The sequence below is a fragment of the Eschrichtius robustus genome, chromosome 16, assembly GCF_028021215.1.
Source record: "Eschrichtius robustus isolate mEscRob2 chromosome 16, mEscRob2.pri, whole genome shotgun sequence".
Taxonomy (NCBI): Eukaryota; Metazoa; Chordata; class Mammalia; order Artiodactyla; family Eschrichtiidae; genus Eschrichtius; species Eschrichtius robustus.
Window position 1 is genome coordinate 50,022,550 of NC_090839.1, and position 109,821 is coordinate 50,132,370.

At 42.9% G+C, this 109,821-nt stretch overlaps 1 protein-coding gene across 7 annotated transcripts; it reads right to left on the minus strand.

Moving 5' to 3' along the window:
- Window positions 1–16,311: 16,311 nt before the first annotated feature.
- Window positions 16,312–42,687, minus strand: ZNF133 (zinc finger protein 133). 7 transcript variants are annotated; one of them, XM_068524073.1, is made up of 6 exons: window positions 42,505–42,687; window positions 41,141–41,319; window positions 28,248–28,366; window positions 27,006–27,132; window positions 26,428–26,523; window positions 16,312–18,214 (listed from the first exon to the last, which is right to left on the minus strand). In XM_068524073.1, exons 4-6 carry the CDS (start codon window positions 27,124–27,126, stop codon window positions 16,470–16,472), a joined length of 1,962 nt encoding a protein of 653 aa, XP_068380174.1. In that variant the 5' UTR covers window positions 27,127–27,132; window positions 28,248–28,366; window positions 41,141–41,319; window positions 42,505–42,687; the 3' UTR covers window positions 16,312–16,469. The 7 variants fall into 7 exon arrangements, with proteins under 7 accessions (XP_068380174.1, XP_068380173.1, XP_068380175.1 ...); XM_068524072.1 differs by having other exon boundaries at window positions 16,312–18,217; XM_068524074.1 differs by lacking the exon at window positions 41,141–41,319 and having other exon boundaries at window positions 16,312–18,217; window positions 42,505–42,626.
- Window positions 42,688–109,821: the final 67,134 nt, after the last annotated feature.

The window sequence follows — 109,821 nt, forward strand, 5'->3', positions numbered from 1 at the left end:
TATACATTTCTTAAAACAGGCTTTTTCTGGATTTTGGCCAAGTTTTTTGTTAGAATGCAAATCCAGTCTAACATGGTTCCGTTCGGATAGGACCTAAGAAACATCTTCATGGAATTTGCTGAATATTTTGGACCCTGCTTTGCTGCCTTCTCCCCTAAAATTCCCTCCTCATCTCTTACATCAACTCTTTCCCCCACTTACCTTCATCTCTCTGTTCACCCTTCCTGTCTCCTCCCTCCCCGCCCCCCCTTAACCTTCTCCCCTCCCCTCTCACTCCCCTCCCCCACCCTCCTACCCACCCCCTCCTTCCCCTCCTCACCTGTATTTCTAAGTGTTACCCACCCCACCATCTCTTCCTCGCCCTCTTGTTTCCCAGAGGTGGTATTTGGTATTTACCTTAATAGACTAATTGCTTTAATTTGTCCATTTCTCCTCAGTGAAGACTCGTGTCAGTGTTTCACGGAGGGACCCCCTTGTTTATTTAGGGAATATGAATTTGAACTGGGACACTCACCTCACGTGAATATAAACTCACTAGTTTTAACAGAAAACATATGTAAATTTTCACACAATACAGGAATCTAGCTACTGAAAACTGTCAATGTGTACAGTGTCTAGAAGTTTCATTCCTGGAATTCTCACTAATCCCCCATTCTTTCCCCAAAGGAACAACTGGAAAGTTTTTATTCTCTTAAACCACATGGACATAACCAAATATGTGTGTATACCTGGCTGCCACACGTGATGTCATGCTCACTTCCGTGTACTATTGTTGATGCTCTTCAGTGGCTGGTGGGCCTTTGTGGGTGGTCAGTATTAGTAAGTGACTGACTGGCAGGATTGGTACATACATACAGGTTCATAGTGATGCTGGGCCTGTGTAAGGGGCTTGTCAGCTCCCAGGCTTTGCTCTAAGGAGCACGGATATGAAGCAGACAGGTAGGTGGTTCTTCCCCATTCCAGACTACTGAGTAGGTGAAGGAATTTAACTCACTTCCTCCAGGGCAAAGCTGACTTCCTTACTCTCATCCTACCCACGTGGTTGGAGATGGCCCAGAGTGCCCTGTGCTTGATCTCTATGCCTCTGACGTCCTTACATCCATACTAGACTTTGTTTTTTAAAGTATTCTATCTCTTTACTTGTTAGATTTTCTATTTCTTCTTGAATCAGTTTCTGTAGTTCATCGTTTTCTAGGAATTTGAACATTGCATCTAGGTTATCTAATTAGTTGAAGAGCATACAATTGTTCATAGTATTTCCTTGTATTCCCTATAATTTTTCTAAGGTCAGTAACAATGTCCTCACTTTCATTTCTGATATTAGTTATTTACATCTTTCTCTTATTTTTCTTCTCTTGATCTTTTTCAAAGAACAAACTTTGGGGTTCACTGATTCTGTTGTTTTCTATTCTCTCATTTTTCTCCACTCTAATCCTTATTTCCTTCCTTCTGCTAACTTTGAGTGTACTTTTTTTTTTTTTTTTTTTTTTTTTTAAATGTATGGCTGTGTTGGGTCTCCGTTTCTGTGCGAGGGCTCTCCCTAGTTGTGGCAAGCGGGAGCCACTCTTCATCGCAGTGCACGGGCTTCTCACTATCGCGGCCTCTCTTGTTGCGGAGCACAGGCTCCAGACGCGCAGGCTCAGTAATTGCGGCTCATGGGCCCAGCTGCTCCGCGGCATGTGGGATCTTCCCAGACCAGGGCTTGAACCCGTGTCCCCTGCACTGGCAGGCAGATTCTCAACCGATGCGCCACCAGGGAAGCCCACTTTGAGTGTACTTTTAACTTTCCTTTTCTAGTTTCTTAAGGTGGAAGTTTGTTACTGATGAGATCTTTTTAAATTTAGGCGTTTATAGCTGTAAATTTTCCCTGAACACTACTTTCACAGTTTCCCATATCTCTCGATATGTTGTTTTCATTTTCATTCATCTCGAAGTACTTTCTAATTTCCTTTGTGATTTCTTCTTTGAACCATTGGTTATATAAGAGGGTGTTATTTAAATTTCCACAGGTTTGTGAACATGGATTCTGCTGCTGCCGTATAGTGTGCTCTGTAGAGCTACACGGTCTGTTAGGTCTGGTTGGATTAGAGTGGTATTCAGTTCCTGTTTCCTTGCTGAGCTGATAATTGTTTTGGCCACTCTTGAAAGTAGAGTATTGAAGTCTCCAATGACTATTGTTGAGTTTATTTCTCCCTTCTGTCCTGTCAGTTTTGCTTTGTGTATTTTGAGGCTCTGTGGTTAGGTGCGAATTATGCTTACAGAAAGAGCTGTTTGGGGCAAGTTAGTGAATCCCTTTAATTTTCTCTAAACTCTTTATTGAAAATGGCAACAATGATATAAATTTAAAACTCAGGAATATTGGGTAGAAACAAATCCTCAATGGTGGCACACCTAACCTGAATTACTCCTGGTTCCTTTGTGAGATGGTCTTGTCTTGGAAATTGCATTGGTGGTGGTTAGTTGCCACAGAAGCCCAGAGATGCCGCCTTGCTGACTTATTAATGGTCCAAAGTGTCCTTCCATGAGGTCCATGCGTTCTGTGTTTCAGACAACTTGAATATAAGGAGCACACACAGCTCAAAGTGAGGGCTGCCTCTGGGGAGGGCAGTGCGAGTTTTTCCAGCTGTAATTCTGTAACGTTGATCCCCTCAACTTGCAACAAGTGTCCAGAGTCGAAAGTCCTGTCTCCCCTCCTAGAGTAAATTGCCAGAAGCATTACTTTGTTCCCCCCGAGACATCTCTTTAGTAGGTACTACTTAGTACCTTTATTAGTACTAAGAACTTGCTTCCCAGAATTTACGTTGGGGAGGGCTATAAAATAGGGAACCTAACTTACATTTTCCAAAAGAGAGGTATAGCTTATAACAATACTTTAAAAGTGCTTCCTTTTAAACTAGAAAACTCACAAATATGTGGAGACATGCTACTGAACATGCTACTTAAACAACCAATGGGTCAATGAAGAAATCAAAAGCAAAATAAAATACCTTGAGACAAACTAAAGTGGACATACAAGGTACAAAAACTTAAGGGATCAGCAAAAGCAATTCTAAGAGAGTTCATAGCAATAAATGCCTACCTCAAGAAACAAGAAAAATCTCAACCTTTATACCTCAAGGAACTAGAAAAAGAACAAACTAAGCCCAAAGTTAGTAGAAGAAAGAGAATAACAAAGATAATAGAAAAGTTCAATGAAACTAAGAACTGGTTCATTGAAAAGATAAACAAGACTGACAAACCTTTAGCTAGACTCACCAAGAAAAAAGAGGGCTCAAATCAGAAATAAAAGGTGTTAAACTGAAACTACAGAAATACAAAGGCTAATAAGAGACTACTATGAACAATTATACACCAACAAATTGGACACCCTAGAAGAAACAGACAAATTCCTAGAAACAGACAGACTTCCAAGACTAAATCATGAAGATATAGAAAATCTGAACAGATTACTAGTAAAGAAATTGAATCAGTAGGCAAAAACATCCCAAGAAAAGTTCAGTACCAGATGGCGTCACTGAATTCTCTCAAATATTCAAAGATAATTTAATACCTATGCTCTCAAACTCTTCCAAAAATTGAAGAGGAATAAATGCTTCCAAACTCATTTTGAGACCAATACTACCCTGATATCAAAACCAGACAAAGACATTACAGAAAAAGAAAATTACAGGCCAATATTCCTGAAGGACATGGATGCAAAAATCCTCGAAATATTAACAAACCAAACAAAACAGTACATTAAAAGGGTCATACACCATGATCGAGTGGGATTTTTTTCCAGTGACTCAAGGATGGTTCAACATGTGCAAATTAGTCAGTGTGATACACCACATTAGCAAAATGAAGGATAAAAATCATATGAGCATCTCAATAGTTGCAGAAAAAGCATTTGACAAATTCATCTTTTTTGATTAAAAACTCCACTAAGTGGGTAGAGAGGAAACATACCTCAACATAATAAAGGTCATATATGAGAAGCCCACAGCTAATATCATACTTGATGGTGAAAAGCTGAAAGATTTTCCTCTAAGATCAGAAACAAGACAAGAATGCCCACTCCTGCCACTTTTATTCAACATAGTATTGGAAGTCCTAGCCAGAGCAATTAGGCAAGAAAAAAATAAGAGGCATCCAAATTTGAAAATAAGTAAAACTCACTATTTGCAGGTGACAAGATATTATATGTAGAAAACCCTAAAAACGCCACCAAAAACTGTTAGAACAAATAAATGAATTCAGTAAAGTTGCAGGGTACCAAGCAATATATAGAAATCTGTTGCATTTCTGTATACTAGTAACAAACTATCAAAGAAATTAAAAATCCTATTTACAATTGTGTAAAAAAGTATTAAATACCTAGGAATAAATTTAACCAAGATAGTGAACAAACTGTATACTGAAAACTATAAGACATTGATGAAAGAAGTTGAAGACACAAATAGAAAAATATTCCATACTCATGGACTGGAAGAATTAATATTCTTAAAATGGCCATACTATCCAAAGCAATATACAGATTAAATGCAATTTCTATCAAAATTCCAATGGCATTTTTCACAGAAATAGAACAAACAATCATAAAATCTATATGGAACCACAAAAGACCCTGAATAGCCAAAGCAATATTGAGAAAAAAGAACAAAGCCAGAGGTATCACGTTCTGTAATTTCTGACTATGTTACAAAGCCACAGTAATCAAAACAGTATGGTACTGGCATAAAGCCAGACACAGATCAATGGAACAGAATAGAGAGTTCAAAAATAAACCCACACATATATGGTCAACTAATTTACAACAAAGGAGCCAAGAATATACAATGGGAAAAGAGAGTCTCTTTAATAAATGGTATTGGGAAAGCTGAACAGCCACGTGTAAAATAAACTGGACCACTGTCTTACACCATACACAAAAAGTAACTCAGAATGGATTAAAGACTTGAATGTAAGACCTGAAACCATAAAACTCCTAGAAGAAAACATAGGCAGTAAGCTCTGTGACATTGGTCTTGGCAGTGATTTTTTGGATTTGACACTGAAAGCATAGTCAACAAAAGCAAAAATAAATGAGTCTCCATCAAACTGAAATGTTTCCTTTGCTGTGCACAGAAGCTATCAATAAAACGAAAAGGCAACCAACTGAATAGGATAAAATATTTGCAAATCCTATCTAATAAGGGGTTAATATCCAAAATACATAAAGAACTCACATAACTCAATAGCAAAACACCAATCTGATTAAAAAATGGGCAAAGGATCTGAATAGACATTTTTCCAAAGAAGACATACAGGTACATGAAGAGATAATGGCTCAATATCACTAATCATCAAGGAAATGCAAATCAAAACCACAATGAGATATCACCTCACAACTGTTAGAATGGTTATTATCAAAATGACAAGAAATAACAAGTGTTGGTGAGGATGTGGAAAAAAGGGAACCCTTGTGCACTGTTGGTGGGAATGTAAATTGGCACAGCCACTATGGAAAAATAGTATGGAGGTTCCTCAAAAAATTAAAAACAGAACTATATACGATCCAGCAATTCCATGTCTGGGTATTTATCCAAAAAAAAACTGAAAGTACTAACATAAAGATATATGCAACACCCCATAGTCATTGCAGCATTGTTTACCAAGGTATGGAATCAACCTAAGTGTATATCAACAAATGAACAAAGAAGATGTGTGTGTGTGTGTGTGTATATATATATATATATATATACACACATACATGCAATGGAATATTTTTCAGTTGGAAAAAGAAGGAAAGCTTGCCATTTGTTACAACATGGATGGATCTCGAGGGCATTATGCTAAGTGAAATATCAGAAAAAGAAAAATACTGTGTTATCTCACATATATGTGGAATCTAAAAGAAAAAAAAAACCAAAAACATTTTAGATATAGAGAACAAATTGGTGGTTGCCAGAGGCCAGGTGGTGGGCAAAATGGGTGAAGGTGGTCAAAAGGTACAAACTTCCAGTTATAAAATAAGTCCTGGGGATGTGATGTACAGCATGGTGACTATAGTTAGTAACACTGTATTGTAGATTTAAAGTTGCTAAGAGGGTAAATCCTTTTTTTTTTTTTTTAATAAATTTATTTATTTATTTATTTATTTATTTATTTATTTATTTATTTATGGCCGTGTTGGGTCTTCGTTTCTGTGCGAGGGCTTTCTCTAGTTGTGGCAAGTGGGGGCCACTCTTCATCGCGGTGCGTGGGCCTCTCACTGTCACGGCCTCTCGTTGTGGAGGACAGGCTCCAGACGCGCAGGCTAAGTAGTTGTGGCTCACGGGCCCAGTTGCTCCGCGGCATGTGGGATCTTCCCAGACCAGGGCTCGAACCCGTGTCCCCTGCATTGGCAGGCAGATTCTCAACCACTGCGCCACCAGGGAAGCCCTAAGAGGGTAAATCTTAAAAGTTATCATCATAATAAAAAATTTTGTAACTATGGTGACAAATGTTAACTAGACTTATTGTGGTGATCATTTCACAATATATACAAGTATCAAATCATGTTTTACACCCAAAACTAATATAACATATGTCAATTATACTTCAAAAAAAACTTTCCTTTTGCTCCCGCTTTGAAATGCAGTATTTCTCATAAACCCAACATCTGCATGTATAAGAATCTGTCTTAATTATTATAGCTCTATAGTATGTTTTTGAAATATCTTAGAGGAAGTCTCCCATCATTTATCAAAATTCTTTGCTTTTCCCCAAAATTTGCACTTCTAGCTGAAACTTGGAATCTATGATGGTCCACTAAAAATTTTATTAAATTATTTTTACTTTATTGTATTTATAGATCAAGGGAGGAATAGACACCTCTAAAATATTGTCTTTTCCAGAATTCATATTTGTGTCTTTTCAATTATATGTTCCTTTTAAAATATCCTCAGTAAAATCTTAGTGTTCTTCTTTTAAACCTTAGACATTTCTTCATAGGTTAATGGTAGGTAAAGTGTTTCTTGATATCAAAATGATGTTATCTTTAATATTTTCTCATTGGATTTTGCAGATATATAAGAACTTTTGTGTTTCTCATATGGTTTTACTAAAAACCTCTTTTTAAAGATTTAAGACTTTTTTTTAGAGCAGTTTTAGGTTTGCAGAAAATTGTGGCAGAGAGTTCTCGTAGATAATTTCCTCTAGTTTAACGTCTATGAATGTGGCACATTTGTTATACTGGAACCACTGTTAAGTCATTACTAACTGAAGTCCGTAGTTTACATTAGGGTTCACTTTGTGTTGTACGTTCTATGGGTTTTGACAAATGCATAACGTCACATATCCATCCCAGAACCAGACAGGGTAGTTTCACTGCCCTGAAAATCCCATGTGCTCCACCTCCTCAGTCCTTCCCTTCTTCCTGCTGAACGCCTGGCGACCACTGATCTTTTTATGGTTTCCATAATTTTGCCTTTTCCAGAATGTCATACAGTTGGAATCATACATTATATAGCCTTTTCAGACTGGCTTCTTTTTAAAAATTTTTTAATTGAAGTAAATGTACAATATTATGCTACAGGTACAATATAGTGATTCACAATTTTTAAAAGTTATACTCCATTTATCGTTAATAAAACATTTGCTATATTCCCTGCATTGTATAGTATATCCCTGTAGCTTATTTTATATACATAGTAGTTTGTACTTCTTAATCCCCTAACCCTGTCTAGCCCCTCCCCCCTTCCCTCTCCCAACTGGTAACCACTAGTTTGTTCTCTATATCTGAGTCTGCTGCTGCTTTTTAAAAAATTTTTTTAATTAATTAATTATTTATTTTACTTTTGGCTGCATTGGGTCTTCGTTGCTGCACGCAGGCTTTCTGTAGTTGCGGCGAGTGGGGGCTACTCTTCATTGCGGTGCATGGGCTTCTCATAGCGGTGGCTTCTCTTTGTTGCAGAGCATGGGGTCTAGGCACGCGGGCTTCAGTAGTTGTGGCACGCGGGCTCAGTAGTTGTGGCACACAGGCTTAGTTGCTCTGCGGCATGTGGAATCTTCCCGGACCAGGGATTGAACCCATGTCCCCTGCATTGGCAGGTGGATTCTTAACCACTGCACCACCAGGGAAGTCCCTGCTTTTTAAAAATATTACTAGTTTGTTGTATTTTTTTAGTCCACATATAAGTGATATCATACAGTATTTGCCTTTCTCTGACTTATTTCACTTAGCATAATGCCCTCCAAGTACACTCATGTTGCTGAAAATGGCAAAATTTCATTTTTTATGGCTTAGTATTCCATTGTGTGTGTGTGTGTGTATACACCATATCTTCTTTATCCATTTGTCTGTTGTTGGACACTTAGGTTACTTCCATATCTTGGCAATTGTAAATAATACTGCTATGAACATTGGGGTGCAAGTATCTTTTTGAATGAGTGTTTTTGCTTTTTGCAGATATATACCTAGGAGTGGAATTCCTGGGTCATATGGTAGTTCTATTTCTAGATTTTTGAGGAACCTCCATACTGTTTTCCACAGCGGCTGTACCAATTTACATTCCCACCAACAGTGTATGAAGGTTCGCTTTTCTCCACATCCTTGCCAATATTTGTTATTTGTGTTCTTTTTGATGATAGCCATTCTGACAGGTGTGAGGTGACATCTCATTGTGGTTTTGATTTGCATTTCCCCTATGATTAGCAATGTTGAGCATCTTTTCATGTGCCTGTTGGCCATCTGCATTTCCTCTTTGGAAAAATGTCTATTCAGTTCTTCTGCCCACTTTTAAAGTCTTTTTTTTTTTAATTAATTAATTTATTTATTTATGGCTGTGTTGGGTCTTCGTATCTGTGCGAGGGCTCTGTCTAGTTGTGGCAAGCGGGGGCCACTCTTCATCGCGGTGCGCGGGCCTTTCACTGTCGTGGCCTCTCTTGTTGCGGAGCACAGGCTCCAGACGCGCAGGCTCAGCAGTTGTGGCTCACGGGCCCAGTTGCTCCGCGGCGTGTGGGATCTTCCCAGACCAGGGCTCAAACCCGTGTCTCCTGCATTAGCAGGCAGATTCTCAACCACTGCGCCACCAGGGAAGCCCTAGCTTGTATCTCTTAATCCTCACCCCTAACTTGCCCCTCACCTTCCCTCTCCCCTCTGGTAACCATTAGCTTGTTTTCTGTATCTTTTTTTTTTTTTGTATCTTTGAGTCTGTTTCTATTTTGCTATGTACATTCATTTGTATTTTTTATATTCCATATATGCAGTATTTGTCTTTCTCTGTCTGACTTACTTCAGTAGGCATAATATTCTCTAGGTCCAACCATGTTGCTGCAAATGGCAGAAGTTCGTTCTTTTTTATTGCTGAGTAATATTTCATTGTGTATATATACCACATCTTCTTTATCTATTTTTCTGTTGATGGCCTCTTGGGTTGCTTTCATATCTTGGCTATTAGACTGGCTTCTTTCACTTAACAATATGCATTTAAGCCTCAAAGTGTTTTTCAAAAAATAATTCTTAGCTTTAAACAGAAAGACTAGAAATTAGCAAGGTATGTGTGCAAACCAAGAACCTAGGAAAAAATTCAGCCAAAGAAACCCAAGAAAAAAGGTGAAAGAAATAAAAATATTATTCAAATTAATGCAATAAAAAAGGCTTAATTAGTAGTGACTAGTAGGGCAACCACAATACTTGGCTAAGTATGGATTTTCAGTTATAAGCTTACCAATATTCGTATTCTTTATTCTTTAACATATAATTCTCAGATGCGATTTATTAACCAATAGGACATGAGAAATTGCCATTAAATTTGTGTTTAGATAGATTTTTTTTAAACTGATAGTGATTTCGAATTTGTTGCCGTTTTCTCAGGGAATATGGCTGAAACAGGTTCTGTTTCAGAGAACTGGAAGCAGAGACACAGATTATAAATTCTCTTCTTGGGTACAGAGGGGAAGGCAGGGGAGCCTTGGTATTTATATTGACTCAAACCCAGGCAGCTTCACCACTTATTGTTATATTATCTAGACTCAAATCATGAGGAATAAAAGGACGTCGTCAATCAGGACCTCAGACTCTGGGTCAGTCAGCAAGTGTCTCCCTTCAAGTAAAGAACACAGTATACGTATTTGGGGTTGTATTAATTTAACATGAAGGAACTATCTGAAAAGGCTCATCAACACTAAACAGCACTAAAATTTTACAAATCAGGACCTAATCGTCTCTTGGTTCCCACATTCTCCTATCAAAGCTCAGGGCAGTGGGGCAGCAGAGCACACATTTTTCAGGATGGAAAACACCATTGTTTACTCAGCAGTCTGAGCCCTGGTGGAAATCTCTGCAGTTAGACACATGAAGGAGAGTGGAGGTGTGTTTAAAAAAAAAAAAAAAAAAGCTACAGATGCAGTTGGAAGCATAGGGTATCCTCTGGATTTGAGATAAATTAAAATAGCAAAAGTAGAAAAGTATACTAGCATTGAAAGATATTTAATGGTTGACTTGGAAAAGGCCAGGCATCTTACCTTTTCTCTCCTACGTCCATACCCAGACTTGAGTACCATTTATTGTCAGGCTGTTGGTGGTGTGTTTTTCCGCCTTTCACTGAATTTCTCCCATGGTTTAAGTGCCTCAGCATTTTGTTTATTTTATTTTGTCCCTTTCCTTTATAATTCCAATTCTAGACTCCTCAAACTGGCTTTTGAAGCCTCTAGAATTTGACCTGACCATTGGTAACAATTTATCTTATTTCCCTAATATGTTCCCTAAAATCCAGGCAAAGCAGTCTCTTTGTGGAGACTATAGCTGTTATTTCCATGCCTGAAAATTCTACTTCTAGTTTTTCCTGGGTTATTCTTTCTCTCCTCTGACTTTCCAAGTCCTTGTCATCATTCCCTGATCTCTCCTAAAGTTCCACACCTTTAATGAAAATTTTCTTGGCTAACCCTCTCCTCTATGAAGGCATCCCCTTTGGCTCACCAGTAGCACTGAGAGACTGGGGTACAGAAATGAGCCTTTCGCTGTGGACTGTCTCAATATTCTGTAAGGATTGCGTTGTTCTTCTCTATAATACTGTATGGAGCTTGGGAACAGGGATTAGAACACAAAATTTTGCTTCTCCCGAGAAAGGCTCCCTGCAGATTGACATCACAAAACCAAGCACTCATTCTGGCCGGCCAGCGGATGGTACACCTGCTTCTGACATGTTTGCTTTCACACTTTATAGATTAATAAACAGATACTTAGAGGATTTAACAATCAGCTGTGCGCCATAAACAGAGCAGAGGCTCTGGTTTTTCAGAACCGTTTCTCTCAATTTGTTTTGGAAAAACTTAAGAAAACAATTGAAATGCTGTTGCTGCCAGTTTAGGATTTTACCAAGTGTGTGTGAGGTTTATTTTATTTTATTTTTTAAAAAATATTTATTTGGCCGCACCAGGTCTTAGTTGTAGCATGCAGGATCTAGTTCCCTGACCAGGGATCGAACCCGGGCCCCTGCATTGGGAGCACGGAGTCTTAACCACTGGACCACCAGGGAAGTCCCGTAAGCTTTTTTTTACATCGGCAGTTTTAGGCCTCAAATATTTTTGTGGCACCAGATTTGTCCCTAGACTTTTATTCTTCTACCAATTACAGGATTTGGGTAGGTTAAGATTTTTAACTGAGATAAGATTCAGATAATATAAAATTTATCATTTTAACCATTTTTAAAGTATACAATTCAGTGGCTTTTGACACATTCACAATGTTCTGCAGCCATCATCACTGTCTAGTTCCAGAACATTTTTATTACCCCGAAAGGCAGCCCTTTATCACTAATAGAGAAGTTACTCCCTATTTCCCCCTTCTCCTTAGCCCCTGGCAACTACTAATTTGCCTTCTGTCTCTTTGGATTGGCTTATTCTGGATATTTCATATAAATGGAATGTGTGCGTGTTTGTGTGTGTGTTTTAACCGTCATTCTATGAATGTGGTGTATTGTATTGATGGATTTTCCTGTGCTGAACCAGGAAACCACTCCGTCATAGTGTAAAATCCTTTTAACATGCTGCTGGATTTGGTTGCTAGCATTTTGTTGGGGGTTTTTCCATCTATGTCCATAAAGGATATTGGTCTGTAGTTTTCTTGTGTTGTCTCTGTCAGGCTTTGCTATCAGGGTAATACTGGCCTCACAGAATGAATTAGGAAGAGGTTTTGTAAGATTTTGAGAAGAAATGGTGTAAAATCTTTAAATGGTAGAAGTCGCCAGCGAAGCCATCTGATTCTGGGCTTTACTTTGTTGGAAGGTTTTTGATTACTGACTCAATCGCCTTTTTCGTATTGGTCTGTTCAGCTTTCCTATTTATACAGGATTAAGGGTTTGTATGTTTCAAGCTATCTGTTCATCTAGGTTAACTAATTTGTTGACACAGTAATTCACGGCATGCTCTTATAATCCTTTTCGGTTCTGTAAAGTCATTAGTAACGGCCCACTTTAATTTCTAATTTTAGTCATTTGAGGCTCCTGTCTTTTTGTCTTGGTCAGTCTCGCTAAAAGTTTGTCGGTGTTATTGCTCTTTTCAAAGAAACTTTTGGTTTCATTGATTTGTCTCTATTAATTTCTATTGTCTATGTTAATTTCCACTCTAATCTTTGTTCTTTTATCCTTGCTTCAAGTTTGAGTTTGCCCTTTTTCTAGTTTCCTAAGATCAAAGCTTAGGTTCATGATTTGAGATCTTCCTTTTTATTTATCTTTTAATTTTTAAAATCTATTTATTTTTGGCTGCATTGGGTCTTCGTTGCTGCGTGCAGGCTTTCCCTACTTGTGGCGAGTGGGGGCTACTATTTGTTGTGGCACACGGGCTCAGTAGTTGTGGCTCGCAGGCTCAGTAGTTGCAGTGCGAGGGCTTAGTTGCTCCGTGGCATGTGGGATCTTCCCTGACCAGGGCTCAAACCCGTGTCCCCTGCATTGGCAGGCAGATTCTTAACCACTGCGCCACCAGGGAAGCCCCTAGATCTTCCTTCTTTTTAAACATAGGCCTTTATAGCTATAAATTTCCTGAGCACTACTTCTGCTGTTCTCCATAAGTTTCGGTGTGTTTTCATTTCATGCATCTCAAAGCAATTTTAAATTGAATAGTCATTGGTTTCCTTTTAATCTAAATTAATTTTGACAAAAATAAAAAAATTAATTTTGATCTTTTAGTTTTTAGAGTGGAATCAACCAGAAGGCAATGGTGTAAGGGAAATAATTTTCCAGCATTGCTAATATAAACTCAAATTTTAGATTCCTTTTTTTCACTTTTAACATTTTTTGGAGTATAACAGGCTCTGCTGTTTACAAGGTTGAGTTGAAAAATTATCTGCCCCCTCTGTGTTTTAAAATTCCCATGGTTCCCCATTTGATTTTAGCTGTCATAATCAGACAGAAAGCATCAGAAAACTTCTTCCTTGCACCTGTGGTGGAAACCTTAGCAGCAGGCATTCATTGCTCCATTCAAAGCATTTTCTAGTTTCCCTTGCGATTTCTTCTTTCACCCATTGGTTGTTTGCAAGTGTGTTGTTTCCACACATCTGTGGAACTTCCAGTTTTCCTCGTTACTGATTTCTAGTTTCATTTTATTGTGGTCAGAGAAGATACCTGGTATGATTTCAATCTTTTAATATTTACTGAGAACTTTTCTATGGCCCTACATATTTTGGAGAATATTCCTCATGCACTGGAGAAGCATGTGTATTCCACTGTTGTTGGGTGGAGTGTTCTGTGCATGTCTGTTGGGTCTAGTTGGTTTATAGTAATGCTCAAGTCCTCTGTTTCCTTATTGATCTTCTGTCTAGTTTCTCCATCCATTATTTAAGGGGCATTGAAATCTTCAATTATTATTGTAGAACTATTCCTCCCTCCAATTCTGTTAATTTTCTGCTTCATATGTTGCAGGGCACTGTTATTAGGTGTGTATGTAATTGTTACATTTCTTGATGGATTAACCCTTTTATCAACATAGAACGTCATTGTCTGTTGAAACAATTTTTGACTTGAAGTCCAATATTGTGATATTAGTATAGCTGCCTCACCTCTGTTTTGGTTATTATTTGCATGGAATATCCTTTTTTCCATTCATTCACTTTCAACCTGTTTGTCCCGTTGGATCTAAAGTGAGTATCTTTGAGATAGCATATAGTTGGATCATGTGTTTTTTAATCTATTCTGCTGGTGTCCCTTTTAATTGGAGAGCTTAATCCATTTTATTCAAAGTAATTACTGATAAGAAAGGACATACTTTTGCAACTGTGGTATTTTCTGTATAGCTTATATAAGTTTTGTTCCCCAATTCATCCAATACTGCCTTCTTTTGTGTTTAATTTTTTCAAGTGTATCATTTTGATTTTTTTCTCAAAATATAAATTCTGTATATTTCTGTATATACATATTTACATATGTACAGCATATACTTCTGTATATTTTTTCTAGTTTTCTTCAAAATTACCCTGGAGATTACAATCATCATCTTAATTTTCTAACAATCTAGTTTGAATTAATGCCAACTTAATTTCAATAGCATATAAAAATTATTCTATACAATTCCATCCCATCTTCTGTTGTGTTGTCACAACTTACATCTTTATACATTACGTGCTCATTAACAGGTTTATGACTATTGTTTATTCCTTTGTCTTTTAAATCACATATGAGAAAGAAAGTTACAAGCCAAAAATATAATACTGACTTCATACTTAACTATGCAGCTACCTTTACTGGCATTATTATTATCATTTTGTATGGCTTGAAGTTACTATTCCAGTGTCCTTTCGTTCCAGCCTTGAGCATTTCTTGTAGGTCATGTCTATTAGTTATGAACTCCCTCAAACCTTCTTAGAATGTCTTAACTTCTCTACTTTTGCCAGACATAGAATTCTTGGTTGACCTTTTTTTTCTTTCAAGCACATTAAATATACCATCCTGCTGCCTTCTGGCATCCATGGTGTCTAATCTGTCAATCTTACTGAGGATCTCTTGTACATGGCATGTCTCTTTCCATGCTTTCAAGATTCTCTCTTTTGACAGTCTGACCACATGTCCTGGTGTAGACTGTGAAGTTGAGCTGGGCATATGCCATCAGTTCCTTGACAAGTGCCCGGTACTGCCCCCTGGGAGTGACTCTCATGGCTTTTGTGTCTGCACTGTTATTCTTCCTTTTCCCTAAGAAATGGCCTGTTTACAGATCAGTGTATTTCTCAGCCTGCCTCCCTGCCCATATAAAGGTATGCGTTTTTCTCTCTCCTTTTCGGACTAAGCTGGTGTTTCTATTTCAAATGTCTTGGGTTTCCTATGCCTCTTACTGAATTTCACTCCATTAGATGAAACCAAACCTACAAACCTTTTCAAGTCAGGCCCCTCTCTGGTTTGGGTTGAGTGTAGGGTGCCGTGGGATGATACCCTTAAAACTCATAGAAACCATTTTGTGGAGTTGGTAGGGTCTAGGAGCCGCACACTGAAATCTTCGGAAGTCTTAAAGGTTTTCATAGCTGCAACCTTGAGATGATCCTTACCTTAAAGGCCACTTGTTTAGAGCAGAACCACTGTGGATGGGAACACAATGAAGGAGGTATGGTTAAGAATCTTCAAATATGATTAAATATCTTTTCACTATGATAAATAGCCTTGTGGTTGGAGAACTACTAAGTTCTAACTCTTGAGGGTGTGTGGCTAAGGGACCTTAGACCAGTTACTGGATGGTTGGCGTGAGGGCTGGGCATGCGGTGGAGTGCCATGGAGTACAACTGGAAGTTCTAACCCTGATGTTACAGGGCTGATTGGGGAATGTGGCTTCAAGTCTTACTCCTGTTACCGAAGGGCTTAGGAGGAAACCTGCTTACAGGCTGTCTCATTATCAGAACACCATGTTCCTGGTGATCTGAATAGTGTGACTGGAGACCCAAGGTTGTCATAGCCGGAGGACCAGGCTCTGAGACTAGAGTGCTGGGGACAATATATTGTCAAGGGGGCCCCAAGACATGAGGACTAGGGACTAAAGCCTGAAAAAAAGCAATAAAGGTAGTTAGGGGATGATTCAGCAAAGGCAACAATGTAGATGTTTCAGAGCCAGGAGGAGAGGGGCAAGAAAGGGGGCTGCAGATGAGAGGAATGGCTAGGGGAAGCCATATTTCTTGGAAGATTCCCTCCCCTCACCTGAATCCCCTGAATACAGTCCCCAGATTCTCTCCCTATACAGGTGACCAGACTTTTCCAATAAATACGGAGTGACTCAGTTCTTATGTCTTACAAGGAATTGAATTTTTATGGAATAGTGGACTCAGCAGCTCAAGATTTCCGTAACACTCCTTATTCCCTATCTTCATAGAGGAGTGAATGAGGTACACAGCCAAGGTTTGTAAAGAAGCAGTTTATTAGAACAAAAGACCACAAAACATGAAGACTTAGCATGGAGGAAGTAAACGAAGTCAAATGTCCTTTGACCACTTACGGAATGCGTTTCATGAAAGTGTAAGATGTTTGATTATTCAGTCCTCGCCACCATCTTCACTCTCAAAGCGAGTGTAAGGGGTCAGAAGATTGCTCTGAGTAGGCCTCAGGGTCAGACTGAAGTCGCAGTTTGTGGTGGGCGGACTTCATCCTCCTGTGTCTGCTGAGGTGAGACTTCTGGCTAAAGCCTTGTCCACACGTCTTGCACACATAAGGCTTCTTGCCCTGGTGTGTCATCTGATGTAAGATGAGGTGTGACTTTTGGGGAAAGCCTTGGCCACACTCTCTGAATAAACAGGGCTTCTCTTCCAAGTGTACCCATTTGTGCGTGATTAAAGCTGACTTATTGCTAAAGCCGAGTCCACACTGCCTGCAAGTGTAAGGCTTTTCCCTCGAGTGTTTCCGCCTGTGCCGGATGAGACCTGCCTGGTGACTGAAGCCTCGCCCACACTCCCTGCACACGTACGGCTTTTCCCCTGAGTGTGTCCTCTGGTGTGCAACGAGGTTTGACTTCTGGCTGAAGCCTCGCCCGCACTCCTCACACACCATGGGCTTTTCCCCTGAGTGTGTCCTCTGGTGTCTGATGAGATTTGACTGCTGGCTGAAGCCTCGCCCACAGTCCTTACACACAATGGGCTTATCCCCTGAGTGTATGTTCTGGTGTCTGTTGAGGTGTGACTTGAGACTGAAGCCTCGCCCACACACCCCACACACGTAAGGCTTCTCCCCAGTGTGTGTCCGCCTGTGTGAGATGAGGGTTGAATTCTGGCTGAAGCTGTGCCCACACACGCCACACACATAAGGCTTCTCCTTGGAGTGTGTCCTCTGGTGGTTGACAAGGGTGGTTCTCTGCCTGAAGCACCGCCCACACTCCTTGCAGGCATAAGGCTTCTCCCCGGAGTGTGTCCTCTGGTGTGAGATGAGGTTCGACCTGTCGCTGAAGCCCAGTCCACAGTCGCTGCACACGATGGTCTTCTCCTCCAAGTGCGTCCTCTGGTGTCTGACGACAGCTGACTTCTGGCTGAAGCCTTTCCCACATTCCTGGCACACGTAGGGCTTCTCCCCAGAGTGTGTCCGCTGGTGTATGATGAGGTTTGACTTCTGGCTGAAGCCTCGCCCGCACTCGCTGCACATGTAAGGCTTCTCGCCTGAGTGTGTCCTCTCGTGTATGATGAGTGTCGACTTCCGGTTAAAGCCTCGCCCACACTCCCTGCACACGATGGGCTTCTCCCCCGAGTGTGCCTTCTGGTGTCTGGCAAGGCTTTTCTTTAGGCTAAAGCCCTTCTCACACACCCCGCACACATACGGCTTCTCCCCTGAGTGTATCCTCTGGTGACTGAGCAGGTTTGTCATCTTGCTGAAGCCCAGTCCACACTCCCCACAGTTGACTGTGCCAAATCCTAAGACTTCTATCCTCTTCAACAGTCTGTCTGTTTCCTCGGGGTTCCCCGTCTGAGCTGGGCTGGCCGCTACCTCCACGCCTTGGATGCCATCCCCAGAGCTGACCGGCTGCCGCTGGGGTGGCGGCCTGGGGAATGCACCTGAAGTCCTTTTCTTTGTCCTTCCAAACAAAGGCTGGGTGCCTTCTCTCTCCTGACCTTCTGTGTTATCGTTCCAGGGACTTCCATCAGAGGCTTGCTGCTGCTGCTGGTCCCCAGGGCACGGATCTCCTGGCCGGACAGGCTCTTCTGCACACCAGCACGTGAAGATCCAGGGAGGGGGACTACACAGCGTGTGCTGCAAGTGGAACTGCTGACTGGAGAAGTCCGGAGGGCGGAAGGGACCGAGGTGGAGTTCTGGCTTTGGTTCTGCTGCAGAGAGAGGAGCGTGAGTCAGAACTGAGACCAGAGGCAGCCGGAGCAGTTCTGCCTCATCTGATGTTAAGACTTGATTCCCTGTTCTTCCAAATGCTTAGAACTTATGGGCTACCTGGCAAGACTTCCTTCACAGGACCTGCTACATTTACCTCCTAACGCCCAGCCACCACAGTGATAGAAACTGGGCCCAAATGGTATTCTATGACAGAGAGATCTAACCACAGGACCCTCGTGGAAGGGTCTTTGTCTCCCCTGTTTCCCTAGGAGAATGGGGTGGAAGGAGAGCAGTCATTCAGACTGGAGGACCCCTGGTGGAGGAGGCAGCATAGTCACGGTTAAAGAGATCACGAGCGAAAACACCTGAACTGGAGTGTCCCGCCTCACTAACAAATATTCATTAGAGGATTACTTTGTACCAGAATTTCTACAAGGCAGTAGGCTTTCAGCAATAAACAACAGAAACATAGTCTAGGCCCCCCAGTGACTGGTGCCCCTGACCAATTCAAGCCCTGTTAACTTCCGTAATTAATCTAAATAAAAATTTCCCCAGGGGGAGGAACCAAGATGGCAGAGTAGAAGGACGTGCTCTCACTCCCTCTTGCGAGAACACCAGAATCACAACTAGCTGCTGGACAATCATCGACAGGAAGACACTGGAACTCACCAAAAAAGATACCCCACATCCAAAGACAAAGGAGAAGCCACAATGAGACGGTAGGAGGGGTGCAATCACAGTAAAATCAAATCCCATAACTGGTGGGTGGGTGACTCACAGACTGGAGAACACTTATACCACAGAAGTCCACCCACTGGAGTGAAGGTTCTGAGCCCCACGTCAGGCTTCCCAACCTGGGGGTCCGGCAATGGGAGGAGGAATTCCCAGAGAATCAGACTTTGAAGGCTAGTAGGAATTGATTGCAGGACTTCGACAGTACTGGGGGAAACAGAGACTCCACTCTTGGAGGGCACACACAAAGTAGTGTGCGCATCGGGACCCAGGGGAAGGAGCAGTGACCCCAGGGGAGACTGAACCAGACCTACCTACTAGTGTTGGAGGGTCTCCTGCAGAGGCAGGGGGTGGCTGTGGCTCACCGTGGGGACAAGGACACTGGCAGCAGAAGTTCTGGGAAGTACTCCTTGGCGTGAGCCCTCCCAGAGTCTGCCATTAGCCCCAGCAAAGAGCCCAGGTAGGCTCCAGTGTTGGGTTGCCTCAGGCCAAACAACCAACAGGGAGGGAACCCAGCCCCACCCATCAGCAGTCAAGTGGATTAAAGTTTTACTGAGCTCTGCCCACCAGAGCAACAGACAACTCTACCCACCACCAGTCCCTCCCATCAAGCCTCTTAGACAGCCTCATCCACCAGAGGGCAGACAGCAGAAGCAAGAACTACAATCCTGCAGCCTGTGGGAAAAAAAAAAAACCACATTCACAGAAAGATAGACAAGATGAAAAGGCACAGGGCTATGTACCAGATGAAGGAACAAGATAAAACCCTAGAAAAACAACTAAATGAAGTGGAGGTAGGAAACCTTCCAGAAAAAGAATTCAGAATAATGATAGTGAAGATGATCCAGGACCTCGGAAAAAGAATGGAGGCAAAGATCGAGAAGATGCAAGAAATGTTTAACAAAGACCTAGAAGAATTAAAGAACAAACAAACAGAGATGAACAATACAATGACTGAAATAAAAACTACACTAGAAGGAATCAATAGCAGAATAACTGAGGCAGAAGAACGGATAAGTGACCTGGGAGACAGAATGGTGGAATTCACTGCTGCGGAACAGAATAAAGAAAAAAGAATGAAAAGAAATGAAGACAGCCTAAGAGACCTCTGGGACAACATTAAACGCAACAACATTCGCATTATAGGGGTGCCAGAAGGAGAAGAGAGAGAGAAAGGACCACAGAAAATATTTCAAGAGATTATAGTCGAAAACTTCCCTAACATGGGAAAGGAAATAGCCACCCCAGTCCAGGAAGCGCAGAGAGTCCCATACAGGATAAACCCAAGGAGAAACACGCTGAGACACACAGTAATCAAATTGGCAAAAATTAAAGACAAAAATTATTGAAAGCAGCAAGGGAAAAATGAAAACTAACATACAAGGGAACTCCCATAAGGTTAACAGCTGATTTCTCAGCAGAAACTCTACAAGCCAGAAGGGAGTGGCATGATATACTTAAAGTGATGAAAGGGAAGAACCTACAACCAAGATTACTCTACCTGGCAAGGATCTCATTCAGATTCAATGGAGAAATCAGTAGCTTTACAGACAAGCAAAAGCTAAGAGAATTCAGCACCACCAAACCAGCTCTACAACAAATGCTAAAGGAACTTCTCTAAGTGGGAAACACAAGAGAAGAAAAGGACCTACCAAAACAACTAAGAAAATGGTCACAGGAACATACGTATCGATAATTACCTTAAACGTGAATGGATTAAATGCTCCAACCAAAAGACAAAGGCTTGCTGAATGGATACAAAAACAAGACCTATATATATGCTGTCTACAAGAGACCCACTTCAGACCTAGGGACACATACAGACTGAAAGTGAGGGGATGGAAAAAGATATTCCATGCAAATGGAAATCAAAAGAAAGCTGGAGTAGCTATACTCATATCAGATAAAATAGACTTTAAAATAAAGAATGTTACAAGAGACAAGGAAGGAAACTACATAATGATCAAGGGATCAATCCAAGAAGACATAACAATTATAAATATATATGCACCCAACATAGGAGCACCTCAATACATAAGGCAACTGCTAACAAACAGCTATAAAAGAGGAAATCAACAGTAACACAATAATAGTGGGGGACTTTAACACCTCACTTACACCAATGGACAGATCATCCAAAATGAAAACAAATAAGGAAACAGAAGCTTTAAATGACACAATAGACCAGATAGATTTAATTGATATTTATAGGACATTCCATCCAAAAACAGCAGATTACACTTTCTTCTCAAGTGTGCACGGAACATTCTCCAGGATAGATCACATCTTGGGTCACAAATCAAGCCTCAGTAAATTTAAGAAAATTGAAATCATATCAAGCATCTTTTCTGACCACAACGCTATGAGATTAGAAATGAATTACAGGGAAAAAAACGTAAAAAACACAAACACATGGAGGCTAAACAATACGTTACTAAATAACCAAGAGATCACCCAAGAAATCAAAAAGGAAATCAAAAAATACCTAGAGACAAATGACAATGAAAACACGACGATCCAAAACCTATGGGATGCAGCAAAAGCAGTTCTAAGAGGGAAGTTTATAGCTATACAAGCCTACCTCAAGAAACAAGAAAAATCTCAAATAAACAATCTAACCTTACACCTAAAGGAACTAGAGAAAGAAGAACAAACAAAACCCAAAGTTAGCAGAAGGAAAAAAATCATAAAGATCAGAGCAGAAATAAATGAAATAGAAACAAAGAAAACAATAGCAAAGATCAATAAAACTAAAAGCTGGTTCTTTGAGAAGATAAACAAAATTGATAAACCATTAGCCAGACTCATCAAGAAAAAGAGGGACAGGACTCAAATCAATAAAATTAGAAATGAAAAAGGAGAAGTTACAATGGACACCACAGAAATACAAAGCATCCTAAGAGACTACTACAAGCAACTCTATGCCAATAAAATGGACAACCTGGAAGAAATGGACAAATTCTTAGAAAGGTATAACCTTCCAAGACTGAACCAGGAAGAAACAGAAAATATGAACAGACCAATCACAAGTAATGAAATTGAAACTGTGATTAAAAATCTTCCAACAAACAAACGTCCAGGACCAATGGCTTCACAGGTGAATTCTATCAAACACTCAGAGAAGAGCTAACACCCACCCTTCTCAAACTCTTCCAAAAAATTGCAGAGGAAGGAACACTCCCAAACTCATTCCATGAGGCCACCATCACCCTGATACCAAAACCAAAGATACTACAAAAAAAAAATAAAAAAATTACAGACCAATATCACTGATGAATATAGATGCAAAAATGCTCAACAAAATACTAGCAAACAGAATCCAACAACACTTTAAAAGGATCATACACCATGATCAAGTGGGATTTATCCCAGGAATGCAAGGATTCTTCAATATATGCAAATCAATCAATGTGATACACTATATTAACAAATTCAAGAATAAAAACCATATGATCATCTCAATAGATGCAGAAAAAGCTTTTGACAAAATTCAACACCCATTTATGGTAAAAACTCTCCAGAAAGTGGGCATAGAGGGAACCTACCTCAACATAATAAAGGCCATATACAACAAACCCACAGCAAACATCATTCTCAATGGTGAAAAACTGAAAGCATTACCTCTAAGATCAGGAACAAGACAAGGATGTCCACTCTCACCACTATTATTCAACATAGTTCTGGAAGTCCTAGCCACGGCAATCAGAGAAGAAAAAGAAATAAAAGGAATCCAAATTGGAAAAGAAGAAGTAAAGCTGTCACTGTTTGCAGATGACATGATACTATACATAGAGAATCCTAAAGATGCCACCAGAAAACTACTAGAGCTAATCAATGAATTTGGTAAAGTTTCAGGATACAAAATTAATGCACAGAAATCTCTGGCATTCCTATACACTAATGATGAAAAATCTGAAAGAGAAATTATGGAAACACTCCCATTTACCATTGCAACAAAAAGAATAAAATACCTAGGAATAAACCTACCTAGGGAGACAGAAGACCTGTGTGCAGAAAACTATAAGACACTGTTGAAAGAAATTAAAGATGATACCAACAGATGGAGAGATATACCATGTTCTTGGATTGGAAGAATCAATATTGTGGAAATGACTATACTACCCAAAGCAATCTACAGATTCAATGCAATCCCTATCAAATTACCAATGGCATTTTTTACGGAACTAGAACAAATCATCTTAAAATTTGTATGGCGACACAAAAGACCCGAATAGCCAAAGCAGTCTTGAAGGAGAAAAAACGGAGCTGGAGGAATCAGACTTCCTGACTTCATACTACACTACAAAGCTACAGTAATGAAGACAATATGGTACTGGCACAAAAACAGAAACACAGATCAACGGAACAAGATAGAAAGCCCAGAGATAAACCCACGCACCTATGGTCAACTAATCTATGACAAAGGAGGCAAAGATATACAATGGAGAAAAGACAGTCTCTTCAATAAGTGGTGCTGGGAAAACTGGACAGCTACATGTAAAACAATGAAATTAGAACACTCCCTAACACCATACACAAAAATAAACTCAAAATGGATTCAAGACCTAAATGTAAGACTGGACACTATAAAACTCTTAGAGGGAAACATTGGAAGAACACTCTTTGACATAAATCACAGCAAGATCTTTTTTGATCCACCTCCTAGAGTAATGGAAATAAAAACAAAAATAAACAAATGGGACCTAATGGAACTTAAAAGGTTTTGCACAGCAAAGGAAACCATAAACAAGACCAAAAGACAACCCTCAGAATGGGAGAAAATATTTGCAAATGAAGCAACTGACAAAGGATTAATCTCCAAGATTTACAAGCAGCTCATGCAGCTCAGTAACAAAAAAACAAACAACCCAATCCAAAAATGGGCAGAAGACCTAAATAGACATTTCTCCAAAGAAGATATACAGATTGCCAACAGACACATGAAAGAATGCTCAACATCATTAATCATTAGAGAAATGCAAATCAAAACTACAATGAGGTATCATCTCACACCTGTCAGAATGGCCATCATCAAAAAATCGAGAAGCAATAAATGCTGGAGAGGGTGTGGAGAAAAGGGAACACTCTTGCACTGTTGGTGGGAATATAAATTGATACAGCCACTATGGAGAACAGTATGGAGGTTCCTTAAAAGACTAAAAATAGAACTACCATACGACCCAGCAATCCCACTACTGGGCATATACCCTGAGAAAACCATAATTCAAAAAGAGTCATGTACCAAAATGTTCATTGCAGCTCTATTTACAATAGCCAGGACATGGAAGCAACCTAAGTGTCCATCGACAGATGAATGGATAAAGAAGACGTGGCACATGTATACAATGGACTATTATTACTCAGCCATAAAAGGAAACGAAATTGAGTTATTTGTAGTGAGGTGGATGGACCTAGAGTCTGTCATACAGAGTGAAGTAAGTCAGAAAGAGAAAAACAGATACCGTATGCTAACGCATATATATGGAATCTAAGATAAAAAAAAAAAAAGTCATGAAGGACCTAGTGGCAAGACGGGAATAAAGACACAGACCTACTAAAGAATGGACTTGAGGATATGGGGAGGGGGAAGGGTAAGCTGTGACAAAGTGAGAGCATGGCATGGACATATATACACTACCAAACGTAAAACAGATAGCTAGTGGGAAGCAACCACATAGCACAGGGAGATAAGCTCAGTGCTTTGTGACCATCTAGAGGGGTGGGAAAGGGAGGGTGAGTGGGAGGGAGGGAGACGCAAGAGGGAAGAGATATGGGAACATATGTATATGTATAACTGATTCACTTTGTTATAAAGCAGAAACTAACACACCATTGTAAAGCAATTATACTCCAATAAAGATGTTAAAAAAAATAATAAATAAATAAATAAATAAAAATGTATCCACTAAGTATCTGAGTTATTCTGCTAAAGAAGGTAAAGGAAAATTTGCTCTTCATTAATGAACAGTTAGGAAATATTATCATGAAAATGGAAAATTATAATAAAAGTAAATGGAAATGACAAAACTCAAAAAATACCACATCTAAAATGAACAATTCACTGGCCAGAACTTAGTAGCATATTGGAGATGACAGATCAACAGAAATCAATCTGAAGAACAGAGAGGGAAAAAAAAAACAAAAAAAACAGGCTCAACAACCTGTGGGACAATGTAAAAAGGACTAATACACATGTAACTGTAGTCCCCAAAAGGGGGAGAGAAGGGAACAGAAAAAAACCATGATAGAATAATGCCCAAAAATTGCCCAAATTTGGCTCTAGCCATAAATTTATAGATTCAAAAATCTCAGCAAGCCCTAAGCAGGGAAAATACAAAGAAAAGCATGTTTCCTCAGTTATGTCACAGTCAAAGAGCTGAACACCAAACATATACAGAAAACTCTGAAAGTAGCCAGAGGTTTAAAAAGAAAAGTAACAAAAAAACCAAGGTAATCATTGTGTAAATGACAGCTGATTTCTCATCAGAAATAGTAGAGGCCAGAACAGGGGAACAGTATCTTTAACGTGGTGAAAAACTAAACCAATCTAGAATTCTATATCCAGTGAGAATATCCTTCCAGAATGAAGATGAAATACACATTCAGAAAAACAAAATTTAAATGAATACACTGCCACCTGTACTACAAGAAATGCTAGACAACGAAAATGCTATCAGGTAGAAACTCAAATCTTCAGGAAAATAATGAAGAGCACAGAAAATGGTAAATTATCTGGATGAGTATAAAAACATTTTTTCTTTTGATTAAAAAATAAATACATATGAGTGTTTAAAACATATTTTAACATTGTATTAGGGAGTTTAGAAAGTATAGAGGTGCAGTGCAAATGACAACTATAGAATAAAACCAAGTGGGGAAAAAGGTTTAATTTGAAGTGTGCAATTGCACTGTTCTTACATTTTACTTAAAGTGGTATCCAGAATAAGTAGAAAAGGAAAAGTGAAGGCTGTATATTGTAATCCCTTTGAGCAGGGGTCAGCAAACTTTTTCTTAAATGGCCAAATAGTAACTAGTTCAGGCTTTGAGGGCTAAGAGACAAAATTGAGGATTATATAGGCACTTATATAACCATTTAAAGTTTCACCCTCCTGGGTGAAATCCATTCTTAAAATTTTTTTAGAATTCCATTTCAATTTCCCAATTGGCTTTTTATAGCCTTCCTTCCTCCCACTGGGCTTGCCTTTTTTCTTTAGCTCACTCAGTTTTACTTCCACATTCTTGCTTGATCTTTTAAAAATATAGTAACAAGAGCAAGAAGCCTATGAATGTGGGAGAGAACTGAGGGAGGCAGAGAGGGCAAAAAGGGAAAGCTAGAGTGCAGATGAAGGGCTGGAAGGTCACACGGCGGGCAGCACACAGGGTGGCCCCGGGGCCAGCACAACAGCCTCCCTCCCCAGCACCTGAGCGAGGCCTTCTCGCCCCCAACCCCCTGAGCTGCCCAGTGTTCCCCACTCACCCGGGCCAGTGGCCGGTGGGCATTTTCTCTCTTCTCTCCAGGTTTCCTTCCCTTGCTCCAGCTGGGTGATGAGTTTTGGCTTAGAAAATGGAATCCCTGCTCATAGGAAAAGAAAACAAGATGGCTGTAGGTTACAGGCTCAAAAGCCAGTTCCTGAACTCAGAGCCACACTGGGTGGGGAATTTCAAAAGGTGGTGGGAAAGACCTGAGAGTGGGGAGCTCTCTGCAGGGGAGGGGAAACCAGGATGACAGCTCACTGACCCTACTGCATCCTGGGGAGAGAACAACTCACTCATTTAAAAGAAGATAATAACTAGGAAGACATGTCATGCTTACCCAAGAGACTGGGAGAAAAGGCCTAGAAATGCAGATTATCACATACACAACACACAGACACACACACACCTCTACACATTTCAATTCTACAAAATCAGACCTTCTCTGGGGAAAGAGGGAACAGAGTGTCTCTGCTTTTGAGTCCAACCCAAAGGCAAAGTCAGAAAGCAAGACAGCTGCTTCAAGCACAGCCTAAAGTACCCAGCAGCTGGGATACGGGTCCTGAGAGATGCCAGGCTTACCCAGCGAGACCAGGTTGCTGTAGTTCTCCAGCATCACCTCCCGGTACAGGGACCTCTGATCAGGGCTCAGCAGCATCCACTCCTCCTGGGTGAAATCCACAGCCACATCTCTGAATGCCATGTGTGCCTGTAACACAGAATACAGCCCTGCTCACCCAGGAGCCAGCCTTGCCCAGGACTCAGGGTAAGGGGCAGGCAGAAGGCTGCCCGGGGGGAGGTAGGTGAGATATCTAGACTTTGTCTTTGACCCTGGTGCCCTGTGTTCCAAGACTTTTAACCCGTGTCACCATCCGGGCAGTGGCACTTAACCTACACATTCGAGATACTGAATGGGCTGTTTTGGAGAATACCTACAAAAAAATGGAGTCTTTAACTTTCGGGAACGTTAAATCTAGGCTGAGGGAAGAGCAAACAACATAAAAATTAAATAACAGTAAAGCAACAGACCTTAAGAATTTAAAAGAATAGTCTGAACAATGTTGTTTTTTTCTTTTAAGCTTTGGTTCTTTTATTTATTTATTTTTGGCCACGATGGGTCTTTGTTGCTGCACATGGGCTTTCTCTAGTTGGGGCGAGCGGGGGCTACTCTTTGCGGTGCGTGGGCTTCTCATTGGGTGGCTTCTCCTGTGGCGGAGCACAGGCTCTAGGCATGCGGGCTTCAGTAGTTGTGGCACGCGGGCTCAGCAGTTGTGGCTCACGAGCTCTAGAGCACAGGCTCAGTAGTTGTGGCGCACGGGCTGAGTTGCTCCACGGCATGTGGGATCTTCCCGGACCAGGGCTCAGACCCACATCCCCTGCATTGGCAGGCGGATTCTTAACCACTGCGCCACCAGGGAAGCCCTGAACAATGGTTTTAATGTTGAAGCATCAGAATGAAGTTAGCACAATTCAACTATGGCAAAGACCAAATACAGCTCTGTCCTTCCCTTCAATCCCATGGCCCCTTTGGCCTTCCCTGGCCTGAGAGGCACAAGCAGCGAGTGGTAAAGAGCACGAACTTGAACCCTACTGCCTTGGTTTGGGGCCCACCCCGCCATCAACCAGCACCTCTGTTTTCTCACTTACGAAATGTGGGTAACAGTCCATTAAACTTCCCGTCCCACACTGTGGATGCTCAGCGTGGACGTTCTTGGCTACTCGGTCTACAAATTCATCTCTACGTGCCATTCTCATCCGCCTGCCCCATTTTACTATCTTTACCTCAACACTATTTCAAAATTGAGAGCGCACTGGAATACAGACATCAGGAAAGGTTTCATGAGAGGCCCAGGAACTTGGTCTTGAGGGAAGGGCAGGAATCAAGGGAAGAGGAAGGTGCCAGGTATTCCTGATGAGGCGTGTGGGGAGCAAAGCAGAGGACGCTGTGGGCCAAGAAAGAGAGAGAGCCTGAATTATGGGAAGCAGGACCACTTGGGAGGAATAAAAGGCACCTAGTGGTAGAATGCAGAATAGGTCAAGTGTAGTAGCAGCCTGTAGGTTTTAAATTTTTATTGTAAAATATACAGAAACATTTTACTACTTTTACCATTTTTAAGTGCGTATTTCAGTACATTAAGTATGTTGACACTGTTTTACAACCACCACCACTTTCCACCTCCAGAACCTGTTCATCATCCCATGCTGAAACTCTGTAACCATTAAACCGTGACTCCCTCTTTCTCAGAAACCCTGGTAACCAACCATCATTTTACTTTGTCTCCATGTATTCAACATTTGGCTAGTCTGTTTATCACAAATAAGTGGAATCATACAGTATTTGTCCTTTTGTGCTGGCTTATTTCATTTAGCATATGACTTCAAGTGTCAGCCATGTACCCCAAAGAAGACATACAGATGGCCAAGAGGCACATGAAAAGATGCTCCACATCATTAATTATTAGAGAAATGCAAATCAAAACTACAACGAGATATCACCTCACACTAGTCACCATCAAAAAGTCTACAAACAATAAATGCTGGAGAGGGTGTGGAGAAAAGGGAGCCTTCCCACAGTGTTGGTGGGAATGCAAATTGGTGCAGCCACTGTGGCAAACAGTATGGAGGTTCCTTAAAAAACGAAAGATAGAGCTACTATATGATCCAGCAATCCCACTCCTGGGCACATATCCAGAGAAAACCATGGTTTGAAAGGATACATGTACACCAATGTCCATTGCAGCGCTGTTTACAATAGCCAAGACATGGAAGCAACCTAAATGTCCATCGACAGATGAATGGATAAAGAAGACGTGGTACATATATACAATGGAATATTACTCAGCCATAAAAAAGAATGAAATAATGCCATCTGCAGCAACGTGGATGGACCTGGAGTGACGTAAGTCAGACAGAGAAAGACAAATATCATATGATTTTGCTTATATGCAGAATCTAAAAAAAAAATGACACAAATGAACTTATTTACATAACAGAAACAGACTCACAGACTTAGAAAACAAAGATAGTTACCAAAAGGGAAAGGTGGGGAGGAGGAATAAATTGGGAGTTTGAGACTGACATATACATACTACTGTATTTAAAACAGATAACCAACAAGGACCTACTGTATAGCACAGGGACCTCTGCTCAATATTCTGTAACAACCTAAATGGGAAAAGGATTTGAAAAAGAATAGATACATGTAAATGTATAACTGAATCACTGTGCTATACACCAGAAACACAACATTGTGAACTACACTACAATATAAAATAAAAATTAAAAAAAATAGTTTCAGCCATGTAGAAGCATGTACTCAGAATTTCCTTTCTTTTTAAGGCTAAAAAATACTCTATTGTATGTATATACCATTCCTCCACTGACGGACATTGGGTTTGTATCCACCTTTTAGCTATTGTGAATAATACTACCATACAAATTGCTTTCAGTTCTTTGGGGTATATAACCAGAAGTTGAATTGCTGAATCAAATGGTAATTCTATGTTCAGTTTCTTCAGGAACCACTGTACTGTTTTCCACAGGAGCCACACCATTTTATATCTCCACTAGCAATGTAAAAGGATTCTAGTATCCCTACATCCTTGACAACACTTGCTGCTCTCTGAGTTTTTGGTAATAGCCATCATGTGAAATGTATAAAATGATCTCTCATTGTGGTATTTACATTTCCCTAATAATTAGTGACAGTAAGCATCTTTTTATGTGCTTATTTGCTATCTGTATATCTTCCTGGCAAAAACGTCTATTCTAGTCCTTTGACGGTTCTTGAATTGGGGCGTTTGGTTTTTGTTGTTGTTGTTATCTGAGATATTTATATATTCTGGATATTAATTACTTATTGGATATATGACTTGCAAATATACACTCTTTAACGCACAAAAGTTTTTAACCTTGATGAAGTCCAATTTATCTATTTTTTCTTTTGCTGCCTGGGCTTTTGGTGTTATTACCCAACAAATCATAACTAAATCCAACTACATGAAGCTTTTCCTCAATGTTTTCTTCTAAGAGTTTTACAGTTTTAGCTCTTACCTTTTTAGGTCTTTGATCCATTTTGAGTTAATTTTCATTCTCTTCCATGTGGGTATAAGTTTTCCCAGCAGCGTCTATTGAATAGATTGTCCTTTCCACATGGAATGGCCTTGGTAGTGTTGTTGAAAATCACCTGATCATACATCTGTGATTAAGTTCTGAGCTCTCTGTTGCTGCTCTCAAGATTCTCTGTTGCCTTTGGCTTGATTATAATGTATCTTGGTGTGGGTCTCTTTTAAGAGATTATCCTACTTAGAGTTCATTAAGCTTCTTGGTTCCTTTTCATGTTTTCTATCTCTTTATTGACATTTCCATTTTGTTTTTACATTGTTTTCTTGACCTCGTTCATGTTTTCCATTAGCTCTGACAGCTGTCTTAAAGTCTTTTGTCTAGTAAGTCCACCATCTGGCCTCTACTGGGGGTCATTTCTATTGATTTATTTTTTAACCTCAGAATGGGCTATACTGTCCTGTTTCTCTGTATGCCTTGTGATTTTTTTGTTATTGAAAATGGGATATCTGAATCTTATAGTATGGCAACTCTGGAACTCAGATTCCCCAGATTTGCTTGGTTTTTGTTTTTGTTGTTGTAGTGTGTCTCCATGCCAGGGTTCAATCTGAGGTGTAAACTAAAGGTTTTTCTTGCATCTTTTCTGATCCTGTGCCTTTCCACGGGTAATATTTCCAGGGATGGTAACTTCCTAAACTGACCAAGTCATGGGTCAAACAGGCTGCAGGTAAGATAAGTTACACTTCCAGGACTAGAGCTGGACTTTGCCAGGTGCCAACAAGGTGGTCAAGACAAGAGAAGGGATTGTGTCCATCCTGCGACAGCCAGTGTGGAAATGCAGGAAACACTCACCATTACCCTGGCTTCCCAGGACCCTGTGGCCATTTTTCCTGGTATCCCTAAAGGATGATATCTCAGAAGGCAGATCCGGGTAAGGAAAGCAGAAATTAGAGGGTGTCAGCTGGAAATGCTCTCCCAGTGAGCGAGTCAGGGTCTGCTCTCCAACCCCACAACTGGGGGAGGGGTGGCACAGTGGAAGTGTAACAGTCTGGTTTTTACCAAGGCCCTGGAAAAATGTTCAGAGTCAGGCCTTCAGTAGGTTTGGTCCCAAACTCTCCTGATCCCAACAAGCTAAATGTAGAAAGACGTTTTTCAGGCTATCTATTTGACTGTAGATGTTAACACATCATTATTAATTTGAGGGGTTGTACAAATGGTATTATTGTGGTTGTTTTTTAAAAAAATATACACTGAAGTATTTATGGATGAAATGATCCATAGGATTGCTTTTAAAAACACTTCAGGAGGGCTTCCCTGGTGGCGCAACTGTTAAGAATCCACCTGCCAATTCCGGACACGGGTTCGAGCCCTGGTCCAGGAAGAACCCATGTGCCGTGGAGCAACTTAAGCCCATGAGCCCTAGAGCCCGTGCTCTGCTGAGCCCTAGAGCCCGTGCTCTGCAACAGGAGAAGCCACCTCAATGAGAAGCCCGCGCACCACGGCCGCAACAAGAGAAAGCCCGTGGGCAGCAATGAAGATCCAACACAGCCAAAAATAAATAAATGTATTTATAAAAAAGAAAAAAAAAAAAAAACACTTCAGGAAAAATTGGACAAACCACCTCCCTCCCAAGACTGCTACACAGTGCTTACTGTTAAAGCTGGGGTTTTATTATAGTTTCCTTGCTTTGAATATGTTTGAAATTTTTCCATTAATAAAAAATTATTAAAAAATTATTAAGCACCAAAGGAACCCAAAAACCAAAAACCCAGAAGCAACAAATATGGCAAAATATAAACAAGTGTTAAATCAAGATGATGCACATAAGGATGTTCATTATGCTATTGCCTCCTTTATTTTTAAGATTTTTCTTTTAAAAAGTAAAAAGTATACACAGAAAAAACATTGCATTGTGAACAAAACCAGTGAAACCTAAAGCAATAATGAAGGACAAAAACTGGCCATTAGAATGAATTATCAATTCATTTCCCCTTTGGTAACCATAAGTTTGTTTTTGAAATCTGTGAGTCTGTTTCTGTTTTGTAAATAAGTGTGGGGAACTAAGATACTGCAAACCACACAGCCAAAAAAAAAAAAAGAAAGAAAGAAATGAAGACTAAATTATAAGACACCAAGGAAGAATAGAGTGAACTGAAAACATGATGGCCACTGAAAGCTAACAGGAGGAAATGAAAATGAAATAAAGAAGTAAAAAGAGTTAGAGAAAAAATGGTTGAAATGGAAAACAGGCAAACAAAGAATTTCATTTGTATAATTGCAGCTCCTGCAGAAGAAAACAAAGAAATAAACCAAAAAAGGGTTGGGGTGGCAGGGTGGGGAGGGAACAGAACTAATATTTAAAACTATAACCCAAGAAAACTTCAAAAATAGATGACTTGAATCACAGCAACATCTTTCTTGACCCACCTCCTAGGGTAATGAAAATGAAAACAAAAATAAACAAGTGGGATCTAATTAAACTTAAAAGCTTTTGCACAGCAAAGGAAACCATAAGCAAGACCAAAAGACAACCCTCAGAAAGGGAGAAAATATTTGCAAATGAAGCGATCGCCAAGGGATTAATCTCCGAAATATACAAACAGACCATGCAGCTCTATGTCAAAAAAACAACCCAATCAAAAAATGGGCAGAAGATCTAAATAGACATTTCTTCAAAGAAGACATACATATGGCCAAAAAGCACATGAAAAGATGCTCAACATCACTAATTACCAGAGAAATGCAAATCAAAACTACAATGAAGGATCACCTCACACCGGTCAGAATGGCCATCATCAAAAAATCTAGAAACAATAAATGCTGGAGAGGGTGTGGAGAAAAGGGAACCCTCTTGCACTGTTGGTGGGAATGTAAATTGGCATAACCACTATGGAGAACAGTATGGAAGTTCTCTAAAAGACTAAAAATAGAACTACCATATGATCCAGCAATCCCACTCCTGGGTATATATCCAGAGAAAACCATAATTAGAAAAGATACATGCACCCCAATGTTCACTGCAGCACTAGTTACAGTAGCCAGGATATGGAAGCAACTTAAATGTCTATCAACAGAGGAATGGACAAAAAAGATGTGGTACATATATACAATGGACTATCAGCCATAAAAAAGAATGAAATAATGCCATTTGCAGCAACATGGATGGACCTAGAGATAATCATACTAAGTGAAGTAAGTCAGAAAGAGAAAGACAAATACCATGTGATATCACTCATATGTGGAATCTAATTTTTTTTAAATTTATTTATTTTATTTATTTTTGACTGCGTTGAGTCTTCGTTGCTGTGAGCTGGCTTTCTCTAGTTGCGGCGAGTGGGGGCTACTCTTCCTGGTGGTGCGCGGGCTTCTCATTGCAGTGGCTTCTCTTGTTGTGGAGCACGGGCTCTAGGCACGCGGGCTTCAGTAGTTGTGGTGCCCGGGCTCAGTAGTTGTGGCTCATGGGCTCTAGAGCACAGGCTCATTAGTTGTGGCGCACAGGCTTAGTTGCTCCGTGGCATGTGCGATCTTCCTAGACCAGGGCTCGAACCCGTGTCCCCTGCATTGGCAGGCGGATTCTTAACCACTGCGCCACCAGGGAAGCCCCTGGAATCTAACTTTTAAAAATGACGTAAATGAACTTATTTACAAAACAGAAACAGACTCGCAGATTTCAAAAACTAACTTATGGTTACCAAAGGGGAAATGTGGGGGGGGGGGGGGGGGAGGGATAAATTAGGAGCTTGGGATTAACATACATACACTACTATATATAAAATATATAGATAGATATAGATAGATAACCAACAAGGACCTACTGTATAGCACAGGGAACTCTACTCAATACTCTGTAATAACCTATATGGGAAAAGAATCTAAAAAAGAATGAATATATGTATATGTATAACTGAATCACTTTGCTGTACATCTGAAACTAACACAACATTGTAAATCAACTGTACTCCAACAAAATTTTTTTTAAAAAATGACCTGAATCTAAATATGAAAGGGCTTACAGAGTACAAGGGAAAAACTGACTCACAACCAACAACTTCAAGGTATCTACTGGAAAAACTATCAGGCTTTGAAGAATAACAACAAAAATCCTAAGCGACTCTAGGCAAAAAAATATACCAGACTTCCATCAGACTTTTCATAATCATCATTCAACCCTTGTGCATTGCTGGTGGGAATGTACAATGGTGCAACCACTATGGAAAATAATATAGCAGTTCCTCAAAAAATTAAAAATAGAAATTATCCAAAAAAAATTAGAAATTATCATATGATCTACCAGTTCCACTTCTGGGTATTTCCCCAAAAGAATTGAAAGCAGGGACTTGAACAGATATTTGTATACTCGTGTGAGCAGCATTATTCACAATAGCTACAATGTGAAAGTAATCCAAGTGTCTGTCAGTAGATGAATGGATAAACAAAATGTGGTATATACATACAATGACTATTATTCAGCCTCAAAAAAAATTCTGACACATGCTACAACATGGATGAACTTTAAAGATATTATGCTAAGTGAAACAAACCAGACACAAAAGGACAAATACTGTATGATTCCATTTATATGAGGTACCTAGAGTAATCCATAGAGACAGGAAGTAGAATGAAGGTTGAGAGGAGCTAGGGGGAAGGGGAAATAGAGAGTTATGGTTTAATGGGTACAGAGTTTCAGTTCTGCAGGTGGAGAGCGCAGATGGTTGCACAACAATATGAATGTACTTAACGCTACTGAACTATACACTTAAAATGGTTAAGATGGTAAATCTTATGTTATATATATTTTACCACATTAAATGCATGGCAAAAACATACCATCATTCAAAGCAATAAGAAAATATTTCACCATGACAAAGTGGGATTTACCCAGAAATGTAAGACTGGTTCAATATTAGAAAATCCATTACTATAATACACCATATTAATGAACAGATCCAAGAAAAAAAATCATGATTGCATTTATACATGCTGAAATATTCTTTAACAAAACTCAACACTCATTCTTCCAACATCCAATTCAATGTAAGATTGATGAATCCATAAAACTTTTCATTTTTAATTTTAGACTTAAAAAGAAGTTGCAAAAATGTCAATTCCCATATAACTGTCACTTAGTTTTCTCTAATATCTTGGAAAACCAAAATACAATGATCAAAACCAGGAAATTAACATTGATATAATACTATTATCTAAACTACAACTCTTAACCACATTTCAACAGTTTTTCCACTAATGTCCTGTCCTTCTTCTGGTCCAGGAATCAACTGAGCTTCCAACATTGCATTTAGCTGTCATATATCTTTCATCTCCTCCAATCTGTGACAGTTCCTTCTTTCATGAAAGTGACATTTTTGAACAACATCCGTCAATTTTGGTTTATCTGATTTTTAAAAAATGATTAGAATGATATTAGTTCATTTTGGGCTAGAATTCCTCAGAAGTCATGTGTCTTTTTTCAGTGCACCCTATCAAGGGGTTCGTGATATTGATATGTTTCATTATTGACGATGTTAACCTTGATCTTGATCACTTGGTTAAGGCAGTGTCTGCTGGCTTTCTCCATTGCAAAGTCACTCTTTTTCCCTTTATAATTAATATGTGTCTTGGGAGAGATACTTTGAGATTATACAAATAACCTGTTTCTCTTCAATCTTCCATCCACTAATTTCAGCATAATTTTGTGGGACCTGTCTGCAACAATTATTACTGTGGTGTTGACCAAATGACAATGTTCTATTTCCCTCTTTCATTCTAAATTCATTAACTGGGGACTTCCCTGGTGGCACAGTGGATAGGACTCCATGCTCCCAATGCAGGGGGCCTGGGTTCGATCTCTGGTCAGGGAACTAGATCCCACATGCATGCCGCAACTAAGACTTTGCATGCTGCAACTAAGGAGCCTGCCTGCTGCAACTAAGACCCGGTGCAGCCAAGTAAAGAAATAAATAAATATGAAAAATAAATAAATACATTAATTGGAATTCTTCTGTAAGCAAGAGTTGTCCCTTCTTATTTATTTATTTAGTGTGGATTTATAGTTTATCCTATAGGTTATATTAGAATATTATCACTTTATTATATGTGGAATCTAAAACAATGGTACAAATGAACTTAAAAAACAGAAATGAGTCACAGATATAGAAAACAAACTTATGGTTACGGGGGGGGAAAGGTTGGCGGGGAAAGGGATAAATTGGGAGATTGGGACTGACATATACACACTACTATATATAAAATAGATAGCTAATAAGAACCTACTATATAGCACAGGGAACTCTACTCAATACTCTGTAATGACCTATATGGGAATAGAATCTAAAAAACAGTGGATATATGTATATGTACAACTGATAACTTTGCTGTACAGCAGAAATGAACACAACATTGTAAGTCAACTATACTCCAATAAAAAAATAAAAGAGGATGAAGTGAGTAGCACTGACATATATACACTACCAAATGTAAAATGGATGGCTAATGGGAAGCTGCTGGATAGCACAGGGAGATCAACTCGATGCTTTGTGACCACCTAGAGGGGTGGGATAGGGAGGGTGGGAGGGAGGCCCAAGAGGGAGGGGATATATGTATACATATGGCTGATTCACTTTGTTGTACAGCAGAAACTAACACAACATTGTGAAGCAATTTCACTCCAATGAAGATGTGAAAAAATTTAAAAAAAAAAGAATATTATCACTATTTTGGTGCTCAAATTATTTCAACTTCAAACACTGGGAGCTCCTTCAGACTGACCTCGTTCCTGCTTTAACCAACAAATGTGGCACAAGTGACACTGTGTCAGTTACAGGCTTGAGTCTTTTTTTTTTTTTTTTTAATATTTATTTATTTACTTTGGCTGTGCTGGGTCTTAGCTGCAGCATGTGGGATCTAGTTCCCTGACCAGGGATTGAACCCAGGCCCCCTGCATTGGGAGTGTGGAGTCTTACCCATTGGACCACCAGGGAAGTCCCACAGGCTTAAGTCTTAAGAAGGCTACACAGCTTATGCTCTCAGGAGGCCCGAGATGCCACTTTAAGAACTTCAACTCCCCTGCTGGAGGGACCACGCAGAAGCAGAGGCCCCGATACTCTGCGGAGAGAGAGTGCGGGGCCCAGGTGCCCCCAGCCTTCCAGCCAGTCCACTAAAGCACCAGATGTGTGACGGAACCGTCTTGGATGGTCCAACCCAAAAGAGTCCACAAGTGACTTTGGGGGAAAATTCAGCTGGATCTGTAACTCCCACGGAGCAGAAGCACTGCCCAGCGGATTTAACCCAAGGAGCTGGGAGAGATGACAACATGGTGGCTCCTCTACGCCATGGTTTTGCGGAGCTTGTTGTGCAGCAATCAATAATGAAAGCCCTCGCAGACATGCTGTGCCTCTGCCTTCTTCAGCTCCGTTAATGACTGAAGCACCCTTCCCATCACCCACATGCTGACTCGGGCACCAGGTGTACTCCTCTTCCTGCCAAATCACACCAGTTACCAAGACCTACTGAGCCCACCTCCAAGAACTCTCTATGCCTCCCACCCCCACCCCAGCTGGGGAAGGGACAGTCCCTCCTGAGAGAGGCTCTGCAGACCATCTTCCAACATCCCCGCCAGCCTGATCTGTTCCTCCCAGAATTAGTTCCATCTACACATGGCTGGATTACTTATTAAAAATGTCCTAAGCTCTTAGTGTGCGACAGACACTATCTTAGACCCTGGGGATACAGAAGTGAACAAAGACAAAAACATCTGCCCTCACTGACATGCAAGTTTAGAGGAGGAAGATGGACATATTAAATTAACAAATAAAACACACACCAGATCAGAAAGTAATGAGTGAGATAAAGAAAATAAAGCAGGGAAGCAGAAAAGAAGTAACACAAAAGAGACGGGGTTTTGAGATTCTAAATAGTGGTTAGGAAGGCCTTGCTGATAAGATGATTGAATAAAAATCTGAAGGCTGTGAGGGAATGAGCCAAGTGAGTAACTCTGAAAAGAGCATCGCATGCAAGAGAACAGCCAGTGCAAAGGCCCTGAGGCAAGAGTCGGCCTGGCACAGTCAAGACACAGAGACAGTTCACTGTGGCTGGTATGTGGTGACTGACACTGAGTGGGGGAGGTTTTGACTTTGACTGAGGTGAGAAGCCACTGGAGGTCTTTGAGCAAATGCATGACCTGCCTGCTGAGCTGACTAACACAGCTGTACTGAGGGGGACAAGGAAGGAAGCAGAGCGATCACTCAAGGGCTATGACCATCCAGGTGAGGTGGTGGCCTGGAACACGCGGCGGGAGCGGCGGAGGCTGCTTATTGGGGATGTGGAGTGTAAGAGCAAGAAAGGAGTCGTGGACGACTCCGAAGTTCTGAGCCTGAGGAAGCTGAAGGCGTTGCCATGTCTCTGCTCCCTTTTACAGCTGAACTCCCTGAAAGAACTGTCCATCCTCCACGGGGTCAGGGCATGTTTACGGGAGTTGATCAGAGTTTGTTGTTGGACACATCAGTTTTGGGTGCCCATGAGATACCCAAGTGGAAATGCCAAGTAGACAGGACACTGGGATTTGGAGTTGAAGGCAGAGATCTTGTCTGAACCTCAGAGAGATGGCATCTCAGGCCTTGAGAGTGGACGGGGCCACCAAGGAGAGATGGAGCTGAAGCGGGGCCTTCCACAGGGGGGTCTGGGAGTAAAGAAGCCAGCCCAGGAGACAGAGGAGGAGCAGCCTATGAGGTAGGAGGAAAACCTGGAAAGCAGGGACAGCAACGTGAAAGGAGATCCTAAGACGAACGCAACTCTGTAAAATGTTGCTGAGCATGGACTGGTATTTAGCCACAGGAAGCTCAGTGGTAACTTAGACAAAGAATATTTTTTAGTGGGTAAAGCTGAAAAGCCTTACTGGAATATTTAAAAGGCAACAGAAGGATATTAATGGAGACAGCAAGAAAAGAGAATTCTTTCAAGGAGTTTAGCTCTGAAGGGGAGGAGAGCTGCAGGACAAGAGCTGGAGGGAAACTGTGGTCCCTGCTCTGCTCAAGACCCTTTACTGGGTCCCTCCTGCACCCACATCAAGTCCACACTAACTTGCTATTTAGGGCTCACTCCACTAATGCCCACAGCGCACTTTCCAATCAGACTCCCCATGTGAACTTCCATCCTTCCAGCAAGGATGACAATCATGTCTTCACCATGCATCACTCAGTCTAACCCGGTGCCAGGAACTGTATCAGTGGCTCAAGAAGCACAAGATGAGGCACCCGACCGTCAAAGAACCACCTCCCAGTCCAATGGGACAGCTGGACAGTCATGACACAGCCTGAGCCCTGGGGTCCTGATGTGTCAAGCATCCCACCGCGAACGGGAGCCTGGGAATACTGCCGGGAACGTGCAGGGTGCTCCGCCGGGGGAGCGCGTCCCAGCTCATCACAGGAGTTGATACTCAAGCAGAGAGGTACGGAGAAGCAAAAGCAGACAATGGAATAAGTTTCCATGCAGCTGTAAAGCAGGGTCTGACGAACGTGGGGAATAGGGGAGGACACTGAAAGGGTGACTTGGAGAACAAGTTGGAAGCATTAATAATAATTCTAACGAACAATTACTGAGTATTTATGTACTAGGCGCTCTAACCGCATGGCTAGGGTTATCACACCCAACATCCCTGTCAGGTGGACACCATTCTGAGCCCCATTTGGCAGATGAGGAACAGAAGGCTCAGAGAGGCAACATAACATGCTCAGGGCCACACAGCTAGATATGGTGAAACTGAGATTTGAATCTGGGCAGTCTGACTTTGGAGTGGGGACAGGAGCAAACGATTAGAAAGGTCTTTTTCTAGCAGGCTGAATGGCAAGATCAGTATTTATGCCTCAGGTGCCCAACACAAGAGGCAGCGGTGGGGGGAGGGGGGGCAGAGGGAGAAAAAGGTGGAGAAGAGACAGGAGCAAGGGCGCTGCGGGAGTGGAGACGGGGAAGGAGAAGGGGATCCAGGGCACAGCACAGGGGAGAGAACACGGCAGCCACGGAACAGGAGGTAAGTCTGGAAAGAACAAAGAGGCCCAGCTTGTACCAAGGGCAGAAGTTGCAGATGTTAACCAGATCTGCAAGGTTAGAAGAAATGCGGGCAGAGGGGCAGAGACAGGGAAAACCACCACACCGAATTCCACATACATCTCCCTCTCCTGTCTCTGACCAGAGCTCTTCTGACTGAAAGAAACTTTAAAACAACTGGAGAAGGAACCATTAATTTTGTTGGGTGTAATGACGAAATTGTGGTTATATTACAACGAGAAGTCCTTATGTGTAAGCTGCCTCCTGAGGTATCTGTGTGTGAAATGACAAGCCTGGGACAAAAAGGCAGTGAGGGCGCTGGACGGAACGAGACCAGAAGGCGGAGGCCTTCACGGCGGACAAGCCCCGGGAGTGAGCAGGTCTGAACAAACGCTGAGACGGAGCGCTGGCGCAAGGATGGAGGGGTAGTGAAGGAGGACGCGGGGTCTGAAGAACAGTCCCTGTGAAAATGGCCACCCTTACAACAGGCCTTGCTTCCTGGGGAAACCAGCTGGGGCCCTGATCCCAGGATGCGGCATCACAAGGCACAAGATGTCAAAAGTTGAGCGAAGGAAACCCACCCATGGTTCAGCAGGCAAAAGGCAAGCAGTCCCCACCTGAGGCTGGGCTGTCAGGAGCCCAGGAGTCCTCCCCTGGCCCACCAGGCAGTCCTCTCTGGGCAGGCAGGAGCCACAGGGGGCAGAAATGAGAACCGAAAGGTTCAGGAGAGTCGCTGGAAACTCTCAAGCTCCAGCAGGGTAGGGTTTCCTCCTCCTTAAAGGCACCAGGAAGGGACCTGCCACAGAAGAAAAGACTGCGGGCAGCTTGCTGGGAACAGAGCCGGGATGTAGGCTGGAACACCGGGCCTTAGCTGATCCTCTCTCACCGCTGATCTTTACTAGGGAAGTTCACACTCACTGGGCACTTAGTATATACCGGAGACTGTTCCAGGCGCTGGATGAGTTTTATCTCATTCTAGTCTCACAACCCAGTGAAGTAAGATTTATTATTTTCATTTTACAGATGAGATAACCGAGGCACAGTGAGGTCAATCTCTTACCTAAGGTGACACAGTTATAAGGTGACAGAGTCTGGATGAAATTTGGCTGTGGAGGCCAGGCTCTTAAGCAGGGCAGTGACAGCGAACCTCTGTGGGTTGTAAGGATTCTCAGCGTATCATTTTGAGATGAATCAAGATCGTTCACGAGGTGATAAGGGTTAAATCTGGGTGATGGGTCTACGGAGTTCTATTTATTTCCGTTTAAAATTTCTCCGTAATAAAAATTTAAAATGGAACTAAGATCCCAAAGCCGGGCCACAACAGAGATGTGTAAATCCTCGATTCCCGTGATCAATGATGGTTTCCAGGTTTACCTCTGAAAAACTTGCTCCGTGGGCCCCACACGACCTCTTCCTCCAAGTCCCAAACCCAGGGGCGACCAGCCAAACTGAGACACCCCCACACATCCCGCAAGATCACGCCAAAATGGCCACTCCACACCCAGCCCATCCCGGGCGCGTTGGCCCACGCCGGCCGCCCATCCGCGGGAGGCCTCAGCAAAGCCGACGGGTAGCCGGGCCCGAAAGAAAACTACCAGCTCCCACCCACCAGAACTCGAGACACCTGGCACCGGGGCCTGCTGGCACCTGGCACCCCCTCGGAAACATAAGGCCCCCAAAGCCTACTTACTCAAACCCCTAAACCCGGGGACTCGTGGCATGAGCGACCCCCTCTCCCAATACCGCTATTTCGGCCAAGGCCGAACCTAGGACGAGGCCGGAGCCCAGCAGCCGCCACCACTGGGCATCGCGGCTGGGCTTCACCCACGTCCCTCGGAGATGCGCGCCCACATCCCAAAATGTGACACCCGGCAGGGCACGGCCTGAGCCACGACAGCGCGTCCCAGCCGCCCGAACCTCCTCTCCCCGCCACCCGAACCGTCTCCAGCCCCAGCCCGCAGGCCAGTCTTTCAGGACTTACCTTTCCGCGCGGGAAGGGCACGGCTGCAGCGAGGGCCCGTGGAAGCCACACTCACCAGCGCCACCAAAGAACACGGGGTCACTAGAACCACCAGCTCGGGGGCCACTCCAACAGGACGCCAGGACTACACTACCCAGAATCTTCGGGTGGCGCCGGGACCACACCTCCCAGCATGCTCGGCGCCATCAAGCGCGCCGCCCGCCAGCCGCCCCCACTGGCCTCTGAGGGAGCCGTTTCTGGGTGACATGCTCCGGCCACCGGAGAATGGCCACTGTGGCGCCCGGATTCCCCCTGTTTTTTTTTCTTCAAGCCACGTGGATAAGGCATGTAGCGAAAGCATGTAGCTTCTCTCCGTGCAGTGACCCCCTTTCTCTAACGCCTCCGCCTCAAAGACTACCCTCCCCAGTGACCCCTGCAGTGACTTCCGCATCCGGTGCCGAGCCCGCCCCTCGGTTGGCGGAAGTGACGTGTCAGGGGAGCTTCCGTTTGGCTCCTGGGGTGGGCACCGATGGGTGGCTTTGGGACGTGCGGTCTCACCTGCTCCAGTTGCGGGGCAGCGAGGCTGTGTCCGCGCTCCTTGAGCGCTGCGCAGGCGTGGTGTCCACCAGTTCACATAACCCTTGAACTCACTTAAACCCGTGTGGGTGGGGGGTACTGAGACTGGGAGAGACAAGGCATCTTACCGGGATCTCACGGCCGAAGGAGGCAGACGCGGGTTCCAGCCCATGTCCGCAACCGAAACGTCCCTCTGTGCGCCTTGAGGTCTTGTCCCTGTGTGGAGTAAACAGATTTATGGGCAGCCTCTCATCCATCTACTGGGGGGACAGGAGCCTCACTGATAGACCATAGCTTGGGGCTGATCCCCTCATAGTCTTCGCTCTGTGTGCCGGAAAAACACAACAACCTGAAAGTTGAGAATTATGTTTCATTTGGTGGGCTTACACCTGGGAGACAGCCGCTCAGCTAGCTCTGGGGAACTGTTTCAAAGAGGTATGGGAGGAGCCAGGATATATAGGAGTTTTTGCTGAAAAAAAACGCGTGGTTGAACCTGAAAAGATGACCACTAGTCACAAAAGAACACACATCTGAACTTAATGAATTTAGCACTTTTCTATGCATGGGAAGATGCAAGAGTCTGGGCTCAGTGAAATTATTCCTTTGATATGGCACCTTAGCTATCTAGGGCCAATATCCTGTTTTTCTCCATCCTGAAGTCCCCTCAGGGTGCACCGTCAGGGTGCACCCTCGGTGTGGCTGCAGAGGCTGATGCCTTGATGGCAGGCAACATTCGTTGTTTATTGGAATGGCAGGCGCCATATATATATTTTGTCCACAGCTCTCTGGGTCTTTGTTCAGGGTCCTGAAAATGGGGCAGCACTGGTGCCATCTGGGATACCCCAACTGGGGAGCTGAAGAACACACCCCACTTCACTGTGGAAGGGCGTTTCCACTAGGGCACCCTCTCAGTTCTGTTTACTTTCCTCAGATTTGCTTTCTGAAATTTTGTCCTCTAAGAAGACCAAGAAAATGTTCACATGGCCCGGAAAGCCAGGGAGAGACAAGAATTTCCTAAAATTCCTTTTTAGCTCTTGGAGGCTGAATCCATCCCCTTCTCTTGCCCGGAAGCTGCCTTGTTCATAATGAATTCCATTCATTCTCCAGCCCCTGCCCTGGAGAAAGTGCCCAGTCTGACTTGGACCCTCTCTCCACATCCCTCTCTGCCCCACCCTACGACTAGTCATTCACCAAGAAATTAGTGTCCACTGAAAATGCACAGCCTGAAAGTTGAGAATTATGTTTTATCAGGCGCACTTTCTGAGGACTTCAATCTTAGGAGGCAGCCTCTCAGTTAGCTCTGAGGGACTGCTCCGAAGAGGGAGTGGAGGAGCCAGGATATATAGGAGTTTTGCAACGAAAACCAGGTAGTCAGAACATCAAAAGGTTACTGTTAAATAAAGAAAATCAGACATCAAGTTAATAAATTTAGTGCTTTTCTACATATGGGAAGATGCAAGAGTCTGGGTTCACTCAAATCATTCCCTTGCTACACACCTTAGCTATCTGGGACCAGTATCCTGTTCTTTCCCATCCTGAGCCCCCTCAGGGTGCACCGTCGGGGGTGGGGGGGGCGAGGTGTGGCTGCAGTGGCTGATGCCTTGGTGGCCACAACAGCCTTTGTTTACTGATCGGGCAGGTGGCATTCTTAGTCCACATTAGCTATGTGGACAAAGAAAGTCAAGGAAGTCACCTGCCTGAATAGTAAACAAAGGCTGTTGTGGCCACAGCAGCCCCTCCCAACTGTACACCCTGAGGGGGTTCAGGATGGAGAAAAAAGGGTACTGGCCCTAGGTAGTTGGGTGCATATCAAAAAAATGATTTCAATGAGCCTAGACTCTTGCATCTTCCCATACATAGAAAAGCGCTAAATTCATTAACTTGAGATGTCTGTTTTTTCTTTAAGTAACAGGAATCTTTGATGTTCTGGCTACCTGGTTGTTTTTTTTTTCTTCAAAAACTCCTATATATCCTGGCTCCTCCCTTACCTCTATGGAACACTCTCTCAGAGCCATCTGAGAGGCTGTCTCCCGGGCTTAAATCCTCAGGATGTCCACCGAGTAGAATATCATTCTCAACTTTTAGGTTGTGCTTTTTTTTTTTTTTTTTTTTTTTTTTTAGTTCACACTGCTCTTCAGGGATGTGGATGTGGATTTCACCTAAGAGGTGTGAAGGCTGAGGAGTCCTGCTCGGAAGAACCCAGACCGAGGGGTGGTGCTGGAGAATAACAGCCACCTGGTATCACTGGGTGATTATGGCTTCCCTTACAACTTAAAACTGACCTACTGAGCAGCTTAAATCCTTGATGCAGAAAAGGCAAGAGAGGGAGAGCTGACCTTTGTCTTAGGAATGGACCTGACGACAAAGACGTGGTTTTCCACATCTCCCCAGGGTAGGTCTGCATGTTTTTGTACAGTTGAGAATAGGTGTGTGTTGTTATTGGTAGTGTGTGATTTACCTTTGCTTAGAGAAACATGCCATCGAGTTGAATGTGTTTTTTTTTAATTTCTAAAAATACATATTTTAAACTTTAGACTTTTATTTGGAAATAATTTTAAGCTTACAGAATGTTGCAAAAATAGTGCACAGGACACCAATACTGCCTTTACCAGATTCACTTATCGCTAACATTTTCCTCCAGGGTTTCTCTCTAACTTGTCCAAGTGAGCAAGCATGTGCATGCGCTCTCTCTCTCTCTCTCCTTTTTCTTCTTTGAACCATCTGTAAGTTGCACACACCATAGACCCTTAGTTATGTCGATGCGTGTTTCCTAAGAACAAGGACATTCTCTTACACGACCACAGTAGTTACCTGGTTCAGTAAATTTAACACTGATGCAATATTTTACATAACCTGCCATCCATACTCCAGTTTGCCAACTGACCCAAGAGTGTGTTTTATAACACGCCCCCACTCTAGCACAGGATCCAGTCTAGGATTTGAGTTTAGTTGTCATGTCCCTAACTTCCTCTAATCTGGAGTATTTCACAGTTGTGTTTTTGTCTTTTGTGACAACATTCTTGAAGGGCCGGGACTTCTTTTTGGTAGCTGACCATTTCTTACTGGGGTTTGCCTGAGGCTCCCACATGGTTGGATCCAGCACTGACTTGAGTGGAATTGTGTCCTTCACGGGGCATCACATCTGGTGCTGCTCGATTTCTGCCTTGTACCGAAGACCATATCTGGGGAGACACTTTAAGACCATACATCCATTGATGATTCTTGCCTAAACCAGTCTTTAATGTGATGGTTACCAAGTTATGATTTTACAATCAGCACTAGGCATTTAAATAGGATGCTATCTTAAAAGAGAAAATACAGAATTTCCAGGTAGCAATGAGACATGGATGCTCAAACCCCTGATCCCAGTATCACCAGAGCCATTCGGAAATGCAGAGGACTGGGAGAGCTCGGAGAATGGAGCACGAAGCGGGCAGGGGGCGGGTGACAGGAGGCAGGAATGATGATGGAGGCGGGGGCTCCGTGGATTTCCTCGCCTCCCTGGCTGAGGTGTCCGTACTCAATCCTGTCCATTGGTGAGCTTTTAAAGTCATAACAGCACAATATCTAATTACTGAGAAAAGGAACTTCATTGATATATTATTTTTTAATTTAAATAATGCATCCATGTACCCATATATTTAATATTTTCAGAAAAGCCGATTGTCCCTTAATAAGTTAATTAATTAATTAATTAATTTGTTGTGCTGCACACAGGCTTTCTCTAGTTGCGGTGAGCGGGGGCTACTCTTCGTTGCAGAGCACGGGCGTCTCACTGCGGTGACTTCTCTTGTTGCGGAGCACGGGCTCTAGGCGTGAGGGCTTCAGTAGTTGTGTCCTGCGGGCTCTAGAGCGCAGGCTGAGTAGTTGTGGCGCATGGGCTTAGCTGCTCTGCGGCATGTGGGATCTTCCCGGACCAGGGCTTGAACCCATGTCCCCTGAATTGGCAGGCGGATTCTTAACCACTGCGCCACCAGGGAAGCCCAATAAGTTAATTTTTTAACCATATTCATAGTTAAGCAAGACTGAGCATCAGAAAATAGATAACTAAGAAGGACCTACGGTATAGCACAGGGAACTCTTCTCAATACTCTGTAATGACCTATATGGGGAAAGAATCTAAAAAAGAGTGAATATATGTACATGTATAACTGATTCACTTTGTTGTACAGCAGAAACTAACACAACATTGTAAATCAACTATACTCCAATAAAAATTAAAAAAAACACACAATAAAAAAACTGGGTAGGTCCCAAGCAAACCAGAAAAAAAAATAAAGAAAGACTGAGCGTCATGATCAGATTTTTTCTTTTTAAATGACAATAATGCCAGCATCAGGGAAGAGCAGATCCTGAAGATGGAAGAAATTAGGGACAATAAGAAGTAATATACAGGAGTAAAGCCCTGGTAAAGACAAATGAGATTTATTACCAGCGAACAACTGGGAGTCATCAGAAAACTCATCTAATGTAGACTAGCGTCTTCAAACTTGAAAATGCTGGGGATTCTTACAAGATGCAGATTGTGGCTCGGGGACCTGAGCTCCCAGGAAGGGAGATACTCCTGGCCGGGGCCCATGGGCAGTTGTCAGTCCCCTGGAGACACCTTGTAAATGACAGGAGGGTGTGGATAAAGCGAACTACAGAAGGAGCAGCTGAATGAGGTCAGTCCTGGAAATGGGTTGACAAGATATCTCAGTCTGTATGAGAACCTAGTGGTTCCTTTGGGATTTTGGTCTCCAATAGTTCCACGAGGGCCCGATGACCCAGGTATGACTCAATTTCAGGTATAGGCTACTATTTTTTTAAGCTCTTATCAGGAGCCAGATACTGTGCTTTGCCCACATTACCTTCTTGAACCTTCAGAACAGCCAAATGGAGATTCCCCCCCTTCCTGTGGATGGGGACACAGAAACAGAGCTGGCAGCAGCCTCTAAGTTGCAGAATCCAAATGTGAACCCCTGTCTGGCCCCCAAAGCCTGCTCTTTCCACACGTTAATGAAGTGCCCACCACACACCACTCGCAGGTTTCATTAAGTGAATGTGTTGCATTCCCCGCTCCAGCAGCACAGACTATGGGGGAGAGGGATGCGTCTGCAAGTAATTACCATCCGGCCGTGTTACTAGACAAAGGACCCGAGAGGTACCAGCTCTCCACTCTGCAGACTTCTTTGGTTAGAACTGTAACAAATGCCCTTTTCCAAAGTAGAATCTTGAAAGTTGAATAAGCTGGAGTAACATTAGAGATAATAAATGACTGCATCTATCTTAATTCTTTTCCTCCCAACATTTTATTGTGAAAATTTTCTAACACAAAAAATTGGAAGAATTGGAATGTCCAGACGCCCACCACAGTTACTATTTTACCATATACATATATATTTTTTGTCACACCCCTCTCTATCTGCCCATCCATTAGTCCATCGAATTTTTGGATGCATTTCACAGTCACAGACATCAGTTCACCCCTAAGCACTTCAGCACACAGGTCATTAGCTAAAGTTCAATATTTGTTTACAGTCCATTTTTTAAGTTTCCTTACAGTGAAGTGCACAAATCTTAAGAGTACCATTTAATAAATTTTGACAAACACAGACACCCATGAAACCCAAATCCTCCTCTAGATACAGAATGTTCCCATCACTCCAGCAAGTTCCCTTGTGCCGCCCCTTCCAGCTAAATCCTCATCCCTACAGCCTCAAAGGCAATCACTAGATTAGTGATTCCTGTCCTAGAACTCCACATAAATGGAATTAGCTTTTTTTTTTTTTTTTTTGAGAAGCCTGTGGCTTTAGCAAGCAGTTGCATACGTTCAACACACTTTTACTAGACTCCAGATATATATCTGGAAAAGAATTAGTTTAGGGAATTCCCTGGTGGTCCACTGGTTAGGACTCTGCCCTTCCACTGCAGGGGGCACAGGTTCGATCCCTGGCTGGGGAGCTAAGATCCTGCAAGCCGTGCTGCGTGGCACGGCCAAAAAAAAAAAAAAAAAGTTTACAGGAAACGTTAGTTTTAGCCGAGTGGTCAAGTTTGGAGGGCTGCACAGGCAAGCCCTTCATACCAAGGTAGACACATCTACAGACTAGATCAAGGAGCAGAGTGATCCCCAGGGTGGGAGATTCAGTGTCTTACAGCGGTCAGCCCCAGGGTGGGGCTGCTGGGCCTCCAGGCATCCTCACATACCTGTGTCTGTACCTGCTGTCAAAGATACCAAGATCCTTTGAACTCTCAAGATTTTTGTTTTCAGTATTTCAAGGTATCAAATAGAAGCGATGCACTCATCTTCCACAAGGCAGCAGAGACCGACAAAAATACCCTTCTCCCTCCCCTTGGCTTTTGGCTGTGATGATACAATCCTAATAGCTAACATTTTCGGGAAGTCCACACTGTCCCAGTCACTGTTTGAAGTGTTTCACGCGTCGAATTTCATTTGGTAATATGTCAGTACTGTAACATCTCATACATGGCAGGGTGTCTGTGCCTCTAAAAGTGAGAAAACACGTTTCCTCTAAATATGCACTTTGTTTGGTAGCTTTAAAAAAACCTGAGGCCTATGGAGAAAGATAATGAAAGAGATGGCTAGGCTAGGAAGAGGCAGGCCTCGGGACTTCCCTGGTGGCGCAGTGGTTAAGAATCCGCCTGCCAATGCAGGGGACACGGGTTCAAGCCCTCGTCCGGGAAGATCCCACATGCCGCAGAGCAACTAAGCCTGTGCACCACAACTACTGAGCCTGCGCTCTAGAGCCCGCATGACACAACTACTGAAGGCTGCGCGCCTAGAGCCTGTGCTCCACAACAAGGGAAGCCACTGTAATGAGAAGCCCGTGCACCGCAACGAAGAGTAGCCCCTGCTAGCCACAACTAGAGAAAGCCCACGTGCAGCAACGAAGACCCAACGCAGCCAAAAATAATAATAAATAAATAAAATTAAAAATAAATAAAATATGAAAAAAATGAAAAAAAAAGAAAGAAAGAGGCAGGCCTCTATTTCGTTCTTAAGGAAATTCCTTCCTGGGGAGACTTTGGGATCCAAACATAATGAATGATTTTTCAAATCGATTTTTTAAATCATTTGATTTTTTTAAATCATGTATTGAAAATATGAATAGTTCACATTATAGGAAGTTGAAGGTATCAATAATAAGAAGTGGGCACAGAAAATTTGTGAGTAATTGTTCTTAGGTTTTAAAAAGGCAAAAGAGACTGGAGTTGTGAGTTCCATTTCCCCTTGATGGGTGGCACGGGTCAGGAAATCCAGCTTTTAACCAGCTGGGACCACAGCCAAGACATGTGACCTCTTTGGGCCTCAGTTTCTCCATCTGTAATACGTGGGTTTGAAATAATCACCTCGCAGGGCCTTTCCAGGAAAGTCCAGGGTGCTCTGACCTTTGACCTGAGACCCCCCATCCACTGGAAGCCCTGACCCTGCTCTCAAAGTGGCCTCAGCACCACTGAACAGCAGGGGGCACCCTCTACTTGGGGAGCCATTCCCTCCCCGTAGGCCTCTGGCCATCCAGGCGGAGACCGGGCACAGGCCAGCAGCTCAACAGTCAGGCCTCAGCTGGCCAGAGCAGCCACCCCCTGAACAACCGAGGTGACCGCCGCCTCAGAGGAATCCACTGATCTTGTATCTTTCCAAATGTTTGTGAGATTGAAATATGTCATTGTATTTTAAGTATGGATACCATTGAAGAGGATGGAAATCATGACAAGGCCACACTCCGGGGCCTTGATCTTGGACTTCCCAGCCTAGTGAACTGTCGGAAATAACTTGTTTAAGTCACGCAGTATTTTTGTTTTGGCAGCACAAACGGACGAAGCCATGTGTTCATGTAACAAAACATCTTTCACTTAAGGAACCGATACAAGAATCCTAGCAAAGAACTCGAGTCAAGGCATCTTCCAGCGCCCTTCACCTCCGCAAGATAAAAGCAGAAGCTGGAGATACTGCACATTCTCTTCTGGTTAAAGAACATTGCATTTGACTGTAACAAGAGTTTAACCCTGATTATATCTTAAATTGCGTCTGTTCTGGCTAAAGACTGAATTCCAGGCTGGTATCTATAGTAGGATTCCAGCAACTTGAGAATGAATGGATTGTGTTTCCTTTCAGCCTTCTAATGTCTTGGTGAAATGAATATATGTTACTGTTCTTACATATCTCACCAGTGAACCATCTTCAACAGGAAAAGAAAGCTTCTGCTAGCCCAATAGCATTTTTGTGCAAATTAGAAAAAGATGCCCCCTTCCTTAAGGCATTTTGCTTTTCCTGAAATTTTTCCTAATAGATATTCATTTCTACAAGGTCTAAGATGTAAATTGCACTCCTTAGTTTTGTTCAGTGTACACACTGCACGGTGATATCAAACCGCTCTCCTGATAGGTCCAACTAAGAGAGAAGGAGAAGAGCAACTTATTTCATAACGCTGTTTTGTAATTGCTTTCTTTCTACCCTTTCCCCTTGTCACCAACTTTTCTTACCTGGAGGCAAACATAACATTTCACCCCAGTGATTAAGAAGTCTATACCAGGTCCCAGCAATTAAATACATTCTTGGGAGAAGACACTCAGCTAATAGCTAGATGACCACAACAGCAAGCAAAGAAAATTGTGCACACACACACCCTCAAACAAAACAAAACAAATTTAAAAAACCCAGAAGACATCCCAGTCTGGTCTGGCATGGTGGGGGGAGGAGAGTATCTTTTTCAGCGGCCAGATTAGCTTTTGTGCTTTTATCACATCTTCTGAATGTGTATTGCTCCATTGTTTTGGAATTACAATCGTCTGCGATCTCTTGAATCAAAACCAAGCTCTATCTGTATACGTGGGAGAATATAAGATGCCTCCCATGGGAGTTTTCTGGAGCTCCAGACCTAGTCTCCAATGCCCGGTGGTGGGCATCAGGCAGCTCAAGCTCAGCACGTCTCAACCTTAGCCTGTTCCCTTCCTTCCCAGGCCTCTTTCTCCTCCTTGGTCCCTTGATCTCCATTAAGTTCACTACTTTCCTCTCAGTTTCACCGATGATCACCCACCTTCCCAGAGCCTTTCCCAGCATCAAATCGGTTACCAAGCACACCCTGCCTGCTCAAGATTCTTAAATCTGTCTGATTCTCTCTGTTGCCTTGCCTCAGCCTTAGGTGTAGCCTTGGGCCCTTTGTCCTTTCTCTCTGGGAGTAACACAACAGCTGCTCAGCCCTGGCATTTGGAAAACTCCTGACCGCCTTTTAATTTTCTGCTGTCCTGTTATCTAAACAGAGCTCTGACCATTTACCCAAACTGCTTATAAACCCCCAGGGGCTCCTTGCTGCCTTCAGGATAAAATCTCAACTCTGTTCCAGTCTACCCCAACTCAACCCTAGTTTTAACCTTCACTGTCCTACTTTCTGCTTCCCCTCTGCACCTCAGGTCTTCCTGGCCACTTCGAACTGCTTAGAATTTCCTCAAAACATTGTGCTTCTAGCTCCCCATCGTCCAGGACCCCATGGACTGAATGTCACCCCTCCTTCCCTGGCAAGCTCTTACTCATCCTTCAAGGTCCAGCTCAAGTGTTGCCTCTTCTCTGCAGCTTCCCCACCCCGTCTTGATTTGACTTTCCTAGGGCAATTTACAAACCTCTGCCTTAATATTTTTTATCATGGTGTGTTGCAACATGTTTCTCATGGTTTCTCTCCCATCAGGAATGATCTCCCCCCAGGCAGGTGCCGGGTCTCATTTTAGCGCCTGTCGCTCTCAGAGCTGACACTCAGAAAGAACTCAAGAGCTGGCTGAACCCTTGAAGTGGAAAGATAAGAACAACGAGGTGACTCCATGGATGCTGAGCTACTTCTGGTGAGCGTCAAGGATGGAAGGGAGGAGGCTGCTGTGGTCTTGGTGGGCCACTGTTGTTCAGAGAGCCAGAAAACTCAGATTGTGTAAAATCAGAACTTTCCAGAATGTTCTCCTGTTTTGTCCGCTTGACATTCGGGGGTTCTATGGGACTGTGGCTTTACAAAATGATATAAAAGGATCTTTGCTGTTGACTATAGAGTGATCATCCTTAGAAAGACAAACACTAAGACAAAGAAAATCACTGGATCAGTGAATTGCAAGTTCAGAGTTCTAGAATTGATTTATGGGCTCCGGCAAGGTGGTCTGACATTAAACGGTGATCTTTTTATTCTTCTTCCAATTCAGTGTTCAAAAATATTACAAAAGTGAAATCAGTCTTTCTGATATATTTTGAATTCCTTGGAATTCAAGATTCTACTGAGAATAAAATATGAATGGGCCTCATTATCTTGCCTGCCAAATTCATTGATGCAATGTCAAATTCATTTTCTTTTTGCCTGAAAACAGGCTTTTTCAGAATTTTTTTTTCTTGAGGAACAAACAGATTATCTTAGATTATGAATAGTTAAGTAGATTAATTTAAAAAACAACAAATACATCTATTTATATCTATTTCTATAAATAGATATATCTATTTATATTAGTTTGAAATATTAGTTGTATGTCTATACTAGTTCGATAACATGCTATAGCATATACACAGCTAAAGCCATGCATTGGGTCCTTACTGGGCTGCTGGGATTCAAAGCAGGGGACCCTGCTCCTGTACCCAAGACACTCGCAGACTTACTGGGGAGATGATGAAGTCAAGAAACACATCAGTGTAGTGAGTGTAGCAAGGTCTTTAACACGCTGTTGGTGCCCAAAGCTCCATCAGATAATTCTCTGGGGTCCACATCAAAGGGGAACACAAGCTGGCTCCAGGTGTGGCCAAAAAAGCATATAGTCTAATCAAGCAGATTCACGTATAAGCAGGTGGGAGCTCAAGAAGGGGGCTTCCGAAGTCTTCCGGTTTGGGCCTACTCCTTTACGGCGAAGGTCCCAGGCATAGGAACCGTGGTTTGTGCAAGGTCACCCAGGTCACCACACAGCGCCAGTCCTCCAAGCCAGGTCCAGTGCCTCATCCCACTTCACAGGGGCCCTAAGTCTGGAAGGGTGTGCTAGGAGAGCTTGGCATTCCTGCACCAGGTGGAAACCAAACTCTAAACTCGGTGCATTAGAGAGGCGCTTTTGGTTTTATTTAAAAACTGTGTTCTGTTATGTTATAGATTTAGTTAAGTAACTTTTCTGCCTTAGGAAATCAGCTTCTTATTAACCATAGGCTCAAGGGTAGATGTTTATGTCAACCACATGGGTCATGAGTACATCACGTGTGTTGGGGGCATGTGTATCACCTGGGATCCCAAGACGCTTCAGATTCTTGGTTGTCACTGAATGATACACCAGATAGGAAGAAGACTGCAGTGAACTGGAGAAAAAAATTAGATGTCTTAAAAAGGCAGATTATGTCGATGCAGTTCTTTCCCTTTTTTTGTTTCCCTCTCATGTGTGAGTATTGCAACGAGCTCCAGAAGGAATCTGTTTCTCCCTTATTTGCAATATTTTCTTAAAGGGAATGTTTCTTGATTTCATCTCTTTATTCTTTATTTGTATTTCTTTTCCTTTTTTCCTTTTATTTTCATGGTGTGACACTTGGAAGACCCAAGTGCTTTTGGCATGTGTATTAGCCAGAGATATTATTCTACAGCCTCTTTTGGTGATGTGTTAGAATCTTTTTTGTTTCCTCTTTTGGAGAGTGTTTCAGACACCTAGGGTTTGATATTGCTGTTTTCACTTTGGATGGCAAAGCGCATATACATTTCTCCAAATGTCTTTCTTGCCTTGCAGCCAGTGGCAACAAGCTCTAACAGGTCCAGAACAAAAGTGAAAATTGCAGGACTAAGTTTCCAGTCTCATCTTTATGGCCAGTTTTCCAGACAATCTTGAGACAGTCCTAACTGCCTAAGACATAATTGGGATGGTAATACCCAGCCTATGGATGTTTGTCATATAGGTAAATGAGGTCATGTCTGCAAAGGATTCTCAGCTCCTTGAAAGAAGACAATATTATAGAGCCATGGTGATTACAGCAGTCAAGAGTCTAATTGTTTTTAGTGAGATCGGCTCTGGTGTACTTTGTCTCTGTCTGGTTTCATTGTAACAGGGAGAGGTCACAGTGGGGTGAGGTCACAGTGGGGTGTTTAATGAGGACACAGAAGGATAAGAGAATCAGGAATGTCAGTCAACATGTAGTGTGTTAAATGCTGCATGTTCTTACCACTATCTTTAATACCTGGTACTCTCCAAAAGGCACTGACGTGTCCCAGTGTGATCATTCTGGACTCAGCAATCTACTTCAGAGGGTCCTCACCACCTTGTCTGTGCCACTGTAGACCAGGTTGGTGCATATTCCCAATGTCTTGGGAAGTGGCAGATGGGATAAGTAAGTGTTGGCCAAGGAGGCTGCACTGTCCATTTCTGCCCCGGGAGACTCTGACCTCAACAGCTTGAGCCCTTCTGAGGCTGCCAGGTGGCGGGGTGGGTTTCAGAATTCCCACCAGGCTTCTGGACGATGGGAGGCGGGAGGGGCTCAAACGAAAGCTTCCTGCACTTGGGAGTCCTTTTTGTGAGTTGATGGACTGCCATTCTTGGGAAGCCCACAAAATCTTACAGGTTGCTCAAGGGGTCTGTGGGGGAGTCAAGGCCAATGTCACGGAGGAGACTTTGTTAAAACCTTCTCAACACTGTGGGACTCAACGGTCAGAGGTCCTATTACAATTAAGACTCCCTATTACAATTAATATTAAGTAAATTCCTTTTTCTGTCTGGAAATGAAATTTACAGATAATAAGCATATATAATAAATATTACATACATACACAAATTATATCTATCATATATCATATATGTGATGTATATATATAATATATTTGATGTTATATACATATGCATATTCCAAACCACAATATAAAGAAGTAGAAGAAAAATAATTTATAAAGAAATACTATGTAATACACATTTCAATATGTAGTTGCTCCAGCATGACTACACTAGAAAACATAATAAAAGAGCAAATACTTGCACCTCTTTGTAGAAGTTAGTCATACTTATAATTAATGAGTTGGGTTTTTTTTGGCTTCACCATGTGGCTAGTGGGATCTTAGTTCCCCGACCAGGGATTGAACCCAGACCCTCGGCAGTGAGAGTGCAGAGCCCTAACCACTGGACCATCAGGGAACTCCCTAATAAGTTTAGATTTAAAAGTAAGTGAGGAAGGGAATTCCCCGGGGGTCCAGTGGCTAAGACTCTGAGCTCCCAATGCAGGGGGGAGCCTGGGTTAGATCCCTGGTCAGGGAAATAGATCCCGTATGCCGCAACTAAGAGTTTGCATGCCACAACTAAGACCTGGAGCAGCCAAATAAATAAATATTAAAAAAAAAAAAAAAGTAAGTGAGAAGTTCAGAATTACGGTCCAGATGAGAAGTACAGAAAAATAAAACAGAAGAGTTAAAGGTGGAGAATAGAATAAAAGCTAGTGTTCAGAGAAGACAGACCAGACTTACTTGCACATAATAAGAGAAATAGGGAAACAATCTTACCGTAAGCAGGGATAACACTTCTAAAGAGAGGAGACGATGGGCATACAAGGTATCAGCGAGCGCCCCAGCAGGAAACAGACGGCATGCTTGAAGGAGGAAGTAAGGAAAGTTCCATGAAGGTCAAGGCAGGCTCAAGGGAAGCCATCAGGGAAGGTGAAGCTCTCGAGGGTCGAGCAAGGGTTCCCGAAGCTTCAAAGGGGAGGCAGCAGTTGACAGAACGCAGTCAGTCGTGGAGCTGAAGGAGAGGGTCCCCCCGCCCCCAGAGCTGCAGCCTGAGCAGGGGAACATGGCCACTGCTGATCCATTGCTGGTTGGGAGGAAACCAGGAGCAAGTGCCCTGTCCTCTCCTCCGCGCTCCACTGTGCTCTCAGGGCCTCCCACTGCCAGATCCAGCGGAAGCTGGAGGCAAAGCACATTTGAAAGCAGCATGGGACATGAGCTAATTCTCGACCTTGTGGGGCTGCCTCGCACATTGCTGCATGTCCAGACTCCCTGGCGGCACCTCAACCGCACTTCCGCCAACTTCCAAACCATCCTCTGGGAATGGTACCCTGTTGAGGATCACTGCTTTACCTTATCAAACTGGAAAATGCTTCTCTTGTCTAGACCCCTCGATGGATGACAGTCACCTGCAGCCTGTGTCTAAGCATCGCTGAGCAGGTCTGATCAGTGCATTGCTTTCAGATGCTCTAACTTGGCTCAAAAAACAGGCTATGTTGGTCACCCATTCCTTGCAGAACCAATCTAACCAAACCTTGGTGGCTTAAAGGAACAGTAATCATTTCTTGTTTCTCAGTTTCTGAGGGACAGGAACTCCGGACACAAAGGAGTGGTTTATGAGACTCAAAGGTCTGGGTCTGGAATGATCTGAAGGCTTGTTCACTTACATGTCTGTGGCTGAGGCTGGCTGTGGCCTGAGAGCCTAACGGGCTGCGGGGGGAACAGCCACACCTCCCCTTGTGTGTGGCCTGAGCTTCTTTACATCGTGGTGGCTGGGTTCCAACAACCAGAAAGAAGAGAGGTGGGGGAAGCTGTATGAGCTGGTCTCAAAAGTGACAAGCCATCACCTGTGCCACGTCCTGCTCATGAGAAGCAAGTCACTAGGCCCAGTCCACATCCAAGGGCAGAGGGCAGGGAGGGGACTAGCTCCACCTTTTGAGGGGAGGCATGTCAAAGAATTTGCGGACATTTTGTTATTTTATTTATTTTTTGGCCGCGCCAAGCGGCTGGCGGGATCTTAGTTCCCTGACCAGGGATGGAACCGTGCCCATCTGGAAGCGCAGAGTCTTAACCACTGGACCACCAGGGAAGTCCCTGCGGACTGATATTAAAGCTACCACACTGACCTTCCAGAAGATCCAGCTCCTGCCCAGGGAGAGGGCATGTCAGAGATTCATCTGTCTTTTCTGTATAGTCTCCGAGTGCATATGGCAGGCACCTGGCTCTCTGAATGCTGGCAAGCCAGGTGACAGCTCCTAGTCCCATGGGTAAGTCAGAAGCAGACCTGGGGATCCCAGCTTAATCTTCTCCAAAGGGACCTTGAGGCAGCTGTGGAAAGAGGGGACCTACACGGACTCCGTCCGCTCCACGTTCCGCTTCTTCCCGAACTCCTAAGTGAGCGTCACTGCCTGCTCTGTGCCTCCATCCGCCACCTTCGGTCTGCAGTTGGGAGCAGTTCGGCTGCAGATGTCAGTCTCTGCAGAAGCGCCCCCCCACCTTGCCCCCTGGCCCTGGCAGCAGCATCAGAAGCCTTCATGTACGGGCTGGACTTCTGGGGAGAGCACTGCTGGGAGAACACCCAGCCTTCATCAAAGCTTGTGGGCATGTGTGCCTGGCAAGCATCTTTAAGCGACCCTGGTGTACCATGCGTCCCTGATAAAAACATGTGATGATAAACTTGAACTCATCACTTATTGATCACCTACTCTGTGCCGGCACTGTCTCCCTTATATAAAATGGTGTAGTGTTTGCATATGATGCATATGACCTACACACATCCTCCCTTATACTTTAAAACATCTCTAGATTAATTATAATACCGAGTACAATGTAAATGCTATGTAAATACAATATAAATGCTATGTAAATAGTTGCCAGTGTACAGAAAATTCAAGTTTTGCTTTTGGGAAATTTCTGGAATTGGGGGGGGCGGGCGTAGTTTTATCCACTGTTGGTTGAATCCTCAGATGTGGAACCCAGGTTCACAGAGGGTTGACTGCAATCTTCTCTCACAAAAATCGATGTACTGTCCAGAGAAAGCCAAGACTCCTCCTGTTTGGCGACAGAGGTCACCTCACTTAAGCACATGGAGCACCTGTAGACTGTACCCACTGGAGGAAAACTGCTCATTAGTAAGCCCTGGACAGAAGTGAAACTCCCAGTTAGTACTCCTTCCAGCCACTCACAGAAAATAGGCCTTCATGCACAGCAGCACAGGAAACCCAGACCAGCCATACCACCCTTTACATGAATGGATTAGAAAACATGCTGAGGGCACCAACTTAGCTGTTAGGATTAAGCTTGGATTCAAATGCAGGTCTCTGTGTAAACGTCACTCTTTTAACTGCATCCTGTTGCTTCCCCAGGAAAATGCCAAGATGAGAATTTCAAAATTTGAAGTTTGAAACCTAATTATTTGGGTATTTTATATCTTGCATTTTTATCTGTCTCTTGTGTATCTTTTATCATGCCCTGAGGAAGATACTCTGCCCTAACAGTGATTATACAGAAAGAGGAACTAAGGGATAAGTAACGTAATTTCTTTAATGTTTTTAGTGAAGCCTTTTGTAGACACTATAAAGTAAGTACTAAAAGTACTAACACAGCACAATGAAGTCATTTCCTCTAATTCACAGCAGGTCAGGGATCAAACTTCCGTGAGGATTTAGGCTTTTTGGTACCTGCATCGCCTCTTTTTCTCTATTCTACTTGTATATAGTAATATATAAGAAGTACATAAATATATGTTGAGTGAATAATTTTATCTGAAATTAAATCCCTGTGTTTGCAATTTATTAAGTGAAAAAATCAGTAGGTATATTCTTTCTTTAAAAGTGTATGCATAGGTAATCAAAATGCTGGAGCTGGAGACCCCAGCCTCCATTCCCTGACAAAGATCAATAATTAGACAGGGATCCATGAGTGAAAACAGCTCTAGGAGAGCTCTGGAGTCCACCTACAAAGCTTCAGCAACACAGTGAAACAAAAAAACCTGAGAATAACTGCATAAAAAGAGTAGAAAGGACAGCTTCATTTTGCCACGACACACCATACTCTATGATGGGATGATCAGGAACAAAAGAAATACAAAACAGCCGGAAAAAATTAATAAGATAGGGACTTCCCTGGTGGTGCAATGGTTAAGAATCCGCCTGCCAATGCAGAGGACATGGGTTCAAGCCCTGGTCCGGGAAGATCCCACATGCCGCGGAGCAACTAAGCCCATGTGCCACAACTACTGAGCCTGAGCTTTAGAGCCCGGGAGCCACAACTACTGAAGCCCTTGCACCTAGAGACCATGCTCCACAATAGAAGCCACCACAATGAGAAGCACGCGCACCGCAACGATGAGTAGCCCCCACTTACCACAACTAGAGAAAGCCTGTGTGCAGCAACAAAGACCCAACGCAGACAAAAATAAATAAATAAATACATTTAAAAAATTAATAAGATAGTATTAGTATCCTTACCTATCAATACTTACTTTAAATGTAAATTAATTAAATTCTCCAATCAAAAGGAATAGAGGCTAAATGAATTTTTATTTATTTATTTATTTTATCTTATTTACTTTTGGCTGCGTTGGGTCTTCGTTGTTGTGCGCAGGCTTTTCTCTGGTTGCGGCGAGCAGGGGCTACTCTTCGTTGCAGTGCGCAGGCTTCTCATTGCGGTGGCTTCTCTTGTTGTGGAGCATGGGCTCCAGGCACATGGGCTTCAGTAGTTGTGGCACACGGGCTCAGTAGTTGTGGTTCATGGGCTCTAGAGCGCAGGCTCAGTAGTTGTGGTGCACAGGCTTAGTTGCTCCACGGCATGTGGGATCTTCCTGGACTAGGGATTGAACCCGTGTCCCCTGCATTGGCAGGCGGATTCTTACCCCCTGTGCCACCAGGGAAGCCTTAGAGTTGATTTTTTTGAAAAGATAAACAAAATTGATAAACCTTTAGCTAGATTTACCAAGAAAAAAAGAGAGAGTACTCAATTAATAAAATTATAAATGAAAGGAGAGACATTACAACAGACAACCAGAGAAATACAAAAGCTGATAAGATACTATTATAAATAATCATACACCACAAATTGGACAACTTAGAAGAAACTGGCATATTCCTAGAAGCATACAACCTACCAAGACTGAATCATGAAAAAATAGAAAATCTGAACAGATCAATACAAGTAAGGAGATTGAATCAGTAATCAAAAACCTCCCAACAAAGAAAATCCTAGGATGAGATGGCTTCACTGGTGAATTCTATCAAACATTTAAAGAAGAATTAATGCCAGTAATTCTCAAACTTTCAAAAACAAAAGAGGAGAGAATACTTTCACATTCATTTTAGGAGGTCACTATTACCCTTATATCAAAGCCAGATTAGGTCACTACAAGAAAAGAAAACTGCAAGCCAATATTCCTGATGAATATAGATGTAAAAATCTTCAACAAAATACTTGCAAACCAAATTCAACAGCACATTACAAGGATCATACACCATGATCAAATGGGATTTATCCCCAGGATGCAAGGATAGTTCAACACTGGATAGTGCAACGAGGATAGTGCACTGTTGGTGGGAATGTAAACTGGTGCAGCCACTACCATTTCCACTATGGAAAACTGTATGACAGTTCCTCAAAAAGTTAAAATAGAGCTACCGTATCATCCAGCAATCCCACTTCTGGTTATACAGCCACAGGAAATGAAAACAGGGTCTTGTAGAGATAGATACCTGCACTCCCAGGTTCACTGCAGCATTATCACAACAGCCAAGACATAGAAACAACCTAAGTGTCATCAATAGATGAATGGAGAAAGAAAATGTGGTATATATACACAATGAAATATTATTCAGCCGGAAAAAAGAAGGAAACTCTGCCAATTGTGACAATATAGGCAGACCTGAGGGCATTATGCTAAGTGGTTGGCAATAGCATTTAGATGCAACACCAAAAGCACCATCTATGAAAGAAGAAGCTAATAACTTGGACTTCACTGAAGTAAAAAACTGCTCTGTAAAAGACATTGTTAAGAGAAAGAAAAACAAGTCACAGACAGGGAGAAAATTTTTGCGAAACACTTATTTGATAAAGGACTGTTATCGGGGCTTCCCTGGTGGCACAGTGGTTAAGAATCTGCCTGCCAATGCAGGGGACATGGGTTCGAGCCCTGGTCCGGGAAGATCCCACATGCCGCGGAGCAACTAAGCCCGTGCGCCACAACTACTGAGCCTGCGCTCTAGAGCCCAAGAGCCACAACTACTGAAGCCCGCATGCCACAACTACTGAAGCCTGTGTGCCTAGAGCCTGTGCTCCGCAATAAGAGAAGGCACCACAATGAGAAGCCCTCACACTGCAACGAAGAGTAGCCCCCGCTCACCGCAACTAGAAAAAGTGCGCATAGCAATGAAGACCCAATGCAGCCAAAAAAATAAATAAATAAACTAAAAAAAAAAAAGGTCTGTTATCCAAAATACACAAAGAACTCTTAAAACTCAACAATAAGAAAACAAAGAACACATTTTTTTTTAAATGGGCAAAAGGGCTGAACAGACATCTCATTAAAGAAGATATACAGATGACAAATAAGCATATGAAAAGATGCTTAACATCATATATCACTAAGGAATTGTATATTAAAACAACGAGATGTCACTACAAACCTAATAGAATGGCCAAAATCTAAAACACTGACAACACCAAATGCTGGTGAGGGTGTAGAGCAACAGGAACTCTTAAAGTGGCTGGTGGGAATGAAAAATGGTACAGTCACTTTGGAAGACAGTCTGGCTGTTTCTTACAAAACTAAACATACTCTTACCATATGATCCAAGCATCACCATCCCCGGTATTTACCCAAATGAGCTGAAAACTTATGTTCATGCAAAAACCTGAACATGAACAGCTTTAGTCATAATCAAAAAACAGGAAGCAATGAAGATGACCTTTAATAGGTGACAGAATACACATACTGTGGGACCTCCATACAATGGCATATTATTCATTAATTTAAAAATATGAGCTATCAAGACACAAAATGACATGCAGAAACACTAAATGCATATTGCTCCATGAAAGAAGTCACCTGAAAAGGCTACATACTGTATGATTCGAACTATATGACATTCTGGATAAGGCAAAATTATAGAGACAAGAAGATCAGTGGTTTGGGGGTTGGGGGTGAGAATGAAGAGGTAGAGTATACAGGAGATTTTTAGGGCTGTGAAAATATTCTTTTTGAAACTCTCATGGTGGATACATGACATGATGCATTTATCAAAAACCTACAGTTCTGTACTATACAACACAAAGAGTAAATACTAATGTAAGTTATGGACTTCAATTATCAGTACTGTATCAATAGTAGTTTATCAGTTATAACATATGTACCATACTAACTCAAGTTGTTAAAAATAAATATTGTATAAATAATAAAGATTGTGTGGGTATGTGTGATTACAAAAGATACAGAGATGTAATATTTAAGACAATATCATAAGGGACGGGAGGGAATGAAACTATATTGCGGTAAAATTGATATATTTTATCAGAATTAAGTCAGTATTAATTTGAAATGAGTTATGATAAGTTAAAAATGTATAGTATAATATCTACAGCAACCAGCGGGGGAAAACTTTTAAAAAACTAGAAAAGCGACAAAGTAGTTAAAATGACATACTAAATATTTGTTCAACACAAAATAAGGTGGTAATGGAGGAACAAAGGAACAAAAAAAACATGATACACATAGAAAACAAAAAGCAAATTGTCAGCTGTAAATCCAACATATCAGTAATTGCCTTACGTGTGAATGAACTAAGTATTCTAAACAAAAGACAATCGTCAGACTTGATTTAAAAAAAAAAGAAAAGCAAAATCTGACTTTATGCTTTCTGCAAGAAACACATTTGAGATTCAGAGACAGAAAAAAGTAGGCTTCCAATTTTGCCCAAGATGGAGTAAATAGTAAATCTATTTCATTCAGTGACTCCAACCAAAAACTCTGCACAAAATACAAAAAACAACTACCTAGGTACTCTTAAAAGTAAGCAAAAACAGTGTTGCAGAGATACATGGTGATTGTGTGAGTGGATAAAACTCAACAGAAATCCCATCTTTTGGACCAAAGCATCTATGAAAAGGGGTCCCCATTGTAAAAGCATAGAGGAAATTACCATTTTCCTTTTTCTCTTTCATAGCTTAGCCCTGAGGACAATGGACAATACCCCAGTCACAGAGCTGCAAGGTGGTGTAGGAATCTAAAACTCTGATGAAAAAACTACCTTTCAGGCAAAAACCAAACAAACAAAAAAACCCAACCAACCAGGAAAAGAGACCTCTGAAGGCCAGGGTGTGTGTTTGTATAGAATTCAGAACTGGAGTGAGGTGGAGAGGGGGACCCCTTAATTCTGTGTATGTATGAAATGGCCCAAATTGAATGTCAGAGAAGAAAATTATGAAGTTTGAAATGAAAAATACACTGGCTAGGATTGACAGAAGATTTGACATTGCAGAAGAAATGATTCATGATCTTGAAGATGTAGGAATATAAACTATCCAAAATGAAACACACCAAGAAAAAAAAGCTAAAAAAAGAAGAAGAACGGAGCATCAGTTAGCTGTGGAATAATTTCAAACAGACAAATACATACGTAATTGATGTCTCTGAAGGTGGGGGAAGATAAAAATAATAGAATGGAAAAATTAAAGAATAAATGGTTGAAATATTTTCAAGTTCAATATAAACTATAAACCCACAGATCTAAGAAACTAACCAAACTCCAAGATCAAGAAATATGAAGAACAGACTTCCCTGGTGGCACAGTGGTTAAGAATCTGCCTGCCAACGCAGGGGACACAGGTTCAATCCCTGGTCCGGGAAGATCCCACATGCCGCAGAGCAACTAAGCCCGTGCACCAAAACTACTGAGCCTGCATGCCACCACTACTGAAGCCCATGTGCCTAGACCCCGTGCTCTGCAACAAGAGAAGCCATCGCAATGAGAAGCCCGCGCACCACCACAAAGAGTAGCCCCTGCTCGCCACAACTAGAGAAAGCCTGTGCGCAGCAGTGAAGACCCAACACAACCAAAAATAAATAAATTAATTAATTTTAAAAAATTCTTTTTAATAAAATAAGAAATATGAAGAAAACAACAACACGGTGCAACATGATCAAACTGCTTAAAAGTAATCATAAAAAGATTACTTAAGAATTAAAAGCAGCTACAGAAAAAAAAAAGACCATTGTGAATACAGAAACAAGCATAAGCATGACAGCCCTCAGGAAACAGTACAAGACAGAAGACAGTGCAAGAACACCTTTAAAATGTGAAAAGAAAAAAAATGTCAGTCTAGAATTCTATACATAGCAAAAAAATATTTCAAAAATGAAGGCAATATACTTTCTCAGTACACAAAAGCGGAAAGAAATCACTAGCAGACCTTGTACCAGAAGAAATATTAAATCCTTCATACAGAAAGACATATCAGATGAAAAACTGGAACTATAAAAAGAATGAAAAACCTTGTAAATGGTAATTTATAAGGTAAATATAATATACTTTTTTCGTATTTTTAATATCCTTAAAAGAAAATTGAACTGCTTAAAGCAAAACTAATAAAAATGTATCATGGTTTTAATAAAAGTAGAAATCAAAGTATAATGTTTTATGGTTCTAATATTGTATGCAAAATGGTATAATATTACTTAAAGATAGATTGTGATAAGTTAAAGATATACAGTTGACCCTTGAACAACACAAGGGTTGGGTGCCGACCCCTGTGCAGTTGAAAATTTGCATATAACTTTACAGTCCATCCTCCATATCCGCAGTTCCACATCCATGGGTTCAACCAACTGCAGATCGTGTAGCACTATAGTACATATTTATTGAAAAATGTCTGAGTATAAGTGGACCCACGGAGCTCAAACCCGTGTTGTTCAAGGGTCAACTGTATACTATAACTCTAAACCAAATGCTAAAAACCGAAGTACCATATACAATAAATCAACAAAGGAGATAAAATGAACCCATAAAAGTACTCAATCCAAAGGAGGGGGACACAGATAAAAAAGGAAACAGAACAAATGGACTAGAAAATATCAAGATGGTATATTTAAACCCAGTGACATAGATGACCACATTAAATGCAGATGCTCTGAAGATTCCAGTTTAAATGAGTTGTGATTGTCTGACTGGATAAAGAAGCAAGACACAGTCATATGCTGCCTACATGAAACTTACTTGAGAAATACAATTTCTCTTAGTAGTGTTTTGTAGTTTTCAGTAGAAAGGTATTGTACTTCTTTTGCTGATCTGTTTCATGCATATTTTACTCTCTTTATGCTATTGTGAATGCAATTATTTCATAATTTCATTCTTGGATTGTTTGTTGCTAGCGTATAGAAACACAGTGAACTTGATCCTTGTGTCCTGAGACCTTGCTAAATTTAATTATCCTAATTTTGGGGTAGATTTCTTAGGATTTTCTACCTACAGGATCCTGTAATTTGTAACATAATATAGTTTTACTTCTTCCATTCTAATTATATGCCTTTCTTTTTGTTGATTTATTATACTGGCTAGAAATTCCAGCATAATCTGTATTAGGAGTAGTAAGAAGGGGTATATTTACCATGTTACTACTCTTATATGGAAATCACCTGGTCTTTCACCATAAGAAGGATGTTAGCTATAGGCTTTCCAAAGACACCCTCCATCAGGTCGAGGTTTTTTCCGAGTTTGTTAAGGAGTTATTTGTTTTATTTTAATGAATGGGTGTTGGGTTTTATCAAATGCTTTTGCTGAATCTGCTGAGATGATTATACGTTTCTTCCTTTATTCTATTAGCATGATGTTTTACATTAATTTATTTTCAAATGTAAAACCATCCTTGCATTCCTAGGAAAATGGTCGTGATTTATAATCTTGCATTAGTTATCTATTGCAGTGTAACAAATTGCTCTAAAATTTGGCTTAAAAATAATAAACACATTATTTCACATTTTCTGTGGGTCATGAATTTGGGAGTGGCTTAGCTGGATGGTTTTGGATGAAGATCTCTCATGAGGTTGTGGTCAAGAAGTCAACCAGGGCAATGACATCACTGAAAATGGCAGATTGGCAGCAGCAAGGGCCTGTCCCTCCAGAGAAACACTGAAAAGATGAGCAAAAGCTATCAGAATCAACTTTGTTGGAACTCTGGAAAATGCTCAAAGGTATACAGCAACCACCATTCCTTTTCATATATTGTTGGATTTGATTTGTTAATATTTTATTAAGGATTTTTGCATCTATGTTCACGAGGGATGCTTGTCTGTAGTCTTTGCTTGTGATTGTCTTTGTCTAGCTTTGGTGTCAGGGTAATACTGCCCTTAAAACACGAGTAAGAAATTGTTCTTTCCTGGGACTTCCCTGGTCGTCCAGTGGGTAAGACTCTGCGCTCCCAGTGCAGGGGGCCCGGGTTCAATCTCTGGTCAGGAAACTAGATCCTGCATGCATGCCACAACAAAGAAGTCCACATGCCACAGCTAAAAATCCTGCATGCCACAACTAAGACCCTGCACAGCCAAAATAAACAAATAAATAAATAATAAATTTTTTTAAAAAGTTCATTCCTTTAAAAAAATTGTTCTTTCCTCTCCTATTTTTAAATAGAATTTGTGTAGGATTGTATTATTCCACTCATTCACATTAAATGTTCAATAGACTTTACCAGTGAAGCCAGTTGTGTCTGGACTTTTCTTTGTGCAAAGATGTTAAATGACTGATTCAATGTCTTTACTTGATATTAATCTAATCAGACTTGATGCTACTTTGTCAGTTTTGCTAATTTTGCTAGGAATTCCTTTCATCTAACTCGTCCAATTTGTTGGCACAAAGTTGTGAATAATATTTCCTTTTGATTTTCTTTTGATTTCTCTAGGGCATGTACTGATATATCCTCTTTCATTCTGATTTTGAGAGTTTATGTCTTCACTCTTTTTGTCTTGGTCAGTCTAGCTAAACATTTATCAACTTTGTTGATTTTTCAAAGAACCAACTTTGTGTATTTCATTGATTTCTCTATTTTTTTGTTTTCTATTTTATTGATTTTCGCTGTGATCATTACTACAGTAAAGTCCCCTGCATGCGAATGAGTCCTGTTCCAAGACTGCATTCATGAGTCCAATTTGTTTGTAAGTCCAACAAAGTTAGCCTAGGTATCCAACTAACACAATCGGCTATATAGTACTGTACTGTAATAGGTTTATATTATTGACACTTTTCACACAAATAATACATTAAAAACAAACACAAAAAAATAAACATTTTTGATCTTACTGTACAGTACCTTGAAAAGTACAGTAGTACAGTACAACAGCTGGCACACAGGGGCTGGCATCAAGTAAACAGGCAAGAAGAGTTACTGACTGGAGGATGGAGAGGAGGTGGGAGACGGTAGAGCTGAAGGATCATCAACAATAGGAGATGGAGGGCAAGCTGCAATTTCACCCACGCCTGACGTTGATGGCACAGGTTCTGGTTCCTTGCTGGATTCAATTCTATCTACCCTCTTGACAAAACAATCCAGGGATGTCTGGGTAGTAGCTCTTTTTTTCTCATCATAGATGACAAGGTAGCACTGGATTGCATTCTGAACGGCTGCTGCAAGCTTCGTGTACCATTCTACGTTCAGGTCCTGTGCCTCAAAATCTTAACAGTGCCTCCTCAAATAAATAAAATCCCCGTGCCATTTCCTGCATCGTGAATCTCTTTAGTTCTTCAGTTACTTCTTCTTCCTCTTGTCCCTCTTCATCCTTTCTCTGGGCCTCCAATCCCATCAGGTCTTCATTAGTAAGCTCCTCGTGTTGCACAGCAAGGAGTTCAGTGAAGTCGTCCTTTTGCAGATCTAGCTCCAGCTTCTTGCTGAGGGTCACTACGTTGCTGAAGACCTCTTTGGACCCCTCACTGACCTTCTCAAGTCCACGAAAATCATGAACAAACTGTGGGCAAAGGTTCTTCCAAACCCCATTCATTGTGACAGCCGTAAACTCACACCAAGTGAAGTCAATATTTTTCATGGCCTTGTAGATGTTATAGTCAGTCCAAAATTGTCACAAGGTTGTTCCTGATTTGTCACTTGCCTTTACTGCCTGACGAAAAGTGTGACATAAATAATATTTCTTGAAAGTCGCTATAACTCCCTTGTCCATAGGTTGGATGAGAAATGTAGTATTTGGTGGCAGATGCACTACTATGACATTGGGATGAAAGTCATCCATGAATGGGGGGTGGCCCAGAGCATTGTCGAGCAGCAAAAGAATGTTGAATGGGATGTCCTTCTCCAAGCAATATTCCTCTACCTCCGGGATAAAGTAGTGGAAAAACCAGTCCTGGAAAATGGCCTGTGTAACCCAGGCTTTGGGGTTACTCTTCCACACAACAGGAAGAGAGCCCTTGGCTATGTTTTTAAGGGCTCTTGGGTTCTCTGAGTGATAAACTAAGACAGGCTTCAGCTTCATATCACCAGAAGCATTGCCATCAAACAACAGAGTTAGCCTATCCTTAGCTGCTTTATAGCCTGGCATCAACTTTTCCTCCTTACTGATGTAACTTCGGTCTGGCATCCTCTTCCAGTACAGTCGTGTCTCATCCACGTTAAAAACCTGCTGGGGTAAATACACACCATCATCAGTAAGTTCTCGGAGCATTTCAGGAAATTCCCAGGCAGCTACCATATGTGCACTTGCTGCCTCTCCACTTACTTTTACGTTGTCAAGGTTGGCTCTAGCCTTGAACCGATGAAACCAGCCATGGCTGGCATTAAAAGATGTGCCCTCTGATTCTTCACCATGTTTCTTCTTCAAGTCTTCATAAAGGCTTTTGGCTTTCTCTTGAATCAGCATTAAGCTGAGCGGGACTCAACACTGATGCTGATCCTGCATCCACACACTGAGGAGTTTCTCCATCTCCTCCATCACTTTTCCACGCTTCTTTGATATCATTGTCGACGTCATCATCACAGCAGCCTTCACATGTTCCATGATCTTGTCCTTGTTCTTTAGAATCGTGCCAGTGGTTGAATGATTCATGTTATAAGAACGAGTGATGTCTGCCATCTTTTTGCCTCGCTCCACTCTCTCAATTATTATTATTATTATTGTTTTTAAATTTAGGAACTAAAGAGAAGAAAGATATTCCCCATGTATTTCTTCTTTAGGTTTTTTTTTAAATTAATGTATTTATTTTTATATTTTTATTTTTGGCTGTGTTGGGTCTTCGTTTCTGTGTGAGGGCTTTCTCTAGTTGCAGCAAGCGGGGGCCACTCTTCATCGCGGTGCGTGGGCCTCTCATTATCGCGGCCCCTCTTGTTGAGGAGCACAGGCTCCAGATGTGCAGGCTCAGTAGTTGAGGCTCACGGGCCTAGTTGCTCTGCGGCATGTGGGATCTTCCCAGACCAGGGCTCGAACCCGTGTCCCCTGCACTGGCAGGCAGATTCTCAACCACTGTGCCACCAGGGAAGCCCTCTCTCAATTATTTTCACTTTTGTTTCCATCGTTATCACCTGGTGCTTCTTAGCAGGACAAGCTACATCACCACTGCTTTTATGCTTGCTTCCTGACATCCTGGGCTTGAAATAAAGATACTGTACTACTGTACTCTATACAGTACTGTACAGTATACAAAAGTATAACCACTTGCAGAGAATGCACGCATGGGACAATGTACGCCAGACATGTGAACTAACATACGTGATTGGACAAACACAAGTTTGCATCTTTGAAAGTTCGCAACCTGAAGGTGCGTATGTAGGGGACTTACTGTATATTCTTCCTCTGCTTACTGTGGGTTTGATTTCCTCTTCTTTTTCTAGGTCCCTGAAGTGGAAGCTTATGTAATTCATTTGAGACTTTTCTTCTTTTCTAATGTAAGCATTTAATGCTATGAACTTTCCTCTAAGCACTAGTTTAGATACATGCCATAAGTTTTGACATATTGCATTTTAATCTTAACTCAGTTTCAAGATATTTTCTAATTTTCCTTGTGATTTCTTCTTTGATCCATGGGTTATTTTAAAGTGTGTTATTTAATTTCCAAACATTTGGAGATTTCCAAGATTTCTTTCTGTTGTTGTTGTTGTTCCATTATGGTTAGGACAAGTAATTTTACCGTGATAGTTAACTAATACAAAATGATGAAGTTAAATTACATCACTGCTTTCCAAACTTTAATGCGCAGGTGAATCCTCTAGACATCGTGTTTTGATTCAGTAAGGCTGGGGTGAAGCTGAGATTATGCACTTCTAACACACTCCCAGCAGAGTCTGACACACTTCAGACCACACTTTAAGTGCTAAGATTTAGCACTTAACTTAAAGGATGATAACAATTTTCAAGATACTTAGTATTTAATTTCTTAATTCCATTCATGTTATGATATGTTCCAAGTTACCACCTTTATTATTTATTACTGGAAATGAATGTCTATTATCATAGTGCTTTACATCTTTTAGAGACCATTTTTACACATTATCCTACTCATTTTTCACAACAATAATGTCAAGTAAGGTGGGCATGCATTTATTTGATGCATTTATTTTATTATCATTTCAGGAGTGAAGAAACCGAGGTTCAGAGAGGTTGGGACTAGCTTGAAGTTGCTCACAATTTCAACCTTAGATCATGCTCATTCCTTTCAATAACATTATACATTTGTAAAGCTGAGTTCTCAGTGATTAAAAAAAAAAAAAAGTATCATGTGAAGATCAACGTGGTACAGGAAGTGAAGGTGGTTTTATCCAATCTGGGTCCAAGGTTTGAGAAGTGTGAATGCCCAGCAGGCACCTTAATATTTAATCAGTTTCAGGATATTTAAGGAAGAAATAAAAAATATTTTTTCAAGCCATGTGTATTGTGTATTATATTTTTCAAATGGCTACTAAATACTTACATAATATTTGAACTCAATAACAGGAGTTTGGAGTATTATTGTTGGTCTAGGGGGTGCCACAAAAAAATTACTGAGATGCTCAGGTCACTGTGAGTGGAGAAACTTCGGGGACATCTGCCATAGATAATTAATTCCATATATATATATATATATACACATATATATATATATACCCCTTTAGTTAGATTATGCTTGGGAATTTGTGATTTTCTCTGCTCACTATACTACCATGTAAATTAATGTGCTGTTTTGGAATTTAAGCATGTATGAGGAGGGGAAGGTGTCTTTTCTTTGTTTTTGAAAGTCATTGACAGAGTCTCGTGTTGCTGTGGGTGTCGTGCATGGGGTGTGGTGCCTTTCAATAATTACACTGATGGGAAAACTGAGAAGAAATTTCTAAAAGCCACAGGGAGAATCAGTAGCTGAAGTCAGGAGCACATGAAAAGTAGGTTCCTATGGAGTCTGCCACACATTTTTGCGGACTTATCAGAAAAAAAAAAAAAAAATCTAAGTCCTTGTAAACCTTGATTTATGGTTTACTTTGGGGCAGGGAGAAGATGAAACAAAAATTGTCATCAGAATGTAAGATGTCCACCTAACCCTCAGACCTTTCAGGTACTGCCTCTAATTTGTTTATGTGCTGGTTCTCCAAACCCAACTAACACACCGGATAACAACCAGCCCCCCACAGTGCTTGACAATGTGCTCAAGTGTGAATCAATAAGGTGGAATCTTCTTGAAAGTTTTTTTTTCCAACTTGAAGATTTCATGTACTTAAATCTTAAATGCTTGGTTTGAGAACCATTTAATGAACAAGGTTTCTGAGCGCTGATTTAGTGTAACGTGAGTAAAATAAGGTCGTGAACGCTAGCGATTGTGAAAGTCCTTTAATATAAAATGTTGCTTGCTGGTCTCACAACATGCATTTTCTCTTCCACCAGCGCCTGGGCTAACAACCTGGCAGGCACCACTTCTACAGCTGTCTTTGGTGGGGGTAACATAAACACAGACGCCAGGGCCCTGCCCCTCTAACTGTATCACAACCTCTGGGTGTGGAGCTGGGTTTAACTATTTTTAAGAACTCCCCAGATATCTCTACTGTGCAGCCAGAGTTGAGAACCACCAGCATAAAGTTCTTTAGCATCTGATTCACTGAGTTTCTCATCTTTCTAAATTTTCTCTTGAAATCATAGTCCAGAAGACTATGGACTTTTCCCTAGCCTCGAAAAAAAAAAAAACCCTAAACTTGGATCCATTGGTTAATTCATACTTGAGTCAACATGTTGAAGGTTAATCCTACCCAAAGGGAAGAAATGAAAGGTTTTGTTTGCCTTTTTTTTTTTCAAGAAGTCCAACTCATCTCACACAGGAAAACGGAGAGAGATGGTGTTTGCCTTGTCAGAATTCTGCACGCCCAGCCTGAGTCAGCACTTGAGCATGAGATCACATCATCTCTTGCGGGGTGTGTGTGGTCTTATCTTTGTCTCGGCTCTCCTGGCGACCTCCTACACACTCCCCCACTATGCCAGTTAGTGGAGCTCAAGATGGGCCCCCGGCCCTCGCTCATCTTCAGGCTGGCTGCCCTTGGGAAGCTCTCACCCTGCACAACCTTACCCTGCGGTCCTGCTGGGCTCCAGCAAGAGCCGCTTTAACACTCACTCACTCACTAATGGATTCAGCACATACCTGATGCCTTTTGATCAGGTGGGGCAAACTGACTACATTTCCGACATCATAAACCCTTGCCAAGGCTCGCCCTCCTTCTCCACCCCACACCCTGGTCCTGGTTAAGGGCCTCACTGTCTCTTACCTGGACATCCACAGTAGCCCCCTGATCAGACTTGCTCCCTGGAACTTCATCCTCTTCGAACCCCGCCATGTGCTGCCCAGAGTCACCTATTTACACTCACATATGGCCGGTCCTCATCCCTGGTCCGCACACTCCAGAGGTGCCTGCCACTAAGGTCCGCACGGCCAGTTAAAGGTGCTAGAACGGCCATGAGCTGGTCTCTGCCCACTCCCTGAGCGGCCACCCCACTGCCCCAGCCTCACCGAATCCTCCAGCAAGGCTCATTTATGGCTCCCCACATGCATCCTGCTGGGCATTGCTTAACCGCCTCCTATTCACCTGCTGGTGAGGGGGGATTCCGGTCCTAGGGTCATGGGGATGGCCAAGGACACACATCCTCACAGCTGGGGGTGGGGGAGGACCCCGCACCGCTCAGGACCCCCCGGGGCTGCGCTTGGGCACAGAGTGAACAGTCTGTTTCTTGCGGTGGTGAGCTCGGTGGTATCAAGGGGCGGGGTGACCTCTGGCTCAAGAGGCAGGGTGTGGTTGGCTTGTTTGAACACCTCCACAGGCTGAAACCCGCTCCTCAGGGATAAGCAGGAACTGCGCCTGGTCCGCTTGACAAGGAGGGTTGCTTGGGTGGGGGGACCTCATCCTGGGGAGCAGGGTGGGGAGGGGAACCTGTGGTCTGGGCCTCACCTCAGAGCCTCAGCTCTGGGGGCTTCACCAGATGTCAAGGCAGCACTTAATACTGGGCCCTCGTCTTAGGTTTCACATCACAGACACGAGAACTTGCTCTCTGTGTTTCTCCATTTCCCCCTCCCATTGGCTCTCTGGCTCAGTCCTGGTCCCCCTGTACTGTCAGCTCAGGCTTTCTGTCCAGCAGGACAGGTCCCCTGACCTCTCCCCTCCGGCTGGTCACCCACCAATCCCTAGTAACCCTTACTGTACCCCCTTACCCAGAAGCTAAACAAGTACTTTTAATTTTGTCTTTCCTTTAGAATGTAAGCTCCTTGAGGACAAGGACCTTGTACAACTTACTTGTTTTCAAATCCTTGGTAAATGCCCAAGAAAAGATGGTATATTTTAAGAATATAACTCACCAATTTACTTTTACCAAAAAAGTTCTAATTTACTTTTACTAAATTTTACACTGTCAGAAAAAACAAGTCTGTTGGAATCCCTCAAAGAACACAGGCAACAACAAAACTTTAAACTCTATAAGAAAACTGCGAGGGGAATTTATGTAAAATTGTTTTGCTAATATACCCTCCCATCCTCTTTTCTTCACAACGTTTAGTTTGGCCCATCTGCACGTATGCACTCCTCTTAAACTGTTAAGCACGGGTTTAAAGAGAGCCTGTAATTCCTAAGCACCATGTCAAGTCAGCGCGTGGGCAAGCAGTTCACATGACCAGGAGCTGAGCTCACCTTTGCCATCACCCAGGGCACCTGGGCTGAGGCATTTGGGGTCAGTGCCTCCAGGGACCTTCAGGTAGGAAACAAACACAGAGACAAAGCTGCTTTTATAATCCCTGGCCTATCCTTAGGGGAAGACTCCAACATCTCCTGACTTGTGAGAAGCAGAGCAGGATTGAAACCCAGGTGCACCCAGCCCCGGAGACGGTGCAGAGCTGGGCCTGGCAGGAAAGCGGATGCAGTGAGTAGGCTGAAGTGGGGGCTCAGGTGCAGCAGAGGGGACGAGCCAGCAGCCTCAGGCCCCGCCTGCCCAAAGACAAGTTTTCTTTGTGCTGTACTTACAATTTTTTCCATTTTTTTTTATTGTGGGAAAATATACATAAAATTTACCATCTTAACCACTTTAAGCGTACCGTTCAATGGCATTAAGTATACTCACATTGTTGTGAACTATCTCCAACATCCATCTCCAGAACTCTTTTCATCTTGTAAAACTGAAACTCTGTCCCCATTAAACACTAACTCCCCAGTCTCCCCTCCCCTTGCCCCTGGCAACCACAGTTCTACTTTCTGTAGAATTTCTATGAATTTTAGGACTCTAAGTACCTCATAGAAATGGAATGATATACTATTTGTCCTTTTGTGACTGGCTTATTTCACATAGCATAATGTCGACAATGTCCATGTTGTAGCATGTGTCAGAATATCCTACCTCTTTAACACTGAATAATATTCTGTCATACGAATATACCACATTTTAGTTGCCCATTCATCCATCAATGGACACTTGGGGTACTTCCACATTTTAGCTATTGTGAATAATTCTGCTATGAACATGAGTGTACAGACATCTCTTTGAGACCCTGCTTTCAAATCTTTTAAGCATACACTCAGAAGTGGAATTGCTGAGTCATAGGGTAATTCTATTTTTATTTTTTTGATGAGTAGCCATACTGTTTCCTCCAGCAGCTATACTGTTTGGCATTCCCATCAGCACTGTACAAGGGTTCCAACTTGTCTACATTCTCACCAAGACTTATTTTTTTCTGTTTTATTATTATTTTTAGTAATAGTCCATCCTAATGGGTATGAGGTGGTATCTCACTGTAGTTTGATTTTCATTTCCCTAATGATGACTGATGTTGAGCTTCTTTTCAATTGAAAAAATTAGTTCTCAACATGAAGAATCTGGAAATTTCACAGATCCAAATTCCTGGCCTCTTTTGACAAATCAAAGATCTGGCAAAGCTGGGCACTCATGCCCACAAGGCAGGTCAGCCTGAGGGCAGGGTTGCTGTCTGGAAGGCGCAAGCACTCTCCAGTTCACCACAGTCCCCACCACTCCCTACTGCCTGACCGAGAGGGCACGGGCGTTTGTGACTCCCTGTGGGGATGGTCAGCACTTCTCTCAACTTGCCCAGACCTTTAGGCGAACGACTCACCCCAATCCAGCCACATGGTTTCCCCACCTGGCCCCTCAGGCCTCTGGAAAACTGTCGGTCAGCTCTGGAGACCACATGTGACTGGCGTCTCCACTTCTTTTCCATATGCTTCTTGTAATCATCTCCCAACGGGAGCCAAAAAGGCTTTGCCAAGCAAATAACAGAGAAGAATTTTCCCAGAAAAACTTAATAAATCCGTCAAGAATCTGGGCGTGACCAGGGAGTGACATCCTGAGCCCAGATGATCTCGAGAAGGGCTGCCAGAGGGCTTTTGAAATAAAGAGCAGGCTGAGCCCCCCGGCCCGGCATTATGCTTTTACAGATGCCGTGCTTTGGAGTAAATGGCATGACTTGATGAGGCTCTCTTGAGATGACAGAGTCAGAATACCAAAGAAGTTGCTGGCGAGGAGCATTTCTATTGCTACACCTACTAAACAAATGTGCAGAGGGCTTGCTCGGTGACGAATGCCCTCACTGTCCCCATGGGGAGAAGCCAGGGGTGCTCCACTCTCCCACAGTTTGCAGCCCATACCCGGGATCTTTGGCAGAGACACCAAGACCTGGAGAAGGAAACCTGGGATATTGTGTGTCTGGGAAGACGGGCAGGACCCTCAGCGCCTGCTCCCAGACTGAAGCTGGTGAATCACCCAGCATCTCATGGTGAGGAAGGGCAGGAGCAGGACAGTCTGGGGCAAACTCAGAGAGGAAAGGAGTCACACGGGGCTACGGCCTTCCTGGGACCTCTTAGTCTTACCCTTATGCAAGGATCTAGTCCTATTAACCTACCTAGCACCTTGAGGATGTGCACCCATTTCACAGGAGAGGAAAATGGAGGTTTGCGTCACCGTGGCACGTGACCTTGGATGTGAACTATAAAAGAGTTATTAAGCTGGGACGAAGTGAGAGAGTGGCATGGACTTATATATACTACCAAATGTAAAGTAGGTAGCTAGTGGGAAGCAGCCGCATAGCACAGGGAGATCAGCTCAGTGCTTTGTGACCACCTAGAGGGGTGGGATAGGGAGGGTGGGAGAGAGACGCAAGACGGAGGAGATATGGGGATATATGTATATGTATAGCTGATGCACTTTGTTATAAAGCAGAAACTAATACACCATTGTAAAGCAATTCTACTCCAATAAAGATGTTAAAAAACAAAAAAAGCGTTATTAAAGGTCTATTTGGCCATTTTAAAATTCCGAGTCCCTAGCTAAGTTGATTATGTGCAGCCTGGATCAATTATGGCTTTAGCAAAAAGATGCTCAAGCTACCCATGGCAGCGTCTCATCATTTTGCAAATGTAGGCTGGTCCAGAAATCCTTAAGGGGCATGCGGGTTATCAGAACAAATGGGTAGCTGCATTATTATTGTAAGTAGGTTCATTGAGCACTTGCATCAAGCACTCAGGCCAAGTGTGCTTCTAAACCTTCCCACATACTGTCACCGCAGGTCTTCGAGGCCATACTGAATTCAGGATGTGGGACAAAGACAGTTCTCGGGGCTCTGGCTTCAAGGACAGTGCTGTGAGCCATCATAGGAGCCCATTCTTTCAACTACTCCAACCTCAGGGCTGTGTGTGCTTCTCTACAAGAATTGCCATCTACCCACCCTGCCTGCTCAGAGCATCATTCCAAAAGCAAATCTGCCCCCACACCCCTTTTTTGTTTCCTACAAGAAACGAAAGCATCTGCGTCTGTGATTCTCTATTCCTCACGACCCAGTGAAGTGGGTGCTGATCTAGAACCAGGAGAGGGTGAGCAGCGTGGGCACAGGTGAGTGGCAGAGGCCAGGCACCCAGTCCCCCTGTCCCAGAGCTCGGGTCCCTGCGGTCCACCCACAGTGGGTGACCAGCAAACCTCAGGAGGATGAATAAGCACGTCCAGGAGTTCTTCCAGGGTGCACAATTCAGGTCATTGATGACTCCACCCCAACTCCTCTGTAAGGCACAAACTTCTTGAATAACATTTTGGGTTAACATTTTTGTAAAATACATTACATACTGTTTTCCTTGCATGTTTTTCTTCTTCAACTGTCAGACTTCATTTTAGTGATTTTGATGGAAAATTTACTAAATGGCTTTACACATCTTTTTTTTTTTTTTTTTTTTTTTCAGAGCAGCTTTAAAAAAAACCTGTATTATGGAGAATTTTGAAGATACACAAAAGTAGTTCATAGTAAAAACCTGCAGTGTGCACTCTGCCGGGTCTGGCCTCTGGGCTCACAATGCATTTGTAGGAACCATTCATGCTGTGAATATAGCAGGAATATGTTCTTTCTCATGGTGAATGTCTCTTTCAGGCATTTTCTTAGCTACAAAACATTGTGTTGTGGCCATCACCAAAAAATCTACAAACAACAAATGCTGGAGAGGGTGTGTAGAAAAGGGGACCCTCCTGCACTGTTGGTGGGAATGTAAATTGATACAGCCACTATGGAGAACAGTATGGAGGTTCCTTAAAAAGCTAAAAGTAGAACTACTATACGACCCAGCAATCCCACTACTGGGCATATACCCTGAGAAAACCATAATTCAAAAGGATACATGTACCCCAATGTTCACTGCAGCACTATTTACAATAGCCAGGACATGGAAACAACCTAAATGCCCACTGACAGATGAATGGATAAAGAAGATGTGGTACATATATACAGTGAAATATTACTTGGCCATAAAAAAGAATGAAATTGGGTCATTTGTAGAGATGGGGGTGGACCTAGAGACTGTCATACAGAGTAAAGTCAGAAAGAGAAAAATAAATATCGTATATTAACTCATATATGTGGAATCTAGAAAAATGGTACAGATGAACCTATTTGCAGGAATAGAGACACAGACGTAGAGAACGACAAGTGGACACAGCGGGGGGAAGGGGAGGGTGGGACAAATTGGGAGATTAGGATTGACATATATACACTACCATGCGTAAAATAGCTAGCTAGCAGGAACCTGCTATAAAGCACAGGGAGCTCAGCTCGGTGCTCTGTGACAACCTAGATGGGTGGGATGGGGGGTAGTGGGAGGGAGGTCCAAGAGGGAGGTATACATAGAGCTGATTCACTTCATTGTACAGCAGAAACTAACACAACACTGTAAAGCAATTATACTCCAATAAAAAAAAAAGATTACGTTGTATGAATAAAACACAATTTATCTGTCCTTCTGTTGATGGACATTTGAGTTGGTTTTGGTTGGAGGAGGGTACCAACAGAAATACTGAGGGGCTTCCCTGGTGGCGCAGTGGTTGAGAATCTGCCTGCCAATGCAGGGGACACGGGTTCAAGCCCTGGTCTGGGAAGATCCCACATGCCACGGAGCAACTGGGCCCGTGAGCCACAATTACTGAGCCTGCGCATCTGGAGCCTGTGCTCTGCAACGAGAGGCCACGATGGTGAGAGGCCCGCGCACCGCAATGAAGAGTGGTCCTCACTTGCCACAACTAGAGAAAGCCCTTGCACAGAAACGAAGACTCAACACAGTCATAAATAAATAAATAAATAAAAGAACGTGAATTTCTTTAAAAAAAAAAAAAAAAAAGAAATACTGAGAACATTCCTGCCTTTGACTTGGAGGCTCTATGCATTCGCTTCTCAGTTCTCTTTTTTTTTAATTCAAGTACAGTTGATTTACAATGTTGCGTTAATTTCTGCTGTACAGCAAAGTGCTTCAGTTGCATATATATGCATTCTTTTTTAAAATATTCTTTTCTGTTATGGTTTATCATAGGATATTGAATATAGTTCTCTGTGTTATACAGCAGGACCTTGTTGTTTATCCATTCTATATATAATAGCTTACATCTGCTGACCCCAACCTCCCACTCCATCCCTCCCCCAACCCCCTCCCCCTTGGCAACCACAAGTCTGTTCTCTATGTCCCTGAGTCTGTGTCTGTTTTGTAGATAAGTTTATTTGTACAATTTTTTAGATTGCCCATATGAGTGATATCATATTTGTCTTTCTCTGTCTGACTTACTTCACTTAGTATGATAATCTCTAGGTCTATCCATGTTGCTGCAAATGGCATTATTTCATTCTTTTAATGGCTAATATTCCATTGTATATATGTACCACATCTTCTTCATCCATTCATCTGTTGATGGACATTTAGGTTGCTTCCATGTCTCGGCTATTGTGAATAGTGCTGCTATGAACATAGGGGTACATGTATCCTTTTTAATTATAGTTTTGTCTGGATATATGCCCGGAAGTGGAATTGCTGGATCATATGGTAATTCGATTTTTAGTTTTCTGAAGAACCTCTATACTGTTTTCCACAGTGGGTGCACCAACTTACATTCCCACCAACAGTACAGGAGGGTTCGCTTTTCTCCACACCCTCTCCAGCATTTGTTATTTGTAGACTTTTTAATGATGGCCATTCTGACCGGTGTGAGGTGGTACCTCATTGTAGTTTTGATTTGCATTTCTCTAATAATTAGCAATGTTGAGCATCTTTTCATGTGCCTGTTGGCCATCTGTACTTCTTTGGAGAAATGTTTCTTTAGGTCTTCTGCCCATTTTTCAGTTGGGTTGTTTGTTTTTTTACTGTTAAGTTGTATGAGCTGTTTGTATATTTTGGAGATTAATCCCTTGTCAGTTGCATCATTTGCAAATTATTTTCTCCCATTCTGTAGGTTGTTTTTTGCTTTGTTTATGGTTTCCCTTTGCTGTGCAGAAGCTTGTAAGTTTGGTTAGTTCCCATTTGTTTATTTTTACTTTTATTTCTTTTGCCTTGGGAGAATGACGTAAGAAAACACTGGTACGATTTACATCAGAGAACGTTTTGCCTATGTTCTCTTCTAGGAGTTTTATGGTGTCATGTCTTATGCTTAAGTCTTTAAGCCATTTTGAGTTTATTTTTGCCTATGTTCTCTTCTAGGAGTTTTATGGTGTGAGGGTGTGTTCTAACGTCATTGATTTACATGAGTTTGTCCAGCTTTCCCAACACCACTTGCTGAAGAGACTGTCTTTTTCCCACTGCATATTCTTCCCTCCTTTGTAGAAGATTAATGACTGTAGGTATGTGGGCTTCACTACTCCTGAGTGTAAAAACTTAGGAGTGGAATTGCTGGATCAGAGGCTGTAGGTGTGTTAAGCCTTAGGAAATTATGCCAAACAGGTTTCCAAGGCAGTTGTGCCATTTTACTCCTGCCTGGGATTAGTTAGCTTTAAGAACTAGAAACATGTCTTTAATATTGAAATAATTCCAGTATTTGAACAACCCAGCTGAGGCCTGGTATGACTTGAGTGATCTGAATCATCTTTATTTTCAACAGAGGTTTGGAAAATGTTGCCAAGGGCACAGAGAGGAGGGTCATTCTGGAAGATGCCAGGTGGTTTTCTTAGTTCCAGATTCGAACCTGTCTCTCCTCTGCTTAGAGCTCTTCTCCGTTGTTCCAGATTCGAACCTGTCTCTCCTCTGCTTAGAGCTCTTCTCTGTTAAGTTTTATGCCGGTGGGAAATCAGCCACTGGGGCTGAGGGTAGAGAGCAGAGCATCCGGAGCTGGCGTGTCCCGGCTGTAGACACAGCCTTCGAGGAGAGGAGAACTGGAAGATCCTTGCCCGGCCCTGTAAGAAAATCCTGCAGTAAAAGTAAATGTGCAATTAACTCTTAGGAGAAAGTATCGTTATTTGTAGGTGATATGATTGTATATCTGGGAACCCGGGAGAATCAACTGAAAGATGAGTAGAAATGATGAGAAAATTCAGTAATGTGACTAATTATAAATTTAACATACAAAAAGCAATCACTTTTTGATGTGCAAAGAACCTGTTAGAAAATACAATAAAAGAAAAACCCCACTTACAATACCCACAAAAGACAGAATATCTAGGAATAAACTCAATTAAAATGAATTAAATGAGCCAAAGCTCTAGCAAAACTTGAATAAAAAACAACTGAATAAATAGCAAGACATACCTTATTTTCGAATAGGAAGAAGTGATATTGTATTTTTTCTCCCTAAATTTATCTAAAAATGCAATCTCAATGAAAATATCTACTTTCTAATTAGACAAGCTGATTCTAAGATTCATATGAAAAGTAAAACATGCAAGAATAGCCAAGAAAACTCTACTAAAGAAGGCTAATATGGGGGGACTATTCCTTCTAAATAATAAAAGGTATTATAAAACCATACTTAATTAAAGGAGCTTGAAATAGTATATGAATGTACCAGCTAGATCAGTGGGACAAATAATAGAACCCAGAAATAGACCCAAATACATATGGAAAGATGGCATTTCAAAGCAGTGAAAAAAAGATGGATTATTCAACAAATGACTTTGGGACAGCTGAGTGCCAGCTGGAGCCATACCTTACTCCTTACACCAAAGTCAATTCCAGATGGATGAAAGTACTTTTAAAAACATAAAAGTATGAGAAGTTAAGGTTGTTTTTTTTTTTTAAAGAAATCATCTCCAAGTAGGGAAGCTCTTTCTAAATAAGACATAAAACCCAGAAGCCATAAAGGAAAAGACTGCTACATTTATGTACATATAAAGTTTATTTATAGAAGATTAATAGGTACAAACTATTATGCATAAAATGAGCTATAAGAATACACTGTATAGTATGGGGAATATAGCCAATATTTTTTAATAACTATAAATGGAGTATAAGCTTTAAAAATTGTGAGTCACTATATTGTGCACCTGTAACTTATATAATACTGTACATCAACTATACTTTAAAAAAAAGTAGATTGGGACTTCCCTGGTGGCACAGTGGTTAAGAATCCATCTGCCAATGCAGGAAACATGGGTTCAACTCCTGGTCCGGGAAGATCCCACATGCGGCGGAGCACTAAGCCCATGGGCCACAACTACTGAGCCTGCGCTCTAGAACCCATGCACCAAAACTACTAAGCCCGCGTGCCTAGAGCCTGTGCTCCACAACAAGAGAAGCCACTGCAATGAGAAGCCCGCGTACTGCAACGAAGAGTAGCCCCCACTCCCCACAACTAGAGAAAGCCCGTGCGCAGGAACGAAGACCCAACACAGCCAAAAATAAGTCAAATAAAAAAGTTTAAAAAAAAAAAAAAAGTAGATTAATACTCTAAGGAAAAAAGTTTATTTAGGGAAAAATACTTATTTTAGAAGTTTTTTAAAATGACAAACTTGGAAAAAGTATTCGCTACTCATACGACAAAAGGCCCAATTGCCTTAATATTGAAAGAACTGTTATTTAAAAACAAAAAGAGCTGGTAAATATTAACAATCCAACATCCAAAAGAAAAGGGAACAAAAGACAAGAGTAGGTAATTTATAAATGAAAAGGTGCTCAACCTTTCTTACAATGAAAGAAATGGAAATTCCAATGAGACAATAAAAATTAAAAAGATGGATAATTCACATTGTAAGCGTGCAGGGAAAGAGGCACTGCTGAGGAGAGGTAAATGGTTCTGATTGCTCTCTAGGGCCCTTTGGTGTTAACTGTGAAAAACTAAAATGCATGTAGCTCTTCATCTAGCAATTCTTCCTCTACCAGGGATTTACCTACAGATAGATATACCTGAGGGCAAAATTCAATAAATGAGAATTGTTTATAATAGCATTGAATTGGAAACAATTCAAATGGCCTTTCAACAGGAGTCTGGCCAAATGTGTTCTAGAATGGGGATTGACAAGCTTTTTCTTAAAGGGCTAGATAGTATTTTAGGCTATAGAGGTAACATAGAGTTTATTATGTAGGTACTACTTTGAAACTATTCTCAGATCAAGTATGAAAATAGGTAGCTTTGGTCTCAGGTCTAGAATATCCACACAATGAAATGCTATCCAGAGTATGATGAGGTATGTCTAAATATTAATTGCGTGAAAAAGCCCCAATGCATACTTTTTAAAAAGTAAGAGAGCAGGATACAACATCAGCACACAAATATCAGTTGTGCTTCTATACACTAACAATGAACAATGTGAAAAGGAAATTAAGAGAATGATTTCATTTACAGTAGCATCAAAAAGAATAAAATACTTCGAAATATTTTAAAAATAAAATACTTAGGGGGCTTCCCTGGTGGTGCAGTGGTTGAGAATCTGCCTGCCAATGCAGGGGACACGGGTTCGAGCCTTGGTCTGGGAAGATGCCACATGCCGAGGAGCAACTGGGCCTGTGAGCCACAACTACCGAGCCTGCGCGTCTGGAGCCTGTGCTCCGCAACAGGAGAGGCCACGATAGTGAGAGGCCCGCGCACCGCGATGAAGAGTGGCCCCCACTTGCCGCAACTAGAGAAAGCCCTCGCACAGAAACGAAGACCCAACACAGTCATAATTAAATAAATAAATTAATTAAATTAAAAAAAATCCGAATGTGATTTATAAAAAAAAAACACAAAACTTAGGAATTAAGTATTTTAAGTAGTTTAAAATAAAATACTTAGGAATTAACTTAGTCTTAGGTGAAAGACTTACATACTGAAAACTATAAAACATTGCTGAAAGAAACTAAAGAAGACACAGGTAAATGGAAAGACGTTTCGTGTTCATGGATTGGAAGAATTAATATCATTAAGATGTTCATATTACCCAAAGTGATCTACAGAGTCCATGTAATCCCTATCAAAATCCCAATGACATTTTTTGCAGAAATAGAAAAATCCATCCTTAAATTCATGTAGAATCTCAAGGAACCCCAAATAGCTAAAACAATCTTGAGGAAAAAAAAACAAAGTTGGAGGACTCATACTTTATGGTTTTGAAACTTACTACAAAAGCTACAGTAATCCAAATGATGTGATATTGGCATAAAGACAGACATACAGACCACTGCAATAAAATAGACAGCTCAGAAATAAACCTCATATATAGGGTCAAATGATTTTTCACAAGGGTGCCAACACCATACAATGCGGAATGACAGTCTTTTCAACAAATGGTAGTGGGAAAACATTTCAACAAGGAAGATACACAAATGGCCAACAAGCACAGAAAAAATGCTCGACATCACTAATCATTAGGGAAATGCAAATCAAAACTACAATGAAATACAACTTCACACCAACAAGGATGACTACTACCAAAAAAACAGAAAATAATAAGTGTTGGTGAGGATGTGGACAAATTGGTACACTTGGGCACTGTTGGTGGGAATGTAAAATGGTGCAGCTGTTCTGGAAAACAGTATGGTGGTTCCTCAAAAACTTAAAAATAAAATTACTGTATGATTTAACAATTCCACTTCTGGGTATATATCCAAAAGAACTAAAACAGAGTGTTGGAGAGATTTTTGTACACCCAAGTTCGTAGCAGCATTATCCACAGTAGCCAAAAGGTTGAAAGCAAACCAAGTGTCCATTGACAGATGAATGGATAAACAAGATGTGGTATATACATACAATGGAATATTATTCAGCCTGAAAAAGAAATGACGTTCTAACATACACTATAATATAGAAGACATTATTTGAATGAAACTTGAAGACATTATTTGAAGTGAAATGAGACAGATGCAGAAGGACAAATATTGTATGATTTCACTTATATGAGATACCTGAAATAGTCAAATTCATAGAGACACAAAGTAGAATGGTGGTTGCCAGGGGCTGGGGGGAAGGGGTATAGGGAGTTACTGTTTAATGGGTACAGAGTTTCAGTTTGGGGTGATGAAAGAATTCTGAACATAAATAGTGGTTATGGGAATTCCCTGGCGGTCCAGTGGTTAGGACTTGGTGTTTTCACTGCAGGGGCCCAGGTTCAATCCCTGGTCGGGGAACTAAGATCCCACAAGGCTTGCAGCGTGGCCAAAAAAAAAGTGGTTATGGCTGTACAACAATGTGAATGTACTTAAGACCACTGAACTGTACACTTAAAAATGGTTAAAATGGTAAATTTTATATTATGTATATTTTACCAGAATAATAAAAAGAATAGTATTTAATATTTTTAAAAAGCAAAGGAGGACTTCCCTGGTGGCACAGTGGTTAAGAATCCACCTGTCAATGCATGGGACACAGGTTTGAGCCCTGGTCTGGGAAGATCCCACATGCGTGGAGCAACTAAGCCCGTGCGCCACAACTACTGAGCCTGCGCTCTAGAGCCCATGAGCCACAACTACTGAGCCCGGGCGCCTAGAGCCTGTGCTCCACAACAAGAGAAACCACTGCAATGAGAAGCCCGTGCATTGCAACAAACAGCAACCCCCGCTCGCAGCAACGAAGACCCAACACAGCCAAAAATAAATAAATAAATTTTTAAAAAAAGCAAAGGATATAATAATAAGCTGTCATTTGTGTAAATTTATATGTGTGTATGTGTGTGTGTGTAGGAAATTTCTGAAGGCTATATGAGGAATATGGTAGGTTTCCGGGATAGCAGAGAGTCTTACCTTTTCAATAAAAACACTGGGTTTAGAAAGAAATATTTGCCATAAAACAGTAAAATAGTTAAGATCTAGTCATAGATCCATCAAAATTCCTCCTGCCACACCAAACTTGCATTTCCCAATCTGCTCCCCACACCGGTCATACCACACCTACTGCTAGAGCCAAAACTAGCCTGCTCAGCACCTTTGTGTAATTAGAATAAGGCAACCGTTCCTCTGGGTAGATGTGACCTTACAGGTGTGCAGCTTGGAGGGCAGAGAGAAGGATGGGTTTCAGCTCCACTAGCCCTTCATCGGGGTGCCTTTTTTTTGCAGCACACAACATGCACAACTGTTCGTGGTGGCCCTGCCTGGAGCCACTTTTTCCCTACTTGACCAGTGTCATTATTCATAGACCAATAAAGAACACACAGAGCCTTTGTTAAAAACACAATTTCCTTAAAAATAAATGTTTCTTTGAAAAGCTTACAAAAGGTAGAAAAGGGGAATATTCCACTCTTTTCAGTTGTTTCATTGATGGTACAAAAGGCACCATCCAAATTTTCTGCTAATTGTTGGCTGCAGTGATTTTCATAACCACAATGACCTGTGAAACCTTCTGGTTACTTGAAATTTGATGTTTTTCCCTCAGAAGGGCCTAATTGTTTAGTTAGTAGGGAAAACTCCTTTGTTCTCTATTTTCCTTTCCATCAGTTGGGTCCACGTAACCGAAGCATTGTGTTGAGGGATGTGGTCTTTCTGGATGTGGTCTGAGGACTTTAATGCGCCAATGTGAGGCCAGAAATTGCAGGGTCAACATGACATCTGATTTCGGGTAAACAAAATGCACACCAAGTGGTTTCTGTACAGATTTTTTTTTTTAAGACAAGGTACTGTATAAGCCACATTACCTCATGCAAAGAACTGTAATTATTTGTAATACTTTTGAGCCAGGGGTTCATTTGTACACATCTGGAAAACCAAAACGACCTGGAAATACCAAGTCAGCAAGGGGCAAAGCAAGAAGGAAAGTCTCAGCTACCCTGACAGTTGGTTTTTGGCTCTTTCGCCACAAACACACAAGTTTGCCTTTCTCAACAACCCTAAGTCCATGATAAACAGGTGCTTTGTAAAACCAGACCATTCTGAACCTAAAGGTAAATATTTCTCTTTCTTTTTTCTTTTTCTTATTTTTTGGCCACAATGCGTGGCTTGCGGGATCTTAGTTCCCCGACTAGGGATGGAACCCGTGCCCCGTGCAATGCAAGCATGGAGTCCTAACCACTGGACTGCCGGGGAATTCCTGCTAAACCTTTTTCTATGAGACGTAAAATAGACCTACTTTCAAATGTATTCTGTCCTTTAACAAATTTTTTTAGACTTAGAGAAAAGTTTATTACTTATCCTTTACCCAGATTCTCCTAATGTTACTATCTAACATAACCGTATAAAATTAAGAAGTTGTCATGGGTACAATACTATTAACCAATCTGCAGACTTATTTGGACTTCAGCAGTTTTCCCACTACTGCATTTGGATGTCACATATCCTTAATCTCCTTGAATCTGTGACCATTCCTGTCTTCCCTTGTTTTTTTTTTTTTTTTTTTTTTGGCTGCATTGGGTCTTCGTTGCTGCGTGTGGGCTTTCTCTAGTTGCAGCAAGCAGGGGCTACTCTTCGTTGTGGTGCACGGGCTTCTCACTGCAGTGGCTTCTCTTGTTGTGGAGCACTGGCTCTAGGAGCGCAGTCTTCAGTAGTTGTGGTGCGCGGGCTCAGTAGTTGTGGCTCGCAGGCTCTAGAGAGCAGGCTCAGTAGTTGTGGCTCACGGGCTTAGCTGCTCCGCAGCATGTGGGATCTTCCTGGACCAGGGATCGAACCCGTGTCCCTTGCATTGGCGGGTGGATTCTTAACCACTGCACCACCAGGGAAGTCCCTTCCCTTGTCTTTCATGACTTGGGCATTATTGAAAAGTACTGGTCAGTTATATAGTAGAATATCCCTCAGTTTGGGTTTGTCTCAGCATCAGATGCAGGTGAAGTGTTTGGGCAGGAACCCTGAGGCACTGTGCCCTCCTCAGTGTATCCTGTCAGGGGAGCAACGTGTTGACATATCTTTTTATAGTGATGTTGCCTGTGGTCACTTAGTTATGGTGCTGTGTCCTGGATTTGTGTACCATAAAGTTACTGTTTTTCTCTTTGTAATTAATAAATATCTTGGGGGAGATACTTGAGATTGCAAATATCCTGTTTTTCCTCAAACTTTTGCTGACTTTAGGATTCATCAGTGAATCTGACAATTATTAGATTTGTTTTCTCAAGGAGATTTTCTGTTTCCCTTTTTCTTTCTACATTTATTAATTAGAATTCTCCTATAAGGAAGAGCTGTCCTTTCTCCCTTATTTATTGATTGATTCTTTAAATTTTATTTACTTATATCAATAGTGCTTACGGATTTTTTTATTCCATGGGTTATAATCCAACATTATTGTTATTTATTTCATTGCTTCAATTGTTCCAGCTTTGGCCATTAGGAGCTCTGTCAGCCACTGACACATCCCCACCCTTTTCAAATACTTCCTTACTTACTGGCACCACAAGGTGCTTCAGGCTCTCCATAGCAGCACTACTTACAATTGCCAATATATGGAAGCAACCTAAGTGTCCGTCGACAGATGAATGGATAAAGAAGATGTGGTGTATACATACAATAGAATACTACTCAGCCACAAAAAAAGAATGAAATATTGCCATTTGCAGCAACATGGATGGACTTGGAGGATATTACGCTAAGTGAAATAAGTCAGACGGAGAAAGACAAATACTGTATGATATCACTTATACTTGGAATCTAAAAAATAAAACAAACTAGTGAATATAACAAAAAAGAAACAGACTCACAGATATAGAGAACAAACTAGTGGTTTGTGGGGAGAGGCCCCCCCAAACCAGTGGGGAGAGGGAAGGGGGAGGGGCAAGATAGGGATAGGGGATTATGAGGTACAAACTATTACGTATAAAATAAATAAGCTACAAGGATATATTGCACAGAACAGGGAACATAGCCAATATTTTATAATAACTATAAATGGAGTATAACTTTTAAAAAGTGTGAATCACTATGCTGTACACCTGAAACAGATAATATTGTAAATCAACAATACTTCAACTTAAAAAAAAAAGGATACTTCAGGCTCATCTTGCATTTTCCCTGTCCTAGTCCTAGAATAGAAGCATAAATGATATTGTTATCTAATCATGAATAAAACAAAATATAATTATTGATATCTGCATGATAGGACTAAAATAATATCCCAGACCTCTGTATCACCGCCATTTAGAAACTCTGTAATTAGTTTAGATACCATGGTTTTGTTCATTTAAGTAATTTCTAGAACAGTACATGGCACATAGTAGGTCATAACAATATCTCTGAGAATGCAAGCTCCACACATGCATTTTTCTTTCTTAGCCTCAGAAGACTTACCCACTTGGCTGAATTTGGGTTTCTCTTCCTTAGGACACTGGAGAAAATGGTTGCATTGCATCTCTGTTCACCCCAGGTCTCGCGCTCTGAACAGCGCTCAATTCTGGACCTTAACTGCAGAACCCAGGATGGGAAAGGTAAGGGAAAAGATGGCAGAACATGGCAGGGATTCAAATGAAAGTCAAAAAGTCACCACCTCCGGAGGGCCTCCAAGTCTGCCGGCCCAGCCAACAGGCCTCGCCAGCTCACTTTCCAGGTTGTTATTGTTGTTGTTGCCGTTTTTTCCTGAATCTGCTCATTCTCAGCCTCAGCATTGTTTAAATTTTGACGAGAAAGAGCAAGAAAGCAAAGTAAGCAAACATAAGGATTTTTCTCTGCAAATGTTCCCTGGGTTATGTTGGCTCTGGCCTCCAGCCAAGAAAAACACAGATGACCCAAGAATCATCACTCTCAGTGGGGACCTGCCACCCTTCAGCTCAGAGGTTTTCTTATTTTGCAGGCAGGGGTGAAGAAGTGAGAGGCTGGTTTAATCCCAGTCCCAAGGCTCCTCAGCCCGGGGCTCTGCCTCCACGCGCTGTCAGCTTCTCCCAGCGTGAGACAGGGCACCCCTGGGCATGCTTTCCGTGGGGACCGGCAGAGAAGCCAGGGGGTGTTCAAGAAAAAGCAAAGCAGATTATAAAACAGAAGACTGAGATTCGAGAACCCTCTCCATGAGTCAGCCTTGGGCTCAGAGAGGGCATAAAACCAGGCTGATGCAGAGACATCACCTGCTTTCTAGGTTCCTGAAACTGATTTTTTTGGTCCTGTTGACTGACAGGAAGTCCCATAGCAACGACAGGAATTCCTAGGCCAGGTTTAGAATTGACTTAAACCTGAGGCTTTTGGTATAGATACTATTTTCCCAGCATTGAGAGAGGTTGCTGCAAAGGAAGTATTAATTTTTTTCTTTTTTTAAGGAGTAGAACTCTTGTGTTTCTTTACCTCTCTCTAATTTTTAAAAATAAATTTATTCATTTATTTATTTTTGGCTGCGTTGGGTCTTTGTTGCTGCACACAGGCTTTCTGTAGTTGCGGCGAGCAGGGGCTACTCTTCGTTGTGGTGCGCAGGCTTCTCACTGCGGTGGCTTCTCTTGTTGTGGAGCACGGGCTCTAGGTGTGCAGGCTTCAGTAGTTGTGGCACACAGGCTCAGTAGTTGTGGCTTGTGGGCTCTAGAGCACAGGCTCAGTAGTTGTGGCGCACGGGCTTAGTTGCTCCGTGGCATGTTCTATCTTCCCGGACCAGGGCTCGAACCCGTGTCCCCTGCATTGGCAGGCGGATTGTTAACCACTGTGCCACCAGGGAAGCCCCCGACTTCGATGCTTTTTAAATGCTCTCTTGTGGGGCCTCACACAAGGTGGCCTTTGAACAGATGTTGGTTCCTCTCCTAACCAGCATGAAAGGAGACCCTTTGCTGATGTCTCTTCAGCCTAATAGGGATTAGTAAGCATAGTAGAGCCTGTCAGGGCTCTGCCCAGACCCCTCTGCATCCCTTTAATTGTTTGGCTATCACTCCTTGAATGTGCTTCCATGATTCACAGTGATACTCTTCACTAGAGCAGTGTTCTTGGTAAAAAGCTGGTAAAGTGTTGGTAGAAGCATCTGGGAGTTAATACTCTCCCCCGAGCGCAGCCCTCCAGACAACGTCTGGAGGGTGCCAGAATTCCTTTGTCTCAGGTCAGGGAAGCTCTGAGGCATAACTTACACTCCTGAGCCCCCAGGATAAAACCACAGGACTTAACTTGAAAGCACAGAGCTGCTTACCCCTCCCGGTTCTGCTTCCCTTACTCCCACACCAGTCTTCCCAGGAAGCGCATCCTTAATAAACCACTAACACTCAAGTCCTCAGCCCAGAGTCTACTTCTGACCCAAGACAGTCAGCTTCAGAACACCTCATGCAGAAAAGCTACATGATAACTGAAGTTCTGATGGTCACAGTTAAAAGAACCGACCAGATGGTACATTCAAATCGTTCACTACTCAACAGCCATAATAATCATACTAGTGACTACGCGTTCACGTGCCTAATACCTGCATTATGTTCAACACTAATCCTCATCACCAGCCTATAAGATAGGTAGTTTTAGCCTTTGTGGCAGTTTTTTTAAATGGCACAAATCTTTGACTCTCTGTTAAGGTCTTTGTCCCTTCCCCTTGAATCCTGCTGCTTTTAGAGAGATCTGCTCTGTTTTCATAACTTGCTCTTCAGTTGACAGGACCCAGACACCCGAGGATACTCTTCACCAGGTGAGGACATCCAGCCATGCGGGTTGATTACACTTCAATTTACCTCTAGTAGACGGAAGAGTTAGGTCTTGCTTTTACATTGGTAGGTGGTTCTAAGTAAGTTTATAAAGGTTGAGCTTTTCTTTTTGTTCCTTTGAATTAATATTTCTACTTGCCATGGTTTGTGCTTTGGTTTAAAAACTCAGCTTTGGATAAAGCATTTGCAGACTGAGTCATTTTGACTCACTCCATTTCCAGATGGTTGTGTCAGCCTCTGGGTGGTGGCACTGCGGTCATGGAGTCCATCAATGGCTTCTGCTGGCAGATGTGAACAGCCAGTGTGCAGGGCTCTGCTGGGGTGGCTGCCAGCACCAGTGCCGGCCCTCCATCTCCCATCACTGCCGTGCGCCAAGTGAAGTAACTCTCCAGGGTGACATGCTAGTAAACGACCAGTAAGTAACAGAGCCACGTCTCAGGCCCTCACGCTGTGCACCCGGCGGTGGAGGGGAGAGACCCAGACAGCAGCCAGGAAGCTGGGCCCACCGAGGGTGCTGCCGGGATCACCTTGTTAATTTTCTCAAGCAGCCTCTCTCTCTTTCTTCATCTTCTGAAATAACTCAGAATCCCTGTGCCCCACCAACAAAGTTGGAAACATCATCAAGCTACATGAAATAAATTCTTAATAAAGTCCAGTTGATCAGTTTTTCCTTCATGGTTAATGTTTGTTTTTTTGTTTTACTGCTGTGTGTTGGCCTTGTCCAGGGTTGCCTCTCAGAAAACTTGTGATGAACGAATGGGTGGAGGAATGAGCAGACCGAGTGGCCCGGAGGTGGTCTGGCCTGGCCTGGCCTCGCCAAGAGCCGCCTGGACTGGGAATCAAGGCCAAATGGCTAATGTTCTCTGTCTATCTCAAGATGCTCTTCTGGAAGCTTTATTGTTTTGCCTTTTACATTTATGTCTACAACCCACCTTGAATCGATGTTTGTGTGTTTTTGTGTCACCCACTGTGTGCAGGTGTCCCCTGTCTTAACTGCGCTGCCGTGTGAGAATCAGAACCTGAAGAACTGGGGCAAATGCTGAAGCCCTGGCGACTGCCATGGCTGAGGTGAACAAAACACCCCTCACCTTCACCTCTGACCCAGAAGACTCACGTCTCCCACCAGCCCCCGTGAAACAGGCCAGCTCACTTGGTAACTTGGAAATAGGATAACATCTGAGACCCTTCACAGCTCTTGACACTCGTGTGCAAGAAAACTGTTTATGATTGTATATCTGCGTTTGGGGGTGGTTTGCTACACGCCATGGTTGTGGCGACAGGTGACTCCCAGAGGGTGGATTTGGTCAAAGGCTGGGACTATTTTCAAGCTCTTGGTACATACTGCAATTTGCCTTCCCTAAAGGTGGCTCCAATGTACACTCCCACCCCCCAGGGGTACCTGAGCGGATTTTTCCTACTGAAATGCTAAGGTCTGCTGTCCTTTTCCCCCTGCACGCCTCCCCTCAAGTAAGTTCTGCCTTCATGCTGGTTTTTTTGGTTCGGTTTTGTTTTCCTGTTGGCAATAGGACCCAGGAAATGGAGCTTGTGAATGGTGGGTGGGTCTGTTGCCCGGAGTAACGGGAGTATCTGCAAGGCCCAGAGCGATGCCCCAGTAAACCCATGGCCTACGAAGACTAGCTCCAGATTTACATAATAAATTGCATCTCACAATCTACTCTCTGGCGCCTTCCTGAGTAATCTGCAACGCAAGCTTGGTGGAAAGTGCCGGAGGAATGCAAGCTCGCCAGAGTTGGCCCTGAGGCCAACACTTAACAGCCTACCTTAAACAGGACTGTGGCTCTTGTGGCAGGAGGGAGCCGCTGTCTCTCTGGGTGGAACTTTAATCCCCGAGGGCATGTCTGCACCTCTCTCCTCACCTGTCCCCACTCAGAGATGACAGTTCAAACCCACCCACCAGCCAAACAAAGGGCCACCTCTGAGCCTCTTGAGGGGCTCTTGAGGACGAGGATAAAGGCCAAGGAAACCTTTGGGGGTCAAGGGGGTTTGCGCAGAGAGGACAGCTGAGGCATTTAAACGTGCAACATCCACAGAAGCCACTTTTTCCCAGGTCAGAGCAGTTCACATTGAAGCTGCAGCAGACCATGGTTGATGGTGGGTTTAGAAGACTCAGGGCAGGGGTCAGTAAGCTCACTCTGGAAAAGGCCGGAGGGTAAATGGTCTCTGTTGCAACTACTCAGCTCTGCCATCGCAGCGTGAACGAGCCTTAGACAACACACAAACCAGAAAGCATGGCTGTGCGCCAAACTTTACTTACAAGACCCGGTGGAAGGGAGGCTATAATTTGCTGACTCCTGACTCAGGAGATGGTGGTCAAAAAACAGGGCTAGAGGGCTTCCCTGGTGGCGCAGTAGTTGAGAATCTGTCTGCCAATGCAGGGGACACGGGTTCGAGCCCTGGTCTGGGAAGATCCCACATGCCGCGGAGCAACTGGGCCCGTGAGCCACAATTACTGAGCCTGCGCGTCTGGAGCCTGTGCTCCGCAACAAGAGAGGCCGCGATAGTGAGAGGCCCGCGCACCGTGATGAAGAGTGGTCCCCGCTTGCCACAACTAGAGAAAGCCCTCGCACAGAAACGAAGACCCAACACAGCCATAAAATAAATAAATAAATAAATAAATAAATAAATAAATAAATAAATAAATAAATAAATAAATAAATAAAAACTGTCAATTCAATCTCAAAAGTATTTCTTAAATCTGGCTTTAAAAAAAAAAATAAAAAACAGGGCTAGACCTTGCCCTCAGCTGCTCAGGTGGAAAATATCTTTTTTTTTTTTTCGTGTCTTCGTTTAACAAACACTTAAACAGCCTCACTATGCCCCAGACATTTGGAAGAGCTTTATAAATACTGATGCACTTAATTATCACAGTGATCCTGTAAGGCAAGTAATATTATCCTCCCTGGTTTGGTACAGAGAGGTTAGGTAACTGGCCCAAGGTCACACAGTGGTAAGTGAGAGCGTCAGGACTTGGAAGGCAGGCAGCTTGTGCTCTTACCCATCACCCTGTGCTGTACAGAGGCAGGCTGGCCTTCATGGAAGGCACATCCACTGGGCACCCTGCTCTGTGTTAGCCTGGAGGGAAGGGAAACAGGGACAGAGGTGATTAAGACCCACTCCTGAAATGGAACAGGACCCTATGGGGCCTTTCCAGGACAGAACCTCCCTACACCCACACCCCCCCCCATGTCCTTCACCTGCCTCTTGTCCATAGAAAACCTTAGCCAAAGAATAAATTTAATCAGAGAAATGAGAAAATATAGAAACAAAGGAAAGCAGTCAAACAGGACAAAATAATAATAGTTTAGCCGTTAAACAAAGTCAAGGACCTTTAGTTCCTCCTCAAGGGCTATAGATCATATTCTGAGCTGTGTCCTGTGAGCTGTCTTATAGATACTGAAGCCCCCACCAGGTGGAAGAAGTTAACTACCTGATGACCAAACCGTAGCCATGACATAAGCTGCCGCAAATCCGAGAACCGGCCTCAAAGAAATGGGAACAAACCGACCCTGGAACTGAAGACGGACTGTGCTTAAAACAATCAAGATGATGCTGACCAGACCACCGGTGACATTTTGAGATGACTGTCAGAGCTGACTGTGCTGTGCTGCATGCGGCCCCCTCCCTCTGCCTATAAAAGCTCTTGCCCACTGATTGGCAGTGGGGAGTTGGCCTTTGGACAGGAGTCCGCCTTCTCCCCCCGTTGCTGGCAACTGGAATAAAGCAAACCCTCCTTTCCATTAACACTTGCTTCTCGAGCATTGGTTTCCAGCTGGAGCAGCCAGAGCCCTCAAGGAGCCCTGCGGGGAGAGACCAGTGCAGATTAACGATGAGTGTAACCCCGGGAAAGCATGGGATGCAGGAAGAGTTGAGAACTTGCAAAACTCACCTTTCTCACCTAAAGGTCAGCAAAGTGGTGGCCATGGAAAGTACAGATGAGCACAAGTGACCTTCTGCAGTGCTGGAAAGGGCCGGTGTCTTCAACTAGGTATCTCATATACCTAGGTAAAAAAAGTCATCAAGCTGACCCAATAAAATACACAAATTTGGAAAAAAAAAAAAAAAGAGCCTGGCGGTGCTGGGAGGAAGCTGGCAGGTGGTGAGGCAGCTGTTCAGGCTGCTGCTCTCCAAGGCCTCTTCTGGGTGCTGGAGGGTCCCTCGGCCCCCATCCCATCTCCTCAGAGTTCTATGGGGAGGAAACAGGGTCAGGGACAGTGACATGACCAACTATGAACCAGTGCACTTGGCCCGCCTGGCAGGCTGATGGCTGGGGGTGGCTTCCAGAGCAGAGACAAGGCCTTTCCCACAAACCCCTCTGGGATGGGCTGGGATACTTGACACGCAGCCTGGGCACACATGAGGGATCCACAGCACAGTCACCCAGGTGACCCCACAAAGAGGGATGGAGAAGGCCGCTCTCTTCTCTTTGGCCATCAGTCAGGACCTGTGCCTGCAGCCTGTGTCCCTGGCCTTGCCCAGGGCCCTATGAGGGGACTCAGACAGGAAACTCCTTGGAGATAAGAGTCCTCTTGGGAATCCTGGTGCCTTGCACAGGGCTAGAGACTTGGAAAATGATTGGCCCAAACCCTGGCACTTAAGACCCTCTTCTAAAATTCGCTCTGGGCTCTCCCTCCTCTGAAGGAAGGAAGACTCTGCACTCACCATCTCCAGCTCAGAGGACCTCTGATTGGAAAGGCCGACTCATCCCAGTGTGGACCCCACACCTCAGGCCCTCAGCCTGATGGCCCCAAGAAAGTCCACCTGGAGTCTCAGATTTCTTTCCTGCCCCTCCACTTCAGAAAAAACCCAAGCGGAGATGAGGTGACAGTTGTCCTCAGCCCTCTCACATCATCTACTTGCCAACAAGCCGCCCACCCACCAATCCACTCAACCCCCCAACCACCTGCCAGGCCATCTGTCCACAACCTCCTCCAACTTCTGTCACATGCCTGTCCTTCAAGGAGCCAAGGGTCTTTGGAGATGATTTTCTCCTTGAGGTTGACTGGGTGTTGGAGATTTTCAGAGATGGCGAGATGATTCCACAGTCAGGAAGCCTTCATGGACGCGGACAGATGGGAGAGGGGCTGGATGCTGGGCGCTGCTGTCTGCCCACCCAGGTCCGGACCTGCCACCTGCTGGCTCTGTGAACTCGGGCGATTTCAAGTAACCTCTCTGTTCCTGACTCATCTGACCTGCAAAAGCCGGTGAGATAAACCACCAAAATGGCCACAGACCTTCACCCCTCCTTGTATCATGCCCTGTGCAACATGACTGCAGCTCCTACCACCCAGAGGTGGACTGATTTTCCTACCTCTTGGATCTGGGCTGACCGTGTGATTTGCTTTGGCCAAGAGAATGTGGCAAGAGTGATGATGTGCCGATTCTGGGCTAGACCTGAGCAAGCCTCGGTACTCTCTGTCTCTCTCCCGCTTTCACCCCTTCCCCCAGCACGTAAACACGCCCAGGCTAGCCGGCTGGGGGATGAGACACCACATGGATGAAAATCCCCGTAGCTCCAGCCAACAGCCAGCCAACTCCCAGAAGCCTAGCTGAGCTGTAGGGAGCCCAGCCGAAGCCAGGACTGCCCATGTGAGCCCAGCCTAAATCATTCACTCACAGAATCACAGGCAAATAACTGGTGGTTGTTTCAGGCCGCTAAGGTTTGGGGTGGTTTCATGCAGAACTGCTGTGGCCACAGGTGAGTGATGCAATAGGATTATACGACTCCTGTACCTCAGGGTCACGGCGGGAGTTAAACGAGATGCTCTATGGAAAGTGCTTAGCTCCCTGCCTGGCACGAGGCAACATCCCATGGACGTTAACTGTTATCCCTGCTGTGGGACACTGTCCTGTGTGAAGGTCACAACTACGATCTCAGCCACATCAACTGGACTACAAGTTGTCTCCACTCGAGAATCCAACCAGCCACTCGTGGGCCACCTGTGGTCCCACCTACAGAAGCCTGGGCTCTGCCTGAAATTTCTAGCAAAACCTTCTTAAAGTTATATAATTAGCAGGTGCATGAACTGGCTGAGGTGGGACGTGCCAGGTCTGGCTGACACGTGGAAATGCTGGACTCCTGGGCCACCTCGACATGGGGTCCCTGCCACAAGACAGCAGACCGTTCCAGCAGTCTCTTCAGGTCCAAAGAGAAACGTGGGTGGGGCGGGGCACTGTTTATCTTTTTTTTAAAGCTTCCCAGAGGACATTCTGGCCCGCCTTGGAAATGCTGGGCTTGCGTGCAACTGGACACGAGGGTGAGCAGGTGGCCTCTGGAGACCAGCCTCACTCCCACGGTGCGACAGCTTCGAACGTGATGAATCGCAAAGGGTTTGTGGTGCTACCTGACTCTGACTGAAATTCTAATTCCAGAAGTGAGTCATGGACTTGGCACCAATACTGTGGGTGGTATGTACAAGGATGGTTTCTGCTGCCTCGTTTGTGGTGACAAAAAAACTGGAAACTGCCGGAATATCCAGCAGTAGGGGGATGACTGAAGAAACTGTGATACTTATAAACCTCTGTTTCAAAGTAAATTAAACCTATGTTTTTTGACCTAGAAGGACCGTTATGATGTATTGTTGAGAAAATCAAGTTGCACAATAATTAATGCACTGAGAATAATCCTATTTTAATAAAATGATAAAAATCCCATCTAACTGTATAAATATTAGTATATGTTTGTGTGGGTAAGGAAAGCGTATGGAAGGATACACACCTGGAGGAGTGGAGTAGGGGGGAGACGATTAGCTTTTCCTTTCTTTTTATTTTTTATTCAGAGATCATTTTAAACTTACAGAAAAGTTGCAAAAATTAAAATAGTACAAAGAACACCTATATATCCTTTGCGCAGATTCACCTACTGTTAACGTTTTACCCCTTTAGCTTTATGATTTGTGCACGTTCCCTGTCCCACCTTCAGTTAATTGCAATCTACACACACACACACAAATTCTTCCCTGATCCATCTGAGGGTAAGTTACATGCATCATGGACATTTACCTCTAAATACTGAAGCATGTATTTTCTAAGGAAACAGATGTCCTATTACATCTCCACAGCACAGCCTTTGGCTTAAGAAATTTAACACCGATACAAAGTATGTTCTCTGATCATAAGAGAATTAAACTAGAAATCAGTAGCAGGAAGATATATGAAAACATTCCCCCAAGATATGGAAACTAAATGACTCACTTCTAAATAAACCACGGGTCAAAGAAGAAATCACAAATGAGAAAACATTTTGAATTTAACAATGTTAATACAATCTTTGATCTAATCCACCGATGACACACTGTTTATTAATTCTTCATGTCCTTTGACATGTGACTTGATACTACCACTAACTGGCGTTGAGTAGAATTTACCTCCCTTCCCTGCAGAAACTGGGCTGGGACATGGGACTTGCTTGGGCCAAAGGAAAGGGGGCAGAGTGAGAACGTGCCAGTTCCCGACTGACGCTGGTGTTTTTCCTCTATCCTGTGTCACTGCCACCGTTATGTGAACAGCATCGCCCTGGCACCTGCTGCACTGCCTCCCTGGGACCCAAGGGGAACACGTGTGGGGCAGGCCTAAGCTATACGCACAGATTGAATGGGAGGGGCCGAGCCAAGCCCTGCCAACTTGCAGACGCACGGGAAAGAAATGCTGATTGCTGTGGACCACCGAGAATTTCGCATCTGTTATGCAGCGATGACTGATCATACAGTAGCCGACACGTACAAAACACTTCCTTCACATGAGGGATTGTTGTAAGGCCTTTACTAATGTTAACTCACTGCACGGGCAACGGTCCTTTTTCACAAACGACGACGCTGGGTTTAAGCTGCCAGCCCAAGCTCACATGGTTAAGACGCTAACGGTTAACACGCTAATGGTTGCGTGACCATGGGACGCACTCCCTCTGGACATCTGCTGGGTGAGACCGCAGTTGGTGGTCCTCTGAGCCAGTCTGAGCCGGGGCTTCTCCTACTTGCAGCCGAAAGTATCCTGCCAAGCCCACGTGCACAGCCTGCCTCACTCCCCCGGCCTCATCCTCTCCAGCCCCGGGGATGTCTGACGAGCTTGGGGAGAAAGACGCACTTTTCCCAAACACTAGTTTACAGTCGGGAGCCTCCAAGATGCCCCAAGGGTCACAAAAGCCAAAAAGTCTGGTTTTCTGTCCACAGACGTGCAGGCAGGAAAAGAACAAACACCAACATGTGCAAAAGAAAAGGTGGTGCGACAATAAAATGGAATTAAACCCCGAGTCAGGAGAGGAAGTGGGTCCTGCTCCAGCTTCATCCAGGGAAGGTCAGTTACCAGAAGCTCAGGTAGGCCTTCGGGCTTGGAGAAGGGATGCATTTCGGAAAGTGAGACGAGGAGCCTCCCCTTGGGAGGCCCGGGGTGGCGGCCGGAGATGATGGGCAGATCCCCCCAGACTAGTCCTCCCAGCCTGTGCTTCTCAACCTTGGCCATCACTAGAATCGCCTGGGCTGGGAAGCCACACCCCAGCCCAACTACATCAAATTCTCTGTGGACGGGACCCAGGTGTGGGCGAGCTTGTGGCCGAGGCTGAGAAACACTAAGCAACAGCCTCATTTTAACTAGGGTCTCCCCCCTCCCCTGAGGGTAACCACCATTGTTCCGTGGCCCCCAGCTACCAGGCAGCCTGCCGAGTACTCCACATGTTCTCACGGGTCCTCCTCACAACAAATCACAGGTTTTTAGCAAACAGGGAACTGAGGCACAGCCAGCAAGCAGCAGGTGCAGGACTTAGGCCCGAATGGTCCAGAAGCCAAGCTTTTTAAAGCCATGCCCCACACCTCAGTGATTCAAATGACCTGAGAACTAGGTGAGGACAGAAATTTCCAAGAGGCCCAAAAGGGGATCCAGGCTGGTGGGCAGAAAGAGGGGTCTGCCGTCGGACTGGGGAGGGGGGCCCAGAGAGGGAAGCGGGGTTCCTGGGATGGCCGGTCTGGCGAGACCAGGCCTTCGTCGACTAATGAGAGCAGATAAACGAGGGAACCAGGCCAAGGGCCCCAGAGACAGAGAACAGATGTCCAATTCTTCCCTGCAGCCTGCTCTCCCAGGACTGGGGGAAACAAGTACACGGGGTTGGCTGAGGACCAGGACCTACCTGCCTTTGAGTTGTTTTGTTTCTGCCTTGGTCCCTCCCTTCTCTTACCCCCTCCTCCACCTCCCTCCTTAATACCACACGAAGGGGACTTTTGAGGGACCCTCTCCACAAATTCCCCAGATGGGACCAGCCAGTTAGACTGGGTTGAGAATCACAACTTCAACTGTGGGAAGAACTCATATGAATAAATGAGAAACACCAAGATCTCCCTACTCCCTGGAGATTAAGAGACAAAGGATGCAAACAATTTATAAAAGAAGGAATGCTACCAGGAAACAAACAATGGAAAATGTTCAACCACACTAATAATTTTTTAAATGGCAAATTACTGCCTATTAAAAATTAGCAACAAGTACTTCAAGTGATAATAACTAATTCTGGTAGTTTTGAGGTGAGACTGGTACCGTAACACATTAATGAGAGTGTTGGCAATGAGAAAGTGACAATGAAAATGTTCACATCTTTTGACTTAAGAATACCATTTCTGGGATCTATCCAGAAGTAAAAAATCCAATCCATGGCAAAAAACCTTCAGCACAAATGTGTTCACTGCAATGTTTTATATAAAAGCAGGAATCCTAACGAGGAGCACTAAAAGAATATGAAAACAGAACCATTAAAGAATGGTCATGAAAACCATTTAGCAACTTGAAAAAAATGACTGTGATATAACATGAAGCGATACAAGTTAAGTAATCCCTAATCTATTTTCTGTCTCTATTAACTTGCCATTTCTGGACACTTCATATAAAAGGAATCATACAACATGTGTTCTTTTGTCTGGCTTCTTTGAAATGTTTCAATTCGTGATGTTTCACCCGTTATAGCATTTATCAGTGCTTGCTCCTTTTTATTGCTGGGTAGTACTCCACTGTACGCATCTATCACATTTGTTTATCCATTCATCAGCTGATGGTCACTTGGGCTGTTTCCACCTGGAGGCTATTGTGAATAATGCTGCAATTAATATTCATGTACAAGTCTTTCTGTGGACATATGTTTTCATTTCTCCTGAGAGGAACTGCTGAGTCACATGGTAATTCTATGTTTAACATTTTGAAAAACTGCCAGGCTGTTTTCCAACACGACTGCACCATTTTACATTCTCACCAGCAATGTATGGGGGCCCCGATTTCTGCATAGCCTTAGCCACCTGATTATTTATGTCTTCATATCATTTGACTATCATTTGAATATCATTTGAATTTGAACACAAAAGAACATCATTTGATGTGAGTATCATTTGAATTTCTCTAATGACTAATGATGCTGAGCATCTTTTCATATGCTTACTGGCCATCTGTATACCTTCTTCAGAGAATTGTCTAGTCAAATCATTTGCCCATTTTAATTGCAGTACTTTTTTTTTTTTTTTTATAAATTTAGCAGCAGGCTTTTTTTTTTTTTTTTAATTTATTTATTTTTGGCTGTGTGTGTTGGGTCTTTGTTTCTGTGCGAGGGCTTTCTCTAGTTGCGGCAAGCGGGGGCCACTCTTCATCGCGGTGCGCGGGCCTCTCACTATCGCGGCCTCTCTTGTTGCGGAGCACAGGCTCCAGACGCGCAGGCTCAGTAGTTGTGGCTCACGGGCCCAGTTGCTCCGCGGCATGTGGCATCTTCCCAGACCAAGGCTCGAACCCGTGTCCCCTGCATTGGCAGGCAGATTCTCAACCACTGCACCACCAGGGAAGCCCGCAGTACCTTTTTTTAACACTTCATTTTTTAGAATAGTTTTAGGTTCACAGAAAAATTGAGCAGAAAGTACAGAGATTTCACAAATATCCCTGCCCCCCATACACAGCCTCCCCCATTATCCACAGCCCCCACCAAGGTGGTACCTTTGTTACAGGAGAACCTACACGGACACATCACTGTCATCCAAACTCCATAGTTTACATTACAGTTCATCCTTGGTGTTGCACATACTACGGGTTTGGACAAATGAATAATGACGTATATCCATCGTTATACCATTATACTATCAGACAGAGTATTTTCACCGCTCTAAAAATCCTGTGTTCTGCCTGTTAATATTCCCATCCTCCCTCCCTAACCCCCAAAATCTGATCCTTTCCCTGTCTCCACAGTTTTATCTTTCCCAGAATGTCGTATAATTGGAATCAGACAGCAAGCGGCCTTTCCAGACTGGCTTATTTCACTTAGTAATATGCATTTACGGTTCCTCCATGTTTTTGCACGCTTGATAACTTGTTTCTTTTTAGTGCTGAAAAATATTCTGTTTTCTGGACATACCAGTTTATTCATTGACCTGCTGAAAGACACCTTGGCTGCTTCCAAGTTTTGGCAATTATGAAAAAAGGTTCATGTGCAGGTTTGTGTATAGACATACATTTTAACATCATTTGGGTAAATATGAGGAGTGTGATTGTTGGATCATGTGATAAGAGTATGTACGCCTATTTTTGTAAGATACTGCCAAACTGCCTTCCAAAGCAGCTGTACCATTTCGCCTTCTCACCAGCAATGAATGAGAGCTCCTGTTGCTTCACATCCTCGCCAGCATTTGGTGTTGTCAGAGTGGTGGATCTGAGCCATTCTAAAAGGTGTGTAGTAGCATCTCGTTGTTTTCATTTGCATTTTCCTGATAACATGATGTGGAGCATTTTTTCACATGCTTGTTTACTCTCCGTATATCTTCTTTGGTGAATTGTCTGTTTAGGTGTTTTGCCCGTTTAAAAATCAGGTTGTTCATTTTCATATTATTAAGTCTTCCCTGTATATTTTGGATAACAGTCCTTTATCAGATGTGTGCTTTGCAAAGATTTTCTCTCAGTTCGTGGCTTGTCTTAATTTCTTGACAGTATCCTTTCACACAGCAGAAGTTTTCATTTTAATGAAGTCCAGCTTAGAAAATCTTTCTTTCATGGATTGTGCCTTTGTGGAACCAACCAGGACCCTAAGGGGTCTTCCCTGGGACAGACCCCTCCCCCCACATCCTCTGCTTCAGCTCCTCTCTGAAGTACCTAATAGTACCTGATGCACATTTCCTGAGTTGTTCTACAGATGCCAAAACCCCCACTAGATAGAAGAGGTTAACTACTTGATGACCATGAGTATATAGCCCCCCAGACCTACTAGAGCCTAAAGACTGATCATATGAACCCGTGACACTACCCTGTGACCTCACCATCAGCCAATCAGAGCTGATCACTTACCCTGGGACTCCCTTCCCTCACCTTACCTCTCAAAATGCTTTGCTGAAAACCGTCGAGGAGTTCGTATGCTTTGAGCATTAGCTGTCCCGGATTCCGTGTACAGTGCCCTGCAATAAATGCTGCTCTTTCACCACAACCTGGTGTCAGTTGTTTGGCTTTACTGCACGCCGGCGACTGGACCCAAGTTTTGGCTTGGTACCATTTCATGTTGTATCTAAAAAGTCATCACCATACCCTAGGTCGTTTAGATTTTTTCCTATGTTAGCAGTTTTATATGATCCATTTTGAGTTAATTTTTGTGAAGGATATAAAGATCTGTGTCTAGATTTTTTTTTTTTTTTTTGCACGTGGATACCTAGCTGTTCCATTATCGTTTGTTGAAAAGACTATGTTTTCTCCACTGTATAGCCTTTGTTTCTTTGCCAAAGATCAGTTGGCTATATTTATGGAAGTCTATTTCCGGGCTCCCTTGTTCTGTTCCATTTATCTAGCTATCTGTTCTTCCAGCAATACCAGTGTCTTGATTACTGTAGCTTTACAGTATGTCTCAAAGTTGAGTAGTGTCAGTCCTCCAATTTCATTCTTTTCCCTCAATACTGTGTTGGCTATTCTGGGTCTTTTGGTTATAAACTTTAAAATCAGTTTGTCAATATCCACACAATAACTTGCTGGGATTTCGACTGAAATTGCTTTGAATCTATAGATCAAGCTGAGAAGAAATGACATCTTGACAATGTTGAGTCTTCCTGTGCATAAATATGGAACATCGCCACATTTACTTAGTTCTTTGATTTCTTTCATCAGAGTTTTGTAGTTTCCCTCATATAGATCTTGTATATATTTTGTTAGATTTATACCTGCTAACGTAAATGGTATTGTTTTTAATTTCAAACTCCGCTAGTTCATTGCTGGCATATAGGAAAGTGACTGACTTTTGTATAAATAACCTCATATCCTATAATCTTGCTATTTCACCTGTTAGTTCCATTTTGGGGTCAACTTTTTATCAATTCTTTCAGATTCTCTACATAGACAACCATGTCATCTGCATACAAACAGTTTTATATCTTCCTTCCCTATCTGTATACCTTTTCTTTCATTTTCTTGCATTAGCTAGAACTTCCATTGGCTAGTACGATGTTAAAAGGAGTGGTGAGAGAGGACACCCTTGCCTTGTTCCATCTTAGCTGGAGGGCTTCTAGTTTCTAAGTATTCTAGTTTCTCACCATTAAGTATGATGTTTAGGTGCAGGCTTTTTGCATAAGTCCTTTATCAAGTTGAGGAAGTTCCCCTCTATTCCTACTTTGCTGAGAATTTTTATCATGAATGGGTATTGGATTCTGTCATGTATCATGAGATATGATTGTGTGATTTTTATTCCTTAGCCTGTTGTATGATTGCATTAATTGGAAACAAGGAGTATTTGTTAAACTATGGTACATGCCTATAACAAAATATAATTCTATCATATATGATTTTTTAGAACATATGACAACGTGGAATGTTATTTGTGATCACCTAAAAAAAACACAACCCCAAAAGTCGTTTATCCTATAGAACAAGATATACTATATGATCACAGTTCATTTTAAAAACTAGTATATGAAAAAAAATGACATATGCAAGGGCATATGTATGTGCATAAGACAAAAGGCCTTGTAGGATTTATACCAAAATATCTAAAGCAATGGGCTCTGCTGGGTTAGAGAAGCCTCTCCGGTAGCTGGTAACAAGCCAACGTGAAGTAAAGCAAAAAGGGTCATTTGACATGTAACGTCTAGAAAAGGCATATCTATAGGGACAGAAAACAGATTGGTGGTCGTCTGGGCTGGGGCAGGAGTGGGGACTGACTGCAAATGAGCACCAGGGGCCTCTCTGGCCCCATGTTCTACAACTGGATTGAGTGATAACTCCATAAATCTACTAAAAACCACTGAACTGTACACTTAAAATTGGTGAATTTTATAGTATGCAAATTATACCTCCATAAAACTTTAAAAGGAAAGAGGGATGATTTACTATAAAATGGGATGGATGTAAGGGGAAGCCTTCCCCAATCCTGAGGGGGAGCCTCAGCCAGCCTCAGGGAGAGGCCTCACCTGAAATCTATCTGAAACTGTCCCAGTCCTTCCTGTTCTCTACAGACTGGCCCACAAACAAAACAAAAAACAAAAAACCGTGGCCACCTAGAGCTCCTGCACGCTGGCCACGAGGAACGCCCTCACTGCCTTCCTAGCATGGATGAGGTGTCCACCAGCTACAGCCCACCCAGTTGCCCCAAAGGGGAACAATTCCAAGCTGGGCAGCTGCCCTCTGGGTGTCACAACTTCAGAGGCTTTTCCATAATGACCCTTGTGGTTGACTATACTTTGGTGCTCGCCACCCCCCCTCCCCTTGGGAACCACATATCCCAGTATTTGTCCTTGTGAAGCCCTCCCTCCGGCGTGGTCTAGGAATTCGGCCACGTCACTGGCTCCGGATGATGGGTCAGCAGTAAGCACGATGCAAGTAGAGGCTTGAGAAGCACTTGCAGTGGGGTCTGTCTTCCCAGCTACCTCGCCATGAGGTGGTGTAAGCAGTCCCACGGGGAGGCGGGAAGAGAACTGAAGCCCCCGGCCAGCACCCCAGCTGAGCTCCCAGATGACAGGGGCTGCCCCAGTGCCCCTGCCAGCACCACATGGAGAGAACCATCCAGAAAACCCTCAGAATCCCAAGAGAAAAGAAACCGCTATGGTGTTAAGTGGCTAGAGTTTGTGGTGGTTCCTTACGTAGCACTAGGTAACACAGACATCCTTTGGCCTCTTGGTCATCAGAGAAGTCCTGGTGAGCGTTGAGAAGTGCCACCTGTAACACTGAGTGCCCGGCCCACCTGCCCAGGACACCCTGCTGTGCCCCTGGGGAGGCAGGAACTCTTGCCGGCATCTTACTGAAGGGTGACAGGCAGGCCCTCACTTAAGCTCAGGCCACTGCGGACCCCACTCTAAAAGCCGCTTCCTCAAGGAGATATGAACCTAGAAGGCTAAGACGCCATTGTCTGGATACTAAGACCAGGGGTGCAAAGTCTGAGTAGCAGGGTACTGATATATCCTCAGTGAACCTCTCCATAAGACACGTACTTGCGAAGTGAACCCTGCCTGCCTTAACTAAAAGTTAACGTTGCCAGAAACGGGACTTATGTCCATGGTATTCCTGCCCGAGTGCCTACAGAAGCTGAACAGAAGCAAAAAGCAGATACCCCCAAATCCTGGGACACTGTGCAAACCAACTAGCCAGGACGCTTCAGAAATGTCCACATTCACAAAGACTTGGGGACGGTTCCTGATCACAGGAGACAAAAGGAGCCTGACAACTGAATGCGACACGCAACCTTCATCTTCTTTTGCTATAAAGGGCAGTATAAGGACAATCAGTGAAATGTGAATTAGGTCTGTACATTAACAACAAGAGATCAAGGTTAACTTCCCTGATTTTGTCACTGTACAGCAGTTAGGTAAGAACATTCCTAGCTTTTATTAAGGGTAAAGGGGGCACAGTATCTGCAACTTACTTTTAAATGGTTCAGAAAAAAGTGTGAGTGTGCACACACACGTATGAGTACAGGGGGCGCAAACGTGTGAAATGTTAACATTTAGGGAACTGGGATGAAGGGTACCTGGGAATTCTTTGTACTCTTTTGTAACTTTTCTGTCAAGACTGAAACTATGTCAAACTTAAAATAAAACATTTCTAAGATATTGTTTGGTGAGTCATTCCTTTTGAACCTTTGTTCCAACCACTCAGCTGGCTCCAGAAAGGTCTTCCCTCCAGTCTGAACAGGGCTTGTTACTGCTTTTTGGCTCACACACCCCTCTGAACGTCTGATGAAGCTTCAGGCCCCTCCCCCAAAAAAACATTCACACTCACACACACCTGCCTTTGCACACGGCCACGAACGCTGACCTGGGAGCCCAGCAAGGAAAACATGGAAGGTCAGAGTGGGAAGCGAATCAGCTCTGAATCCAGGCCGCCTGTCAGGGTCCAGGGGCCTTAGGCCCCGGGGAGAACTCCTCCCCAACGTCACACGCCCCGCAGGCAGGGAGGGGCCGGTGCCAGGACCGGGGTCCTGTCCTCTGCTTTCTGTCTGTGCGCCCTGGCACGGACTTACTCATCAAGCCCACTTTCTCTTCCTTAAAATTGAGGCAACGGTACGACCACCTCACGGAGTCGCTGGGAGAATTCAGAGCTCAGGAACGGGGCTGACATTCTTCCTACTCTTAGCACCTTGTACCTTGTCTGCTCAATGCTGCCTACCCCTGAGCCCGCCTGGCTGGATGCTGAGTGCGCTCAGGGCAGGCAGCGGCGCAGACGTGAGGCCCCGCCTCAGGCTTACGCCCCAGAGGCCCCAGTTGCCAGCAATTCTTGTTTTTCCTGATATCCTCTGAGATCAGGCCTTTGCTTTCCATCCCACTTGGAGCCCACTGCCTTTTGCTAGACATACCTTTGATTTAATGTAGCCTTTAGCCACATTCACTTTAGAATACTAGACATTTTGGCCAAACGTGAACATACGAGCTTTTCAGCCCCCATTCACCTTCGCCTGGAAATTCTCTCTCAAAATGACACGAATTATAAGGTGTCACTCAGAGTGCAAATCGGTCTGTCTTGAAGCCCTGGAGTTTCACTGCAGAGGAAAGTAGGAGAGGGCAGGTCCGTGGACACACACACACACCCGGGGCGCGTACGGGCTGGGGCTCAAGCCGCCTGTCTCCCCCGAGTGTCAGCTCTTCCTCGAGCTCTGGGGTGAAAAAATCGATCACTTTAGCCATAAAACAGACACACTCAGATAGTAGAATATAACATACCTGTAATCTTAAGAACCTAAACCTTAAAGGCCAAGCAGGCAGCAGGTGACAGCTGGCCCCTCCCAGTCTGTTGGGGGTTACCGCAGGGCCAGGCTGGGAAACGCTGGTTTTGACCCTCTGAAAGGGGAGAGGGTGAGGAGGAGCCCAGAAGACTCCTTTTCGGAGGCTGACCATCGCTGCTTTGATCCTGGCACTTGAGTGACTCCGCGTGTCCAGCCCGGGGCCTCATGCGGGGGAGGGGAAAGGGAGCCCCGATCCCAG

Bases quoted from the DNA above. Each gene is read 5' to 3' on its own strand.
- ZNF133 (XM_068524072.1), bottom strand. From the start codon at position 27,126: ATGGCATTCAGAGATGTGGCTGTGGATTTCACCCAGGAGGAGTGGATG. The intron at 26,524-27,005 runs GTAAGCCTGGCA...TCCTATGAGCAG, and splicing joins CAGCAACCTGGTCTCGCTGG to GGATTCCATTTTCTAAGCCA. The intron at 18,218-26,427 runs GTGAGTGGGGAA...CTCTCTCTGCAG, and splicing joins CCCACCGGCCACTGGCCCGG to CAGAACCAAAGCCAGAACTC.